Genomic DNA, 135,806 nt, shown 5'->3' with positions numbered 1-135,806 from the left:
CATCTTTGTTTGGTGTGCAAGTAAGAACCCATACAACCATATGACTTTGTATTGGCTACAAATATTTGTTTTTAACAAAAAAAGTGTGTTTGTTTTGTTTGCCTGCAGCTCCAGTCTCCGAAAACATCTACATGTCAACAATTGAATGTGTGAGACCTGCTTATCATCATACAGCCTGGTATCCAGAACTACCTTCTCTGTAAACAGGTAAATTGAAACGCTACAATCCCAATTCCTTCCTCAGTATCCAAAGTGAATGATTCAGAAAGACTTAGGGCCAGTAGGCGCAAATGACATTTGCCTATCACAGGGTCTCATTCCAATCTTATCAAGTACGACCAATTTGGACTGGAGTGATATCGAAGAAGGGGTTATGGAAAGGTTGAGGCCACATGGTGGCAGAAATTGTTATAATTACTGCTTTTTTTACACCACATCTTTAAAGAGAAAAACATTTTATTTTTGCAATAGTGGTCAACTACCAAAGGTGCCCTTTTAATGTAAATATTGGAAACTATATACATGTCTGCATACAGACCTTGATAAAATGTACAATTGAGGCAAGTTTCTTAAACACAAATCTAGAACTTTTGAAAATCCACCCTTCCCTGTAAGTCTGAAAGGGCCCTTATAGGGTTATGTGAAACTTGTTTGAGAGAAGTATCAGTTTGATCCAAATCAACACACAACATCATTTGATAAAAATTTATAAAACAAACTTACAATCAAGCTTCAACAAGAAAGCATTATTTTCTGTTTGTTTAAAGTTTCGAATAATTGAGCTTTTAATGCCTTCGCTGTGATGATCATATCAGTTAGGGTTATAGGTCTGATGTGTTTTAATCAAAACACACTGAAAACAACAACTGTTTCTGAGCAAGGCTTTAACCTCAAAATTGTTAAATAGTTAAATGAATATAACTAGATATAGCAAAGCATCATGTATATCCATATCAACCTCATCCTCAGAGCCTTGTTTGATTATGACAAGACAAAAGATGAGCCGACTACCCAGTCAAGGATTAAGCTTTAGTCATTGTGATATCTTACAGGTAACCAATGCTAGCGGAGATGAATGGAGGCAAGCGAGACCAGTCCCTCATTCTGGAGTGGGAAGGGGAGATGGGTGTCATTCCCAGTTAAAGGAGGTAAGAAATTAAAGAAGTCAAACTCTTCATTACAAATAGTTTGTACACGCCGAGTCTCACATTGACCGTCGTCAGTATTCAACTTTACTAAGTCGCTTCTCAGTTATGCACAGTGCACGTGCAACGTGACTTTTATGCACGATTGCTCTAGCGTGTGAGGGCAGAAACCCAGCGTGTGCCAGTGCAAGTTTACGAGTGCTCGACACAACGCTTTTTCAATGGTGTACATGCCGCAAAACACTCGCCACATTCGATCAAAATATTAGCCAGGTTTTTATCGATATTTAAACAGTATTCCTGAAACTAAAGGAGCTCGAAGGTAGAGGAAGACACTGAGGTGGTGGCCAACTGAAGTTTTCGATATAGAGGTTTGTAATTTAGTGTTTTTCTTTTGTTAAAAACTGCTAAATTATGGGTTTTCCGCTTGACACACGGCACACGTACACATACACTGTATAGCTTGACGATCGATATATGATGACAACGCTAAAAAGTTTGTAGAACGAACCATTGCTGCACAGGGATAGGTTGTTCGGTAATAATAAACATGTTGACTGAAAAGAGTGCTAATATATAAGACTGTCACATACAACACCCCAGCCAATGAATTTGATTTAAATATTTTAATAAAAAAATGATAATATTAACAATGAAGCTGATTTATGCACGCGAGTCTGCCCTCCGGAATAATACATCAAATCAAACGCCCCCACATGCAGAGTGGAACAGGTTCATTTTGCGTATGCCACATGCAAAGGTCATGCAAGTTGCAAAGGTCATGCAAGTTAAGCAACTTAAGCGTATGGTACCTGTACTTAAACTTCAGTTAGCGGGTGTATTAGTTTAACGAAATCAGTAAACAAAGGTGGCACCATCTTCCTTGTGATCTGAAGTACCTGGTACTTGTGTGGCAAAAAATCACTGGTGCTCGCAAAGGACATGGCGGTTGTTTATACACAACGCATCGGGGCACGCTCTCATTACTTACAATGTAACACGGGTCATGAAGTGACATGAACTTGAAATTTGATTACAGCGGGTGGATTCTTTCAAGATATGAACATCAAAATACCACGAAATGATTGACTAATAATGCCTTCAACAGATTATGAAGTAGCAAAAAATTTAAAATGTACATCTACTTTGCCAACTGCCTGTAAAGTTTGACCTCGTATACGTTGTGCGCAACAGTTTCGGGCCGGTTGTGATCGACATGCAACGCGCTATGCGTGAATGAGACTGAACTGTTTGTAATGTCATTATTTCCTTCAAAAATTAGTAATATTTACTCCTAAATAGAGCTCCAAGTTAGGCCTGATGCATACATTACACAAAATCAAGCCATACAACCATTAACTGCAGTGTAGCCAGGGGTCACACCCAAGTTTATGATACAACCTGGGAAGTGGCAAGTTGTAAACCAAACATGGCAAACTGACTGGGTACAACTGCATTTTACTCAGGATTCATAAATAGCTCAGACAGTTTCGCTAATCGTATTGGTGGAGAGCGCGTCACGTGGGTGTGTATAAACCTTTGTTTATGACCAGTAAAAAGTGTTGAAACATGGGCGTGACACAAGAGCTTGCACCTGTGCTTATAAGACAGTTTCTTCATTGCTATTGGTCGAGAGCAACGGCCGGGACAGTTGTGCCACATCACGCGATACGTGCGACGCCCACAGCATTCCCTTATAAGGAGTTGTTTACCCGAGGGCGGCGGAGGGCCTTACCAATTCATAGCTGGAGGGGTGTTGTGTTGAAAGAAATCATTGAACAATTATAATTTTTGCACCTATTTTACCTCTTGACCAAAAAGTGTCGATGTTTTTTGACCGAAAAGGTATTTATGAATGAGAATCAAAGTGTGTTGAATCGGTTTTCAACTAGTGACTTAAACCCGCCGAGGCCTGGTTCTTGATAATTTACCTGGACTTCGTCTCAGTAAAATTATCAAGAACCAGGCCTCGTTGGGTTTAAACCACTAGTTAAAAACCTCTTCACCACACATTGACTCCCTTATTGATGACAGCTGTTGAGTGCTTCAGGAAAAGTAGACAGTGAGCAAAATATGACGTTAAAAATACCTGTTTTCTTAATTATAAAAGTTGATTTTTGTTGAGCTTGAAATATCTGTTTTAACAACAAGGTGTGTTTGTGTTGTTTTCCTGTCTACAGCTCCCCAGTCTCAAGAACATCTACATGTCAACAAGTAAGAGACCCACTTATCATCATACAGCCTGATATCCAGAACTACAATCTCTATAAACAGGTAAATTGAAACGCTACAATCTCAATTCCTTCTACAGTATCCGAAGTGAAGGATTCAGAAGGACTTGGGCCAGTGGGCTCAAATGACAGATGGTCCACATGAGAAAAAATTACGTAAGGTTCAAATGTTGAAAGTTATTTCACAATCAAACAACGTATGTATGAGTAGGTGCTTTTTCTCTGTGTGGAGGCGTACGTTTTCTCTGTGTGGGAGGACCGTATAGGGGATGTACCACGTACTTTGCGCGCATGTACACAACAATTGTCTCCCACTTGTTTTGCGTCAAAGTCAGGAAAGGATTTTACAAAAGGTTTTAGGTACAGAAGGTATCTGTGGGTAATAGAGGCATTTGTTTTCATTTCTAAAGGTACGTTGTGATTATTTTCAACCACTGTTTGTTTTTGTTACAGGAAGTAACAGGAAGTTGCTATCGCCAAAGATGTCTCACTTCAACAAGTAGATGTCTAATAAACTGGACTGTGATTAAGGAACTATTAGTAAAAAAAACAAATTAGTAATTATTTACTTCTAAAAAGAGATCAGAGTTAGGCCTGATGCATACATTTCACAAAATGAATTAATGGAAGCAAGTTTACATGATGCAAAAAATCATCACACGTTGCTTTTTAATTTCCTGGGGTTGAACAAAGAACAGAAAACTAGAGCGGGATTTGAACCAACAGCCTCCAGGTTAACGTGCTAGCGCTCTACTGTACCAACTACCTAGCCTGATGTTTAGGGTCTCCCTATTTTGTTGACATCTTTGTTTGGGAGTGCCAGTAAAAAACTATACAACCGTTAACTGCCGTGTAACCAGGGATCGCACCCAAGTTTATGATACAACCTGGGAAGCTACAGCCAGGGGATCACCTTGAGGGGATTTGAGTTTTTAATTTTAAATATCAAGTTGTAAACCTCATTCTCTGTAAACAGGTAATTTGAAACCCTACAATCCCAATTCCTTCTTCAGTATACAAAGTGAAGGATTCAAAAGGATTTGGGCCAGTAGGCTCAAATGACAGTTGCTTATCACAGGGTCTCATTCCAATCTTATACAGTCCAACCAATTTGAATTAGACTGGCATAGAATAAGAGGACATGGTTTCAGAAATTGTTAGCAATACTTGATCTTTTTGCATCACTTCCACCTTGAAATGATTACTCTAAATTGCATTAAAACCCTAACATAAGAGGGGGGTGGGCACATGGCACCATCTACCATGTTTGTGCTTGTAGCTTTTAATTAGTATTTCCCTCAAAGTGAGAGGGAAAGTCAATCTGTGGGAAAATATAAAAACTTTGAAACAAAAATGTGACAGCCCCCTTCCCTGTAAGTCAGAAAAGGGCCCAGTCCCAGTATCAGTTTGACTAGAATCAAGCCTTCAAAACTCGGCACTGAATTTTAAATATTGGTTTGTTTAAACTGATAATAAGTTCACATCAACACAAAAACCACGAGCAAACTGTAGCAGGAATGTTACCTCCCCCTCCAATCACTGTTGCTCAAAATAATCTTGATCAGAGTTTCTCAGAATAGTCTCTCCAAATTGTTGTGCTCTGGAAGTATTTTTTATAAAAAATGGAAAGCAATGAAAGTAATTATTTGAAGTATACTGTTTGTTTTTGTGACAGGAAGGCTTGCCATCTTCAAAGATGTCCACACTTCAACAAGTAGATGCCTAATAAACTGGCCTGTGATTAAGGAACAACACTCTTTAGTCAAGTTAAGGTAAACTTGCTAAAGAGAAAAAAAGTATATAGGATTTGGGGCATTGCATGGTGAAGTATCAATGTATATTTGGTTTGCGGTAACACCGTGTGTGTGTCTACTTGCCAGGTAGAGTTGTTCTTAGAGAACTGTCTTGCTTTATTCTACTGCCGCGGAGTAGATAATTGGAGGTTCGGGAAACTTCCCAAGTTCTGAAAAAACTGTCCTGCTTTTTAACTTTTACCAGTGCGGATGGTGAAGTAAATAGCTTGGACTACTACTTTAGCTTGTAGGATCGTAATTAACTGTACTGCCGCGGAGTAAGTTCTGAATTGGTCTCAACGTTTCGACTAGCTTGCTCTAGTCATCAGACTCCTGACAAGTAGACACACACATGGTGTTACCGCAAACCAAATATACAGCAAAAAAGTAGTCTTCACTCCTGAATAGAGCTCTTAGTTAAGCCTTATGTAAACAATACACAAAATTAATTAATGGGAAACGAGTTAACGATGCAAACAATCAGTAGGCATTTTTTTTATTGTCTTGGGATTGACCAAAGACAAATTTACAACAGCGGGATTTCTACCAACGGCCACCAGGTTAACGTGCTAGCGCACTACTCCACCAACTGAACTATACTAGGCTGATGCTGGGGGTCGTCTGATTTTGTTGGTAGCTTTGTTTAGGGTGAAAGTATGAAGCCATACAATCATTAACTGCCGTGTAGCCAGGGATTGCACCCAAGTTTACGATACAACCTGGGAAGCAGCAGCCAGGGGATCACCTTAAAGGGGATTTGAATTTTTTGTTTTAAATATCAAGTTGTAAACCACATGGCAAACTGACTGGGTACAATTGCAACCTCACCTAAATTGAGAAGAAAGGGAGAGAAATATGATGTTAAACATACATATGATGGAGCTTAAAATATTTGTTTGAACAACAAGGTGTGTTTGTGTTGTTTTCCTGTCTACAGCTCCCCAGTCTCAAGAACATCTACATGTCAACAAGTAAGAGACCCACTTATCATCATACAGCCTGATATCCAGAACTACAATCTCTATAAACAGGTAAATTGAAATCCTACAATCTCAATTCCTTCTACAGTATCCGAAGTGAAGGATTCAGAAGGACTTGGGCCAGTAGGCTTAAGTGACAGTTACATATCACAAAGTCTCATTCCAATCTTATAAAGTACAACCAATTTGGAGTGGAGTGACATAGATGAAGAGGAATGGAAAGCTTGAGGCCACATGATGGCAGAAATTTTTAATAACACTTGATCTTTTACATCACTTCCACCTTGAATTGGCTTGCTTAAGGACACAAGTGTCGCGGCTAGGGATTCGAAGTGATGGAAAGACATAGTTTGTTTTTCTTTAAAAAATGCGATAGACTTAACAGCGCCCTCAACAGTTGTCATTTAAAGCCATTATACACTTTCGGTAAACGGTATTGTCCAAGTCCCACACTTCGTGTATCACAACTTATATATAAAATAACAAACCTGTGAAAATTTAGGCTCAATCGGTCCTCGGAGTCGGGAGAAAATAACGGGAAACCCCACTTCTGTTTCGCAGTGTCATGACATGTGTTTATAATAAATCCGTAATTCTCGCTATCGAGAATTGATATTGTTTTAGTGTTTTCTCAAAAAGTAAAGCATTTCATGGAACAATATTTCAAGAGAAGTCTTTCACCATTACCTTCTGTAAACCCTGTAAATTATTTGTAAATCTGTTAATGGCTTTAACTACTGAAGGTGCTGTTTTGTGTTAATTATTTGAAACTATAAATGTGTGCCTCCAATCCATTACATATCTTTTTCATCTTGCAGAACTTGGTAAATTGACAATTGCGGGGAGTTTCATGAAAATAACTCTAGAACTTTGGAAATTACAAAGTTTGCCACTATGTGCCCCCCCCCCCTTTTTAGGGTTAAGTGAAACTTTTTTGAGAGAAGAATCAATTTGACCCAAATCAGGCCTACAAACTCACAACTGAATTTTATAATGTTTTTTTTTTTTAAACTGATAATAAAGTTCACCCCAGCACCAAAACTTTAAGCAACAATTTGGAAGTTGACCTCCCCCTCCAATCACTGTTGCTCATTTTGATTGATAACAGTCAATATAATCTTGATATGCACAAGTTTTTTTTTAAAAACAATTATTCCTGGGTTCCTTTTGCAAGACTTTTGATAAAAATTCTAAAGTGAAAGCAATTGATTTAAAAGTAAATAATTTGAAGTCTACTGTTTGTTTTTATTACAGGAAGGACAAGTCAACAAGTAATAATCGATTTGATGCCAAAACTTTGAGCAACAAATCGTTTATTTCCATTAAGACAGTGTGGGGCATAGTTTGCTTGTGGTTGGATGTCGGTACAATTTAACTGCCAAAGCGTCGTAGTTTTGACAACATGAGGGTGCTCCCAAACATATTTGTATCACTTCCAATGGTACATTCATTTATACCCAAAAGAGTTATTTTAATACCTGTTTTGGGTATGAATGGACTGGAACACATTACCACCACAGATATCATATTCATCATGGACAATAAGACCTTTAAAGGAGCCATTATAAACCACCCTTAAAGCAACTTAAAACTATAATGCGCAACAAAAGTAACAGAACGCTGATTAAAACTGTGCAGGACAAACAGCAAATACCCCCGAAAGTGAAAAAAATTCTTTTAAGAGCTGCCCCTTATGCAGTCAAAAATACATCAGATTGGTCTTTGCTGTGTCAGTTGATTTACTGCTTGTTTTTCCAAGCAGTGATCCAATGTTCCACATGGCAAAGACTTCAATTTTGTTTGAGCAGTCCTTGTTTTCTTTGAAAATCAGTTTCGTTAAATTTTAAATTTCTTTCTGCTTCGTTTGCTATTATTTATAGTTTCGCTTTCAATTTTCGCTTTCAATATTATTTTGCACCATGGGCCCTCATAGGAAGGGGAATGTCAATCTTTAAGTGGAAAAACAAAGTTTTTGGTAATCCTCTATGCTTCATTTTGCTGTTATTTAGAGTTACGCTTGCAATTTGTTTGAGTTTGTTGTTGTTGTTGTTTTGCTGTGCTCACACTTATTTGTTAAAAAATGCCGCAAACGAATCAAAAAAGACCTAAGCAGAAACGCGGCCCATCAGGGCATTCTGCTAAGGTCACCACGGTGCATGCGAGTTCATCGATGTCTGCTTCGGCCTAAACCTGAAACCTCTACTCCTGTTATCAATATGGAGCCTGCATCGGGACAGCGAGGGTCTATCGCTGTGTTAGCCTCCCCACCAATCACTTCTGGAATGGGTGAGTTGTATTCTGCTTTTAACTTTGACTGGAACTGTCTCTCGTAAAAAATAAATTCTTAAAACAAGCAAATTACTATCAATTGTTTACATTTTAATAAAGCTCATAGTTAGGCCTAAACATTACACAAAATCAAGAGATGGGGGAAGCTAAATTGTTTTTTTTTAGCAAGGTAGCAAGATTTGAACCAACAGCCTCTATCCGGTTAAAACACTGCCAACTGAGCTATCTAGCTCTATGCTGACGTTCTCCCTATTTTGTTTTGGGGTGCTATTTAAAAGCCATACAACTTTAAGCTGTGTAAAGCACACAGTTTACCATAACACAACCTGGGAAGCAAAAGCCAGGGGAACATCTTAAAGAATGTAACTTTTTAATTTCAAATATCAAGTTATAAACGAATGGTGAATAATAATAATTTTGGGTTGAACAAAGGAAATGGTTAATTCTGGTGCAAGAAAAATCTCCAAGGGATTTTGCGAATTTAAACTGTTTGGCATCCATAAAATGTCTTATCTGTTAACTTGTTTTTTCAGAGCCAGAGATGCAGCCAATTGTTCGCCAAAATCAAGCGCAGAGGGAATCACCTCTACTCTACGGACATCACTGAAGGCTACACAGTATAAAGGAGAGCATTGCAATTACAAACATTAGCATCTAGTCTTTAGGACACCTTAGCTGTTTTGTATTTTTGTAGTGATATTAATGAACAGCCCAGTAATTTTTCTTAAATTGTATAAAATATTTCATTTTGTAACTAAATAGTTAACATTTCTGTAAATAAGTGCACCATTTCAAGCAAGCACATATGCGTTTTTACGCGCTACTTGGCGATCTTAGGGAATTGTTTGGAATCCGGAAGTACAAAGCATGGGAAATTCCAAACTTATGCGAAAAGGGACTTGGACACATGCACGTGGCATGTGGGGTCTTAGCCCGGCCGGTTGTTTCACAGCTGGTGGTTGATCTTAAAGGTGCATCATCTTCCTCAGCGGGTAGGATGCTCTGGTGTTATCACAATTATGGTCGACCAAACGGGTTAGTTCCTAGTCTAGGCCATGGGACTAGGGACCACGTCTCGGGAGTAGGGGGTGCCCCCCTCAGACGGGGGCATGGACCTGGGCGCTCTTTAATTAGAGTACGAGGGACCTTATGATCTCCTGGGCGTGTTTTAGGGCTGTCTTGGTGGTGCGGCGCTCGAATTGTTTGGAATCCGGAAGTACAAAGCATGGGAAATTCCAGACTTATTGCGAAAAGGGACTTGGACACATGCACGTGGCATGAGGGGTCTCAGCCCGGCCGGTTGTTTCACATCTGGTGGTTGATCTTAAAGGTGCATCATCTGGTGTTATCACAAACTATGGTTGACCAAACGGGTTAGTTCCTAGTCTAGGCCATGGGACTAGGGACCGCGTCGCGGGAGTAGGGGGTGCCCCCCTCAGACGGGGGCATGGACCTGGGCGCTCTTTAATTAGAGTACGAGGGACCTTATGATCTCCTGGGCGTGGTGGGGCTGGTATCCTGGGACCTGCACGTGGTGGCCCTGCTTTTAACTAGCCTTACCAGGATGATATAGCCAAAATTAAGAAGTAAATTAATGAAATTGCTTGAAATGGTGCATTTATACAATACCTAACACTTGACTTTCATGATATAATATCCAATGTAATACAGGCACAACCTTTCAGTTCATCAGCCTATTTCCTCATTGTTTTTTTTTTTTTTTAAAGCTGTACTGATTGAAAACAAATTAAAGTAGTACATTGCTGTGCCAGGCATTTACTCTTTTGCTCAGTAAATTTTGGTTGCATGCCTGTTGCAGTGCGATTGCTATGAATGAGATTAGCATCTACATCTGAAGTCTTGTGTGTAAACAAATTGCTCAATAAGTTTATATTCATGTGGAGTATGTGTTTTTATTTCTTGGCTCCTGGTAAATGGTGTTTATTGACATAAGGGGTTGAACTTGTTCTTCCAACTGATTGAGACCATTTTGTTTTTTTGGAAATTTTTAAAAAATGGGCCTTTTTGAGCAAGGATTGTTGGTTTTAAAAACTGCAAGGGGTTAAACTTGTTCTTTGGACCGATTAGGAACCATTTTATTTTTCGGCCAATTTTTAAAAATGGGCCTTTTTGAGCCAGAATTTTTGGTTTAAAAAACTGCAAGGGGTTAAACTTGTTCTTTTGACCGATTTTGAACCATTTTATGTTTCGGCCAATTTTTAAAAATGGGCCTGTTTGAGCCAGAATTTTTGGTTTAAAAAACTGCAAAGGGTTAAACTTGTTCTTTTGACCGATTTTGAACCATTTTATGTTTCGGCCAATTTTTAAAAATGGGCCTTTTTGAGCCAGAATTCTTGGTTTAAAAAACTGCAAGGGGTTAAACTTGTTCTTTTGACCGATTTGAATCCATTTTATTTTTCGGCCAATTTTTAAAAATGGGCCCTTTTGAGCCAGAATTGTTGGTTTAAAAAACTGCAAGGGGTTAAACTTGTCCTTTTGACCGATTTGAATCCATTTTATTTTTCGGCCAATTTTTAAAAATGGGCCTTTTTGAGCCAGAATTTTTGGTTTAAAAAACTGCAAGGGGTTAAACTTGTTCTTTGGACCGATTTGGAACCATTTTATTTTTCGGCCAATTTTTAAAAATGGGCCTGTTTGAGCCAGAATTTTTGGTTTAAAAAACTGCAAAGGGTTAAACTTGTTCTTTTGACCGATTTTGAACCATTTTATGTTTCGGCCAATTTTTAAAAATGGGCCTTTTTGAGCCAGAATTCTTGGTTTAAAAAACTGCAAGGGGTTAAACTTGTTCTTTTGACCGATTTGAATCCATTTTATTTTTCGGCCAATTTTTAAAAATGGGCCCTTTTGAGCCAGAATTGTTGGTTTAAAAAACTGCAAGGGGTTAAACTTGTCCTTTTGACCGATTTGAATCCATTTTATTTTTCGGCCAATTTTTAAAAATGGGCCTTTTTGAGCCAGAATTTTTGGTTTAAAAAACTGCAAGGGGTTAAACTTGTTCTTTGGACCGATTTGGAACCATTTTATTTTTCGGCCAATTTTTAAAAATGGGCCTTTTTGAGCCAGGATTTTTGGTTTAAAAAACTGCAAGGGGTTAAACTTGTTCTTTTGACCGATTTAATCCATTTTATTTTTCGGCCAATTTTTAAAAATGGGCCTTTTTGAGCCAGGATTTTTTGTTTAAAAAACTGCAAGGGGTTAAACTTGTTCTTTTGATCGATTTGGGATCATTTTATGCCGGGGAGGGCGCTCTACATATGCAAAGTATTTTGGAGGCTAAGTACTTCCGCCCACAAGAGGGCGCTATAACAAAAACTTTTAGTCAATCAAATTTGCCGAAATGTTTTATTTGGAGGCCGAGTACTTACGACCACTGGAGGGCGCTATAACGAAAACTTTTAAGCAACCGGGAAAATGTTTTGGTTATAGCGCCCTCTTTTGACTGAACTTTACATTATTTTGCTGTAATAACTGCCCTGTTCAATGTTGAACCCCACCCCACCCAAAAAGATGATTTTAATTTGTCCAATTATTAATGTAGGACTGTCTGCCAGTTTATGACAAAAGTGGCTGCTTAATTTAACCCACCAATGTACTCCAACTTAAGAAATGAAACACAGCTAGACTCCATATGATTTTATTTAGCAAATTATAACACAAAAATCAGCAAGACTTCATAAGGAGATAGTGCTGGTGCCATGGCAGGCACAGGAATACTTTTTTTTGACACCAAGGTTTATATTTTTAATGGCAGTAGGGGCCTTGGCTACAGTTGTAAAATCAAAACTGAGGCAACTTGTTTCAGCCACAAACGTTGCATCTGCATAATAACATTTATTGTTTGTTAATTAAATAAAAGTAAAGTTCTGGTATAAATGCACAATTGCAAGCAATTTAATTAATTTACTTCTTAATTTTGGCTATAATCATCCTGGTAAGGCTAGTTAAAAGCAGGGCCACCACGTGCAGGTCCCAGGATACCAGCCCCGACACGCTTTTGGAGATAATCAAGGCCTTCATTCTCCGACATTCCGGAGCTCCAGGTCCACACACCCGTCTGAGGGGCACGCCCTCTACTCCTACTAACGCGGTCCCATGTCCCACGGCGTAGACTATGGAACTCCTCCTGTTGGTCCACCAACTGTGATCACACCAGCACCATCCTGCCCGCTGAGGAGCCTGATGCACCTTTAAGATCAACCACCAGCTGTCACCCTGGCCAGGAGTCAGGACCCCACATGCCACGCGTGCACATGACCAAGTCCCTTTTCGCAATGGAGTTTGGAATTTCCCGTGATTTTACCACCAAACGATTCCAAACGATTCGAAGAGTCGCACCACCAAGACAGCCCTAAAACACGCCCAGGAGATCATAAGGTCCCTCGTACTCTAATTAAAGAGCGCCCAGGTCCATGCCCCCGTCTGAGGGGGGCACCCCCTACTCCCGAGACGCGGTCCCTAGTCCCATGGCCTAGACTAGGAACTAACCCGTTTGGTCGACCATAATTGTGATAACACCAGAGCATCCTACCCGCTGAGGAAGATGATGCACCTTTAAGATCAACCACCAGCTGTGAAACAACTGGCCGGGCTGAGACCCCACATGCCACGTACATGTGTCCAAGTCCCTTTTCGCAAATAAGTTTGGAATTTCCCATGCTTTGTACTTCCGGATTCCAAACAATTCAAGTGCCGCACCACCAATGCCCTAAGATCGCCAAGTAGCGCGTAAAAACGCATAATATGTGCTTGCTTGCAATGGTGCACTTATTTACAGAAATTTTTACTGTTTGTTGAAAATGGAGAACAAAAATTAAAACATTTGTTACTAACAGACCTAGAATAGTTTTCAAAATTTAAGAAAAATTATTGGTTTGTTCTTTATTAAGATTTCTACATTAAACAGCAGGGTGTCCTGATGAATAAATGCTGATGTTGTCATAAGCTTTGCTCTCTTTTATGTAGCCTTCAGCGATGTCAGTAAAGCTGATTCTCTCTGCACTTGCTTTCAGGGAACAGCTGCATCTCTGGCTCTGAAAGATTAAGTTCAAAGATTAACAGTTAAAAAACAATGCATTCTAATTATTTGCATCCAAAATTTGCTTCCCATTTCTGGGTTTTGTAATAAGTATACATCAGGTCTAACTAGGCGGCTATTTAGGTGTAAATATGACTAATTTGCTTTTTAAGAATTTAAAAAAGAGTGCATTTCCTTAATTAAATTTTAAAGCAGAAACTCACCCAATCCAGAAGTAATTGGTGAGGAGGCTAACACACTGATTGACCCTGGCTGTCCCGATGCAGGCTCCATATTGACAACAGGAGTAGAGGTCTCAGGTTCAGGCCGAAGCATACACCGATGAACTCGCATGCACCGTGGTGATCTTAGCAGAATGCACTGATGGGCCGCGATTCTGCTGCCTAGGTCTACCAACCACCGCGACTTTGGGGTGGTGGAAATACGCATGGAACGAGGCATTCTCGAACCAATAAATGTGAGCACGCACACAGACAGCAAAACAACAACAAACTCAAACAAGCGAAACTTTAAAGAACAGCAAAATTAAACAGAGAGGAACTAAAAATTTAACAAAACTGATTTTGTGAAGCACAAGAAAAAAAGGTAACACTAGGACTGCTGAAATAACAGTGAAGTGTATTTTGCCATGTGGAACGTCCAAAGCCTTCCTGTAACAAAACAAACGGTATACTTAAAAAATTCTTTCAAATGAATTGCTTTAACTTTAGAATGTTTTCAAAAATACTTGCAGAACACCAACATTTTGGAAAATCTATTCCAAGGAGTGCAGATCACTGTTGTGGTCCGTCACATTTTTTCCAGAATATTTTTAAGCAACAGTGATTGGAGGGGGAGGGAGGTTACATTTTTTTATGACAACAATTTTTTTGGTGTTTTTCCATTTGAAGATTGACATTCCCAGGGTGCAATATAAGGCCTAATTGATGACTTTACTTTGATAGTTTGAACCTAACATACATGCTGAAATAAACAACATCAAAAATGGACGATGCATATGGTGACCATTTTGAATTCCCAACAATATTAGGCCGTGTCCGAAACGACAACTTCGGCTACAGCTACGGCTAGATCAGCGCGTCTACCAGTGTTGAAGAATAGGCAGACGCGCGCGATCTAGCCGTAGCTGAAGCCGAAGTCGTCGTTTCGGACACGGCCTAATATGTGACAAATCACTTCCGTTTTTTTAGGAAAACTAAAAAAAGTATGTGGAAAGTGTTTATAAATTTGATCAGTTTTGATCAGTTTACCCAAGTTCAACAAATAGTTGCTATGGTAACAGCTGACCTAGATATTTTTACAATAATTATGACCCAAGATAATTATTGGTCACAAATTTGGTGCTGGGAATAGTGTAAAGGTTTCAATTTACCTGTGTAGTTCTTAATGCCAGGCTGTATGATGATAAAGTGGATCTAAGTCATTCAATTGTTGACACTAGATGTTTTGGAGACTGCGGAAAAATCAAAAGAAACACACCTTTTTGTTAAAAAACTAATATTTCTGAACCTTACTTGGTTCATCGTAGGACCACGAAAGTCATTATTTGTATAGTCCCTAATCAAGAAAACAGTTTTGAGTAGCTCAAGGTGTATTTTCTCCAAATTCCACTTTATCTAATACAATACTGATGTCATAAATTCTTAGTAGACTACAAACTTAACACCAAAGCATATCTCTACTTGTTTAACTTTTGTAACAATTGTGTAATAGCTGTTGTATTCGAGCAACAAAAGATATACTCTTTCAATTTTGTGTTAATTTGGAATAGACCTCTCTATTGAGGGACTAATTCAAATCAAGAAGTATCTGTGATAAGCTGGCCCTAATTATTTTCTTATCCTTTATTTTCACGAAGTAAATTATTGTATATTTGCCTGGCCAGTAGTATAATTTGTTACAACAAAGGGCCCAGTTTCATCAAGCCTGTAAGCACAAAAAACTTGCTAAGCACAGCCAAATCTACCATTAGCATAAACTGGTATAAAAAGTAAATTATGGTACTTTTGTCTGGCCAGTAGTATAATTTGTTACAACCAAGGGCCAAGTTTCATAAAGCCTGTAAGCACAAAAAACTTGCTAAGCACAGCCAAATCTACCTTAGTGTAAACTGGATACCAGCCAAAATTGCCAAATTATTACTGGTGCAACTGGTGCCACACACAACTGTTTTGCTTAACAAAGAAATCAACTGAGTAGTATTTTCTGCTGCACATCTTTAGGAAATTAGGCCCACATCATTTCTCAGCAGGGCCCAATTTGATTAAGCTGTGAAGTGGAAAATACTGCGTTGAAAATTACTTTTCTAAGCAAAAATTAGGTGGGAACCAGTGGCAACAATGTTCTCCTTCTGAAAATTTGGCTGGTAACTTGTCAGCTAAGCAAGATTGTTCCATTCTTAGCAACATTTTCTGCCTACAGGCTTTGTGAAGTAGGGCCCTGATTGCATTCAAGTATTTCTATACAAGATTATATTCCAATTTCAACAGCAACATCATGTTGACTTTCGACACAGTTACTAAAGAAATCAATTGGTACTAAGTGTAAATATTAAAGGTATACTTTTTGAAAAATTACCTCACTGGAGAGTACTTAAGCTCAATTATCATGGGACAGGCTTGAAAACTTGTTGACGAAATGACCTCTTCGGAGATGGTAAGCTTAACTGCAATAAAAATAAAATGCGCAATTCGCAGAATTAAGTATTAAAAATCATTATCCATCATTAACAAAGTGTGTCAGATAGTTTGCTGTTACGTTTGAAAATGTTCTGCTGGTTCATTAAAAATAAACGTAAAAGTTAAATTTTTCAAAACAAAAAGTTACCAAACAACTAAAGACAAAATAATTATTTTTGATTGCTGCAAAATCGCCGGAGCATTTGTTTTTTGCATAAAAAACTCATGGACTTTATCATTGAACCAAGGATCACACTCAAGTCTACAGTACCATCTGGGAAGTCGTCAGTCAGTTTCCCTTGTGATTTATTACTTGATATTTGAAGAGAAAAAACCCCCCATAAAACTAGTGATCCCTTTGCTGCTGCCTCCATGGTTGTATTGTAGACTTGGGTGCGATCCCCAGCTATTAAGGCAGTTACAGTTTGTATGGCTTCTAAAATTGGCAAACCAAAACTACAAATGGCCAAATAAGGAGACAGTGTAAGCATTAGGGCTCCATAGCTCAGTTGGAAACTGCCGGTATGCAAATCTGGGGGTCCCAGGTTCAAGTGCTGACCAAGTCCATTTTTCTATATGTAGTTCAAACTACACTTGGGAAACAGCTCATACTGATTGTTTACATGCATGTCAATTTGCTTTGAATTCTGCCTATAGTATTTGGGTATAACTTTTAAAACTTCACTTTTTATAGGAACTTACCTCTGGAAAATGCTTTCCTCTCTTTTATAGACCAGTCTTTGGCATCGTTGATAGGTAGATCTCTTAGGACATGGTAAGCCTTACTGCAATACAAACAAACGCACTTTAAAATCATCACTCAATAAAACACATTAGATTCAGAAAAATGGCTTTTACCTGAGGATTTGTTTTGTACTTTCGAATGAAACTAAATAAAGTAAACAAACACCAAAGGGGGGGGGGGGGTCTTGGAGTAGGTTGTACTTAGAAGTATTATTTTTAAAAATGGAAACCAAATATCAAGCATCGCTTGTTATAAGAGATGTCAGAGATACCTTAAAACAATCTCTTCAGGGCGGGTGTTTAGCTTTGGGCAAATATCACACAAACTTTTAATTACCAAAAGTTGAACATAAAAACATAAACAAGTTTCTCAGAGACTTATTAATAATAATAATTTGGGGGGCTAATCATCCTTACTCGCATCTAACAGCTGAATTGCAAAGGACGCGGCTACACTGTGTTCGAGAAGCAGGCATGCAAGGGCGCCTTTTGCAGCCAGCCACATCAAACCAACATGACCTCGGAGCACAGCCAAGATCAAAAGTGTTTGATTTTTCTCAGGAGGGAGGGAGGAAAACCAGATGGTCTGGAAAACCCTTGTTGCACATCAGAGAGCCAACGCCCAACTCATCTCACATTATGACCCTAGCCGAGAATCGAACCGGGGTCACCTTAGTGAGAGGCGAGCGCTTTAGGCACAAGCCAACCATGTCAACAGAAGTAATTTTACTGCTTAGAAAAAAGGGGTTAAAACAAGAGCAAAGTGTTTTTTTGAGATGTCATAACCAATGAAAATTTCTCTTAATGATGGGTGCTTGGATGATGTGTGCTTGAATGATGTTATTATCTATGAGCCTTAAGATAAAACTTATCAAATAAATTGCATGCAAATTAAATATGCTGCTGTGTATGCTTCTGATTCCCAAAGGTTTTTATTGGCATTCATTTTAAGAGTTTTACCAAATGTAAACGGACCATTTAAAACAAGACTGATCAGTTCCCCACCTAGCCTGTTTATCCTGAACAGATTGCTACACAACAAACACATAAGACTTGCTGTCAATTAGTTTAATTGACTCTTTAGGAACTAACCTTTCACTGGAGAGCAGCTCCTATACCATAAGACAGTCTTGGACATCTGTCAAGAGAGTGTAGCTCCTTTTTCATAATACAGTCTCTGATACTATACTTGATGGCAGGTAGGTATCTCTTTGTGATTGAAGATTTACTGCAAGACAAACAATGCATAGTTTGCAAACTTTACTGTTGATACTAATTATCCATTATTGAAACAGTTAGATTCAGGTAAAATGAATTTAACTTGGCATTTTTGTCTGTAAGTGTAGAGGGAAGGTATTGGTTTGATAATCACTCTTAAAACTAATGGCAAAAAGAACCTTTTGATAGTATAAAACATTTTGAGAAATATTTCTGTTTGAAGTAAAGTGGTTATTGTAAACAAACGACGAGCATTAACGCCTGTCAGATTGTGTTATACCTATAGGGATGGTATAGAAAGTAGGCTGAGACTACTACTTTAGCTTATAGGATCGTAATTAACTGTACTACATTTGCTTTTTAACTATAACCCGGGCGGATGGTATAGAAAGTAGGCTGAGACTACTACTTTAGCTTATAGGATCGTAATTAACTGTACTACATTTGCTTTTTAACTATAACCCGGGCGGATGGTATAGAAAGTAGGCTGAGACTACTACTTTAGCTTATAGGATCGTAATTAACTGTACTACATTTGCTTTTTAACTATAACCCGGGCGGATGGTATAGAAAGTAGGCTGAGACTACTACTTTAGCTTATAAGATCGTAATTAACTGTACTACATTTGCTTTTTAACTATAACCCGGGCGGATGGTATAGAAAGTAGGCTGAGACTACTACTTTAGCTTATAGGATCGTAATTAACTGTACTACATTTGCTTTTTAACTATAACCCGGGCGGATGGTATAGAAAGTAGGCTGAGACTACTACTTTAGCTTATAGGATCGTAATTAATTGTACTACATTTGCTTTTTAACTATAACCCGGGCGGATGGTATAGAAAGTAGGCCGAGACTACTACTTTAGCTTATAGGATCGTAATTAACTGTACTACCGCGGAGTCAGTTCTTAAATTGGTCTCAACGGTTTCGACTAGCTTGCTCTAGTCATCTTCAAGAGACACTAAAATATGTAGTGATTCATCTTCTCTTTTTGGGGGTATTATAACTATTCAAATGTTACCTTTAGGAATTTACCTCTTAATGGAGAGTACTTGCAGCTCCTTCATCATAGGCCAGTCTGGACATCTACTTGAAACAAGTATATCTCTTTGGAGATACTGCAACACAAACAAAATACAGTTTTAAACATTAGTGTTTAGAAACAGTATCCATCATTAAAACAGTAATGATTCAAATAAATGGCTTTCTCTTAGAATTTGTTTGTGTACTTTCAATCAAAAATAAATAAAGAAAACCAACATGGACAAAAGAACAGAAATATTTGGAAGAAAATTGTGCTGACCAGAACTATTTTGACTGTTGCAATCAAAATACCAAGAAACAGCTTGTTGTTTTCAGTGTGTCTTGGTTAAAACACATCAAACCCTAACCTAGCTATCATTAAACATCACAGCGAAGGCATTAAAAGCTCAATTATTCCAAACTTTAAATTAACAGAAAGTACCAAAGCCATTTCAGCCTCAATATGTTGAGTGTATCTACAACATGGAAGGAAATAATTACTAAGGGAATCAATGTGTGGTGAAGAGGTTTTCACTTAGTGGTTAATCCCAACGAGGCCTGGTTCTTGATAATTTTACCGAGACGAAAACCACTAGTTGAAAACCTATTCACCACACTTTGATTCCCGATTCATAAATATCTTTTCGGTCAAAAACATCAACACTTTTTGGTCAAAAAGTAAAATAAATGCAAAAATTATAATTGTTCAATGATTTCTTTCAACATAACACCCCTCCAGCTATGAAATGGTAAAGACCTCCGCCGCCCTCGGGTAAACAACTCCTTATAAGGGAATGTTGTGCGCGTCGCACGTATCGCGTGATGTGGCACAACTGTTTCAGCAGTTGCTCTCGACCAATAGGAATGAAGAAACTGTCTTATAAGAACATGTGCAAGCTCGCGTGTCACGCCCATGTTTAAACACTTTTTACTGGTCATAAACAAAGGTTTATACACACCCACGTGACGCGCTCTCCACCAATAGGAATAGTGAAACTGTCCAAGGTATTTATGAATATAGCTTAAAGACTCTCATATAAAGACATACAACAACACTTTTAAGACCTACTGAATGTGAATATTATACCACTATAATTAGTAATGCCACTCAATAAAGTAATCAAAGTGTATGCATCGAGTAACAAAATAGACACCAATACAATAACAAATCATCATAGCAAGCCTGGATCACAGCACCCACAGCAATTTCCTTGGTGCTCCCTGCTTTGCTGTGGTGCCCTCTGCAAAGTTCAATTTTTAAATTGTCCTCATAAAGGTGCCCTTTACCAGAGGGAAATTGCTTTGCCCCTTCAAGAATGAAGTTCAATGCCTGTCATAGTGCTGTTATTCTTAAGTACATATTTTTTGTCTGAACATCTTTTTTTGTGTATCTTACTTACCTGATATAGAGAGAGCATTTTATGCTGGCTGGAGACTGCCTGTAGTACTGACTGAACTATTTATCATTTCTTCCCTCGAGGACTGTATTCTAGTTATCAAAAGTATAAATAACAATGTTTGTCAGTGACAATAAGGTGTTAAAGATAAGCAATGAATTTAACAAAGGAAACCACAAAATATCTAAATAGTATTAAAAATTAGTTGTGACTAGTTTCAAAGTCTTAATTAAATAAGGTACAATTTAGTAGATCAGTCAATTTCACTGCCAAGCACTATCCATCATTCATTAGTACCTCAGAAAGTCGTGCTCTCTTAATGGTCGAAGCATGCTCAGGTTGGAGTGTTTTAACAAAAGGTGATCTAGCAAACAAATGGCCTGTAACAAGCTTGTTGGCTTGTTATGCAGAAACTATCTATTACTGTCATTATATTATGTGATGGCACATGATGATGGCACATGATCAGCTGTGCTTGGTTGGTCACCCTCATTAAACATGGTGTTGAAAAACAAAAGGGGAAAAATCAAATAAACTGTTTTATTTCTGGCTATTATTATTATTATTTTTGCAAGAGAATGTGTTTCATGCAGGGACACATTATGCATGTCCTGCAGACAATGTATCAATTTAACAAATTTTAATTTTAACTAACATAATGGGAAGCATAAAACACAACACCAACCCAAGTATTTCTATGGTGATGTTATATTTCAAATCTCATAGTCTTGTTCTTGCAAATATGTATCAAGCTGAACTGCATTAAGAATGGCCGCTGAACATAAATAGAACAATAATTCTAAACTGTATGAACAAAAATCACAAATTTGGTAGAATTGTTTGCGTTAAAGGTACTCATTAATGGCAATAACAGTGAGAGGGATGGTTTTTCAACTGTGTGGTAATGACCAGGTTGGTGGTTGGCCACTGTATTGCTCTATTTGATTGGTTTTGAATACTTAAAGTTCATTTTCTAAGAATTTACCTTGAAGTGGAGTCAGCTTAACTCCATTACCAGTCTTGGACATCTACTTGTGATGGATAGATCTCTTTAGAGAAGGCTTACTGCATAACAAAACAAAATAACAAAAGTGTCTTTAAAAAACAGCATTTCAGATAAGTTGTCTGTACCTGTATAATTTTCAATGTTTCACGTTAGTAAACATTATCCATCATTGATCAATACATCAGGGAGTTGGTCCACTCTGATTTGTGGGGTGTAAACAAAATAAGGTATAATTTGAGCTGGTTCTTGCAAGTATGTGTAAGTATGTGTAAAGCCCAGGTCATACTTCCTACGAATGCAGCACCTGGGAGTGAGGGTATGCTTCCGTAAAGAAAAAAAAGTTGAACTATTAAAAACAAAAGCTTTATGACCCTTTCAGTTTTTGCACCGTTAAACAGCCAATAAAGGATGATCTCAATATTTCACTTATTACCTTTTTTATGGCCAAATAGACATCGTAGATACCGGTCATTAACCATTTTACTCTCAGAATTTGCATTAAGTAATAAATAACTCAAGTCAAAAATGCACTCGGGCGCGAAGGTTTTTCAGCTTAACGGCTCAATGACCCCTTGACGCCAATGAGGATTTTCCCCTAATTGAGTTTGAACACATTTCTCCAGCTTTGGCAAACTGTGGGCGCTATTTTCCACATCAAATAGCCGCCACTGACGTCACGATTCCTTTGTCGCGCGGGTTTGTTTGACCCCACGTTTTTTCAGAAATTTGGCTTGGAGAGTTCTGGAGAAAAACCCTATTTTACCATGTTTTACTTGAGGTAAGAGACTCATTATATTTTTGTTATGTTTCCTGGATGGACTGCAGCTGTTAGAAAACTGTAATATCTATATATTTGAGATCATCCTTTATTGCTGTTTAAATAATGGAGGTAGAACTGCCTCCATAGTTAGATAAGACGCTATTTTTTACCCTTTCAAAAGTCATATAAGCTGCGTCTTGTCGCAGGAAATTACGTCATTACATTACTATCTGTCTGTTGTTTTTTAAATATTTATCTTGTATAAGGCCAAGTAAAATAAATAACATGTTGCTCATTCCCGCCCGCTCCAATTTTAGAGGCGCTCGTATGTAATTTGTTGTTTAATTGGTTGTTAAAAAAAAAGGGGGAAAAAAGGCCTTAGAGCTATTTCAAATGTATCCTTCATTTTTAATGAGCAATTTCATCATCTTTCTTTCATGTTGGCCTAAAACATTGATATTTCCCCAGGACGTGATGCCACACACACAGAATAATTTGAGAGCAAAAGCAAGAAGGACTCTTGGAAAGAATAAAAATATTAGTCGAAATGGACACAGAAACACATGTAAATTGGAGGACATGCCGTAAAACCATAAAACCATCTTCACAAACGATATGGCGGCCATATCTTGAAAAAAAAAAAAAAAAAAGACAAGCAACATATTAATTATTTTTACTTGGCCTAATCGGTGCTCAAAATAAACAGGGTTGCATGCAATCCTCATCCAAGTATCTTTAATGTAGAATCATGTGAATAAAAACAACAATTTTCTTTGTACATTTTAGGGTGAAGGAGGGGTATTGAAAAAGTGTACAGTTTGTTCACTTTCACTTTCACTCTTGAGTCTTGTACTGGCTGGACTCGATAAGAGTATGATGCCAGGCTTGTGCGGGGGTAGGGAATTTTATTGGAGCAGTTGCTTGAAGTTGTTCAAGTTTGGTGCAATCACTAATGAGTCATCAAGGGCATTCCACTCTACTACGGTTCTTGGAAAGAATTAGTTTTTGTGGATATCCATGCAGGCTCTGTGGGTTATGAAGCTTCTACTATTTGTATGTCGTGAGCGTCGGGTTGCTGGCATTAGGTTGATAGTGAACAGCCCCTAACCAAAGGCCCTTTAAAAAAAATTAAAACTTAAAGACACTGGACAGTGGACACTATTTTTAATTGTCAAAGACTAGTCTTCACCGTTTGTGTATCTCAACAAAATACATAAAATAACAAACCTGTGAAAACTTGAGCTCAATCGGTACTCGAAGAGATATTAATGAAAGAACATAACACTGACCTCAAATTCTAAGTCTGAGTCTCGAAATCAAATTCGTGGAAATTACTTCTTTCTCGAAAACTACGTTTTGCTTGTTAACAAGTAACCCAGCAGGCACAAGATGGTCATAGTAACGTTAAATGACGGATGACGGTCGGCTCATGGTTCTATGTGAAAGTTTGTAGGACGTCTTTTATCGACCATGATACAACGTAACTTTTCCGACCACAAACCGACGTCGACAGACGGTCAAAAAACGAACGTCATTTAGACGTCGGCAAATTTCCCAAAACATGACGTCAAATCCCGACGTCGGATGACGGTCGGCTCATGGTTCTATGTGAAAGTTTGTAGGACGTCTGTTATCAATCATGATACAACGTCATTTTTACGACCACAAACCAACGTCGGCATAATTGTCAATTGATGACATCGTTTAGATGTCATTGGAGTACCCCAAACCTGACGTTACATCAACATTATCTACGTTTATTATTTATTAGTTAATTAATTTTTAATTATTAACACTATCAACTAATACAATGCACACATGCAATCCACTTGATCTCCCTTCGTTGACCTCTAGTCACCGCACCTATATACTATTCAATGGTACAGCATGTGTATATACCGGTCGGTTTCAAGAATTTTGCAGTCATGGGTGTTAGATTGTAATTAAACTTTGTAGTTTTCATTAATATTTTGGAATTAAGCTGTCAAATTTAGTTCACACATTTAATTTATCACAACATCTATTGATATTTAACACAAACAAAACAAAGCATGTGTTTGTAGTATCTAATTACCGATTAATTTGTTGTATAATTGTTGCAGTATGCAACCACATCTAAGCCTGACCTCAAAATTTGCATAATATGCAAATGATGTTGTGACGGTAAACTGCCGTTACAAGCTGACCATAATATGACGAAATACTAATGTACATAATATGACGTCCTACTGACGTCACAGGTTGACCAAAATATAATGACGCTACTAACTGGTTGTAATACAAACAATAATATGACGTTTGTTTATGGTCGGCTTATGGTAATACAATTATGGTTACAAAGGGACATACAAAAGACGTCTACTCACTGACGTTACTATCTGGTTAAAATACAAACATTAATGCGACGTCTTATTATGGTCAGACTGTTGGATTAAAACGATGGTTAAACTATGACAATAAAATTACGTCTAAGCAACGTCTGGTCAATGACGTTTCTATTTAGTTATAAATCTACCTAAAATTTAACGTTAATTTTAGGTTAAATTTTAGTTATCATAGTCATGACCATCTTACGACGTCCATACGACGTTATTAATTTACGTTTGATACTTGTCGCCAATCTGACATTGTATTTTAGTCACTTTTTGGTAATCTGACGTCGCGACTCAAAATCAACCATTTTGACAATAAACCCGGGTATTGTCAAAAGGTCACGGGAGATAAACAAATTGCGTTGTCAGCAGTAACGGACATGCGCAGCTGCAATAGCGAATAGGCTTATTTCCGTAACCTGCCACCACTTTTTCATTCGATATGAAATAATATAGTATCTAATTTACCTCAATGAGATATCCCCTTTTAAAAAAATGAGTGAAAAAGTGGTGGCGCCATACGGAAAGTTATTCAAACTTTTCCTGAACACAGTAACTAGGACTCGTAGGAGCACACTTATTTTTCTCCGAAATAAAAACTTCTTTACACACAACATTACATGCACAAAAAGCGACCTCATGGCAGCTACCCACGATATTGACACATTACACAATCTTTGGCACACGTTAATTCCCGACATACTCCTACATTTTAAACCACGAAATTCTCTCATAATACTTAAACAATATTAATCAAAATTACACCTGGAATTACCCTGACATAAATGCGGTTACTTTGAATACCTTTAAATTTCAATAAATAAATACTGAATAATCAAAATCAGAGATTTAAAACAGAGATTAGTAAAAACTTTACCCCGTAACTTTATGACGTCTAGGTACGCACAACATGTACAGACTGACGTCTTCCTTGTCTCAAAGTTCGGCTTTTAAAACTTTGCGCCTAGTGCAGAAAACATCACAATTTCTCCCATTTTTGAGGATAAAACTTCTGCTAAAACGCTTTAGTTTAATACACAAGACAATTCTTAACTCACCAGCAGTACACTTTTCCAGTAGTTTTCCTTCAGAACTCCGGTGAAAACCCAAAGTTTTTGGAGCAAAAGGCATGAAGAATTTGCATTGTCGTCTGCTTGTCTTCGAAATGAACTCACATGGCCGGTCGGCTGCGCAGACGACCTCTCCCCCCTCTCTCCTCGAATCAAGCCACCTCGGATCTCATTAGCATAACAAAAGAGCCGTCTTCTGGTTGGCAAAAAGTTCCCACCATATTCGGAATCACGGGACGGGCGATTTTGTTGACAGGGGTTATCAGAGCATATACTCGTAAACAAATACTAAAGTGTGTTTTTTAATTAATGAACCAGTGTTTCCAGATGTGATTCTTATTATTGTGCGGATTTGAAGAGAACAATACCCTTTAAGAGAATGGAACAAATGACGGCAGAGAGATCATAGCTTGCGTCTTCAGGTAAGGAGAATTTAAAATTGATCAATACTACCTATCTAATAGTTAACACATCTAGGTGCGACTGAGAAGAAGGGAACATTATTTTTGTTATAGGGTAATGAGAAATTAAAAAGTGATAAATTAAACTAATTTACATAACCAAGCATGCGCACACTGCGCCGTATGATACATCTCGTCACTGCTGTGGGGGGGGGGGGGGGACTGAACGTCAACGCTCATTGGCTAACCAAAAGTCACTGCTTTTCGTGTGCCCGCTTGTTGAAAACTTTCCAGCGCTTGTAAAGCGCATGCTGATCTGGCGCTTAGAGTTATGCACGTATAGTTTCGTTCAATCATAAAGCATGTAACCACGAAAAATTGCTAAGCACAAAAATGGTGCCGCACTCAATTTTTGCTTAGCAAAGATATTTGTCAAGCAATATTTTCAGGTTTCATAGGGCTGCATACCTGATGTATCACAGAGATGGAGAAAACAAAACATCAGTTATTATTTTGAAAAACTTAAAGGCAGTGGACACTATTGGTAATTGTCATAGGCTAGCCGTCACAGTTGGTGTATCTCAACATTATGCATAAAATAACAAACCTGTGAAAATTCGGTCATCGAACTTGCGAGATAATATTGAAAATATAAAAAAAACCATTCTTGTCACACGAAGTTGTGTGCGTTTAGATGGTTGATTTCGAGACCTCAAGTTCTAAATCTAAAGGTCTCGAAATCAAATTCGTGGAAAATTACTTCTTTCTCGAAAACTATGGCACTTACTTCAGAGGGAGCCGTTTCTCACAATGTTTTATACTACCAACCTCTCCCCAATACTCGTAATCAAGAAAGGTTTTATGATAATAATTATTTTGAGTAATTACCAATAGTGTCCACTGCCTTACACATATGGTTGTGTAAACCGTTTTGTATCCCATCCGAACATGGGGCTCATAATGTTTGAACTTTTGAGGAGAGTTAATAAACTCAGGCGTTCAAATAAGTCCTATTTGGCATCACGAAAACTGCCAGCAAGTCGGTTTTAGAAACATTTTCCGGGGTGTTTTTTTCTGGGGTCATATTTAGCAACAATGACGTTGACAATGACTAATGGCTTACTTTTACTGCCAAAAATTGGAAATAAATCTAAAGTTATGTTTGATAGGTATCAAGAGGCTAAGAGACTTAATTATTTGATTGTCTTTGAATAATTAGAATCCCCCCCCCATCCAGCCAGGTTGCCCTCCCCGTCCAGCCCCGCCCACCCAACTATGCATGCGGTGATTAACTATTGAGGGCGGTATATAAAGTATTTCTTTCCCTTAATTAGTAGTCTGTGCACTTTATTTGCCGACTCACGTTCAGTTGTATTAACAAATAATAAGTCAGGGGCAAGACCACTTAGTTTACATCAGGAATACGTGATAGAAATCAATGGTGACGACACACGTGCGATTAACTTGATCATCATATCCCAACAATCTAACTTAAATTTAGGGTTTTTGTCAATCAAGAATCATGACGAGTGTACCAGCAGCGAAAAGGAAAAGGGTTGCCATGAATCGCAAGAAGGCATGGCGGAAATATTCCAACATACAAGATGTAGAAGACTTTCTTGAGGAACAGAGACAGCAGTTGCGAACAGGGTAAGAAAAATGCATTGCCATTGCATTGCCATTTATTGCATTGCCATTGCGCGCACACACGGCGGTGACAATGTAGAATACTTTCCAAACTCTACACGGCAGTAACACTAACAAATCATTCATCAGCTCACATTAGATCCGATGTGGAGATTTGACTGAGGATAACTTTCCGTATGGCGCCGCCACCTTTTCACTAATTTAAAAAAAAAAGGGATATCTCATTGAGGTAAATTAGATACTACACATGTATATTATTTTATATCGAATGAAAAAGTGGTGGCGCCATACAGAAACTTTTCCCAAGCATTTCGCTCAGCCCCAGCGGCCAGTCTATCATCCAGGACAGTTGGGATGGGCTAATCGCTTGCACAGATTCTTGTTTAGGAGTGCGTCATGTGTACAGTGCATAGAAATATTAGGCCTAGAAATATGGTGCAGTGTGAGTGTGATGCATGATGGGACTGAGCATTATTAAACCAATGACAGTGCATGATACGTTTGCCCATCCCAGCGCCTTTGGTTAAAGCAAGGCGGTCCTACTAAAAGCCGACAACGCCGACAACAAGTCCAGAGCGCCGCCAACACGCCGCCAACACGCCGCCAACAAGTTTTAAATACCTCGAAAATGGCCAATAAACCATAGATATATTAGAACTATACGTTTTCTGTAATATAAACATAAATTTAATGAAAAAAATTTAACATAAAGTGTGTATTTTTTAACCAGAACAAAACTTCACTTGCTCGGAAAGCGGTCGGACGCCATCTTGGCTTAAAAACCGTGTTTGGATCAGACCATTATGATACAGGTAGATTTAGCACTTGTCAACAACAGAGGGCGGGCTTCATGTGAAGACCTTCACTGCAGTGTGCACAGTGCATGACGCCCGCCCTCTATTGCTAAATCTGACTTGCCCGCATCATAATGGCCTTGAACACCCAGCAGGGTGGATATGTGCGCATTATAAGTCTTATTATTATTATTATTATTATTATTATTATTATTATTAATGGACTGGTCCAAACACGATTTTAAGCCAAGATGTCATCCGACTGTTTTCCGTGAAAGTTAAGTTTTTTTTCTGGTTAAAAATTCACACTTTTCGTGAAGTTTTTCCATTAAATTTATGTTTATATTACAGAACACACATAGTTCTAATATATCTATGGTTTATTGGCCATTTTTGAGGTATTTAAAACTTGTTGGCGGCGCTCTGGACTTGTTGTCGGCTTGTTGTCGGCTTTTAGTAGGACCCAAGCAAGGCGCTGGGGACGAGCAAAAGCAAGCATGTGGTGGGCATGGCAAGAGAACAACAAGAAGGAACGATAATCCATACTGCCCTATTTCTTTCTCCATCCATGGAATGGATCAATCATTCAAATTGATAGTGATGATGACCGGAAAAAAAAAAAACCAGAATTGAACTTGTTAGAATACACAAGAAATAAAAACTGCACAAACAATGAACAATTAAAATTTTATTTAAAGTGTGTACAGAATGGCATAACTATATCCTCTTTCACAGTGAAATCTTCCCATTCAAAAATGACTTATTATTATTTAACAAGTATTTTTTGAATTTTATGTTCTGTAGAGGTTTGGCATCGGAGAAGTCAAATGAAGCTCTTTTCTTCGAAGACAAGACAGCCCACAGAAAAGGACAGAAAAAATCAGGTTATTACTACTTATTGGATCAAATCCAAGCTTGGATCTCTATTCCTGATAGCATCATTTATTGTTTGGGTCGCCAACAAAACAAATAGACTGAGAAATGAACAAGGAAGGGCAGCCTATTTTCAGGTCTTGAATTTCATCTTTGAGAGGGCAAGGCCATTTTCTTTTTGCATAATAGGGCATTTCCTTTGGAAAATCTTATAGTCTATGGGAAACTTTTGAAGGGGAATGAAGGCCACCTTTGTGTGATTTTCTGGCCTCTATTTTGATAAAATTGTATAATTTATTTTGATATTTCTTGTTCATCCTTTAATCACAGCATCAAAGTCAACTAAGCCGAGAGGCCCCATACAACATAAAGTTGATCTTCGAATCAGACCACACCCCAGAGTTCCACCTATTCCTAAGTAAGTTTGAAGACTCCGTAAACCTCCCCCAAAAGTTTAATAAATAAAACAAAAATTTAATTAATTATAATAATAATACTTCATTGTGTTTAAGTGGCATTTAATAAGAAATATGTTGTTATCTAAAACATACATGTGTGCAATGTGTTGCCGTGGTCAAGTGGTTAGACCACACTAAGAGTACTTTCCAGAGTTCTATGAACAAAATCACATTGATATTACACGAGTGGGATTCAAACCCACCATCTTTGAATTCTAGAGAAGTGTCGTACCAAATAGACCACCGAGAAGCTTAAAGTATGTCCAAGTTTAACCACCAAATATTGACAAAAGTGAGTTCTTTCAATAGAGCGCTTCCCCGCCAAGAGAGGAGGAAGAGCAGCCGGGTTTTACAGATCCAAGCTCAAGAAAGAAAGGGAATCTACAGTGAGAACAAGCAGAAAAGACTTGATGAGGCAAAACAACAACGTACGCTAGCGACAGGGAATCGAAAAAGAGAAAAGGAACTATTAGATGAGCGGAAAGCAACATTTGATTTGTGGGGTGAGCTTCTAAATAATCACATCATGTAACTTGATCTTTCCATGGCAAAACAGCCTAACTCCAAATTTGACATTTTGAGACTATGCAAGTACAGAGGTAAGCTGTTTTGTCATGGAAATGGGAAAAGTGCCCTCAATTTACTACCCAAAGATCTTATATAAAAAAATGAAGTTTGAGTTTTGCCGATTACTGTGGTACAGGCCTGATTCTTCATGGAGGCAACAAAGGCGATTGCCTCCATGCGCCCTGGTCATTGCATTGTGCCCGACAGTAACAGTATATAAACAAAAACACTTATAATATTGAATTGACAGTGTATTTAATGAGAAATGCCTTTGTATATGAAACATTCTATAACTTGATTTGTTGATAGATTGTGACATGGTCAAGAAGATAAAGAAATCAGGTATAGAGGCTGATGAGCATTTTCTACGACAGACAAAAAAGACACCAGCGAAGGTAATAACAATCCCTCAAACACTTGTAGTAGATTTGTTTAAATGTGATGCCCCAAACAGTCACAACTCTTTGTTTGATTTGAGTAGTTTTTGATTGTATGTCTTATAATAATGATAATTACAACATTTTATAGTGCGCTTTTAATACATATGTTTTTAAGCGCTATAACCAGGTTGATAAAACAGATGGGATTTATTGATTTAAAAGTGTCCAATTAAGTAGCTGCTTGAATGTTGGTGGGTAGCTTGTTCCAAAGTGTTGGAGCTATGACTGAGAAAGCACGATCACCATAGCGTGTCCCGGGGAAAGCTTGAAATGAGCGATTGAAAAAGAGCAAAGGCATCGATTAGCTGATGATAGTGAAGATTAACAAAGGGCGATGAGCTCTTGGAGATCATTTGGTGATGTCTTGATTTTTTGACAGCCTTTACAGAGCAACTACTGGATTGTTTTCGTCTATAATTAACTGCTTTACCATTCAATGATTATTTGTTTTTAACTTGCATTGTTAATTTTGTTGAAACAGCTGCCTCCTAGATACCAGGATAAACCCAGCAAGTTCCCAGCAGTAGAGATTATTGCTCCTGGTGCTTCATACAACCCATCGCTTGAAGATCATCAGGTTTGACAATTGTTTTTCCTAAACTCCACTCTGGGTACTTAACCAACATTAAGATTGTCTTGCCATAAGCAACCCAGATCGTCTCTTCCCTGTGTTATTAATAGTATACATAACTAAAGCATTTTTCATGATGACATCTTTGACAGGATTTGGTGAATGCAACTTACGAGATTGAGTTGAAGAAACAGAAAGCTGAAGAGAAATTAGACAGATGGCACAAGATTCCCAAGCTGAGCGCTAAACAAGCTCAGGTGAGTAGAGTCTAAAGAGTGTATGAATGGATTGACTATGTCTCTGGCTCATCAAGCCAGCAACATCAATCTCTAAGCATGTTCTTCGATTTAGGTTACTAGCTATAGCCATAGCCAATCAATCAATCAATCAATCAAACAAAGTTTGTATAGTGCCTAAACCAAAAGTTTGCTCAAAGGCACTGAGGCACAGAAGAAATAAAAAGTCATTGATGTCCAGGGCACAATTTCATAATGCTGTTAACAGTAAGCAAAACAAAATTCAAAGCAAAGGTTTAGTTAGGCACCTGTTGCAACAATGTAAACTTTATGGAATTTATGGCTGGTAACCAGGTTCTGTTAAGAAATAGTTTTCCGTACTTGGCAATCTGTAAGGAATAATCATCAAGTATTGGAGGTACATCAGATGATCCATTGAGAGTAAGAACTTGTAAACATACATGTAGGTCCTTATAACATTCTTCTGTTGAGTCAAAGATGCAAGGCATTCATGTCTGTTATAGACTAAAAACCATGGACCATTTTTATTTGTTAAGAAGATCTTCATGTCAAGGAAACTCTGCAAACTCCCACAAGGGATATCAACATCAAGCTGACAATAGCCAATCTCTCTCATACAAACATTGGTTAAACTTCTATGATTATGAGTTACACATATCAAGAAATTGTGATTCAGTAGCTAGACGACAACACTTAGTATAAGGATTGTGAAATCAGCTGTTAGCTTGGTAGGATTCAAACCAACAACCTTGTGATTGCAAGTCCCGCAGTCTAACCACTGGACCACGGTGACCTAATACTGACTTGATTTGTTATGTTTCTAGGCAACCTACATTGATGAGATGTCAGCAGGACTCTTCCATGACGATGAGAATCAGAAGGGAGATGCTGAAGATGTAGAAGGTGAAAAAGGTCTCCTTCCGAATCCCCCGACGACGTTTGAGAATCGCAAGACAAAGAAGAGGAAACGAAAAGAGAGGGCACTCAAAGAAAAGGTCAGTGACTTCTTCCAAGATAGGAAATTCTAAATCTATTCTTGTGACGCTTATGTGTATTCCTTGTATAAAAACTCAAGTTGTTACCATAATTGTTTACCTTGATTCTGTAAATAATAGTAAATATCTTTGCAGATGTTGCTTGTTCATACAAAGATCAAGGAGATTTTAATATTATGATCCTGATGTACCATAGGAAACGAAGACTGTTGTTTATAAAGTATGGCACATACAGGTGATAAGGGTTTCTCATTAGCTGGACTCAAATGTAAACTCAAGTAATACCTATTTTCATCTTAAGGATCCAGTTCAATTACATTGTTTCCTCTCCCTGGAATAACTGACTTCAGCAAATTGTAACCATTTGAAAAATGTGCTTTATAAACGCTTGTATTTTTATTATTATTTATGCAATGTAGGATTTTTTTTCTCGCTTTTTTTTTCACTCAGTCTAAGCTTGGTTACTGATGTGTTTGTCAATAGTGCAACTTAATCCAGTAAGGTTTGAAAAGACACCATGTAATAAATCTCTTGATGAGTTGTGAAAAATACAAGAAGAACCAGTGATTTATCAACTCGACGTAATTAATTTTCACTCTTTGTTCTCTTCTGACCATAAAGGAAAAAGAGATGAAAGCTGAGAAGCGTCTCAAGATACGACAGAATGAAGTTTATCGATTACGCAGCATCGCTAAGGAGATGGAGAAAGAGAAAGCGGATGCAGCGATAGAAAGAGAAAAACGTCTTCAGAGAGAGAAGGAACGAGAGAAGATCCCAAAATCTCTCGGACATCACAAGTATCCTTTACTCATTCTAGAATGAGTTTCAGCTACACTTGGGTTTAATTTTTACAGTACACCATGTCTGTAATCTCACTACAACTCTGGATATGGGTTATGTTCTCAACACTCTTATTAGAGCCAAGTAGAAGAGAGAAGACAATGAAGAATTTCAGGTTTAGATGTGGGAGAAAAAAAAACAGAAAATTATTCCAGGACCTGCGCAGTCAAGTAGGGACTGAAAACCCAATCCACATAGTGTGATTGGAACCAGGGTCCCGGAGATGGAAGGTGAGGAAAGATACCACTGTGTAGGGACTGAAAACCCAATCCACATAGTGGGATTGGAACCAGGGTCCCGGAGATGGAAGGTGAGGAAAGATACCACTGTGTAGGGACTGAAAACCCAATCCACATAGTGGGATTGGAACCAGGGTCCTGGAGATGGAAGGTGAGGAAAGATACCACTGCGCCAACCTGACCTTATCATGATTAGTGTGAAACAGTTATTTTCAGTTATTCTCATAAACAGGAACACTCTGGCCAGAACAATTGTGGAAATGTAACCCAACATAGTGGTGTTGGCAAGAGGTGGTGAGATTTCCAAATAATACAGTAGTCGAAACAACAAATTATTCAGCGGTAATTCCTGCATTTAACACAGTACATGCCATATAATCTATCAAGTTTTTTGTTGGTGTATACAAACAAAAACTTAATTATTTGATTGATGAATGAATGAATAAATACACTTGTTAGTTCTTTAACCATATTGCTACTTCAGATTGGAGGAAGAACCCATGGTGATCAAGCTTAGTGATGAACTGGTCGGAAGTCTACGCCAACTCAAGGTACGATCATTGACCAACTGTATTATTGACCAATTGTCCAAAGGCTTTTTCATATATCAACCTCTACCCTTGCAGGTACCCATTTATAAGTTTTGTGAATTACAACAATCTTTGATGTTTCTTATTCTACAGCCGGAGGGTAATCTTCTGAGAGATCGTTATAAGAGTCTACAAAAGAGGAATATTATTGAATCAAGAGTTTGGAAACGGTGAGTTCATTTTACTGCAATCCATGGAGTCAAGTCGATTCAAAGAAAAAAATTCTTAGAATTGATTCTTAATCAGCTAATTCATTCCTGAACCAAAGATCAATTGCGTTAACAGAAAGCTGTATTTGTATTATTTTGTCTATTTTTTCTATGTTTTTTTTAAACGTCGTCTCCTCAATAATTTCGGTGGCGCTATTCTAGAAGTCAATGTCCCGGTGTGTTTTACAGTTTATTGCGCATTTTAGGTGACGCTATGTTTACATGGTAAGCATTGCAGACAAATGGCACGTATGACAAGGTGTAGGCAACATTAAGACAAAGTTATTGTTTCCTGTATTGTTTTGTTTCAAGTTTAAGACTCATTTCGGTGTCGTTTTGTTTTCAGAGGTGGCAAGGCTAAGTATAAGGAGTATGAGAAGAAATCACACAAAGAAATAACGTAAGTTCAATATCTTCAATCATGTCTCAATCAAATAGAAAATGGCAAATTATTTTCCCCCTGCAAGAGGATATGTAACGTTGCTTTGCAAGAAAGTAAATAGCAAATGAGATACACATTAACCGCGATTTCAACCCTTTGCTCCCCATGAGGTAATCAATGAAATGCTTTGGAATCAGAAAGTGTAAGTCGACACACTGAATGAAATCTCATCTTCTGGAGAGTGTATGCATGCCCTGAACTGCGTCATAAATTGAAAAATTCTCAGCATCTCTGCTGCCACCTAGTGACTCCTTTTGTCCATGATTGATTTTGTTTTTGTCTACTTCAGTAAAAAAGAAGGAATGGATTTATTTGGTTGTTTTTTAGGAGTTAAAGGACAATGGAGCGAGTAGGAGACACAAGGGGGTCAAGGAGTTCTTCAAGGTGTTTCAGACTCTGTCAAGAATTAAATTGTCATCATTTAAGACTGCTCTGTGTATCATGTTTGGTCTCTACATTTCATCTACACGTCTGTTGAGAAGCATGTATCTGAGACACTGGTGGCTTCTAGATTGGCCCCTGTATATGCTTAAAACACTGTCCCTGTATTGGCCCCTGCATATGCATGACACACTTTCCTGTATTGGCCCCTGCATGTGCATAACACATTTTCCTGTATTTGCCCCTGCATGTGCATAACACATCTTTGTGCCATGTTTGGGTTTCAAAAGATATCATATTCAGGGTGGCAATACCCCAAACGCCCCTTATCAGCACGTGTTTGAACGGTATATTTTAAAGTTTAAGTTTGTCGCAAAAAATTACATGAATCAAGGATAAACAGTCTTCCAATTGGATTTAAAAAGACACAAAAGAGAAGTTACTATTTAAATCAAACCCATACTGAGTCAACATCAGATGTAACTACTTGAATAAAATCATGTATTTCCACTTGACGGCTTTTGTTTATACCTGTTCATGTTTGTTGTGTTGTCATTTAGCCTTCTAGAAAGACTCTGCTGGGGTCAAAATATCAACCCATTAACTGTTTCTTGCATTTAAACCATATGTTGGTAAGCAGACTGCAACAGCTAATTCTATTCAGTCATTTATTCTATAAAGTAAGAAGCTAGAAAGTTCAGCGCGCAAAACTTGATCCCAAGAACTCCATCACTAACTTTTGATGACGTGTCATATAAGTGGTAAACAGTTGGCAACTGCTAATTCTATTTACTCAAATAAAATTCAAACTTACTCTGTTTTCAATATCACATTTTTCTTTTTAATATTAAGTTTTTCCTTTTTTTTTTAGTTTTCGGGAAAATACAACACAGTTTATATTGTTTTAGAGTACAAAGCCCAGAAACTTAATGGAAATGAATAATAAATAAGAGATCTAAAAATTAATTATTCAATTTATGAACTTATGTGGCAGTTTTGTGTTAAAGAACCCTGATTTAACAAAACAAAATACCTATATAAGCAAAGGATTTAAAACCATTAGATGTAAGCTTTCGTAGTAAATTTTCTGTACATCTTTTTAGAAGTTAATTGCAAGTTCAGAAGAGAAGTAATTTCAAAACTTTAATATGAGGTATTAAACAAAACAAATTATCTGAAACATGGTTATTGTAATAGAATTGAGTACAATGGTCATAATTGTTTAACTCGACAATATTCTGCAGGGAAGGTAGTGGTAAGACTTAAAAAGTAACTTATTACGTAAATAAGTTGTGTAATAAGTTAGTCTTTAAGTGCAACCACTACGTTCCTTGTTTTATCTATCAGACTAACTCAGCTATTTTCTTAGTATTGTATAATATACTGCAGTTATATCTTCATTAATTGGATTTAAAGGGGCTCGTTTTCTTCAGATACTTTGTCCAACTTGTTTAGAAGTATTTTCAACCTTTATACAGCGTGGGGGCTAAACATTTCCTTTAATACAGGCCAGTGAACACTCATTGGCTCAAATCTGTGTTTTGTTATAAATTTAAGTCATCATTTTACTTTGCTTAGACTCTACAAATTTTAAATGACTTTGAGCAGATTAATTTGGTTATGGTGATCCACAAAATGATGGACACTATTATTTGGTACAGATCCTTGAAGACTATGTAAATGAATATAAAAAGTTACAAATTGGAGTACCCAGACTTTTTGACGAATGAAAGTTGTAGTCAAGTCACTACATTTGGTAAGAGTTCCCGACCATTTTTTTCCATTCGAAGTGCATTTGCGTGTTATAAGATTTCAAATGTCAAATTTGGTAGAAAAAACCTTTTGAATTTGCCAAGATGACATTTTAGAGATTGCATACATGAGTTTTGTATTCTTTACCATGGTACCATGGTAAACAGTCATTCAGAATAAACAAAATTGTACCAAATAGTTTTGTGTCATATCTCAATATATTTGGTAAACCACAAGGGAAACTGACTGGGTAATTTATCTCTTTTTTTTTAGCACCCCGAACAAAGCTATTGACAAAATAGGGAGTCCCACTCCAGTAAATTTTTCCGTATTTTTGGATCCAAGATTACAGCATACAATAAACAACCAATGTCAATCCGAATCACCTTAAAACTACTCCTTATTGATTACTATTTTGACCTCCTCTTCTACAACTTAGAAAACTCATTCCTTGCCAAACTGTGTTTCACTCATTAGAGACATAAATTGTCCTGATGTGTCTGAAAACACTCGACTACAAGACTTCTAGCTAGTCTAACCCGACAACATAATACATTCATTCAGGGACTTCTAGCTAGTCTAACCCGACATCATAATATACTCATTCAGGGTATTCGTTTCAGAGGTTGATTTCACAAAGAGTTAAGACTAGTCTCATCCCAAGTTAGGACCAATTAAAAAGAACTAGCCTTATGTTTTTATTATTCCCTAGGACTAGTCCTAACTCTTTGTGAAATCGACCTCAGGACTTCTAGCTAGTCTAGCCCAACATAATACATTCATTCAGGCAATTATACCATTCCAGGACCATAGCTCTGTCTTAAGCTCCAATTTAGTAACTTTGTGAACCAAAGAATTGAATAACAGGCCTGATATTTCATTTTTGATCATATTAAAAGGGCAAGGCCATTTTCATTTTGCAAAGGGCACTTCCTTTAGAGGATCTTAAAGTCAATGGGAAACTTTTGAAGACCAGGGGCAACGGAGGCCATGGCCTCCGTTGCCTGCGTGTAGCAGGCCTGGAACAAGTATATGGGTGCCAACTACAGCTGGCTCTCGTTAAAAAGAGCACTGTTATAGAGAATGTTCTGCTTATAATGAGTACATTCTTAAGTCCTGAATCACATTTCTACTTTGTGTCTCTTTATTTTGCTGCTCTCTTATAACAATCCTGTTATACAAGAGGTTCTGCTTATAAAGAGTACATTGTGAAGCCCCAATTCTTATTCGGTTTGGAGTTTTTGTTTTGTTGTTCTCGTTTATCAATGTTTCTTTTACAAAGAGGTAATTTGGCCAGTCCCAGTGCTCTTGTTGTAACGAGAGGCGAAACAAAATCTCTTTCGATGGCGAGTGGTTCTGAGAAGAACCAGGGTTGAGATTTTGTAGCGTATCAGTATTTTGTGACAGGTCACAAGATTTGACAAAGGATGCTTAATTTAGAGCCAAAGTCAAGGTTAGGTAAATATCCCAGTTCAATCATAAAATCATCCGATTGGTTGGAAGCTGTTCATGTGATCAACAGGCACACAACATTGTTCTGTATGAACATCTAATTATAGAACATTTTCTAGTTAAAGCAAAAGGGGGTTTGTGGCCTTTGCCAATAAACAATCTGGTATTTTGAGACGGATACACTGTCAAATAGTTTTATGTTTCTTTTTTCTTTACTGAGGTTGTTTTCTTTTGCAACTCTTTAGGTTGATTTAAATTTGTATGTCATTTTAGGGTTAGTTTTCCAGCTATCTGGAAAAAACAAATCTAAAAAGTTTTTAATTTTCCCCGAAAGAAAACACGAGATTAATACCATGAAATAATAAAATAATCTATATATATAGGATGACCTGACTTCTACAAAATATTGTCCAACTTTTTTTTTCAACAATCCAGTAACATAAAAACTTTAATTAGGATATTCCCATATCGCAGGAATGGCCCAAACAATCTGATCCAATGCACATTGGATAGACAAATTCAGCTTACTGAAGTACCCTATCTAGGCTTAACGTGAACAAGAGGGCAAACCAAAATATTTCACAAAATTTTTAAGAAGAAATTGTTCTTCCTTCTTTGATTCATTTTATTTGATAGATTTACCTAAGTTTAAGTGGCTGTGTCATCATGATCAACGCAGGCCTGTGGCTGTTCAAGGAGTTATGAAATCTCGCCAAGTTACTGCACATGCGCGCACACCCTATGTATTACACCTATGGAGAGCGCGAATGCGCGCAGTAGCTGGGTGAGAGTTCATAATTTCATGTACAGGGACAGGCCTAAGTTTATTCATGACAACACAGCCCCATTTCCCTTTAATGACAGATAGGATAATACAGATTCACAACATTCTAATTCACAGTCCTTGATAACTATTTGCATGAATTTGATCAATTTTTAAATCTCATGTAAATAAATTGTTTAATTTGAATTAGTTTGTAACTATTTGACAGACTGATTACAATAATTAGTCAGGTAGAACTGCCAAGATAGTTCATTCATCAAAAGATGAATGAAATTCATCTCTTAAAAACATTTTTGTTGATAAATTGTAACATTATTCGGTTACATTGAGCTACTGCTTCATCTAGACTTGGTAATTTGTACAAGTTAACTTATTTTTTTTTTTATTGTTTTTTTTTAGCAAAGCAAACATTATTGGCATTTGGATCCACCACACAGGCTAGCATCATGTCAACAAACTGGAAGACCACAAAAATAATATAAGCATTTCATTACATTGATGGTTTTCAAACTCTACTTTGCATGTTATTTAAATAAACAAAAGATACGCAAAAAATATGTTCAAACTAAACCAAGCATCACAAAGCTGACACATTTGGCTCATATCACACGTTTGTATCCCTACCTATTACATTCATATCTTACACAAAGAAAAACTATTGAGTTATTTTCTTGTATTTTTAAGATCATGCATATGCATGACCCTCCTGCATATGCATGACGATAAAGGCTAATTTACATAACATTGAGTCCCTTATAACATTAACTTAGCCACTACATTATGCATACATATAACTTGTTATTTCACCTAAATAAGAAAACCACCTCATTCTCCGTATTCCTTAATCTAACCCCCTCGAGTCATTCATCTAACTTCTTTATCTACAACCAGTTTTTTTATTTAATTTTTGTTTAAACGTTATTTAATACAAAACACATATTTATTAAAATCCTTGGATATGGTAGGGGAACTGCACACGTTAGGGGGACTTATGTTTTACAAACCATTTTCCATCCTACAATCAGCCAATATACAATATTTAGACAAACCTAAATGTAGACAAATAATAATTAGTGAATAATAATAATAATGTATAACTCTGGATTTTGTTACAAAAAAAGAAAAAGAAAAAAGGACTAAACAGAAACAAAATCCAGATTAAAAGAAAAGCTAGTTGGAATAATTTACAAAGGTTGCTGCTACAATAAAGATATTGAATGTAAGAAAGCTACCGATGACCGCAATTGGTCATATGACCACAATTGGTCATTCTCTAAGCCTCTGCATTAAATCCACACATTATTCCCATTTAATGGACACCACTATTTGCAGTCAAATTCTGTGTTTAAATATCTTACTTGATTCTAACCTTTTCAATCTAGGTTTGTCCTGATTCTCAGTTACAGCGATATAACTGTAGTACGGCACACCATCTTATCAGAGTCCAGAACTTTGGATGTCAATTTTAAATGAACACATAGGATCAGTCGAGTTGGTCTATAAAAAGCGTTTGTAACCGTTTGTTATAAAATGCATATGATTAGAAAGATATTTTAAAAGTAGAATATAATGAGCCACACAAGTATGCCCTGAAATTGCGTGGTTTTCCTTTTACCTCGTCAACTAACACGGTCGGTCGTTTATGGAAATGGCCGACCGTGTTAATTTGCAAAGTAAAAAGAAAACCACGCAATTTCGAAGCCAATTTGTGTGGATCATTGTATTCTTCTTTTTAAACATCTTTCCAACCACATACATTAATAAATACATAAGGCTGTATGTATGATTTACAGACAGAAACACAACACTCTTAGATGTTTGTATTGTTACCATGGATACAACCGGTCAGCCAATGAATGACTCTGATCGTAGACATGTGACTTACTCCATCTGATACTCAATACTATACCAATATACCAAATCCTACCTCAATGAATAAACCAAGTTTGCAGGGTTTACAAATAAGTGTGCCAAACACGACCCATTTTCATAGAGCTGCTTAACCACAAAAAGTAACTAAGCACAAAACAATTCAGCTTACCAGAGAAAGGTTACCAACCAAACTACCATGCCATATGTACTTCCTGTGACAGGTCCCCTGCCTATTTTTGCTTAGCAGTGAGTATTTTCTGCTTAACCAGGCCATTAAAATATCGGACAACCAGCCTGCGGCACCTTCTATCGCATAAATACCTATTCTTAAAAAATTAGCGTAAGGATTGAACACAATTCCTTGTCCAAATGTTGGGCGATTACTTTTATAGAGCTATAAACTCTGATGACAGAAAAGCTTCATTATTTTCTGTAAAATATAAACTAAGTTTGAGCATATCCACCTATGTATATCACAGTTACAGCATCACTTTGAAATGGTTGGGGTCATTGCGTAATGCACTTTATAACAGGTATGTTGTACTAAAGATTCTTGAACTGTTTGTGGTGTTGTAGTTGACACTAAGTAATTAGAGAATGCATTGTTTTGTACCAACTATAGAATCGGCCCAACTATAGTTGGGCTAACGCAAACTACAGTTGTGCTAACCCAACTACAGTTGGGCTAACCCAACCTACAGTTGGGCTAACCCCAACTACAGTTGTGCTAACCCAACTACAGTTGGGCTAACCCAACCTACAGTTGGGCTAACCCCAACTGCAGTTGGGCTAACCCCAACTACAGTTGGGCCTATCCCAACTACAGTTGGGCTAACCCCAACTACAGTTGGGCTAACCCCAACTACAGTTGGGCCGATCCCAACTACAGTTGGGCTAACCCCAACTACAGTTTGGTTACCCCATCTACAATTGGGCTGATCAAAACAGTAGTTGGGATGATCCCAGCTATAGTTTTGGGCCTTTCCAACTGTAGTTGGGCCGATTCTCTAGTTGGTGCAGAACATATCATTTCTATCAGTTCATGTTGTAAAATGGACGTTAATACACTAAATGTTTGCTCTATTTCACTACTGGTACACTACCCAGATTGATTAACATGTAACACCACATGAATAGTACTGTTCCGACTGCTACACTAACCTTACTTAAAAAACACTACCACTAGAATATCAAAAAAACTGTATCTCAAAAATATCACTCTATGCATTCTGCATTAGTTTGGCAAATGTTGACTGTCAAACGAAGAAGGAAAAATAATATCGAACGGGGGAAAAGTGCAAAGGGTAACAAATGAAATGTGATATTTACTTAAGCCAATGATTGATGCAAAGTCATATAAATATAAAACTTTTCTTTTAAACAGCCCTCAATACAAACGCAATGAAATAATCAGATGAAATGATAGATATTCAAGTCATATATGCAGAACTTGACAAAAGTTTCACACATATATTTTAAAATCTTGTGTTTTTAAAGAGCGTTGATAGAGCTTGAAACCATAGATAGTGACAAGTAGAGATGAATTTACGCAAAGTTTACTTTGAGTCGCTACGTGTGAACCGCCACCCAAGTTCATGGTATAAATGGAATGTGACTGGACCTATACTGAATGTCGGGTTATTTACTGATGTTTTCCGTACGGAGTTGTATGAAATCGAGTACCGATATTAAAAGGCCCAACTATAAAAGAGCTGCTTCAGCGGAAAAAGTACAGAACCACAGTGAAACCATGCTTACCAGAATAAGGTTACAAGCCAAAGTACCATTTCACATTTACCATCTAGGGGCCAGCTCATTTCTGCTTAGCAGAACATTGTTGGGCACAGGGTTAAGCAGCTCCATGAAATTTAGTCCAGGGCCCAATTAGATAATGCTGTTTACCGCTAAGCAAATTTTGTAAGCTTACTGTAGCAGAAAAGAAAAATGTGCTAAGCATAAGCTTACTTCATCAAGATTTTCAAGTTAGCAGACAAAATCTAGGCACACATGCACATTCACCATTGGTTTGCATTGTTAAATTACTCATGTGCTTACCGCGAGTTAGTCAGCATTTACCCCTGATTATGGTAAACCTAAACAGCATTATGAAATAGAAATTCTACTAAGGGACGCTCCGTAAGCACAAAATGGCTGCTTGCGTTTTTTATGAAATTGAGTCTAGAAGGTAAGATGCACAAGTAAACCTCAAGTGAGTTGGTTTGCCCATCAGCTATCATTATCCAATGATTCTTAATATTCCGACTGTGTAGCCTTTCCGCTACATAGTTATATCAATCATGATATTGCTGAAGGCAGAATTCCTGCTTAAAGGTTCCTATTAAAGCTGATAATACGCAGGAAGACCCACAAGCCACACCATCCCATATTATGTTAGCAGGAATTTCTCCCTGAGACCTGGGGCTTATTCCACGTTTGTTTACATGATCTTCCCATCAAGGGAACTTGGCAAACTCCCACAAGGGGATATTAACACCAAGCTGGCATCAGCCAATCTCTCGCATACAAACACTGGTTTAACGTCTATATGAATTGCATAAATAATGAAATTGTGATTCAGTAACTAGACGACCAGGCAACATGGCTAAGCTGAACTCAAGCAAAACAAGTCAGTGCTGCAGTAGTCAAATACATTTAAAGTAGGCGTACTTCAAAAGGTTACCAAGGAATTATTGCAATTGCTTGTGTGTACCTCACTTTACTAAGCATTTTTCACCTACACCAGCAAAGAATGTTGACTGTAAGCTAAGAATAAGCAGATCCTTGAAGTTGGATCATGATTTTGAGCAACAGTTTGCAGCACTTTTGGTTAATGTAATTTTATCAAGTTGGTATATGCGATAATTTATGCGTTAAAATCCTCACCAGCACTTTCTATGAATATTCAAAACCAGATGTTTATCCTCATTTAACGCTAAATTTATTCTTTGCAACACACGCAAAAGCTAAAAGTTTTTAGTATTAAAAGTTCCACAACTATTTTCCACACTCTAAAATTACTTTTTTGGGGGATGAGTTTAAAAGCCAAGTGAGCAACGATAGCACAGAATGGTTAGGATTTACAGGGATGGTTACTAACATTGGAAAACACAAGTTAGTTTTCATCTAATCATCGTCTACAATTAAAATTCACTCCTTATTTAAATATTACCAATGTACATTCACATCTCAAGGTTATTTATAACAAAACAAAATGCCCAGTTGTTGCTTTAAGTACAAATTCATTGTCTGGTACTCAGAGGGCCATGCATTTAAAAGATATTGTTTCTATCTTCAATAAGTTGCACATTGTGAGTAACACTATTTTGACATAACATTGCCTTATGCGTTATATTGATGGACTCTTTGGATTAGACTGAAGATATTAGGGGCCTTTCTCAAACCTTGTCTCAGGCTCCAGGCACCGTGTTCAAAATACACGCTGCTCCAAAATGCATGATATATGCCGAGCTGCGTTTCCACTACGTGCGCAGCGCGCGCAGTCCAATCCGGTGATGGAGCCCAAGCCAAGGTATTAGAAAAATCCCAGCATTCCATACATCCATACCAAAAGACTGTCTTCAGAAGACTCAGGTTTCTACTAATCCGTGTTAATCCCAAGTTAATCCCATTAGGGAGTAGGTAGAGTGTTGGACACATCCGGATCTTGATCCAGCTCGCAGATAAACTCAAGTAGAGGCTAAGTTCACGCAAGGACTATAGTTGACCGTAGTTTGGCTTACATTGCTTAAACTGTCTAGTCAACCAAAGTTTGGACTATGCTAGTCGACTATTTAGAACCAGCCTACCGGCCATGGTCGCATAGCTGGTTACCGACGGACAGTTTCATAGCACAGCGCAGAGTGGACCACTTATTAAAAAATGATACTGCCGTAAAATTGCTGGTCGCCCTGGTTTATATGACAAGAGTTGTTCGCACTTCAACCTCTGTGCGCATGCCCTTCGTACATCACTGAACAACCACTCGTTAACCATTGATCTCCAGAAGACGATCAGAGCCTACTGATTAAAGCGTTGAGTTGAAACCAACAGTTCTTTTCAGAACCACCCCAACTCATTTAGAGATAATCATTACATGGTGTTACCGCAAACCTTTACTTTAACCATTGATCCTTACGCGAACTTGAACACAGCTTTAACGACACAAGATTGCATCATGCCAACCCACCCGAAACATTCTGTAAGACACTTGGATGAGACTAAACATGATACAGTTTTAGGAGACAGATTGCTTCCAGTCCATATAAAGAGGTTGTTGTTGATGATTTATTTAGTACGATGTTCCTTTAGCGTCTCCGTCCCAGCCTCCAGACCCACCAGAGAGTTGATCTGGATCAACCTGGCTTGTCCTGTGAGGCGTAGGAGGAGTACTGGAGCTTGAACCTAAAAATCAAACACAACAAAATCGGCATTATTGGGATTGTAATAATAGTACTAATATTAAAAATGTTTTTTGTTTTATATATTAATTTATGTTATTATTATTATTTATCAATTTATATTGTGCCCATTCAAAACAATATACACAAGCGAATAACAATCATGAAATTGTTAAATAAACGAAAAATGAACATAAGAATAATGATTAGACAAGACTTTTGCACTAATTTGGTTTTTGATGTCTGTGCAATAAAGATATAAACTGAACTTAACTAAACTAAGATAGAGAGAGAGTGACTAACCTAATGAATGCCTGGGTGAATGGCTCGACAGAGGTGGTGAATCGTCGCTGTAGCTGCGTACTGATCCCTCATGAATGCTGCCCTCGCCTGACATTCCAGAGCCAGGCTGCAAGACGCCTCCACCGTTGACGTCTCCTCCTCTACCTGCTGATGAGATCATTGAAGAGGGACGTTCTCGACCCAGCGATCCGGACTTCATACCGGGGACCCCGGGTTGGAACATGCTACGGACTCGGTTGAAATCACGCCCTCCTTGCTTCTCTTCTCGCAGTGGAATCTTCCTCTGAAAGACAAACAAGATGTGTAAATAATAATAATAATATGATTTAAAATGCGCCAATTCCAGATGACGCTGTTCCACAACTGCTCTAATGTAATAGTTTTTATGAAGGGTTTTGTAAATTGTGTACAGTTTACTCTATTGATCTTTAAATATGTGATTCAAATCTATATTTTTACATGTTCTTATACTTGTACCATTGTTAAGTGACCCTTTCAGCTACTGCTGCTGGTCATTGTGTTTGTACCAATAGATAAATAAAGGTGCATGACAATGTACAATAAAAAAAAGTAAACCATTAAAAATCCCAGTACACAATAGAACAATAAATGCAGAGAGAGGATTATTACCAAAGCTATGAAGTAGCTATAAAATTATATATCACAATATTTAAAAATTCTGAGAACAACAAAGAAAATTAAAACAAGAGACAATAAAAGCTCAAAAGTGAGGCAAGGCAACAGATTTTGATTGGCAACTAGATGAAGTAAAATACAAAGCTCGATCCAACCAAATTCATAACCCCACACCCAAAGAATAAGCATACATATTATGAAGAGTCAATGGTAAGCAGACTTTCTGAACCAACCAAAGCTAAGGCTTCTAAGCTATCTAAGAATACAGCGTCCAAATCCGATTTTATAAGCTATTCTGAAAATCATTCCCAGAGATTTTGAATTGTATTAACTGCTCAAACTAAAATACTATATTTTACAAATGACCACTGTCTAAAGGTATTTATAGGTTGTGTGGATATTGCTACGGTAACAACAGGATCATGCGTTGAAGTATAGGACATCCTTAGCAACACACTTAGCAACAGCCGTAGCTGTAGGTGCTATGTTGGATACAGCCGTATTGATCAGACAGAAGGAGATCATCAAGACTTACCGGTTGAATTGCAACCAGCCAAGAGAATGCAGTGAATAATTAAAGTGACAAACAATATTAACTCACAAGTAAAATATTGCTATTCTATTTATCAAGCTGATGAGACAACTACAGTGCAGAATAGAGCATTGTAAAGTATATTAAAAATATTTATCATGGGTGAATAGTAAATGAACTGGTAGCGTGACAAGTGTAACCACAATGAAACACTCAACCCTAACTTCAGCAAAATATACGCTGAGTTTGTCTGATTTAACCAGTTCGCTTCCTGGTTAAAAATCCAGTTTAAAAGTGCTAGTTTTTAAGACCAACTGCGTTTGGAAATGAACTGGTTAAATAGACCCAGTACATACAGCTAAATCAACCATGCTAGACATAGTGGTAAGACTCTATACATTTTTGTGATGCATATTCATGAACAAGTATATTGTGTTGCATATTCATAAAATCTACCGTGCTAGACATAGCATACCAATTTTACAAGACTGTACAGATTAGTGTGTTTGGATGGCATATTTATACAAATGTACACTGTACATGTACATTGTGTATAACATGAAACAAATATTTATCACAGATGAATGATAAACTAAATGCATGGTGCCTATGGGTGACGCAAATGAATCACAACAATAAGTGCACAAGTAACAGTCGCAAGATTGCACTGCATTTATAACTACATACTGACATATTATTGTGTTGTGTTTTGGCGGCATTTTCATAAAAATGTACATTGTTTGTAACAAAATACAATTATATATCAAGGGTGAATAGTAAATGAAATGGTAATGTGACAGAACCTATGGGGGAAGCAAATCAATCACAACAATAGAAATGCACAAGAAACAGTTGAGATTGCACGGCAATTAAAACTACATACTGACATTGTGTTTTGGGTGGCATATTCATAAACATGTGTATTGTTTATATAACAAAACACAAATATTTATCAGGGGTGAATCATAAATGAAATCACAAGAGAATAGTGAAAGAAATGGTAATGTGACAATACCTATGAGGGTAGCAAATCAATCACAACAATATAAATGCACAAGTAGTAGTGTTGCAAGATTTCACCGCAATTAAAACTTGGGTAATACACAAGTAAAATCAAGATGAAAAAAAATGTATTTGCATTGATTTGAAGAAATTGTAAACAAATTCTACATGAACATTCACAAAAAACATTTACGTAACAAATTTTTACAAATATTCAAAGCAACTATGTGACTGTTATGATAGTAAAAGACAATATGTGAATAGACAGATTTAGGGAAATTGAATCAATTAGCAATATTGACTTCTTCTGATGATGTTAATCTCTAAATTTGTAAAACAATTTTATCAATTGCTTTCATATCATAATGATAATTTCCAATAATTGAAACAAAACCAAAATGCAGATGTATAATTTGGACAACTAACGCCGTGTACTTACCGATGGCAAGTCTCTAAGGATCTGTTTCCCATCTCCAGGTCCCATATGGGTAATATGGTTGAAATCTGACGGGGCTGAAATCAATGACTTGCGATCCGTCCTAAAATCAAAATCAAATTATTATTATTATTTCTATAATTTTATTTGCCATAACAGTACAAAAAAGGCTACTAGACAAAATACCCCAAGATGGGCAAGGGACAACGAAAGCAAATACATATATGGGCAAATAAGGTTACAAGCTAAACCACCATATCACACGTACAATTTGTGACTGGTTGCCTGCTCATTTCTGCTTAGCAGACAATTGTTTTTCTGCTGAAGTGACTATATGAAATTTGGCCCAGATTCTCATACTTACTTCTTGATGTCGTCTCTATTCTTGAATGAAAACCTTCCCTTGTCTCTCTTGATGCTCTGTTTGCTCACACGAGGAACAACTAAATCATCTGCAGAAACAAACAAAAAAAATTTGGTAATACATCAATGACTGATGGTAACAACGACTAAAAGCCATGCTGGAATAGAAAGTTGGAAATCGGTAGACTCTACATGCTCTAGTATACTACTACTAATAATAATAATACTAATAATATATTTGGTTTATAGTGTGACTAATACAAAGTTATCTCTAGGCATCAAATAAATAACATAATAAATAACTTAAAATTGACTGAATTCAAAGATTAACACACAAGCTAAGTAATTAATCCTGTATGTACATTTATAATTTTGATTGGTTTATTGCTCAAAAATCACACTGCAGGAAAAAAATTACATGACATTGAAAAAATTCAAACATACATAAAGAAGCAATATTAAAATTCAGAAAAATAGAGAATAAAAAATACAGAAATGTACACTAAAAACAACATACAATCTGAATGAGAAGATAGTGAGAAATATACAATTTAATATTAAAGAGGTGGTTTTTCAGGACACTTTGGATGATTCAAATGAGGTGATGGAATGAATGTGATGGGGAGATTGTATTCAGATGATGAGTGTGACTTACCACTATCTCTATCATTGTTATGTAGATACATGAGTCTAGGTGTGTGCAGATCTGTTAAGTAACACAGATTGAAGCTACCATCACGGCTTACTGGACGCGTCTGGGGAATTAAAGATTATCAAATCAAAATGATTGTCCTCCTTTTAAAGATCTCGAGGCCATGATTTATCATCATTAATAGGTCTCTAGACTCTTTATTAGTAATTAAACAGAGTTTTGAGTTTTAGCAGGAAGTGCTTGTTTGGGATGAAGTGCATGATATCACTGTAAATGCTTGACTTTGATAATACAGAAGAGAGCTACAGTCCATAAAAGAAAAAGACTGTATCGTATAACCCCTTTGTTGCTATGAAAGTGGCCATAATGTAGGGCAAGTCGTATGCGCACCTAAACGCGTACATCAATAACGACTGCAGCATTCCTGGTTTGATAATGTAGGGCAAGTCGTATGCGCACCTAAATACGTACATCAATAACGACTGCAGCATTCCTGGTTTGATAATGTAGGGCAAGTCGTATGCGCACCTAAACGCGTACATCAATAACGACTGCAGCATTCCTGGTTTGATAATGTAGGGCAAGTCGTATGCGCACCTAAACGCGTACATCAATAACGACTGCAGCATTCATGGTTTGATTTATTTGGCAAACACACTCTCACAGACACCATGCTGTGAAACACGCATCTGAACGGTAACATCATGTTTGTTATGGTTTGTTATACTTGAAAGTTTGATGACTTACCCCTTTGATTGGTATCGTCTGGAACCATTCCATATGATGGACATCAAACATATCCACTGATACCTCACTGTATACCACTAGATGCGGGCAGTTAAAACCTGAAAATGGAATCAACACTCAGTTGGTTAAACCACAGTACTTGATTCATGAGTTACAAAATAACTACAAGATGCGGGCAGTTAAAACCTGAAAATGGAATCAACATAATCAGTGAGTTAAGTCACAATACTCAATCAGTGAGTTACAAAATAACCTCAAGATGCGGCCAGTTAAAACCTGAAAATGGAATCAACACTCAGTTAGTTAAACCACAATACTCGATCAGTGAGTTATATAATGACCACAAGCTGTGAACAGTTAAAACCTGAATATGTAATCAACACTCAATGAGTTTAATAACACTACTCAAACAGTGAGTTATATAATGACCACAAGGTGTGAACAGTTAAAACCTGAATATGTAATCAACACTCAATGAGTTTAATAACACTACTCAATCAGTGAGTTATATAATGACCACAAGGTGTGAACAGTTAAAACCTGAATATGTAATCAACACTCAATGAGTTTAATAACACTACTCAATCAGTGAGTTATATAATGACCACAAGGTGTGAACAGTTAAAACCTGAATATGTAATCAACACACAGTGAGTTAGAAAGTCACTATAAAAGGCAGAAAAAGTAACATCAAGTGAAAAGGTCAGGTAAGTTTCTTTCTATTTTGAAGGTATAGGGTTTATTTCATTTAATTTCAAAATGGTGGAATAAACAAATCGCAAAATTATCATTAAACAATGAAGAGATTTAAATATAACACTTATTAAACAGACGAATAAGATATTTCAACTTACAGATAGCTGTTGGTACTGCTGGCCACATTAACTCTTGTTTCCTTGTCCTGCGTCCATGGTAATCTACATACACTCCAACGGCTGTAGGTTCAAGTCAAGAAAATAGTCAAGTTTAATGCTGGTAGAATAATAACATTCAAAGTTGAAACTCAGCACATCATCAGACAAATTAAACAGCTACCTGAGCGGAATGTTTTAAACAGAAATGGTATTTTTACTTGTTTATAATGCACTTGTTCGCCATTTTAATGTAATTTTGATATGTGTACACTTCTGAAGTTTTCATAATTATCGATTAAAAAATCAGGCCCCTACCTAAAGGTTTTTTGAAAAACTAAAAACACTTCTGCCGTTGAGAGCGGGCGTCAAAGGACAATGCCGCTGACGTCATTTGTGGGAGTTTGCTTTGTTATACATCCAGGCTGCAACAAAGCGGCTTTTTCTACTTATGACGTTTTGAAAGTGATTACGTAACAGGGCTTTTCGCAAATCTCGCAGAAAAGCTCTGGATAAGGGCATACAAAATGATTGTTTTTTTACACAATTGAAACCTATTTATAATCATATGAATCAATTTCCTTATTCATCGAAAACATTTTAAGTGGAATTCAGCAAAGTTCACGACTTGACATTTCCGTTCAAGCAGGTCTTTAAAGACGATTATTATTACAATTATTATTCAACATTTATTTAGCGCCTCTTCAAAGGATTGAAGCGCTTTATATTAAATTCTTTAAATCAAAAATCACTAAAAAATGTTTTATAAAACAGTGAATAAAAATACACTGCACAATAGCAAAGACTTCAAAAAAACGTAAAAATATACACAACAAAGGCAATAAATTCTACAAACGGCAAAGATAAAAAAGCTAATAATTATGTTTATACAAGCCAAGCACAATATTATCACACAGTAAAAATATTGTAAGCTACAACTTAGGATTAAAAAACTTTAAGACCACAAGACAACAGATGTTTCCAAAGAAGCAATAGCCACAGGCTGCCCAAGCACTCCAAAGGCTTGTTCATACACAATATCAACCTCTACCCATTTATATCCCAAATTGATTTTGGTATTTGAAATTTAATTCACAATAAGAAATTTTTCTTTTCTACTTTTTATAAAATGCAACATTACAAAATTGATTAAAAAATTAATGTTTTGAAGACTTACTCATGAAACACAATAAATATTCTTTGTTACTGATCTGAACGGCTGTCAGTGCGTCTACTGGCGTCTTCTGAAGATAAGATAGCGAAGGATCTTCAACATTCAGCAAAGCTACAAATCAGAAAACAAAAAATATAATTTAAAAACTTACCTGCCTGATATTTGACAATAATAATAAAACAGCATTTATAGAACATTGTGGATATCAGATCCTTTGCTGAGCTTTACAATTTTAAAAGTACAAAAACACATGAAACCAACAAATATATAACTACACAGCAATATTGACATACAAACTAATATGCTGTATGGATTTTGAGGCATTGCATAAAACGTAACCTTATTTACAAGCACTTTAAAAATAAATTGATACAAAAGCAAATTTCATAAAAAATAACAATGCAATTAACAAGAATATAAATAAGCGTAACTAAAGATAGAGGTGGGTTTTTAATTGGTGACATACCAACGTTTAATTGGTTTGCGGTAAACACCATGTATAAATCCACTTGCTAGGTATATTATGTTAAAAACCTCTCTTGCTTATATTCTACTACCGCTGTACTTACGCTGTATATGCTGTCCCTCTCCTTGTATGCTGAAGAGTCCGAAACCAGATGTGTATCCCGCACACAGTCTTTCTTCAAACAGCTCTAGACATGAGCACGGAGCTGGAAGTGTTAGTTCCTTAACCTTCTTATGGCGTTGTTTGGTGCGATTGAATTCATAAACAATGACATGACGCTTCATGGCAACACACATACACATAGTAGACCCTTGTCGGATGGTTCCAGTGGTAAACAGTGTACTACCTTTGGGTTCTTCTACTTTGATGGTTGCTACTTCTTGATTCAAGGCCAGGATCGGAAAGAGACGCAAATGACGACTTCTCCCTAAGCAGGAATAAAGAATACAGGAACACACTCTTAATCACAAAGTATTCATGCAACTACAGTTTGTCAAAAATACTAATAATAATACAGCAACTGTAAGGCGCACTTTCCTGTAAACCATTCAAAGCCGGTCTAGTGAAAGTTAAGTAAAATTATTGTCAAATTGTAGGGAAAGCAAGCTTTACAAGGGTGTTTTAAGTTTCTGCTGGAAGAGAGTGATACTGTGCATTTGTCTGAGGTCTTCAGGAAGTGAATTTTACCGTTTATAATCATTTTAAAAAGTAAGCGGAGAATGGTGACCGCATTCTGCATTTATGGTCACCATTCTCTACTTATTTTCTTTACTACTACTATACAACTGTGCTAGCGCCGATTTCTGAGTTTTTTGCCTTGGCTGTGTAAGCAAAGAATTCCTAGTAGCGAGCATAATCAAAATATCCCTGCTAACCCGTGTGATGTCATTGCCGATTCTTTGCTTATGGTAAGCAGAGGCCCAATTTTATAAAGCCTAAATTAAGCAAAAAAGTATATTGTTTAGCAGAAACTGGTTACCCTTTCCAAAATCCATAAAGTTTACATTGTTTTGACTGGTGCCCCACCTTCTTCTGGCTTAGCATAGAAACTTGCTAAGCAGTATTTTCTGCTAAACAGCTTAATAAAAATTGATTAAGGGGTAGCCTGCTTACCTGAGATGACTACGATGAGCTGTTCGGTGGGCATAACCTCAACCTGGAATATCTTCTTACTATCTACCCGTACAATGATACCACTAGACAGTTGAAGACAGAATAAACCTTCATCCGTCCCAAGCACAAATCTATCAGAATCTGTCAGTACAATCAGCAAAAAGGAAAATTGTAATTCATTATAAAAAATTAAGTAATAAACCACCAAGCAAACTGAATGGGTAAATTTTAAATGATTTTGGTGTCTTTGTTTTTCATCGTTTTAAGTTAGAACACTGTTGATATCGCAACCTTTCTTATAATTGATGGTGGCAGGGTAAATTGGGCACATTCATAAAATACTATTATTTTATTATCACAAAAGGGCAATTTGAATACAAACAAATTTAGCACATCTGCATCCCATATCCAATGAGGCCGAGGGTGATGAAATTATCTTCAGCAAGTTTGACGAATATATTCACTTGAAAAAAACCTTTATTTTTCTTAGATTAGACAATTACTTAGGATTGGACAGCTCCATAAGAAAAAGTTTTAAAATATAAATAGCACAACATGCGAAGGTAGAATGGTGCATTAAAACAGGATTTGATATGACATGTTCAATATAGGTTTACATCACACTCAGGCGACTACGGATCAACAAATCAGAATCAAGAATTCAAGTCCATTGCCTTCTTCCACAAAAACTACTCACCAAGAAAATCAGCACAGTGGCTCATCTTGATGAGAGTCATACTAGGATCGCAAACCTCCTTAGCAAGAAACACCGGTACTTCCTGGCGCTTGTTACGACGTAGGATCTTATGCAGCTCATTCAAGGCATTGACCCATTTCTTCTTTTCATGTTCACTGCATGCTAGGAGGAGAAACTGGGCTGTGATGCCAGGAGGGTTGAGCTGAGAGGCGGCAACCTGGAACACATCATCAAGAGAAAGTGGGTTAGTGTGGGATTTATCTTATCAACCCCTTCTAGTTCAAAGCCTGTGAATTTACATAATTTATACTACAAAGATAATGACTAATAGGGGTCCCCTTAAGGTGATCCCTCTTCTGCCACTTCCCAGGTTGTACAGTAACTTGGTGGTGTGATCACTGGCTACATGTCAGTTACAGGTTGAATGACAAAGATACAGACAAAATAGGAAGACTGTCAACGAGGGCTAGATACATGTAGCTCAGTTGGTAGAGCCTAGGTGCCCCTTCAAATGTTTCCCATAGAATTAAGCTTTTCCGATTGTAGTACCTTTGCATAATGAAACTTGCATTGCCCCTCTGGAAGATGAAATACCAGAGCTTCAACTCTCAGTCCTTCCGAATCTTCATTTTGGCAATTTGATGTAGAAAGATATGGGACTGTCAGGGTTAATGACATCTGAAGAGCTTGTTTAATCACCGAGTTAATTCAATGTTATTATTAAAGTGGTGTATAATTGATTTGTTGCTCACCTTAAAGATACAGGGTACATCCTTCTTATCAGCGTGTATTACATCCGATTCTTTGACTGTACTAACTAGAAATTCCTCATCTCTGTAATATAAATTAACATATTCAATTAAGACTTGAAGCTAGGCAGCAGACCTCCAATTCACGCACAGCACCCACAGCGAATGCAGTGGTGCCCTTTGCTTTGGTGCCCTTTGCAAAGCTCCAATACAAATTAAAATATTCCTCATCATAGAAGTACCGCTTGATAGAGAAAAAATGCTGCCGTCGATTTCACAAAGAGTTAGGACTCGTCTTATCTCGAGTTAGGACGAGTAACTCGTCCTAACTTAGGATTGATTTTAAGGTCTGCATGCTACAGCGCAGGGTTGGGACTCGTCCTAAGTCCAAAGATTAGTCTTAAGTTAGGAAGAGTTTTGTGAAATCGACGGCTGTACTTATTAAGATTATAATTCAAGGCCTAGGGCACTGACAATGTTCACATAAATCGTCACAAAAAAAGTCAACAAGACAAAAGCAATAAATAAAATACATACATACAAGAATCCTAATGACATTGTGAATCTGAGGCAATGTAGAGGATAACACAATAAAAGCCAAAAAAATTCAAAACACATTCAAAATACAGATCATTCAATTTAAATACAATCAACCGAATAACACTAAAGGGTAGGAATCAAGATGGAGGAAGTTAATAGGAATAATAATAATAATCAGCATGACTATTCATACAGCGCCAAAATCCACATAAATACATCTCAAGGCACCATTCAAATTCATAAAAAATGCAAATGATCAAAGATTTATCAATAAAATAAAAAAATAAAAAACAATAACAACAGAGAATATAAAATGACATGTCTAGAAACACACAGTGCACATTTCAATACAAGGCGTTAAAATGGCAAAGATAAAAAGGTCTGATATAATGGAATATTATACACAAACATATCAAGTTTGATAAAAGACTGAGCCTAGAATGATGCAAACTCCAATATCTCTTTAAAAAACACACAATATAGAACAGGGTTTGACAGGTTAGCTGAATAGACAATGCAAGAATCGTGTGTGTTTGAACAGAGAATATAGGCACTGTTTGTAAATTGTTTTGTCCTATTCGTTTGTCCGTTTATCTTGTCTCTATCTGTCCACAGGCTGATTACTACAAGCCTCAACTTATCAAATCGGTCTCCATACTGTTCATTTTCTTTGACTGTGTATAAACCTTAAAATACTCTGTCCACTATTGCATTTTATCTTCCAGTACGCGCTAATCCACCAATCAGAAGCTCGAACTACTAGGGGGATAAAAACATATATGCTACGACCTCTGTTTTGTATCCTACTTCCTCTGTTTTTATTACACAGTGCGTATTGTGAAATGTCATTTTGTCACGCTCCGTATACAGACAGTGAAAAAATTACATTCTTAACTTTTTGCGAGTGAATGGTGTTCGTCGTGAAATAATGTTCTGAAATTTTAAACTTTGTGCATTGCACATGAGACTGGAAAATAAGTTCGTTATCACACGCGCGCTCGTGAAATATGAAAAAATATAGCGCATCTGCGTCCCATATCCAACTCGGCAGATTCCACTCGCGCTTGTGTGATAACTTATATTGAATTGACTTGAAACTCCTTACCTCATATCAATGATGTGTGATGGTTCCAGATTGCTCTGATTACTCTTTCCTTCATACATATCAAACAAGAAGAGTTTAAAGTCACATACTACGGCAAACTGTCTCATCCAGCCCTTTCGTACTCCTCCTGGCTTAGGGATCTTCAGTGTTCCTTCATAGGCTGTTCCAATACCTCGATTAGGATCAACGCCAAGAGGTTTGGCAACTGGAAATAATAATAAGAATAATGAAAACTTATAAAGCGCACAAACCCATATAAGTGCTCATGGCTCTAAATACAAACAACAACATACATGTGTACCAAATTGAAACTATAAGCCTATGTGAGGAAGAAATCCAGAATACAATACATGTGTACCAAATTGAGACTATAAGCCTATGTGAGGAAGAAATCCAGAATACAATACATGTGTACCAAATTGAGACTATAAGCCTATGTGAGGAAGAAATCCAGAATACAATACATGTGTACCAAATTGAGACTATAAGCCTATGTGAGAAGGAAATCCAGAATACAATACATGTGTACCAAATTGAGACTATAAGCCTATGTGAGGAAGAAATCCAGAATACAATACATGTGTACCAAATTGAGACTATAAGCCTATGTGAGAAGGAAATCCAGAATACAATACATGTGTACCAAATTGAGACTATAAGCCTATGTGAGGAAGAAATCCAGAATACAATACATGTGTACCAAATTGAGACTATAAGCCTATGTGAGAAGGAAATCCAGAATACAATACATGTGTACCAAATTGAGACTATAAGCCTATGTGAGAAGGAAATCCAGAATACAATACATGTGTACCAAATTGAGACTATAAGCCTATGTGAGAAGGAAATCCAGAATACAATACATGTGTACCAAATTGAGACTATAAGCCTATGTGAGAAGGAAATCCAGAATACAATACATGTGTACCAAATTGAGACTATAAGCCTATGTGAGAAGGAAATCCAGAATACAATACATGTGTACCAAATTGAGACTATAAGCCTATGTGAGAAGGAAATCCAGAATACAATACATGTGTACCAAATTGAGACTATAAGCCTATGTGAGAAGGAAATCCAGAATACAATACATGTATACCAAATTGAGACTATAAGCCTATGTGAGAAGGAAATCCAGAATACAATACATGTGGTAGAGAAATACAAAAACTTCAGATTAGCTTTTCTCTTCGAATGAAACAAATTAATACAGTTTTGCAGGATTTTACAAATTCCATTGACGATGTAGACCCAAATTGTTTTTGCATTTACCCAGTTTTATGACAATTAGAGAACCAATTGTAAACAATTCAATCAACCACAATAATACAATTTAATACAATTTCAAGAAAGAGCAACTGTTCAACTGTAATATTTTTATTGTTAAGCTACGTTAGAATCCAAATGGACACAAGTCTTGAATTAGCAAATTTCAAGTCGGCAATGGGGTACAAAGATCTTCTAATAAGTTTAAGACTTGCAGTCTAGTGTAAACAATTCAATCAATTAGAAACCACTTTACATTCAAGAAAGAGCAACTGTGTAATACTTTGATTGTTAAACGATAAGAGAATTGAAGTCATGTCTTACTTTGATCAGCCGGAATTGGACACACGTGAGCAGCTTGTGATGAACAAGCAACGTGACATGAGTACTGACACACTGTAAGGAAAATACACACAATCAAAATGGGTTACTCTTAGCGTAGTTATTTGATCTGATATAGCACTACTACTCTTTAATTCACTATTAAGTGAAAGAAAGAAAAATCAATTGAGTTGTTACAAAATGTTAAATTGGGCATGATACTTGGCCCTTGGGAAAAAAGTAGGAAATTTTCATTGGGTACAAGTGCTGACCTCATTAGACTTTTTTTTTGCTATTTATTAACAATTTGATTTTTCTGAGGACCAACAAAATCAGAACATAAGTAGGAAGAATGTCACGCCTGACGTGAAGGAAAAAAAGGATAACAAAATGAAGAGAATGAAATTCTCTGTACTGACCTTCGCATCTCATTCCCTGCCTGATTCGGCCGAGCATGAGGGATGTACAATGGGCACATTTCAGTGGAACACTGAACGTGCATATAACAAATTTATGAGCCTTTGGCTTGGGTTGTTGGACGGGTGTTACTGGTGTGACTGTGGCCACTGGTTTAGGAGAAGTGGCTGTGTCAACCTAAACAGCGAAAAGAAGTAGAAATATTGGTCATAATAATAATAACTAGTTCTTATATAGCACATTTTGCAATAATCGTATCAATGCTTTCATGTCATAATTGCCACAGGGATAGAGGTCTTGATACAAAAGGAGGACAAACAAAATGAGGTTCTTACCTGATCTTTGTGGTTGTCTTCATATTTATCTTCCTTGGATTCAGGTATTCCATCCTCCTGTAAAAGAAAGATGAATCAGATGTAACGATAGGCATGGCTAAAACAAAGATAAATTCAACTACAACATGCAAGTTTGAGTGCGCACATTTAGTCGACCACCAAGGTACATGTGCATGCGCAGTGACGCACTCACTCAAACGACTCGTTTGAAAGTCTAGTCAACCATCGATATGTACTTAAACTTGCTCATGGCTTTGTACAAAATTATGCTTACCAGAATACGATTACCAGCTAAGCTACCATGTCACATGTACAATTTGTGACTGGTATCCTGCTCATTTCTGCTTAGCAGACAGTTGTTAAGCAATATTTTTTTGCTTTAAGCAGCTCTATGCTGGGCCCAGTTTCATAGAGAAGCTGCTGAAGCAAACAATTATGCCTAAATATTTTCTGCTTAGCAAAGCTTAGCAGGATACCAGTCACATATTGTACATGTGACATGGTATTTTGGCTGGTAAGCTTTTCCTGGTAAGCAAAATGTTGTTATGCTTAGCTATATTATGTGCTTAAGCAGCTCTACGAAATTGGGCCCAGGTCCCTTCTGTAAACTCTGGGAAAATAAACCTCTGATCTTACCGAGTCAAAGTCAAACTCTTTGACATCTGTGTTAAGAAACTTCTCAATGAAGGAGAGATGCGATGGCTCTTTAGTCCCCATAGATTCTGTAATAAAGATGATGTAATTGATTAATCATCCATCCTATATAGTAACAGTTGTGGGGTGGCTAAAAATATAAGGCACAATATAACCATTACCCTAAACATTAAAAAAGGCAAAGAGTTGTTATACAGTGCAAATGCATTATCTACCATTCCAAACTATAGTGGATGAAAATGTATGGTCAGACAGAAGAGGGTTAACCCTCTCATGTTCAATTTACTTTAATGATTAAGATTATCACAGACACATCAATTGGGTATCCGTGGAGGTCACAATAGCAACCTTAGAAGTCCTCTTTCCCATTCTGCAAACTTTGTGAATCTTTGTATTCTGCTTAACAATTATTTTTCTTTCAAAAAGGCGTTTAAACCGGTGAATAGCGACCGGTGGGCTCATGAAAGAGTTAAAGACTGGCTGATGATTTGTGTGAACTTACTAGTGCTGTAGTCATCCATTTTCTGTTCCAATTCCTTGACTTGATTCTGCAAAGCTTCCACCTTCAATAAAAGCTCCTTATTTTGTGCTTCAGATGTTTTTAATTTACTGCAAGAAAATCAGATTAATATCAGTGTGATTAATGCTTAAAAGATGAGCACATTTAGCTTTTAGTATTATACTTACTAAAAATAGTAGTAATTATAATAGTAATAATACTGAGTTCTTATAATAGCGTGTTATCACAGCCGTTAGGGGTCTCAAAGCGCTCAACAGTTTTTCTTGCAAAAGTGTTTTTGAAGTATAGTACCTTTTTTACTTTACATGGCAACATGTACTGTTTCACAAGGTGCTGTGGTGCAATATGATAAGTGCGATAGGATACAGTACATCTAGGAGGTTTTTCGCACTAGGCTAAAACATTAGAGCTTGGTAGCTTAGTAGTGGCGCACTGGCATATTAATTCAGAGGTCAGAGGTTCAAATCCCACTCTATACAAATTCCTCATGTTCAACATCAAAGTATTATGCTAAAATACATCCCTGAATGAGCTTCCATTCCTGAGACATTCTGGAGTGTTTTTAGGATTACAAGTGAAAGAAGGTTGGCATAGTGGTGGGGTAGTAGTGGTATCTTGCCCTGCCTTCCACATCTGGGGACCCAAGTTCAAATGGCACAAGAGGCACTATGTGGATCGTGTTATCAGTCCCTAACTGACTGTAGTTTTTTTTTCTGGAAAAATTCTCTGTGGTTTCCTCTCACACCTAAAACTGAAGCTTCCTTCTTTGTCTTCATTGGGTTCTTGGCCAGTACAGTGATTAAGTTCGCTTTTCTGAGTGTCCTTGGCTTCCCAACCAAAATTGATAAATGAAAAATGAATGAAAAGGGTCTGTAAGAAAACTCACCTCTCTGTTGCCACTTGGTCCGTCTTGACCTTTGACAACTCCTTATTGATCTGTTCCTTAGCCTGTACTTCACTCTGAAGGCTCGATTGAAGATTCAATAATTCCATCTTGTCCATCTTCTGAGACCGTCTCGATTGCCAATCCTTTTGCTGTTGGGAGAAAATAACAATTGGAGTGATTTATCAATTGATTGATTCATTGGTTGATTGACTGATTAAGCACATCTATCATCAAGTCTCAACATTTTTCTTTGAATCATGTCAAATTTCATTAGAACATGAAGACAGTTTTCTTGATTGTTAAACCGTATCGTATTGCTTGAGGTTTTAGAGTACCGTTTTAAGCAATAAAACTACGTAGCGAGAGACTCTGCTATGGTTGAACGACAGCCCATATGTCCTTTTGGTTGGTAAGCCGTTTGCCTCAGCTAACAGTCTTTCACTTCAAACAAACTAGTGACATACTACACTGACAACAACTGCTCTCTACCAGACCCAAATTATACATTGATAAACCATAGCGGATATCTTTCACATCAACCCCAGAACAATCCACTCAAGAACGAGGATGAGGAATAAGCTTACCCGCGCTGCACCAACAATTCCTGATTTCTTGACCCCTTCTAATTCATCGGTCATCTTGATGGCTAAAGCCTGGAGGTATCCTCTTGCATCCTTCTCATCACTCACCCTACAAAACACAAAACATGATGGTCAGTACAAACTGGACAAAGGACAATAGTACTAAGAATAATAACAGGCAAAAAAGGACTGTCAAATAAAATGCATGAGTTATAAAGTTGTTTCATGAGTTTGATGTCACTATCAAATCTCTTCGGAGTAGTGTTGGTTCTAAAAAGAACCATTGGTTGAGTTAAAGTCAACAACTCGTTATTTTCAGAACCAACAATACTCAAAAAAACCTTTTCAGACGGTGTTGCCACAAACTTCTCTTAGTTATACTTCCACCATGCAAAGTTTCAAATCCTACTTAATCTATAACACATTTTAATGGTTTCCTGGTGCAATTCTAAAAGAACAAACTACTCTTACGAATTCCTTGGTGAGCTATAAGTCTCCCAGAATGAAATAGTATTCCTCAGTTGATTCTCCATGTCAGTCTCGTCAAGATTGTTACGCTCCTTACAAAAACTGTCCCCTCTGTGTTTGCCCATGGTTTATACAGGTCAGAATGAGTAACGATAGCAAGACACTGAGTGCCCTTTGCACGGTTTAGTCATTCAGATAGACTTAAGACCCTTTAAGAACCACTGACCATTAATATTCAGGTTAAGAAGGCAAGAATATGACAAATCAAAGTCAAGGTGTGGTTTGACTCGTCCACTGCGTACTAATATATACTATGAATATGACGCTTTACGTAAAAATAAAGACACTGTCCTAAATCTTTAAACTGGGTTTAATATAACAACTAAAAATAATTGCCTACAATGTATGTCACAACATGTTTAAGGTATCACATTACATTGATATCAAGGCTGATGTTTCAGTTGTCTTCACTTGTAAGTTTTAATGCCATTTTTGTATTAATTTAGAAAACTGTCCAATTGTCACCACTAAGCACTCGTAGTGCTACTGTCACATACATGTATGAACAACATGTCTAACTTGCTTACCTACACTACAGTGTAGGGTTTTTTGTGCAACAATCTTTAAACAATCAACATGCAGATTTTTAACTGGCAGAAATATTGACTCACTGGTTCCAACGTTACATCACACAGGAGCATAAATCAGTTTAGCTAGTACCAGCGAATTTAAAACCTCATACCCAGGACATTACTAATATTGTAAACAAGATGTGGACAACAACCAAAGGTGGGCCAATCAAAGGTAATGGCCCCACGGGGTACATCACTCTAGTTCCCACATCCATATACATGTGTCTTTGTAATATGTGATTGGATCTCGACCAATCAAATTCACAATGGTATAACCAGGAATGTGATAGGCTGTTGAAAAAAAAAACTGAACCATGAGCGCAAAGCATGAAAGCTGGCAAACACGAAATCTTGCGGGTACGAAGCCTGCTCATATATAGATTTATCTTTGGGTTTTGAATAACCTACTCTGCAATCTGGGTTGTTCCATATGATTTTATCTTCACTTTCTTATGAAATTGATCTAAACTATAAAATATAATACATACAAAACAACAAAAAATAAATCAAAAAGAGATTTCAGGTTAAAAATGGAGAAATTACATCCTTGAATTACAAACTCATTAAGCGATACGCATCCAAAAATTTCACAAGTTTCACAAGACACCATGATCCACATGGTGTTTATTAGGCCCTACTTGTAACTAAATAATGAAGATGTTCCTGTTTCTAATTAGCACTAATCCTCAATTATTTCTGTACGAGTGACTCATTAGCAATCCCATCTTTACTCTTCCTCACTCTTTATTTATAGAATCAAGTCATGGCCATGAGGGCTTCACACACTTTAATAACGTCAGACTGTCTATTCTTAAGAAAATCTGACAACTTTATTTTGTTTGACAACTCTGGGAGAACTGGCTTTGAGCCAGACAAATAAATGTAGTCTCTGTTGATTGTGACTTCTAAATGTATACCTTTCCTTCAAGGAGTGTGTAAAACTAGCTTATAAGTTTAGAATGAGGAAAGATTTCCTCCATTCTAAGATTAATTAAATAACAGGAAGATGCAGTTAGAACAGGAAGGTTTAGTCTCTTCAAGGTTCTTATATAGAGGCAAGGAAGTGCCCCCCCCCCCCCTCCACCCCTCTTTCACATCCCTAGAGAAGACGTCTTGACATCAAGGAACTCAATAATTTAAGTCGTTGTCACAATAGACTGTGCAAGTCTTACACGTAGGGAAACCTAGAAAACCTGATACAGAAATATATTTTCTATCAAATGAAATAAATGTATACTCAGTACTTTCCCGAGTCCTGTGAAAAAAATATCACAGGCATATTACTCAGGTTGGATTTGAACCCACGACCAGACCACAGCTAGATGCAGTTCGAATCCTATGTTTTGGCAGCGAGTACCGCACTGATATATAATAGATGTTAAATTTGCATCGGGGATAAAGAATATAAATTTTTGGTTTTTTACCCATACACCGATGTGTGTTAGCACTGTATACTCAGTACTTTCCCGAGTTCTGTGAAAAAAATATTACAGGATGTTTTTGAATATTGCCAGCAACGGCTCCCTCTGAAGTAACAGAGTTTTTCTCACTCATATACTAAAAATCCTTCAGGCCAGAGGCCTTTTATTAGGCATCTGAAAGCACACAAACTTGTGCAACAAGTGTGTATTTTCTTTCATTATTTTCTTGCAAGTTCGATGACCAATTGAGCCTGAGTGTTCACAGGTTTGTTCTTTTTTACTTATATTGGAATACACCAAGTGAGATTGCTGGACTTTGACAACTACTTACCAAAGGTGTCCAGTGCCTTTAAGATATTTATGAATGACTAAGGTGAATATTTGTACTTACCATTGAATAATTTCTCCAATCTGTGCCTCCCAGTGAGCTACATTATCCTTATCAGACATCTCCTTGAATTGCTCTTCAAGAGTCTTCACTTCACGACACTTCTTCTCATATTCAGAAATTGCCTACAACAGAAAGAAACATTCAACATTTCATACATTCATATATTAAACAGAACAATAGCACTCCCTTCTGATGATGTCACTTTTTGACAATGACGTAATTTTTGTTCAAAATACCCGGCTGTCAGACAGGAAATTCATTTTACAAGACCTGAATCAAAATGACTTGCACAAAGAGAAAATCCATCTTTAATATTCCAGTATTGAAAATATTTAACAGATTCATAACCAACAATATTTCAAAAGATGTTACACAATGAGGTAGCCTATTATTATTCATTTGAAAACCACTAGACTACCTGACTTGTCAAGCGGTGAGTTTACTGGCCCGACACTAAAATCACTGCCCTTAGGCCTGAGGTCCACTGTCAATTTCAATCCCCCGACATTTCTTTCTAAAATACTGGGCCTAATTCTGTGGCTCTGCTTACCGTAAGCAAATAATCTGCGCTTGCCGAAGCAGGAAAATTCCCAGCTTACATCAAGTGTATTTCACGGGTTAGCAGGGAATTTAGGCTTGTGCAGGTGCGTACTCCACATTTCTAGAAATTCTACACTAACACAGCTAGCACAGAAACTCGACGCTTGCAGGTAAGAGGAGTATGGTGATCGTAAGCGCAGAGTTCGGCGGTAAGCAGATTGATTAACTTGGCCCCTGATTTCATTTATTTATTCATTCATTAATGTTTTACAAAATTCCCATGGCGACTAAAGGTCGAATTACAGGAAAATATACAGATATTAAAAAGAAGAAAAAATTACACTATTACAATTCTTGGTTTAGGAGAAAAAAAATTATACCTTATCCAGCTCCATTCCTAGTTTCCTATTCTCTTCATCCAGCACGGCCTTTTCCCGATCAAGTTTCCTCCTCATTGTGTCTAAATCATCTTGTTGCGTTTGTGAACTGTCCGTTACTTTCCCAAGCTTGTCTTTATATTGACTAACTTCTTGTTTCACTTTGAGGATCTGGCGTTCATGCTCTGATATCGTTTCTTTAAGACTCTGTGTAGAAATTCAAATGAAGAGTAACATTTGGGTCTTACACATTATCGATGGGCAATAAATTGTATACTTCTTACTTGTGTCAACTTAATTTTCCTTAATAAGAGGAAACTAGAAATAAATAATAAACTTGCTGGTACAATCATGATTAAATCTCTGTTGTGGGAGTGTTGGCTCTGAAAAGAGCCGTTTTGGTCACAACGTTTCCAACAGTTTACCGTCTTAAGGAGAATGAATTTTCCTACATTTACTTTATTGTCTATATTTTCTTACTATAACTTCTCCATATTCATCTTAGAGCGCTCTGTGACTTCTTTGTGAATGTGATATGCCCCATACAATACAAGAAGGGTTCATTATTATTAAAATTAAAATACCCTGGTTCAATATTATTGAATTTAATTCGTTTAAAATAACTTGGATGTACACAAACAACAAATATGTGATGAGATTCAAGTTTTTTAACACGACCACTTGCGAAACACCATGTGAGTGATTGTGAAATGATTTGAATTACTAACCTTGTGTATCCTAAGAACATTTACTTTGAGAGAGTTTGATTGTATCCAAAATGTTGTATCTTGTTTAACAAAACCCGGATGTACACAAACAACGACGCGATTCGCTGTTTTTGCACTAATGCGAAAACTTGATAAACACCATGTGAGTGATTGTAAACCTACCTTAACCTCTATGGTATGTCTAGATTTCTCTTTGCTTAATCCTTCTTCATACATGACTTTCTGCCTCTCTAACTCAGCTCTGAGTTTAGTCAACTCTTGCTGCTTCATGTCATGAGCACCGGCTGACTGCAGATGTACACGACCACGCTTCTACACAAGAACAAAGAAATATTGGTAATTGGCTTAATACATGCAGGCATGATACTAGGTCATTTGAAAAAAAGAAGGAATATTTTATCAAGTACAAGGGCTGACCGACATGTACACAGGGTGAAGACTTAATAGACTTTTTATGATTTTTAAAGTACAAATTTTTCAGATTTGTCCAAGTGCATTTTTTCAATAGAATTCACAGCTGCAATAATTGCATCTTACAATCAGGGAGATTTTACAACAATAAGGCAGAATTGTAGAATTTCATTCAACATAATTGGGAAAAGGTTTCCATAATCAGGGAGATTAACAAATTGTGTTCATCAGAACATGGATAGATTGGTTTATTCCCAGGGAACTTTCTGCAGAATCAAGGAGAGTTGCAGAAGGAGAGTTGGCAAATACTGCTTAACGATTTCAGAAAATAGAATTAGCTGTTGCAAACTGCCCACCAACCAAAAAGGGTATAAATGCAAAAGTAATTAATTGCTTGACGTTTCCACCCAAGCAGAGTCTTTCTCAAAGGTTAAACAAGAGTTAACCTCTGGGTTAAACAAGAGTTAACCTCTGGGTTAAACAAGAGTTAACCTCTGCTAGGGCCGAACGTTAGACTATTAACTAATTTTTGCTCAGCAATTTGGCAGATAGACTTCTAATGTGAATTCTAAACCCACCTTAACCATTTCTACCTCCTCCTCCAGCTGCTTAGCAAAGTGATCACTCTGAAGGCGTAATTTCTTCTCTCGATTCAACTCCGCTTCTCTCTCTTCAAGTAGTGTCTCAAGCTACAATGAAGAAACATCAGTCAACATCCCATCAATACAAAGAGTTGTAAACATAAATCAAATTACCAGGTCTAGAATTTCACCTTTGAGAGGGCAAGGCCATAATAGCAAGTAATAATGAGAATCATTGTTTCCACCTGGTTGCCCAACTGTCCTTAGTTCATTCCATTTCTTTGAATGTAAAGCCAAGTGGAAATAAATAGCTTCAGCTGTGGCTATGACCAGACCACTAAATAGTCTTACACCCATTTCAGACCGGCACTCCAGAGTCGTGCCCAACCTGAATTAAGTACATGAAAAGTTTTACTGGACGCGCTTGAAGTCGAAAGACTGTTGCAGTCGTTTGAACTGACTCTGGAGCACCTTGGTTTCAGACATCCTTGTCATGAACCGAGCCAATGTAAATGTTATGTTTAGCTCGCCTATCAACCAACATTTATTTGGGTAGACCTAGATTGACTCCAAATCGATTTGGTTCAGCACACCTCTGGCGCGCCTGATTGAAACAAGATGGCTGCATGATAAAGATCAACTATTTAATGAGGTTGTCCATTTGTGGGGTTTTTTCCCGTTTAGGTTGACCCCCCTACTCTGACCCCCAGGCTCTCACCTCCTGACAGCGTTTATCATTCTTGCGGAGATCCAACCTCTGCATTTCCACTTTTTGATTCATGGCGTCACACTCTGCTTCTTTGTCTCTCATGTCCCGGGTAAGCTTCGTCTTCTGAGACTTCAACTCCGACATTCTAAAGGGGATACCAATCACAAATAGTCCAATAATATTATCAATTTAATATTTTTCCGCAGTTGATATGAGATGACCTGACCCTATAAATACAATTCTTAGATAACGCTGTGATTCTAGAAGAACAGATGATCCCGACTGCAATGACAAATCTTGTAGCAGTAGCTAGAATATTACACAAACGATTCCATACATTTTTCAAAGATGTGATAATGTCCAGGCATTCTTTACTTATTGGTTTAATAAGACAAAACATGGTTTGTAGTATCACAATGAAGCACTGCAACTGACCTGCTTACAGAATAAAACGCTATGTATTACAAAGACAATCAAAATCAGAAGCCAAATATCTGGACCAGCCAGATAACAATCTGGACCAGCCAGATAACAGAATAACATTACTCTGATAAAAATACAAACTAGCAATCGTAAACATTATCACAAATACACACCGATTACAGCCACCCAAAAAAAAAAAAAAAGTCAAAATATTTGATCTTTGGGAAAAAAACCAGGAATATTTTATCGAGTGCAAGGACTTTAATCGACATTTCAAACTATTTAGTCTCAAAGTTTAAAAAAAAAAAATTCCCAAGAATTAAAAAATCGGAATATCATGCATGCATAGCTAACTCCAAAATAGCAGCCCATAGACAGACAGTAGCTGCAGACGTCACCGTGCAAGAAGTCAATAAACAATGAGTGATGTTACTTACATTTCATTGATCTCAGCGAATTCTTGCATGGCTAGTTTACGTTGTGACACAGCCTCTTTCGTTTCTTTATTCAGTTGTTTATTAGTCTCTTGTAACGTCATGGCTTCTCGTTGTAACTCTTCCTTCTCTTGTTTTGAAGACCTGTTTCAAAACATTTCAAAAGTTACTAACAAACCACCGTATACAAGTATTACATAGCATACAAATCTAATAAAAAGGTACTCAAGGCGCTGCAACAATGCAAAGTTAGAGGTGTCAAGACCAGGACTCAAACCCACACTCTGCTGATCAGAAACACCAGAGCTTGAGTCTTGTCACGTGTGCTTGTACACTCGGCTAAGACATGCCATTCTTCTGGAACTGTATTTTGTGTGTGTTTTTCTTTGAATGAAGGTAAAGTTAAGTGAACTAGATAAATTTAAAGCCTTACTAATAATGTCAAGATTTACCTGTATTGTTTTTCTAGTTGCCTAATTTTAGAGTTCTTCTCTTCATCATCTTTCCTCATTGCCAAAGCATCTTGAACATCTTTCTCCAAGCGGTTGTTGGTAAGTTGGGCCTCTGTATAAAAAAAAACAATAAAAAAAAACAGATGATGACCAACTGGTGTATGACTTCCTGCTCACTTGGTCCAACAAATATCATTGCGGAGTAACATTCTAAGTGAATGACATTGACATTGATCATGTAGTTTGTTTTTCCATCAGTTGTGTCATTTGTGAAATTTACCCGAACTTGCAGCTACATGTACTTCCTGATTTATGACAACAAGACCTTGCAAATAATCAACTTCAAAGGCAGAAAGTAAAACTAATTAATCAAGGCTACAGAATAAATGCTTTAGAGGTTATAACAACTAATGTATTGATGATCTTAACACTAAACATCCACAGCTTTGGAATAGCATTGTGGGCTTTCCCAATTTGTTTTCTATTATTCCTTTTCTTGAATCTTTCTTGTTCATGGATAATCTAAACACTGAGAAATACGCTGATAAAAAAAAAATAACTTGGCGATATAATCAGGAGTAAGAGTGCTAGAGAAGAAGACCAAAGAGCGAATTTCTTGATATCAGAAGTAAGATACACTTCTGTTTTTACCAGGTAGACATAAAAATATGAATTCAGATACAAGTCGGAAATTATTGATCTTAATTGTCCTTGAATTATTCACACCTTTCAATTTATTATTCAATGAATCGATCTCATCTTTAAGATGTTTGACTTCATTGTTTCCTGAGCTTGGCGCTGAACGATTGCTGTCTTGAAGTTGTCGTGTTGCATCTACAAATCAATATGAGATACAAGAAGAGAAAGTTACTTTCTTATACTAAGCCATTTGCCGAACAACAACTTCCCCAATATTCACACCATTTTGGGACAGCCGACTGGAACTACTTTTATGGTGTGCATTAGTTTTACAAAAAGATTGCAAAATAATTATTCACAAAGTAAAACTGCAACAAACAATTATTTAACAAGCCCACATTGATAAAAAAGTACTCATCTTTGAATACAAAAATACTTAATGCTCACAAAGTTTTAAGGATGAAAGTATGTGTCAAACTTGCTGAAAGTGTGAATTACAAACAAAACAGTGGCCACTGAGAAAGTTTGCTGTTGTGACGTCTTGTACCTTGGTCAGCCCCAAGTGACCCATTCCACAATCGGATTATTTGGGGCTGACCCGGGTGAGCCCCGTGACTGACGTCAAAGCTATTTGAATGCATCGGGGGAAGACCCAGCTAAAAATGCTCTCAGCACTGCATCAACTCTGGGAGGAGCCTAGCGCCAGCTCCTGGCTGGAAGAGACCTAGAGGCCGCCCAAGATCATACTGGTCTCCACAACTTGGCCGTCCTAGTCAAATCGACCACATGTGGTGTTAGGCTGTAGGTCGTGGACACGAGAGATCGGCGCAGCAGACCCTTGCTGTCTCTGCGGCTGACTGATTGATTGATTGATTGATTGATTGATTGATTGATTGATTGAATGAGAGACCTGGGTGTACCCAAAGAAGCTTATCGAACCTGCACGTTAATGATTTAATTGATGGACTCACAGGGATTGTGGACCCACCTGATAATTTACTGCTGAGACTACTCTTCTCTGCTTCTAGTCTTTTGATTCTTCTCTCATAAGCTTCCACAGTGATGCTGTCTGTAGAGTCAGTTATCATTACATCTTTGGATTCTAGCAGTGACCCCAAGTCAGATAAGCAACTATTACCAACAAGAGAAAAGAAAAACACTTGTAAATATGTCACATCTCAATCAGACATCTTTGTTACATAACAGGTTATAATTGCGAGGACCAACTGCATCCATTAATAATAATAATAATGGCTTTTTATAATTCTATTGCACATATCCATCACTCAGTGCCGCTCAAGGCGCTTTAACATACATTTCCCTGCAAGGTAAGTGGGACTACGTTTGAATTATGAGACCTACTCCTTTAACATAGCACCATGTAATGGTTTATGAGGTGCTGTGGCGCAATATGCTGCCAATCAAACCGAGAACACCGGGGCGAACCCCTTCTCTTTTCGAAAATAGCACTAGATTCTTTTACGTGCGTTACAAAACACACTGGACCAACGGCTTTACGCCCCCATCAGAAGGACGAAGCAATGATTAAGTGTGTTACGTAAAGGACACAAGGTTCACGACTGGGACCCGAACCAACACTCTGCTGATCAGAACAACCAGAGTTTGAATCCGTTGCTCTTAACCGCTACGCCATGACACGCCATAATAGACTGAATGATTCTAGAAGTCAGTGTGATTGTGTGTCTCACCTATCCCTTGTAAATGAAAATCCTACAAATGGAAGATGGTTGCCAGTGAAGGCTGCGTGTGTGTTTGGTGGTACTGTCTCTGATTGCTTCAGATCCGTCTCATCTACATCAAAGTTAGATGTATCAGTCGGACTCTTTACGTCTGGTTTGTACGGCGGTGACACTGCAGGGAGAAGACAACAACATCAACAAGAATTAAATTAATTACTCAAAACAAATATTAAATTAAAAACTGACTTGGTAACGAGCTTTAGAGAGCTGTTGATAGTATAAAACATTGTGGGAAAACGACTCCCTCTGAAGTAATGTAGTTTTTGAGAAAGAGGTAATTTCTCACTCAAATATTAAAAGACTTCTAGCTAGAAGTCTTTTATTCTTATCTGAAAGTACACAAGGGTGTTTTTTCTTTCATCATATTCTGGCAACTTTGATGACCGATTGAGCCCAATTTTTACAGGCTTGTTACTTTATGGTTATGATGGGATACACCACTTAAGAACACTGGTATTTGACAATTACCAAACGTGTACCTTCCCTTTAACGAGAATCTGCATCAGGGATAAAGAATATTATTTGTTTTTACCCATACACCGATGTGTAAAGCACTGTGCATATTGCTCGGGTGGAATTCGAACCCTTAACCTTTGCCCCTCTAGAGCAGTGTCTTACCAACTGAACCACCGAGATTGCCCAGTAGCTAGAGGCTGTTCGCATCCTATATTTTAAGAGCATGTACTGCAACAATTTAATAGGGATAAAGAATATTATTCGGTTTTACCCTTACACCACCATGTACATTTGGTGTATTGGTAAAACCAAATAATAGTCATAATCTCTCTTTTTTTCACGCCCAATCTTTAAGTTTCTTCAGGTTCATAACTCAAAGTCTTTACCAGACTATTTTGACCGAGTCTCGACTTACTTTCTCTGATGTTTTCCCAATCAATGCCAGCAAAGAAAGGGTGATTCTTAAAGTCTTCCAGACCATTAATCCCAAGACGTTGTTCAGCGTGACATATCAGCTTCCTGATTAGATCCATGGCTTCTTCAGACACGTCATCAATGTCAGGCGGGAAGGCAAACTGATCCTAAAAAGTGAGATACAGGAAGAGTGGTCAAACTATTGCAATAAAAATAATAATGGCTTCTTATATAGCGCTCATATCCATCACTCAGTAACCCTAAAGGCGCTTCCACATCCTATAGTTTCCTGCAAGGAATGTGGGACTATGTTTCAACTATGAGATTTCTTTTTACATTGCACCAATAATAATGGTTTACAAGGTGCTGTGGCGCAATATGCAGCCAATCAAACCAGGAACACCAGGGCAAACACTTTCTCTTTTCGATATGTTCGCTGGGTTCTTTTACGTGCATTACACAACACCAGGGACCAATGACTTTACGTCCCACCCGAATGAAGAAGCAATCATGTTTAAGTGTCTTGCTTTAGGACACAGGTGTCATGACCTGGACTCGAGCCCACACTCTGCAGATCAGACACACCAGTCCAGTACTCTTAACAGCTAGGCAATGACACGCTGGAATACTTTTGGTTGTAGAAAACAAAAGAGGTATAACTGAGGGGCAGACAGAGGACAAGCTATGTCAGTGTCCTCAGCTGTGATTCGAGGGCAGAGAACACAATAGAGCTGCCTTCATGGGTAGGGCATGGAGAAGATTGGAATAACTGTAGGATGTCCCACCGGCGAGCAACATGTTTTGTTAGCAAAACACATTTTTATAAAAATAAATAATTTTATGAATTTTAGAATAGGGAGAGCCCAAGTGTTGGATTTTGTTAAAATGCAGGATTCCAGTAAATCACTCAAGGGGATTAGAGTCTAAACCTCTCCCTTTTTAACAAAAGAAATTTGACAACATAGCATCAACTAGGCACTGATGGATTACGTGCATTAAACAGCTTTCAACTTTTCGACAATATTAGTCAGTTTTTTGCCCTGATCCTTTTTTTTCACAATCCATTATGGATCTGACACTACCAGTGTTGTGTAGAACCAATCCAATGAATAGTGACTCCACAAGCTTGTTAACATTCACTCAACCTTAACTGTCCCTAATAGCTCCAGGTACACATTCTACATGGTATTTCCTGACTATAACAATACAGCAGTGATTTCATTGTTTGCAATCGCCATTCCACAATATAGCACTTTGTGTAACATAAACCAAACAGAATCATCTGAAAATCCACTTCCTCAATCATTTCTTTGTTGATTTTGTAAGCAACAAATAAATCCATTTCTTACGTTAGTATCAGTTTACATACGTATATCATGTACACAGCTATACTGTACATGTATGTAAACCATGCAGGAACAAACCAATTTGTTCAATTCTAGATACTACATTAAACATTGTAAATCAATAGATCATTAACCTATAAACTCAATACAAAGTTCAGTATAAGTGACTTATAAATACTTTTGTTATTTAAGTCAAATTTTTAAGCAAATTCTTGTTTGTACGTGGTGAAAATCATCTAGAGATAGACATATCCTGTACAGGTACCGCAGCCATCTTGTATTTTTGTCTCAATGTTCAGTATGCATCTCTTAGCTATATGTACAATGTATCACAAGCATTTTTGGCAAGTGATGGGACACAAGAAGCAAGTGAGAGCCAGTTCACTAAAAGTCCTTTATGCCAACATAAAATGCTTTCCGACAGTGTATTTTAACAAGACACGATGTTTGATGTGCATAATCAAAGAGTAAACTGGCTTAATGACACTGCTACATAATGGTCGCTACATCTACCTTTCTAAAAATCAATCAATATCTTCAATTTGACCTCAACTTTGAGTCTAACTTTTCAGCAAATACTCAGGTAATGAATTTACACCCCATAGACTCATTCTCCTATTTCATCTCATTTAAATAAAACAGAATACAAATGAGGGTCCAAAACACACACAGTATTAAACAAAAAAGTGGACAAAGCTTTCTGTAACATAATTCCTGTGTGAAATCGCATTAGTTCAAGCATCGTATTACTTGACTGGCCCACCCATGCATTCAAATACAACCTGGGTATCTATTCCAATTGCTTATTTATATCCACTTTTTTTAAAGACCAGCAAACAAATGGGCCAATGTAAGGGTGACTAATGACTGATTGTGTAGAATACACACATGGAGGTTTATCCTTAGGAAAACCTTGATGTGTTTCTGAAAGGAGGGTTGTTCCTTGATCTACGGTTAAAAACATGCGAGTTAACGCTGCTATGGAAATTTATGTTAGAGATGGACATTGTACGAACATAAATATGATTTTTACAAATGTCTACAACTATCATGAATTATGTAGACAGTTATTTAATAAATTCTGTGTTTTATTGTACTGAGGAGTGCAAGAGGAATTCTGCAAATTTGTAACAACTACTCTTCACTATAAAACCTCTAGTGCTTCACTCTTTACTATAAAACCTCTAGTGCTTCACTCTTTACTATAAAACCTCTAGTGCTTCACTCTTTCTTCAAAATGTTATTCCCCTCATTACTGACCCGCTCAAATTTACCTCTACCCTCAAGTTCCAAACTCTTGTTTCAAACTCAAATTTAACAACTAAAAAAATCTCCTTTATACAATTTGGGGTTGGAAAAAAAGAAAATTAACTGGATTCAATAGTGAATTTCCAGGTTGAACCCACCTCCTTTTTAAATACATCAACGAAAATCCGCAAACATTGTTATAGAAAGCTAACATTACCTTTGATACATGTGATGGGAAAACTGTGTACACGGCCTCACACAGGTAAAGCCAAGACCTTTCACAATTAGAATAACAAAAAACCCAATATGTTTCCATCCCCCAAAAACACCAATGCTAAACAAACTAAAGCTCTGTTTACACACTCTCTGTAACCCAAAACCATTGCCTTGTGCAAAGAGCTCAAATATGAGTCTATTTCTATGGATGGTAATGTGGATTATATTTCACAAGATTTGCTTGCGTTTAGCCAGTCATGTGGACAAGAAATACAAACAAAGAAACTGGAAATGTTGAACAAGAGATAGATTTGGAGGATTGGCTCTGATTTTAAATCAACTCCCCATCGGCATGGCAACAGCTTATAAACAAATCCCCTTCGGAATGTCAATTTTTGAGTAAAATATGCTACATTTACTGTTATTCTTCAGTGCATGAAACTGGAATTGCAGTTTTCAAAATAGAGGTTAATGAATAAATTATTACATGTAGGGCTTAGAAAAAGGGCCATCAGCCCTTTTAAATGTATCACTTTCGATTTTGTTTTCTGCGAATAATTAAAGAGCCTTCCCTAACTTCAAATCTAAACAACAACAGCTTTTGTGAAACCACAATAGGATAGGCTTTGATGCTCACATTCCATTAAACCTTTCATAGATCTTTTGTTTCTTTGCAATTCTCAACAAAACCAGTACCCTGACAAAGCTAGTTTTGTTGAAATTTTTACCCAACTTCTTCAGTAAAAATGTCTGAAAAATAATGTTTAATCATTTCCTTCTTGTAACCCCTTACTTAGAGTGGCTTTGAGCCTTGTTTGGGGCAAACTTGCACAACAAACAAAAAACTATAATAATAAAAACAACAGATATTTGGTGTTGTTTTTGAAAATGTAAATTTAGATAGGATGGTACATTTCAAGGGGCACCAATGTATTGACCAAGCAAGGGGCATGGAGGCAATTGCCGTTGTTGCTTCCATGAAGTATTAGAACCCAATTTCATAAAGCTGTTTTAAAAGCCACAAAAATGCAAACTTAATGTAATTTATGCTGGTAACCTGATTCTGCTACGCAATACTTTTCTGTGTTTAGCAAATTTTTGTGCTTTACAGGCTTTGTGAAATTGGGCCCAGGCCTGTAGTACTCTTCATGAAATAGGAATTGTCTGATTTCTGATTATTGTACTTCATAACAAAAGTGCCAACTGACACTGTTATGAAGTGCAATACACAAAAGTCTGACAATTCCTAAATCTCTTACATTAAACATCATTTTATGGCACTATCAAACTGGTATTTACAAGACACCTAATTGACTAGATAAAGATGACTTAACCAAACATCTAGCCTATTTCTTGAAATGTCTTCAAGGTTACCAACCTGGTTATGAGATGACTCAGAATGATGATATTAACTTCAAGCATAAATGTCACTAGACTCATCCAAACTCAAGCCACATTTCAACATTTGCATATGTATTTGGGAAGACGGAAGCTTGTCATTTACTGTAGACATATTTTGTTACCTCTTTTTCGAAGAGAAATGTTTAAATTCTTAAAACAATAATTTATTAAAATCTTTATTTAAGAAACAAATTGAACACCTTGCAAATTTTTTCACAAATTTTAATTTGAGGTTGAACAAAGACAAATTTCGTAGAGCGGGAATTGAACCAATGACCTCCAGATTTGTTGGCTAGCAGTTCACCAACTGAGCTATCCACCATGTGGTGGTCTCCCTATTTTGTCACTATCTTTGTTCGGGGGTGCCAGTCAGAAGCCATTCAACCATTAACTGCAGTGTAGCCAGAGATCACACCCACGTTTATGATACAACCTGGGAAGCAGCAGCCCACATTTAAAGTAATAAAAAAAATTGGTTTAGAATATTAAGAAAGGACTTACTTTATGGTTCATAATCTTGCCGTAGGTTTCCACAAGTGATTCTGCGTAGAATGGTGTCTCACCAAATAACATCTCATACATACAAACACCGAGGGACCACCAGTCACACTCTGGCCCATACTTCCCTTTGCCATCCTCCATCGCCTAGTCAGAAGAACCATCAAGAAATTATGAACTTAATAAACTGTGTAAGAACACCGTTATGAAAACAGGACCTAGGAACAGATTAATCTAACACATTGTGCAAAGACAGATCATAAATAGATGTTCATGAAATTTACTTCGACTAATTTCTATACAGAACAGCAGATGTTTAATTCCAGATCACAAAAGGGGTTTGAATATTATTTTCCTATCTCCAATTTCACAAAGCTGCATAAGCAACAAATATTACTTAACAAGTAGAGGAGCTGATACAACCATCTTGGAACTTGTTCCTGCTTAACAAGTTAAGTATACTACAGCTCCAATGAATCTCTGCAAGAACCTTGTCCAGATTGCAATGTAAGTTTTTAGGGAAATCATTCAGGGACACGGTGCAGAAATAGATTTCAAAATTCTGTCTGAAATACAATGTTCTATTCTATGTAAAAAAAAAAAAATAAAAAATAGGAAAATTAATAGAAGACTACCTACCCTGAGAATCTCAGGTGAAATATAATCAGGCGTTCCCACGGCAACATTTGACTGCACCTGAAATGTTAACCACAACAAATAAATAATTATCATGTAATAAAACACAAGGAAACTGACTGGGTTAAATCCTATAATAGTTTGGGGTTAACAAAAAACTTAACTAGGGCAGGACTTGGACCAACAAATTAATGTGCCGGCACTCTACCAGAGCTTTTTAGCCCAATGTTGGTGGTCTCCTCATTTTTTCAATATCCTTGTCCAGGGTGCTAGTAAGAAGCTGTTTCACTTGTAACTGTTGTGTAGCCAGAGATCACACCAAGTTTACGATACAACCTGGAGATCACATTTTAAAGCTGGATGCAACTGTTTTATTTCAAATAAGCCACAAGGAAAACAGACTTTGTAAATTTGAAGTTCATAACGAGATTGGTCAACATCTCAAAGAAATTGAGGACATTACATGTACATGACCTTTGTTCTAAGTACTTTGTATATCAAATGCATTCTGCCGACATCTTAAGCAACACATGCGTCATATTGTAGGTGAACCTTGCTCTCCTAAACGGCAATTGACATAGCTGCATGATGCATCTGTTTCAGATCACCAGGGAAACATCTATGACTTCTTCAATAAGACATCAGTCTCAATCCTCTTACCGAGCCATCATCTTGCATCTTGAGACATGATCCAAAGTCAGCGAGGCGTATGTGACCATGTTGATCCAGTAAGACATTGTCAGGTTTGATGTCTCGATGCACATAGTGTAATTGATGTATTGAGTCAATGGCTAGGACCATCTCAGCGATGTAGAAGCGAGACATGTCCTCTGGGAGGCGGTCCTCAAATTTACTAAGTAGAGTCAAAAGGTCACCGCCACTGTAGTAATCCATGACGAAATACTGTGGAGGCAAAACGGGTAATACAATGTCATAACAGGATCGACAAATTACATTAACACAGTATTGGACTTCTTTTAGCACAATGCCCAATAATATACATCAATGATTTGTTTTTGGAAGAGTAGATTCACAGGCATGTATGCTTCTTTTTGAAAGGGCAAGGGCACCAAGTCATGTTCTCCCTGGTAAAGGAAACCCTATGACGAATTGTAAATTTCTGCCGGAGCATTTCAAAGCACCAAGGCAATGACCAGGAGGCATGGATGGGCATGGAGGTGAAGTATCAGGCCTGTGTCTCCTTTTGCCTCAGTGACGGAGTGTACATCATATGTAAAGGGTCTATTACTACTCTCTCAACTTTGAAATAATTATCCGGAGGAATAGATAAAGGAATGACTTGTATTATAGTTGAGCTTAGACTTTATAGAAACAAATCAAGGTTTTTGTTGGTAACTAACAATGATGTACTTTGTCTTAATAAGGCTTACGAAGTATATGGAGTTTTGAGGCATTGATGGGGTATCAATATAAGATGTGTACTTTGCCAGGTAGATTTCGTTCTTTCGAGAACTGACATGCTATATATTCTACTACCGCGGAGAAGACTAAGGGAGACTTCTCAGTTCTGAAAAGAACTGTCTGCTTTTAAATACTACCTTAGGGGAAGGTAAAAAACTGGCTTGGACTATTACTTTAGCTTAAAGAGGATTGTTTTTCAGGCTTACCAAGTAGTCATCATCTTGGAACGAATAATGAAGATGAGTTATCCATCTATCGTCTCCCTTCACAAGAACATCTCTCTCTTCTATAAAGCAGGCCGTCTATTCAAAACAAACATACATCAAATCAAAATTAGTATTGAATAATTGCATCAGGGATAAAGACAATTATTTTGGTTTTCCAATGTGTAATTCCAACTGATCATTGGGTTAAGTTATTTGCTTTTCAATACAGGGTTCATGAAAAATTTGAATGGCACCAAGTGAAGACAACTGAAACATCAGCCATGATTCCATTGTGATGTGAACCCGTAAACATTCCATATCAAATGATAAAACAAAACCTTACTTATAGGCCCTAATAACATTTTATCTGAAAACTTTTCTTCTTATCTATTTTAAGAGCAAATAATATTAGTTTTAAGTTTTGGAAGAAGTGTCTGACTTTAATGAGGAGTGTCATATTTTTTCCTGAAAGTCTGAGTTGGGTTTACACTATTCTGAATGGGGAAAAAACCCAAGATGGCTATATTGATTACACATGGGATCAAAATGATAAGGCCAAACAGATGGCTGCAGCTGTTGCTAAGGATTATGCTAAGGACCATACTTCAACACGTGTTACCATGACAACCAAGCCATAGCCATTACTTCAAAAATAACTTTAGTTACTTTGCAAGAGACTTAAGGCTTACCTCAGCCCTCTTCAGCATCTCCCATTTGTTGAGAAGTTTCATGGCGAAGATTTTGTCTGTGTTCTTTAATCTCACCACGGCAACCTGAAAATACAATTCCACAAATCAGAATGCATTATTCAAATGTATCGTAACATAAAGGTACAAAGAAGATGCTAGTTGAAAAAAACTAATTCAAATGTACACGTATGCGAGTTGTTTGTCAATCATCAAAAATCAATTCACAGCTCAAGATAATTAAACAAAGTAGAAGTATCATACTTTCTATTCTAAGATAGTCAAGTTCCTCTGTATATTATTTAGTTTTACCTTTAGGAAAATTGAAGTTTCTCAGCAGTTTTTGCATTATTTTGATTTGGGGTTGAACAACAACAAAATTAATGAGTGGGATTTGAACCAACAACCTCCAGATTAAGGGGCTGACACTCTATCAACTGAACAGTCTAGCCCTATATTGGCTGTCTCCCTATTTTGTCAGTATCTTTGCTAAAACCTTGAACCATCTTATTCAATCTACTACATGTATCCATCTAAAATGTAAACATAACTATTTGAGTGCATTTTTATTCAGACCTTGTATTTTTACCTTCACGTCGCAACAATATGTCATTCTAACACAAAATTCAAATTCTAACTGAATAAAATGATGTGTTTTTGTGTAAGTTGGCCCTGACCTTTTGAATCTTAGAGCAGACTTAATCAGAAGTCCTACACACCCTAGTTTACTGGCCCATCTACTTCACATGTACTTGTCTTTCATGCTGTCATAATAATGACATCATTCAAGGGTCAGTGGACGATTGCTATGACAACTGTTCATAATGCACATTCAGGCACAAAGCGCAGAGTGCACATGCACTTTGCCCTCTTTTTATTACCTCAATTCCAACATGCAAACTAAATTGTTTAAAACCCGCCGAAATGTTTCCTCTTTACTTTCTTTGGTGATATTTTGTATTTTTAGAAAAAGGGTTTCTAAAGAGAAAAAGGGTTTCCAAAGAGAAAAAAGGGTTTCCAAAGAATCTTCTTTGTTTCCAGGAAATCTATTAATACTCAGTTTTCATAAGCTTTTTTTATTTTTTTTTATATACAATGTAGGAAGATAATCAAATTAAAGGTCTTGTTAATGGATTATGACCCATGCCCAGTCAATTTATTGGGTAGCTTATTTATTATTTCAGGCTTGAAACACTACAGGAAATATGAACTGGCAAAACAATTTGACAATTAACAACAACCACATCCCTTTCTTGATTGTTTTTGGTTGTACATTAAAAACCAAGAGAATCATTAAAAATCCAATTAACAAATGGCCAGATCAATTACATGCATTAAACCCGGCAACATTTTGTACAAAATATATCAAAAAAACATACAAGCATGAACATGTGTGCAAGTCAGCATTGTATGACAGAAACAATCGCCACTTTGATCGGCTCATTGCACAAAATCGTTAATCCACACAAAATACTAGAAATATCAATTTTATATTGTTCAAAATCAATCACTGATGTGGATGTTACATGCAGGAGGTTTAAATTTCTTTTATCGTCCATGTGATGAAATAATTGCAAGATTGACTGTGTAGATCTTGTGAATTCAGCGTCTTTACAGTGTGTGATTTTGTTTTCTACATTATTAAGTGAATTCAGTTCGGTACACATCAAATGAATATGTGGAATGCACTGGAAGATATCCAACTTTAATTTCACTGACTAACAATGCAGCCAATGAATTCACCTACCTCACCAAAAGCACCTCGACCTATGACCTTCAGTGTTTCAAAGTCATCTCTGCGTAACCGTAGCAACTTGATCTTCTGAGCAATCGGGCGAGCTGATGGAGAGAAAGAAGGAGAATATATGATTTCATAATAAATATGAATTTACACATCAGGCGTAGAATTATCACTTTCGTGCAATCGTACAATGGCAGCTTGAGAAAGGCATCGCGCAAATTTGAGGGAAAATATAAAAGACTGCAGGGATTCTGGCAAAAAAAAAATTGACTGGGCCAGAAAATGTTTTACAAGACAAGAATCAAACTTGAGAGAATATCAATCTACTGTAAACTGTTTTTAATTGAACGTGCAGTTATAATAGTTTATATCATTTGTCTATGGGTAATACTTCAATACTCAATGGAACTGAAAGACATTTATCAGACTCAGAGTCAATATTTGATTATAATTTTGTGTTTAAATGATACACGTTGAGGTGTAACTTTTCAAAACCACTAAACTGTAGGGGACTTGTCCAGTTGTGAGTATACTGGCCTGATGCTAAAATCACAAGCCTCAGGCCGGTCATAACATGTCAATTTTATGAAGTGAACTTATTCTCCAAATCAACCCAGATCCTAACGCCAAAATATGAATACTATATTCACAAACTGAGTTAAAACAAATGGCAGAAAAATGCCACTTACATTCCAACAAAATTAATGGTTCATATTAAAAATTAAAATATTATGTTTTAATAGTGGATTATGTTTCAAAATATTATTAATCATGTATGACTCAGATATTGTATTAAAAAAACAATAAAAAAAAAAAAAACTGAGAGAAAAAACTGCTTCGGGTGGAAGCAAAAATTATGTGTTAAGCATGATGTTGTTCCCATGCCAGTATTCTGTACACAAAGATCACATCATCATTTTGCAAGGCAGACAGTCTAGATGCATGGAGTGTACCGTCTACCTCCTTATCATGTATTGATTCTATGAATCAGCATTAAGATAACATTGACATAAACATAAATTACACACTATACGGTCAACAAGACTTTACGCATTGTTTGCTTTGAAAAAAGAAAGTAACGTCTTAATCATGTTATGAAGACAGCAAGATAATAACACCTTTCCAAATTGCAGAGGATTTTTTTTATGTCATCCAACACACTGCAATTGAATTGTGATATTGATTTGAAGGGGGTAAAATTAACATCAATGTGAATAGCACAACAGGAAACACTTCAAGGTCAGGTACACTGTATGAATGTCAATATATGTAGACTCATAAGAATCGTAGAAAGGTCTTGGGTGTATCATGGCTACCTCCATGAAGAGGATGCAGCAGAGCGGATTTTCTTAGAGCAAGTTCGGGTGAGCGACTAGACTTGACCAGAAACTATGACGTAGCTCTGGAATTGACCATATCAGCCATGCTCCAGTGCATGGTTTGATGTAGTCAATCTCCCTGTGCGCTGTGATTTCTGGTCAGTCTAGTCGGTCTAGTCAAGTCTAGTCGCCACCCTTGCTACTTGCTACTTAAATAAAACAAATCTTGGGTGTACCATGAAAGCCCCACAGAAGAGAATGCAGCAGAGTGGATTTTCTTAAAATAACAAAATCTTCAAAGACTTTAACCCCTGATATTGACACTGAGCCCTCCAATCTAAAATTCCACTAGTTCCAATCTAACTGACAGGAATTCAAGAAGTAAATTAAGAATCTATTTATAGAACCTCAGACAGCCAGGTGATGCAAGATCCTGTCTCAAATATCAACTCCAGGTAAATGTACATTTTTAATAAGTGATCACAATTACTTTTTATTAATAACAGATAGAACCATACATAATAAGTGTTCAGAAACGGACTGCCCTCATGATCGACATGATGTAGCAGGCCTATGGCTGTACATGGAATTTTGAACTCTAGTTACTCTACACGCATGCGCAATGGCTATCACATTGCAATATAATGGTGGCGCCTTTTGTGACGTGACAACCAGCGTAAACACGCATTGAGTGACTGGTCTAGAGTTCATGTACAGCCACAGGCCTGCCATGATCATGATGAAAGTCCCTATTTAACAGTCCCACAGACCCCTTTTAATGCTATTGGATTTATTAAGGAGAGAGATCCAAATCAAATGGGAGGCAACTCTGTTAACCATTTTGATGTAGACTCAAAAGCCCTCCACCAAGATGAATAATTAAACTCAAAAACATTTCAGAAGGAATAAAGTGAGGTGACATCAATTTATGTGAGTGTAAAGATGTACATGTAGGAGACAAAGTCACTGTGTTTTTAGCTCAATGAAATCTGAAGCCTTTTCCAAATCTTGGTTGACGCAGGCTCACTGTCTTTTAAGCTCAATGATACTTAGAGTCTTTTCCAAACCTCGGCTTTGACTGAGGCTCAGGCTTTGTCATCAAGTTTGGAGCAGTGTACATTTTGCATCTTTTAATCCATTCACTCATCTTTTGTTGACAGTTAACCTGAGGTTCATGATTCACCTGTGCAGAACTTCACATCTTAACTTATCATACAAGAACTGATCCTAGACAAGTGTAGCGTATTCTTTTAAATCCTGATCTGACATCACGGTTGTCATGTCATCCACATCCTCAGATGCCTACACTTCTTTTGCAAGAACATCTCACAGAGTGTTTCTGCATTACCAAATGTTCACAATATGTAATTTGGACCAACTTACCCCCCCCCCCCACAATACTTTATGTGGTATGTCCGAATCAAGTTTAAGGTTGTGCGCATGGCATACTTTTGTTGGGAGGTGTCAGCATGTATTTTTAAACAAAGTTAATGTGTTCTTGTAAAAAATTACATTATGTTATATATATGTAGATTTAAAGACAATATTGGTTTTCTTGTAAAATTTATTGTAAAGCCGTGTTCACATTGGACTTTGTTGGGGTTAAAGTACCGCGACTTTTCTGTAGAATGACAAAATTAAATCCGATGGGTACACATGGTAAACTGACCTCCCTGTCAACTTACCGCCACCGTGATGTAAAACTAACAGAGGTTGTGGAAGACTTCTGCGCAGCCACGGTTACTTATCAGGGGCGCTAAAAAATACCAGGGATCAGCTCTGCACTGTAAACCTACCGGACCACGCTGTAAATTGCTATGCAAAGTTGGGGGAAGATATGTCCAGGTGGGAAAGCATGGTAGAACTGCATAAAAGTCAGTCATGGTAACTTTCTGCGTGGCAGCGGTAAAAAAAGGCCAATGGTGACAAGGCTTGTCACATTTGATCTTGCAACTTTGAACTGTTTGTTTTCTTCATCATTAGGTATAAAACAATACAGTCTGTACAAAGTGTTTGTGGACGAGGTGTATATATTTTAAAACAAAGAGTATGCAGTGACTTGTGGATGAAGTTCTGTCAACGACGACCTACAAAAATGACCTTGAGTCTCTTCCTTTATCACTAAGGAAACAAGAGTTTAAAAACAGCACATTTCTGGTATGGAAGTTGGTTTACAGCGATGATTAACAGTTTCCTGTCTCCTCTGTTTACATTTTACTACAATCGTACAATTGTACAGGTTCAGAAGTTGACTTGACATAATATCAGTCCAATCATCGTTATGTAAATATATACTGAGTAGGAAGAGGCTTATCTTGTTTGGACTTCTAAGCTCTAAACAAGAACCCACCCCCGTAGGACTCCACTATACCTAGTGGACTTGGGGAACACCGAAGTAGGTTAAACACTCAATCTCATCTCACTTACAGTTAAATTAGTCATCACAACACAGACTACAGGATCTTTGGATTTACATCAAATTTATTACGCTTTCTAACACTTGATTGGTCAATTTGAAAAGGTCTGGTGTTCATTGAGCTGTCTTCTTCTCAATCTACTAAAAAATCAGCATTAGGCATCTCAAAAGCGCTCATTGTTTTGAAGACAAATGTATGCCAATTTGAATTATGAGACCCATCTTATGTAGCACATAATGTAACAGTTTTAAAACAAGGTAATCCGGTGTGATCTGCAGCAAACCCACTAGAAGCAGCATGTATTTTTGAATATTCTCTGTGTCATCCAGGTAATATAATATTAGAAAAGCACCGTGGCAAAACCTTCTTTTATTAAGTGCATTACACAACGCATAACATTGAACCATGAAAGAGCTGAATCGAGCAGGAACACAGTAACCAATAGGGCAGAAAAATCTGCTAAGGCTTTCTTGCACTAAGACTGACCAGTCTATCATTCAATTACTTGCCTATTCATGTTTATTTGATTATCTTTTTGGGGGGTTTGGTATTACAATATCAACAATATCTTTCTGTTTGCCCACAGTGTTTGCATGCCTTTTAAACTTTAAAGGCCCCACACGTATTGCTAAAATTCATGACCTTTCACACTCAACAGCTTTGTGAAGTTTTAGAAAACAAGACCTTCCAAGTGCAATGCACAATTAAATACTTAATACGACTGAGTGTGACTACAGCATTATTGTTTCTTATCATCTTAAGAGTCAACACCATATGAATGCTTCAACTTTATTTTATTTTTATTTAGTCTCACAAAAATCCACGTTGGCTAATTCCCAACTATTTCTCAATTTAAACACAAGCCCAAAAATCCACACATGACAAAGAATGGGGTCAAGCAATCTTGATAACCTTTAGAGAGACATCATCGTGGAGTGTGTGTATTTTTACGGAGCACATTCTTGCGGAGTATAGCTGAACGATGACGAGCCACGTAGTCCTGTTTGTGCATGGAGATGTCAATTAGTCATCTAGCCAAGTTAAATTTCAGAGCAGAGAATGCCAGGCCAGATGTTGTTTATTGCTGTGGCTGTTGGAAATACTACCTTGGAAAAAAAATGCATTTATAACTGCTTGTGAACCTATCAGTCGCAACTGTCATAAATGAAAGTCTACAAATGAGCAAATGTGAACATCGACTTCTAACTGTGATTCTGGGCTGGATTTCACTATGAGATAGGACTGATCTTAAGCTGTGTATCAATCTTAATTGCTAGGTAAAGTGTAATGTCACAATACAGATCCCTCTGACAATATTGGCATCTCATCTCCAGAAGGATCTTACCGCATTGTGAACAAAAAGCTCAGGAGTAATGGTGTTTAAACCTCTTCGACTATGTAAATAATATAAAAACATGTAATGTATAAGCAGTTGTGTTAGATGTTCACCAATACAGTGGAGTAGATAAGGGAAAGGAAGAGTAGACATTTTCTGCTTACACAGAGCAGCCATTAGCAGACTTGCTATACTTTATAACCTCTGCTTAGCGCAAGCCAAAGCAAGACCCATGCTAGCTTGCAGGCAGCTTTTGTATACACAAATTGTTTGGGCACTGTACAGGAATCTGTGGGCTTTCAGCACAGAATTTCAAGGAAGTGACGCCATGAAACTGGGCACAGGTAATCAAAATCCATTTGTACATTTGTGACTGTTTACGCAGAGATGTTGTACGTATTACAGTGTGGTGTATTTTTCATTTGTAAAAGATCTTATTCACATTGTATGCACATTTTTGGCATGAGTAACTCACATGTTGTTTCAACTCATCCAATGGTAGATAACCACAGGTGTAAGTGTCAAATGGGAGAGTCAGTGCATGTACTTGTACACTATTCAAACAAAATTACAACTGGCACTGGCAGCACTTTCTAAATATTAATCAAAATGTAGAATATTTCAAATATCATCTAAACATAAAATTATGTTTTATACACATTCTGCAAGATACATATCACAGCAACAGTGCAAAAACCCTGCATCTCGCTTCAGCTAAAATCGTTGTATCTACAAATAAATAATTTTAAACAAATATTAAAAAACTGCAGTCACAAACGTTTTGTCGCGGCCTGTAGTGTTATCAGTATAATCCGGGCTATTATAAGCGAGATATGACATTATAACAAAACTTATCAAAATCATGCATAAACACGCAATATTTTTAGGAAACTCGTTGTTTTTGCACTGACACAACTGATATAGGCTACATGTATATAAAGACTATGACATGAAAGCTTTGCATTCATAGCGTAAACATGCTGCTCTTATATTATATTACTTTCATAAATGCTTGGTTGGCTCCAAACAAGGCTAAAAGCCACTCTTTGATAATGGGCTACATGTACAAGAAGAAAACAATATGGCAAAGGTGTCATACAAATGGCATAACTGTGAGTGTATGTGTGTATGCATGGAGGAAGTAAATGTACCTAAACCAACCCACAATGAAAGTGTGAGTTGATAAACAACTTGGGTTTATAACTGTATCGTGTAAACTGTGTTGTTGGATGGTCATAAATGAAGGGTACAAATTCTACTTAGTGTTTCAACATCACTTAGCAACCTACAGTCCTGAATACAGTGGATATAGTAAAAGGTACACTTTCACACATCAGATACTTTACAGTTCAACTCTGCTAAGAAGGTGCAGTCAGGGTCAAATTTCTATCCCAAAAACGATGTCAAGTATACACAGTCTGATGGGGTTTCGACTGTGATTGTTACATTCAATGGGACATCAGCGTTTTCTCTTACAGTAACAGTGGTCCGCTGGCCGTTATTAACAAGGTTTATGGTAAATTTTGTTACATGTGTAACCGTTAGTTTCATGAACAAAGTTTTGAGCTAGAAAAATCATAAACACAACCGCACATGAGGTCCAAAACATTGCATTTTCCTCACAGCATTTTGACTTTGTGCAATCCAAAGTGCTGACCTCTGTAGACTGTTCTTTCACTAACCTTCCATCCCACCTCCCAAACATCCCCTCAGACCTTACCAGTTTTCTTTTCTTATTTTATCAAGTCATTAAGAACACATATTTTGAGGAATGTTACATGGAGGACCTTTTTTATCATCATCGGACAATTGTTATGTTTACAAACACCTAGAAAAAGGCAAACTACCCTCAGTGCCCCTGGGCCTTGTCTACTCTTCCCGTTGTCAACTGTTTCCATAAAATTGATAATTTCATTATGCTGCCTTTCTACCAAGGAGAGACTGACTTCTCCCCCTTCAAGACACATGCTCCAGGTCTGTGATGAATAACACAGTAATGCATACGCTGAACAATACAGCCTGATACCAAGAGCAGTTTCTCCTTAAAGTGTACATGTACTCCTATGTGGGACATCAAGGCAATGGCAAGGAGCATCAAGGCAATGGCCATAGGCAATAGGAAAATGGGAAGTGGCAACAAGAAAATTGCCAGGGCAACCGGACAATGGCCAGGGGCATCAAAGCAATGGCCATAGGCAATAGGAAAATGGGAAGTGGCAACAAGAAAATTGCCAGGGCAACCGGACAATGGCCAGGAGCATCAAGGCTATGGCCTGGGGCATCATGGCTATGGCCTGGAGTATGGAGACAATTGTCCGGGGCATTGAGGCAAATTTTGCTTCTGTTGCCTCTGTAAACTTCATGTATCAGATCTGAATAATTTAGGGATGAGCCGCGTTAAGTGACTGTATTTCAAAGCTTATAATCCAATTTGCAGGCTTATAATATTGCTCACATAACTCATGAATGAGGTCCAGAATGACTAGAAACATACCTTTATTCACAGTTCATCAATAAATAAAAGGTAAGATTGTTGACGAAAACATTCATCAAAATCAGGATGAATTCAGACAAGAAAGGAAAATCTATGATTGACTTTGACAATATGAAAAGATAAAGCTGAATATTTGTTCTATTATTCAATAAATTGTGACACAAAGCACTCAATTACTCTAACGACTACACATGCTTGTCAATATGTCAGTCTCCTTGTTAACATTTTAAAAATTAAGCCGCTTAAAATGAAGTTGACAAAAAAACTTAATTTGTTAACCTTCAGGTTGTATTAGACATGGGATGAAGGGAACCCGGCTGTCTGATATGCCAGGAATGCACAATGCATACATACAGGCAAAGAAGTCTGGATTCACATGGAATTTCCTTCTGAAAGGTCAAAGGGTAAAAGACAGGCCACCGCAGCCTGATACCACACATGTCTCATGAGCTTGTTATGTGGAGACCCAAGCTGGGGATGAGACAACTGATCCATGTAGACACAGAGTACATTGTCATGTGCACCTGATATACAATGGAGTCACTGCCTCAGGCCACAAAAAGAAAGACTGGCTTCAGGAAGGATACTCTATTGCTTTTCTATAGCTCTTATCCTCAAAATATAATCATGAAGTAACAAAATCTCAGCCTACCTAAAAATGTTTAACGAGAAGAGAGAAAAATCGGCCATTGGTCAAAGCGTGAGCCAGAGGGGTGTCTGGGTGGCTCATGGAGACCCTGTTAATGTTGACACCTTGTTTTATCCGTCATTTACATGTTAACAGTTTGGAAACCCAGTTTTTAAAATTCTAGCAAATCCTGGCTAAACCTTGCCACCGATACAATATAAGTGTTAGCATGAAATAATGCATTTCTAATCAAACGCAATTGGTTGAATCTTAAACTTCAATGTAATATGCGTACACATGTACTGCAAGATATTCCCTAAATGGAGAAAGCAAGCTTTCTAGATTGCAGACCTAGACTCCGACAGTTTGAGTCTTTAGAATAAACAGTACACACATTTAAGACAATCAAAAACCACACGACCTGTACATAATTGTACAGGGTAGTGTTTGTTTAACTCGTAAAATTAAGTACAGGCATTAGATGCATGTTTTCAGCTTGGAAACCACACACCCAAGGTCTCATTTGATTAATGGTAAATTCATTTCTAATCAAATTGAGTCACCGTCGTTAATAAATCCCCACCTAAAACAACCCCACTCATTTTCATCTGAGGTTCCCTTATTGTTCTAAGTACTGTATCCACCATGTGTACACAATGGCTACCTACATGTATTTAGTTTTAATATTAATGATGCTGATGTGTCTGGGTGAGTCACCGGCAACCAACCATCAAACCAATCAACATTAGCAATTTACAACAGCATGCAGAGTACCAGTACTCCATAGTGAGGATCAAGGTGCATTGTGGATTATGCAGGAAACATGAATGAAGTCTTTTAAGGTTCCGACAAGAGCCCGTTTGCAAGAAATCATGTTTACTTATCTTTGGATACAGTAATGAAAAAAGAGATTAATCATTACACAAGGTGCAGGCCTTGAATTTCGTCTTATTGGGGCACAGCAATTTTCCTCTGGTAGGGTGAAAATTTAAATTTATATTGAAACTTTGCAAAGGGCACCAGGGCAAAAGCACATGGCACCTCGGAAACGATAATTCTAGGCTTGAAGATGATGTCTATTCGTCATATTCAAGTGGCTGTAACTGAGTTCTCCCAATGGTTCTACAAAACTGAGGGGCATGAACTCAAATGTTTTCAAGTTTGACTGAAGCCACTGAATTGAAATGCCTCTTCTAAATGTTTGTTTACTTTATTTTTGGATTTTAATTGTGCTATCTCAAACATTTTTTGGATGTACTTTCATTATATAATAGTTGTGAATCTGATTATAATTCATTTGTGTATCGGCTGAAATGCGCAAGTACTGGCCTGCTACGCTAGTAAGTGCATGGAAAAAACTCTGTGCACAATGCAATTTGTCTTTCTAAACAAAAGTTACACTGTCGGTTTTGAGTAAGCATTGTTTATATTTACACCTCGGTACGGGTCAGTTCACTTCATTTAATTACTTACATGTACACTGCTGCAAAATAAACAACACTACAACTAAGACAAAGGGAACGCTATGCTCATTGAGTCACAGTGATCTACATGTAACAACATTGCATTCCATTCTCAGAGGTCCGATTCTTTCTTACGCTACCAGCAGCCTTATTATTTACAATTTTTCCAAACAACCCATTTAAAAGTACACAGTAGGCCACCACGCTCCAGAATATGCATGAAATAAAAGTGCATTAGCATTATTATACCAGCAGACATACATTGTTACCACTTCACAACATACCAGAGAAATCACTGCAGGGCATATATTAAATACAATCTCAATTTAGCGTGTTCAAAGTATGCACATATATTACACATACATGACGGCATAGCCGGGCAAACATACGTAATGAAGCCCTGAGATTTGTGCATGAAGACCCACCATACCCTCAGTCAATTAGGTTATTTTTACCTGAGTAACTTCTCATCCCATATAATAAATTGAAGAACCGCAATTGTGGCTTAAGGAATGGATGGCAATACAATAACATGAGACTGAATAACTTGCCATTATTATGCTTGATGGTGTTAGCAATTTCTACATGAGGTAACTTTTGTCTGCATGATGGGTTTTCATTGACATATAAAATCGTCCTCTGTGTACACAGTGGTATTTTAAAGTGAGCTTTGATTAAAACAAGGCTTTGCAGCATGCACTTATTATCTGGGCGGCCTGGAATTTCATCTTTAAGAGGGCAATTGTAAAGTCTATGGGAAACTTGTGAATGGGCACCAAGGCCAAGAGCGGGGCAACAGAAGCCGTGGCCTTTGTGGCTTGATCTGGGCCTAATTTCATGGCACTGCTTATCGCAGAACTCTACGCTTACCGCCCACTTTAAAGAGCCCCGCAAGCAAATAATTATTTGCATCAAAATGGGGGCTGTCACTGTCAGAGAAAATGCAGAGTCACATCTCGGTGTTGTGGGTTTGACTCAAAGCTTATGTTACACATACTTCAAAATCATTGACCATAGAACTCTTTCAAAAATGTAAAAAATAATTCTCAATTGTTCTTTGTCTCTGAAGTTCAACAAGAAACGAGCAGGATACCAGTCACAGATGCTATGACATCGTATTTTGGCTGGTAACCATATTCTAGTAAGCATTATTTTGTTGTGCTTAGCTGCTTTTTGCAATTAAGCAGCTCTATGAAATTGGGCCAAAGTTGACAAACCAAAGTTTACCATTATTATTCCAACCTTTTAATGTATACAACACTATTTCCTTGATGAGATCTTTTTCAAAATATTTCTTTTTTCAGTCTTTATATTTTTCAGTCCTTCTGTTTGTCAAGCACAAACAGACGAAGAAAGAATTCTGCACTCCACTCCAGCTTTTATCTAATCTATTTTTGTAAGATTTAGGATAACGTAATAATCCCATCATGCAGGAAATCTATAGTTACTGTCTGCGCAAATGTTATTACAAACTAACAACCCTCATCGCCTACTTACATTCACATGTTATGCACGGTGAATATCAAATGGTGTTTGTACAATGTACATTGTACATTATGTACTATGCTACTGTCTTAACCCTTTGCAGACAAAAACTATGTCAGAAATAATGTAATGTATGTAAAACAGTTTACCTTTACTCAAAATTATTTCCTCTAATTAATTACACATCAAAATCATTGGGTAATTTGTCAAATTGAATTATAATGAATTTGACAAAAGGCCTAAAATACAACACACACTCACTTTGCATTCATTATTACCTCCATTGTTAATTGAGACATACTTAATTAATTTGGAGATTAATTAGTAATTTGATATCAACCCCTAACGAGACAAGTAAGCTCAGATGACATGCTTTTGACAGCTTTGCTTATTTTATTGGTACATGCATAGAATTTGCCTCAGTCATTACAAGAAAGCCCATGGGAAATATCTTTCACATATTAAATTATGTACATGTAGGCCTACATTGTACATTGTTATACCTCGGTAACAAACTGTCAAGTTTGATTGCAACAAATACGCATACCACGGCTGCACAGCACGGTAATGAGTGATATTAACCGGTGTACATCAACTTGATCGTTCCAGCGTTTGTCGATTTCAAGCGCTTAGTACGAAACAGCCGCGGGTTCGAGGGAACAGTGAAGAATGGTTTCTTGTTTGAACAACTGTTTTACTGTTCGTCTGCTATAAAACTTTGCATACTCACCGTAATTAATGTTTGAAGATGACAACAGAACTTTGAGAAGAGGAATAATTATGTTACCAAGGTATAACAAAACAGTTTTTGCACGCTGTGATTTGGGGTCCATGGGTTTTGAACACCCTCAGCTTCGCCTCGGTTGCCATTTTCTCACTCTGGTGTACAAAATGCCATGGACCCCGTCACAAAGTGCAACAATTGTATGTGTTTCAGTTACAGAGCATTGGTACAAGGTTCATGTACGACCAAAGCCCAACTTCATACATTTGCTTTTAAAGCACAAGTACACGCAATTACATTGTATGCATTTAAAAAAAGTATCCAAATAAAGTTACCAGCTAAAGTACCAACAACCATCTAAGATTTGTATCCTACTCATTTATGCTAAGAAAATTGTTAGGCAGTATGACAGCGATGACAAGAACTTTCATGTATGACATGATGTTGGCTTTTTCTGGTTGCAAATGTAGATAAAAACAATTACAGTGTACAGACTTCAGCCGAAGATTACATAGTCCCTTTAAGCTAATTAATGCGTGTAGTCACAGCCACAACAGAATAAAAATGCTTAGGTCATTCAATGGACCATGACCACCCAACAATAAATATGCCATACCATGCAAAATTACACAGCCAAACCATAAACATGTACTGTTTGGTCTGTGTTTTAATCATGTGGACATTTCTAATTTTGATTTGTTGCCAGTGCAAATAAAAATTACTTGAAATGTGTATTTATTTACCCTCAAAATCAAGGATGGGGGGTACATTGGTTTGAAGAGGACATCATTTCACTGAATATTAAGTTGACAATATCAATTAAATTGTGCTGGTTGGGTGAGCAATAAACAAGTAATTTTACAGACAACTGAAAAGGGAACAAAAAGTGGTTAATATTTCCTGCTTTGCTTTTTTATGCAGTGGAATCATTTAATCCTGTTTAATTATGTTGTGTCCTTTCATAATTTTATTGAAACTGAAACTACCTGATAAAAATTTAGAATATTGACACAAAAGTTATTCTGAATTTCTGTTGACCAATTTTACCATCAACTTCATGTCCTCGCCGGAAAATAATTCCTAAATGGAATACACAATCTCAGAATTGTTAATGACAGTAACGCTTCTCAGATTCAAATTTGGGGGCATACATGTAAAAACTTATATGTTTTTGCATATAACCACATTACTTCAAAGTGAATGTTTCTCAAAATGCTTTATAAACTATCGAAAGCTACTCTAGACTTCTAACCAAAAGTTTTTATTTCCATGGATTTTAAGAGTGATAACTAAATTATGTATACCTCCCTTATAGCTTTACATGTTGCAATTTTTCTTTTCTATTGTACATTTTTTCCCAGCATGGAGTAGCAGTCAATTCCAGCGACTGCCTTTAATCAGGAAGAAGTCGTCTTGAATCTTGTCCGAATTGTGGACAGGCTGGTTGTGGATATGAATTTGTTAAACTTGTTGTTGAGTCCCTCGTATTATTTATTGTGTAAAAACGAGCAATCAATGTGTGATCTTTTCTGCTTCTCTGATCACGATATGCATTGTGCACACAAAGAATTATGACATGAAATCCCATCACAAAAGACACATTCCAACCGTACACTACAAATAAGGTCTACAATATGTCTGAATGCATTGTGCGATGTACATCCGCATATTGTACAGTGTTTGGGTGGGTAGACGTTTAGTCCACTTACATGTAAATGTATAAGAATGTGACTAGACAAACTTTTGTACAATTTGTAACTATCCTTCCACCCAAGCAAGGTTTTTAGCCAGAATTTGGTAAAAGGGTATCTAATTTTGCTGAAAATTTTAAAACCGAGTGTCCAAATTGTTCACTTACAATAGGAGATAGAACAGAGCGTCCAAATTTAAAACAGGGTGTCCAACAGACACCCAGACTTCCCTCTGGCTAATATACTAAGAACCCAAGCCTCACGATGTAATAACATTCCTGTAATGTATCCCAAACTATACAACTTATAGATGGGTACTTATTGTACTCCTATGCAAGTGTCTGCTTTAGAATAAAAAATAGAATGTGTATTGTTCATGAATACTGTCTATTCTGTAATGTAATTGTACAGTACAATCCTAGGCAGGTTTATAGTCAGTTGCATGATGGCAATTGTCCAATGCTCATGCTGGTGATCACCAGTATCTCCATAGATTTGTTACTGATGATGCCAGCGATAGTTTACCCATTTTTGTAGAACTCATTGCAAATTGAGGTCATGTCAAGGTATAAAACATGGTGCCATGCCTAGTTCCATGTCAAATTGTGATTCCATAGTAACAACAAACTCCAACTCGGATGCATTGTGCTTCAACCAAGCCCCATACTCATACCACTCAAAAACACAGTGTAAATAAAACAAAGGTTAAAGTCAACCAAACTGAACTGATTTCAAACACACTACTTGAAAATATTTGCGCAATAAAACTTGTGCAGTGAAATGGGCAGTAAATCTTCAATTGAATAAACTTACTTCCTGTAATAAACCATGGTACGTGTACTTCAGTACCTCTTTGGAGTGTGAAATTTTACCTCCAAGTGTAAAATTACGGATTGTTAACTTTTAAAAGGCAAACTTTAAAACATACAATGGATGATTGGGTACAGACTACTCGCATTATGTCACAAACTAAAACAGCGCCCTCACTGAGGTAAAAGGAAAACCACTAATTAACTGATAGTTGTGCGAGGCGTGTACACATGGAAGCATTGCTATCGTTTTCCCACAGTGATGGGGGAATGCAAGCATGCAAGGGATCTATTAAGTTTCCTTTGTTAGGCCAACGTTATAACCAATGCTACTAAATACATAGTTCATGTACCAGTAATGAAGCATTTAAGACTGTCTCAATAAGATTAATTTGACAGCAACAAATGAACACTTGTAACTGGGTACAACAATATGACCAAAGTATTCAGAAAATACAAGATGAAAACACCAATGCTCAAACTACCATAACTTTTCACAGGCAGTTCCCCTGTGCACGTTTTCTCCCTTCAGTCCAACCACCTCCCAAACTATTGGTGTACACTGCAGTGGTTTTCACAGTGTGATAATAGTGAATAAGAGCCTGGTATTAATTCAAGGAGTCAGGTTTGCATAATGCTTACTCTCCATGGTATTCATCTTCAAGGATAAACCTTTGTTATCCAGCCAGACCCAAACTATGCAACGATGTTGATTGGCTTCACTTCCAAATATTTGACAACACTTTTACCACAATTCGACTAGCCCTAATAGCTGGAATCAAGAAGAGTTGAATAAGTCAGAAATTAACTTGGTACGATCGGTAATTTATATAATTTGGTAATTTATATCAGATAGTTGTATATATATCACCTTCTGCCAAAAAAGTTTACGACAGAAACGAAGGACATCACATGAGCACAATAAATGCTAACCACTCTAATGGACAACTGGTTTACTTTTCAACAACAAATCTAAATTTCCTCATCTAAAATATTTAGGCTGGGGTATTTTTTGGCCAGAGTTGTCTGTAAATTGTAATCTGTTTGAAATGCTGTGCTGGCAACTGGTGGTGACCAAAGCTCTGAACTTAGAAAATCAATAATTGCGAATATAAACATGACCTTGCATACCTGGGTCCTCACATTGCTTTCAGATTTATTTGTTTTGTTCCAAATACCATTGTTAATCTCATGACTACAAACCATAACACAGACCCAAGCACTTATCTCATACAAATTAAAATTTGCATATTGATCACATGGTCAAATAATTAAGCTGACAAACACAGTGTTTGTTTTTCTTACACATTTGATGGATGTGTTTTTCTTATACTATGAACCATAGAGGAAAGCTGGATGGACCTAAAGAGGGCCCCAAGGTCAAATTCCATTTTGTGATGCACTCCTTCTCAAATAGATAGAGGCCTCATAAAAGGGCTGACAAATTACAAGTCTCTTACCTTACTTTAAAATGATGTAAAATACCATTTAATTTTTTACTCTTTCAGAGCCAAATTTGAAACACAGCATCATTGAACATTAACAACAAAATCATTCGGTAAACCTACACATAAAGAGGAATATTTCATACTCAATGCCATTTTGATTGAATCAAAATATAGAAATAAAAAAATTCTCAGTACAAGAATGAACAGAACATACTATTTTAAATAGGTGCCATGATCTATTTGTTTTATACTTTTGACAAAAAACAAATGCACAATGGATATAAAACACTAGCAGCTTTTTACACATTTTTAAGTTGTAATTTTCCCCCTACTTTCATGAGGACTCTTTCTGTTGGAAAATGAGCATGAGCACAAAACTTAATTTGACCTTCAAGCTTCTCTTTAAACTTTGAGTGGCAAAGCCATACCTGTGTCACGGGTTTAAAATAAAACAGCTTCCTTGAATGAATTTCATGAGAAAATCTTTTTAATTCTTCCGTTTTATTTTGGGCTCTAGGCTTTAAACAAGTTAAAAAAAAAAAATATTACAGCGGTTGTTTGATTTATTAAGTTTCCGTTTTGCTGCTGTTACTGTATACTATATAATAAACTGTATTTGTTTGTTTGTTTGGTTGTTTGTATATTTGTTTATGTTATGGTTTGGGGTTTCTTTAGTGTGGGTGGGGGGGGGGGGCGAAAAATGGAGGAGTGAGTGGAGCGCCAGGTCAATCTACCCTCATCCTACATATATGAGTACATACATGTAAGGGTATCCCAGCCTTAACACACCCCCCCCCCCCCCACTCCCACACCCAAGAAACATTCATAATCCATGGCAGCAATAGGAAACCAAAAGCAAATGTTATCTATACAAAATGAAATAAAAATTGCTTCTAAAAGTAATCGGAGTAAACTTTTATAGAGCCTACACGATGGAAAGTTTCACCAGGCCAGAAATATCAAGGACATGACTTCTGTTGCCCTCCTCATGGCATTTATTTAAGAGTTTAATATATGCAATAGATTTGAATATTTGCAAAAATAAAATAACTGCCTTGCCCTCTCTCAGGCGCAAGTTCTGGCCTGTTTTAAACTAGATTATATTTTTACCTGAAATGTACAGATTATGACCCAAAATTTTAACGTACAGATTAAAATCTCGAAATTTGGGCGTGTACAAAAACAATACAAACATTAAAATCTGACCACAGATATCTCTCATCATAAACACCTTTCATGATGACAAGCGATCATCTCATAATGATATGCGCATAATGCGAATTACATCAACAGACAAAATCAACCTGAATTTAAATCAACTACGGAGATAGAAAATTTAAAAACTTACCAAACTCAAGAAAATCTGAAACTGACTTCTCCCTGCGGATTGTTGAGTTGTGGCATTCATTATATAAGAGCAGGAATACATCCAGTAGTGTCTCAATACTAACTGCCTGTCCACTGCTCTTATGTACTCCACTCAGGTAGAGCTTCTCCAGACTCTTCAACCGCTGCTCAGCATCACAAGACATGGTGAAAGTCTGGTTTCAGCCTCTCCAATTGAACTTCTTGATGTGCATAGATTGTTATAGAGTTCTCTTCATGCAGTCTTTGGTTAAGGACTTATACATTGTTTTTTTTACCACTGCCGCTGCAGATCATTTATTCCTTTTTCTCTTACGGAGTTTTTTTTTAGAGTAGGGTCATTGTTGGAACTGCTGCCGATTTCTAAAGTCCAGGAATCCAGGATTCAGAGCTTCGTGTATTTCCAAATGTTTTTACCTGTAAAAAGGTTAAATAAACATATAAGATGAGGTAATAAACTAAGAGCAAAGATATTGAGTAACACGCCTCTTAAAATTCATGCATGATGGCACCATTCTAACCCAAAATGATGCCATTGACGCACGGCGATGGCCACGTTTTGGGTTAGAATGGTGATGTCCGGAGACCATCTACACAGGGTCGGATAGCTCAGTTGGTAGAGCACCTGTACATTAATCCGAAGGTCATTGGTTCAATCCCCTCTCAAGTCAATTTTGATTAAACCAAAGCAAAAAAAAAGGCCAAGAAGGCCACGCCTCTGTTGCCTCTGGTCTTGGCCTTGGTGCCCTTCAAAAGTTTCCCGTTGACTTTCAGATTTTCCAAAGGCAGTGCTCTTTGCAAAATTACTGTGGCCTTGCCATTTCAACATGTTTAAAGATTAAATTCAAGACCTGAGGTAACAAGCAGGCAACAAGGCTCGCATTGATGGCTACGGTATACCTTGAAGGCTTCTGTGTACTAGGCCTGGGCAACTAGTGAAACTTGCAACTCGACTAGTTGCACCTCAAATAGGCGCGAATACATCTACATTACATTTACATCTACACTGGTACTGAGAAATATCCACTTCTGGATGTAAAAGCTGAGGTGAAGACTAGGTGTGCGTGAAACAGGTGGAAAGTTGTGCTTGAAAAATAAGTGCAAGTCAAACTTGCAACACTAGTCGCGACTATTTTTTAATTCTCAAGATGCATTGTGGCAATGTTTGCCGCAGGCGCAAAATAGTAAAAATCAAGCTAAACAAGATTGATGGATTGTGTCACTGATGTTTGATTGTGTTTTGAAAGCAAATCTGTTGTCGTGAATAGTTTTGAGTGACACAATTGGTTCACCAAACAGGTAATCGCAACTATTTTTAAGTTGTCGCAATCATTTTTTAGTAGTCGCAAACTATTTATTTAGTAGTCGTGGCGACACGATTAATCGAGTAGTTGAAAAACGATAGTGGGGACTTGACTTATCAATCAATAGTCACGACTACGACACTACTTTAGCCATCAAGGCTGCAAAGGGGAAAAGTTTCTGCATCACGCCACCACTTTTTCATTCAATATGAAATAATATAGTATCTTCTTGTAAAGATGAGTGAAAAAGTGGTGGCAAGATTCGGACAGTTTTCCCAAGAAGGAGTAACCCAATGAAGACTTAAGACTTGAGACTAGACGCACTAGCCACCCAGGCCTGTGTACATGTATGCATACTCAGTGTGCATGCACATTTGGTCGCCACTTGTTCACTAGTTATGATACAAATCTCCAATCCAATCTGTGTGATTAGGCCTATAGTTCAGCTTAAATTCAATAATCGTAGACAAAATCAGATTCAACATCTTTTCTAAGATTAAATACAAATTAATAAAGGCCAATGCCTATTGAATAATCTCAGTAACTGGGGCATTGTACCCCTTTTTTAAATTGTGTCCATAGAACATTTACTAATGATCATTCAAGTCATAAGAACAGCGCCTAAGTTACTATGAAACTAACTAAGTAGAGTTAAAAACAACAAGTACGGAAACTCAAGTTCCAAAGAATAATAAGATGTAATAACTTTTGTCTACATGACCAGTTCAGATCCCTAGCCAAGGTTTGAGTGTCCATGGTCAGTCAGGGCAACGAGCATTGGTCGGAGCTGCCATCATTATCAATCCAGACAAAACAGCAGTGCATTGCAGAAAAAAGATAACTTTCCTTGTTAGTTATGGCGCCACCGCTTTTTCACTCAGTTTTACAAAAAGAGATATCTCATTGAGTTGAGGTAAATAAGATACTATATTATTTCATACCGAATGAAAAAGTGGTGGCGCCATACGAAAATTTTTCCCAGAAAAAAAGTAGGCAGGGCTTCTTCCAATCCTTGCCGTCGTTCATAAATCAACACCCAGACAAAAATGACAGACAAAACCAGGAAATGTTATTATTTTAGCTTACATGAACATAGACTTAGAGTGTTAGCTAAGTTAACAATATTACATGTATAGACTTAGAGTGTTAGCTAAGTTAACAATATTACATGTCATCAGGATACATTACACCACTATATTTTATCTGTCAATACACCGCCTAGTCCTCTTTACTCGAGTCCCACTGTCATGTCAGTTGAGTGCAGCAATGAGCATGATGAGTAAAATGACGACCAAGCATTCAACTACTGACATTTCAGTCATTACTTTCTGCACAGTGTTTGCGGTCTGGGCCGCCAAACTATCCCTTTAACGACAACAAATACCATAAACAATAGCTACATTTCAATTACAATATACACAGCGTTTGCTTTACCATTTGCCTCGCATGTCCTCTGGTGTTTTAGTTGCATTTTCCTCGAAAGTTCGAGCCCCGGTAGTTGGTTCACTTCTTCAGACTTCCGACAGTAAGATGGCTGGTCATGCTGAAGGTTGTGGAGTATCGACCACACTATTCGAGATTTATCAATACCTTCCGAACAGGTACAGGGCTGTGCTTCCATTTCCGTAGCAATAGTATCGATACTAGTAACCGAAACTTCACACAAGTAGTGTCGGTTAGTATGTTTACAGTCGATACTGCAACATTCATGACTGATGCATTCTGGGAAAATCCTCAAATGGTTTCCAACTGGGCATGCGCAAATAATTGTCTAAAATGACGTAATGTACCGCAAGGACATCAAAGCGGGATTTGTTGTGCAGACGATTAAGTGAGCCCCCGGCGGCGGCGGGCTGTCCGTGCGAGGGCCGTCGAGACAGTGGACTTTGATTGCCCCAGTTGCAGGTTTTTCTATGAGTCAATGAGTTCTCCAAATGATGGGATACAATTATCACAATTCTACAGAAAGTCCGAAAATCAACACCTTGTTGACATGATACGGAATTGTGCCCATTTTATTCTGCTTGACAATTAAAACAAAATTGCTAGGCAAATAATATTGAGTCGGACCTGATTCTGCTATGCAGTATTATGCTGAGCTTAGTGGGTTTTGGCAGGGCCATGGGCCCAAATTAATAGAGCTGCTAAGCACACAAATTTGCTTAGCATAAAATTATGATATTTTTGCCTTGATAAAAACAGGATTACCAACCAAATTTCAACGTGATTTTCCGGGTAACAGCTGAATACCAATAACAAGCATATGGAACAAATGGAAATTTGGTTGGTAAATTTGTTTTTATCAAGGAAGAAATTTCATGCTAAGCAAATTTTTGTACTTTTGCTTTGAAAATTGGACCCTGTGGTGGCGACGTGCATGCGCATGCAGACGACAGCATAGCATAATTAAATATATTTTGAATGCTCATTTTAGCCCTGCCCCTCCACCACCAAAAGACAAAAGCTTCAACAAACAATGGAGAAATAGACAAGGAGAAAAGGAAAATCCCGTCTCTTATGCATAATCTCAAAATTGGTCGACACTATAAAACTAACTTCTCGTCGCATTATGTTTTCTTCTCGTAAATACCAACAGAGGGCGCTATTTATATTTAACGGCGGTGTGCAAACCACAGACATGTCTGTTGCAAACGGTACGTGCATCAGAAGAAGTTAGTACACAGTTATTCGCCAAATTGGGGACACAATCCCTTGACACACAGAATCAACATTATTATTGTAACAAATAGTAGTTTATGGTTATAAGGTTGATTGTAACCAAGTTTATCGAATTAAATATTGTGCTTATTGTTAGCGAGGCTCGTAGGCATGCATTGTGCACATCAAAAATCGTCGGTGTGTGCAGGTGTAGGTCAGATAAATAACCTGTGGTGCAGAGACCGTTAAGTATAGATAGCGCCCTCTGTTGGTTTCGAATCCCATTAATTAATTGAGCCCAAGCGCAAGAGGGCGCTGTTCAGAGTCGAGAGGTGTTGTGAGTATGGTATGCTTTATGGTAACTGTGTGCAAGAGGATACACTCCGTTTTATCTTATTTTTCTTGCACATTCTCGGTTTTTTTAGGTAGGTAAATGTTTTTTCAATACCAACCCTTTAAATATAGGTGAGAGCAACATTGATCTTGATTTAAAGCATGAGTTTTTGATCTTAATTTGTTGCATTGTCTAGGTTTCCCATCGATCATGCTCATCACGAACGAAGCTTACTTTCTAAATTATTTAAAAAAATATTTTTAAAATCATATGTAGAATTAAAATAGAGGGAAATAGAAGTTAGTTTTCACGAATTTGATTTTAAGACCTCAGAATTAGATTTTGAGGTCCCGAAATCAAGCGTCTGGAAGCACACAACTTTGTATGACAAGGGTGTTTTTTCTTCCATTATTATCACTCAATTTCGATGATCAATTGATTGGGTTCAAATTTTCACAGGTTTATTATTTTGTGCATGTTGAAATAAACCAAGTGAGAAGACTGGTCTTGGACGATAACCAACAGTCTCCAGCGCCTTTAACATTTTTTGCGCTTACGACTTGTTGTGGGAGATTATTCCAAAGTTGGTTAATAATGGCTAACATTTTGAGAAATGATTCCCTTCTTTTTCAGGGAGAGGGATTCAAAAACATTTCAATGATAAACATTTCTGCATGAAACATTTCTCAGATTGTTTATTCCAATTACGGATTATTCTTCCTGCATGGATGGGGACATAGCCGCTCCAGATTTTCGATGAAACACCAAAAATGGTACCACATTTTGTTGGTGTAAAAATACATATTAATTTGAAAGAGAATAAAAACAATTTGTCAATGTGTCATATTTAGATTTTAGTTAGTAAACTAATTCTACTTAACTAGTTGCGATGATGAATATTTGACATTAATGAAATTAATTAAATATGAATATTTAATGGCCATTTTCAATGGACCTGACTGTTTGACAAATTTTGCAAGTTATACTAATAAAGTAACTATTTACTACAACATGGTGATAGTTTGACTCTATCATTCATATAACTGCCAATTTACCTGCCATCTGTTTTCTATTTTTTTTTAAGGCAGATAGAACAATGGCGTCTACATCCACTTCCCAAGATGTTTCTCAAGAGGTACTTTTAAAGCGTATCATAAAAGCTGAGGAATACAAAGCCGCAGGAAACGAATTATACAAATCCAAAGACATACGAGGAGCGATTGGGAAGTACCACAGGGCTATGCTTTACATCCGAGATCTGGACTCCAATCTACAGAATAACATCTTGCAATACCTGACAAGCTTTGCTGGTCAAGAGAACCCGCCGGGACAATTAAGTGGCTTGAATCAACAGATGAAACTTCCTCAGGAGTTTGGGAAGAGAATAAATGACGTCCAACAAGGATGTCTCAATAATCTAGCTGGTAATTAATGTCTTATCATTGGCCAGAACCCAAATTAATCCCTGTTCACACTACTCTATTCCCCGGGGTTACCCCTGGGAATAACAGCCAGCCTTTTCACACTAGGGTCGCTTTACCCCCGATCTGCCCTCTGTCTGCCCCAGCAAATGGACATACCCCAAAGAATAAGCCTTTTTGAGATATGGCGGACACAATGCTACAACACCATAAGGTTTGGGTAAATTTGTGTGTATACACCCAAACCAAACAGTACACTCCTATCATGTCCGCCATACCTCAAAAAGGCTTATAGCCACCCCTGCTCTGGAGTAGGGGCAAGTGGTAAACCTCGCAGGGTATTCTTGAAAGGTGCAACTGGGGCAAGTGGTAAAACCCACAGGGTATTCTTGAAAGGTGCAACTGGGGCAAGTGGTAAACCCCACAGGGTATTCTTGAAAGGTGCAACTGGGGCAAGTGTTAAACCCCACGGGGTATTCTTGAAAGGTGCAACTGGAACCCTGTGAAACAGGGACACAGTGTGAAAGTGCGAAGGGTTGACCGTGATGTAATAAAAGGCACAGGGCCTCCCTGTTCTACAGTGTGAAAAGAGCTTTTACAGGCTGTGTAGTAAATTATTAGGGGTAAAATCAACAGACAGATGAATGGCTAGGAACTACATACATACATGTATTACAGCTCAGCTAGTCTCTGTTGTGCTAAACTAAATTTGTGTGCTTACTGCTAAGAAGGTTTTTAGGAAAAAGGTCCATAAGAAATCAACATAGCCATAGCTGTGATGTTGAATCTTTATCAGTAAACAAAACTACCGAACTTGGATTTTAGCTTGAATTTTCACCTCTTTGTTTCAGGCAGTTCTTTTGCTCCTCAACTTGTAGTTGTTCTATGATGCAGACTTTCTTCTCTGTTAGCCTTTTAGAAATATGGCGGACACTGGTTTCGATGTATACAGACAAATTTACCCAAACCGTATATTTTTTTACATTTTAAAATAAAATGCAAGTCACCAGACACACAAGGCCTAAAGGCCACCTCAAGGTGTGGGCTGCAGTTATTTTTTTACCAGAGGCCGTTGCTACCTACTCCTAGGGTTAATACAGGTTTACCCCTCTTACAGTCCATACAGATGAAGAAAGTTGTGTCATATGAATGTGTTCACCATATCTCAAAATGGCTTATTGGCTAGGGCTTGAAAATGACTTCCTAGTTTATATTGCTTACCTTCATGTTGACTGTGTTATTTTTTCAGCTTGCATTCTCCTTAAAGATGAACCAGATTATGAGAAAGTAGTGACATACTGCGACAAAGTGTTGGTTATCAACCCAAGGAATGCCAAAGCACTCTACAGGAAAGGCTGCGCTCTCTACCATCTTGGAGCTCATGAAGCTGCGTATCAATCTTTGATCAAAGCACAACAAATCTCTAAATCAGGTATTGGTTCGGAAACCACAAGGATGTAACTGTTCTCAGAGCAAGGGTCGATTTCAGAAATAGCTAAGATTGATCTTAACTGCAAATCATTCAAAGTTGCTAAGTAAAGTGTGATGTCACAATACAAATCACAACTGACAATTTGTCTTGCTATGAATTTTATTGCTTTGAGAAATCGGCCCCAGCCCCTTCTTTATAACAAAAATTACTCTGAAAAGCCTCATGCAAATAAAAAGTATTTTATAAACAATGACATTATTACTGGTTTTATTATTTTATTATTATTATTATTATTCATTAAATGAATAGTTCTTTGATCAATAATCTGTCACATGACACCACACCTTTGTTTTCTGGCTGACTGTAATTCATGTTGTTACTTACTCTTGTCCCATTGAGTGTAAAAACCACATCAAATGACAACTGTACACAGTTTTTAAGGGAAGGGGACGGACAGCAAACTTTTGTAAGTCATATATTCCTATTCAGGGCTAAATTTCAAAGCAGAAATTAGTGCTTTGAAATCAATTAGCAAAAATGAGCAGGATACCAGTCACAGATGATACACGAGACGATGTTAGTTTTGTTGGTAACCTTATTCTGGTAAGCATAATTTTGTTGTGCTAAGCATGAATCTGAGCCAATTGTAATGTTAATCATTGTTTTATTTGTGTGTTTGTGTTTATAGATCCCAACATTAGGAAGTACTTAGCATTGGCTAAAGACAAGATGAGCGATGAAAATAATGCTCAACGCTTAATGTATCAAGGAATGTTCAACAAGTCATCCACAGAGATAAATAGTTGATATGGTTCAGATATGTAGTGAATTAAACTATGACTGGCTGTAGTTCAACATGTCATCAACACATCAAACATGATATGGTTCCGATGTCCTGGATACAAAGCATGACTGACTGTACCAAGGAATGTTCAACAAGTCATCAACAGAGACAAACAGTTGATGTAGTTCTGATGTAGTGGATGCAATTGTAACAAACTGTATGTAGCCTATAAGAAAAGTTCAATGAGTTACCACCCTGTCAAACATTTGCTATGGTTCTGATGATGTGGATACAAAGTATGACTGACTGTACAAAGAAATGTTCAACAAGTTATAGAGGCATCCAACAGTTTATATGGTTCTGTTGAATTTAGTGGATTCAATTATAACTGACTTTGTGTACCAACGAATGTTCAGCAAGTCATCAACGTGTCAAACAGTAGGGTTCTGATCTCATGGATACAAAGCATGACTGTATACATGTAGGAATGTTCTACAAGTTTTCAATGCGTCAAACAGTTGATATGTTTCTGATGTAGTGGCTTCAATTATAACTGACTGTATGTACATGTACTAGGAAACTTCACCAAGTTATCAACGTGCCCAACAACTGAACCAGCCCCTCTTCAGCCAAAGCCCCCACTCTCTACCCCTACACCACGGTCTGGAAAACCATTAGGTTGGCTGCTCCAACACAATGCACCGGCAACCCCCTTACACCAGTGATTAGGAGAACGACGTTGGTTTGCATCATGACTGATACCAACAATTTTTTGACTGAAAACTGGTTTTCACTGAAGCTTAAATGGAACAACAACCCAATGTCATGTAAATGAATGTTCAACTCAACATTACATACACCTCTCTTCATATTTATGCATGAGGTGCGTCACCCAAAACGAGGCGATGGGCGCAGCCACTGCAAGTTATGGGGACGGGCGCAGCCACTGCAAGTGATGGGGACTTGCGCCCATAGCCTCATTTTGGGTAAGAATTATGACGTCATGCATAAATATTAAGAGAGGCGTGTTACTTGATGTGCTGCTGGTACAATTTTCTTTCAGTTGTCAACTTACGGGGACAGTGTATGGGGGCAGGATGATGATTATGTACGTGAATTATTGGGATTAAATTTCCTTAACAACTTGATGATAATGATAATGAAATAGAACATGATGGAGAATGCTGAGCTCAATTGTTTGCTGTACACGTCCTCTATGTCAGCTGTGGACATACAGTATCAATACCATGTACATGTAACATGCTTGTGTGACAAAATTAACCAATGGGAGAGCTGAAGTTTATCATAGAGCTAAAAATGGCAGCATGTATGAGTGCCTCAAGGCAGATATAAATTGCTTGAAAATTACTCTTTTGAGGGAGGGGAAGTTATGGGTTTCTGTTGCTTTTGACTTCAAGAGCCATTTTGTAAGGAATGATATGAAAGCTATACATGTTATACAGTATGTCATTAAAACTTTGTAGTCATGGGATTTATAATTCATGAGTATGTGTCAGACATTTAGAAAACATGTCATGTGAAATATTTTTCAAAAATGCTACACAAAACGGTTGGAAAACTATTTAATAAATTATACAAATTATTAAAATCACACATAATGTCAAGTGAGAAAAGCTTTTTACTCTGCGTAAAATACTTTATTATTATATTTTGTGTTGTTACCTGTGGTCTAATCACTAATGAATTTCAATAGGCCATACCTTTAAGAACATAGTCACACAACGTTCTTCTGTAAAACTTTACAAATTATAATGCTCTAAGTTCATGTCTTTGGTGCTTTTTGACATGGCATGTACTTTTGTAAACCTCCTATTAATTGAATGTTTTAAAATAAACACATGATAAATATTTCATAGTTCAAACCTAGCAGTGTCATTGTCAAACATGTTGGTGTTACCCTATGAGGACAAACTTGGTTTTCATTTTGGTTTGTAAGCTATTTACAAAACCTTCCTAAAATCCATTTTTACTTTTATTTTAAGATGCAAGTTGGAGTTTTATCTGGGAGACAACAGTTAATGGAAGCAACTTCTGCTGTGTAACTTGGTTTTTATGAGTACATGTGGCGTTTTTTATCAAATGGGATGCATTTTTAATATTATAAAAGTGTTCAATGAAAGCACTGTACAACTAAAACTACAAAATCTTTAGAACCAAATTTGGGCATGAGATGGAGTTACATGAAAAACTAAAAGATGAAATTAATTGTCTGGGGCTGCAATTCACTTAAATTAACAACTATTTTAAATTCAAAGAATACATAGTTAATGGTGTAGAGGAAAACCTAACACTATTTACCTCTCTCCACTTCCCACCAAATGAGAATTATTGTCGGCTAGTTACGAAGAAGAAAAGTTGCAGATGCAGCAGGCGGTCGAAAAGAGCACCCGTTAAATTAGTATAGCGCCCTCACTTGCTGCTTCCCGTCCATTTGTCATCCTTCTTCGTGATTGGCTAGATTTGGCGGGGAAAAATTATGGGCGGAGTCGTGGGGGTGCTTTGCTAATTTTGTCAATGCCCTGTTTCCTATATTCATGGAAACCTGAACAATACCACTAATCAAATTAAACAATACCTGACATAATATTTTATCAATGCCATGTCGATTATTATTATGGATATTGATTAATTGACTATTATTAACCGATTATAAGGTCAAAGGTTGGGTCATTGTTTCAAAATACGGCCCGTACCAACCACATGACCTCGAGGCAAAATTGATTGAATAATCATCCATTTACAACTTAAACTTCGTTTTAAAACATCATTATCGAGTATCTACAATTGATTTAATTTTTAAAATAATCACTCATCAATTTCGTAACAAAAGTCCCTGGTGTTTTTTCGTTCTCTTATCACAGCTAAAATTTACTGAAGAAACTCAACAAAGAAAAGGGGTTCAGCAACAATATATAAATATATATAGATTCTTCCTTTTATTTTCCCATGTTTTTGTTAGCCAGGCATGGTTCAAATAAATCCCGATGAATCTCAAATTCAGAGAAACTAGTCGTATAACTTGAAAATAACTGTTTCATTTCTACAGAAATAATAACGGGTTCCACCGGACACAATGTCTCCAACCCAGTCATTGTGGTACGCTTATTTTAGGACATCCAATCGACCGAAAGTTTTTCAAATAAAAAGGTTTTTGATTGTAAAAACAGTGCCCTTACAAAATCAACAGCGGAAAAATATCTGCATTGAAAAGCTGTTCCTAGTCTATTATGTGGTCCACACATACTTTGCCCTTGTCAACCACAACTGCGAGATCTGGCAACCGCGCGCTGTTAAAATTAATTTCGGAAGTGACGTCATAACAACTGGAATCATTCATAAAAAATTATTACACGTAAGCTATGCGGTGCTACGGTTTGCGCATGCGCCATTCCGTGTGCAATGCGTGTTCATTTAGGTCGGTGATCTCTGTTGTTGTATAGCTGTGTTGTGAAGATCCTAATCATTTATAATTTTGCTATTCCAGTTAAAACTAAGACTAATTTTCATTTCATGATTTAACAAAAAGAGAAGGGGGGCACACACACGGGAAGTTTTAGTGGTCAAACATTTTAGAACGATTTCTTTATTCCTCTTCAGAAATTCCATCAACAACTCTTTGATGTTTGTCGATCCTCCATGCTCTCATGTAAATGTCTTGATGGTACATTTGTTTAATCCATGTTTGTTCCATCATGTCCCCATTAGTTTTCTCTTTCTCTAAAATTGCAGAGGTTTTGAGAGAGAAGCTGGTTTGGTTATCCACAATTTTTATGTATTCCACTATGACATAATTCCAACCATCATATTTATAACATTGGACTTGGAGTCTGACATCAAACAGCCACACTACTTCCGACTAGAAAATACCCTGTTCTCAACCATCTCCACACAACATATAAATAGGTGCAGTGTGTTTAGTTTGGCTCGACCCCTGATTCGACCCCTAGGCGTTGGGGTCAGAGCAAACATCCACCTCGTTCCTTTTTGCCTCTGACTACTGTGTATGTACTGCTGATCGTTCATGTATGGTACATGATATGCTATGGATGTACATGTGCTAACTGGGCCGATGAAATCGGAAAGCCGATAGCAGCTACAAGGCCACAAAGAGGAAATCATTTGCATATGAAAAAGCTGACATTGGAACGGACTTGTTTTTAAAAGTTACTCCGCCAGCTGTCATTTTACAACACGGAAGAACAAAAGTTGTCCAAATCGGTTTACGGATTGGAGTTGTGGGTTCTGTTTAAGATCTTTGAGTTGGATACGAAATGAATAAAAGTGGATAATTATTATGATTCTACAGTGATCTGTGGAACTATTTGATTGTGCGCGCGCAATATCCTCTGAGTGATAAGGTGATCATTTCCTCATGTGTGAATCACTGGCTCTTTAGATATGTAGAGTTTTTGTAATGTCGGGGAACGAAAAGTGTCATGGATTCAATCCCCCCAACTCGAGAAAAATGCCCCAACTAAATCGACATGGTGGGAATAAGTAGCGTGGAGGACAACGAGGATGATGGAGGAGAAACGACTAGACGAGTAAGTTTATCACTGGGATGTAAATTTTGGATCATTAAACCGTAAAATAGTGTCAAAAGTAGGGGGTCACCTAGGTCCCAAACGTGGCCGAAGAGTAACACAAGTTGTGCAGTGTTGATTTGATGTGTGCATGTATATAAACAATACACATGTACATTCATGTGCAGTGTACGTACTGCATCGTCCATGCACACTGTGTGGACGACTCGGCTCGTTATAAAAACCCATGAATGTATTGGTTTTGTCTCGGTTCTACATAAAATTTAGAGAATGACAATCAACTTGTATGTAAAGATCTGTTATTTCACCTCATGTTTTAACATATTGATTTGGGTTTATGTTGTAAAATATTGAAAATAAACACACATTTTTAGTTTCTGTCAAGACTCAAAAGTCAAAACATTTTTACAATTTATAATACAACAAGTCAACTGCAGTGTTAACTCACTCAGTGATGCAACACTCCTCTTAGTTTTAATAAATTACTGGCCTTTGGTTGGGTAATTTTGAATTATATTAGGAACACTTTATACCCAATTCTAGGGGGAACCCAGCTGATGAGGTATCCATGTCCATAGATCGCAATCCTCCATCCATCCTCCTACCGGTCGGAGGGTTGCAATCATCCCAACGTGAAATTGAAAGATGCCCTTAAATTTTGCTTTGGCAATATCAGAGTAGAATGGCAAATCAAGGATCAAGTAAAAAAATGTTCCACAGAGAAGCAGAAGTAAAGATTTAGGGCCTGTCTAGTTAATGACACAATCCTGTCTGACACGACGGAGGATGTTGAAAAAGTTGTGTCATTGAAAAGCAGCCATCAATCATGTCCCAGGGACGTCAGCCCTCGATGGAATAAGGAGGAATTATTTTTGAATTAAATCGGTACTTTCAGTGTGTAATTATAAATTAAAGGTTTAGTTCTAAAATGGTGGATGAATCAAAATGGAAATACATCAAAATATTAAAGCAGAATAGCCCATATTATTTTGTATTTTTTTTTGATGAATTTGGGTAATCTTCAGTGGCAAAATTGAATTTGGGCAGCTATCTTTAATGTCGAACCAATCTGAAAATATGAAAATGAACTTGTGAAATTAATTAGAAATTTATTTTGTGCTTCCAGACCACATGACAAAGCACAATTATTGTTTCTTTGTTTGTTTGGTGTTGTTTTTGTTTTTTGTAAATACGGTAAAAATTCGGGAATTGATATTTTTACAGAACTACAACTGTAATGGCCTAATTTAAACACCAGCAAAGTAAACAGATAACTTATGAACATTATGAACTTTGCCTAACATGGAATTAAATGGGCTATAAAAAGTATTCCTAAAAACTTACCCGGGCTGTCTAAAAATATTAATAAGTTTGGTAAAAATTATCATTGAGTTGGAGTGTGACACATGTTTTGTATAAAATAGACACCATTATCACCTGTTAAATTTTTCAGAATATTCACAGGTGTGCAGTCACCGTCAGTCAGCTCAATCCGGTCCATTTTAAGCTCATAAGAACTTTGATAAACTCAACTTTTCTGTTCGCTGATGTAATTGATTGCAGCAAACTTGAAATTGAATTGCCTTTGGAGTACAAAGAATACATTTACTTGCTTGTCTTCATGACTCTGTAGGTTGCCAATACTTTTCCCCTCTGGTAAACTAGGAAGACGGATGTACATGTATAGCATGACCTTTTGACATTATCTTTCTTAACACAATTTATCAAATCAAATTAGAACATTTTATCATCAGCACAGAAATCAAATTGTTCCCCAATATTGCTGTTTTTTGACTTATTTGAAAACAATCTCAGTTTGTGTGATTGTGGATTTGTTACTTTTAAGCGGAAATCACCGGTTGATTTGACCGCAAAGTGATGTGAAAGCCTCGCTATATTATTCTCAAGTTTTTATCACTTGTGGGTGGATGGTTGACTCATGTCCGTAACCACTAAATCTTACTTTGAACTCTTGTGGTGATGCTTTTAATTTGAAATGTCTTTAAGTGCCATGCCTTTTATCCAAACTGTACATATTGGCCTAAATGGTAGTGTGGATTTGTGATAAAAAGGAGTAAGGTTGTGTCCCAATTGGTGGCTATGGCTCTGGCTGTATCACCACATCAACGTTATAGCATAGGACGTCCTTAGCAACACCATTAGCAACACTACAGTCATAGCCATAGCTAAAGACGCTAATTTGGATTTGGCCCTAGTTGAACAAGAGGCTGTTCGTAACAGTTCCAAAGTAGTACAGCAAAGAGTTTAACAGTTTTTATGGATCAATGCAACAAGTTAGGATGTTTGTGTGATGGTCGAGATTAGTTATGTAGCTATTTGTTTAGATTGCAACAAGTTTTAAAAAACACTGGTTTGACACTGGTTTTTGTATCATTTATAACCACCTTTATTGTTCTTCTTTCTTTGTACAACAGGGATTCTTGTCTAATACGTGTGAAAGCCCAAGTAATGACGCGTACTGACGAGGGGTGGGGGCCACTGGGCAATGGGGGATACGGCATTGTCGGGATCTACCGGTTAAGCACCGATAACAAGAAGGTGGAATACATGATAGTGGGAACCAATTCAGCCAGAGACACGGTAAGGATCATTCTTTTTATTGTTTACTGCTGTGATTAAAGTACAACCATTGTGGCAATTTGTAATGTTCAGTTATTGCTGTGTGGAAAAATCCCCACATTCCAAAGTCTCATACTAGGTTAATATCACCATTAGTTTAACATTGGGAGAATGCAGATGGCATCAGACTTACCAGGTGGATCTATTGTTTTCATAAATACGCACATGCTCAGAACTACGCAAACAATTGAAATTTACCTGGTATGTCTTCTGCCACCCAGCATTCAAAAGTTTCACATTGTTTGTAAGAACATACTTACAGACTTGAAGTTTTAAATAACAGAACATTGTAGAAATCATCAGTTGTTAGTAGAATGCTTGGTTTGTTTTCACATTTCCCCTTGTGACCATCTCGAAACCGATACTTTCATGAGAGCTCAAATTCGCCATTGTAGAGAGCTTTAAACTTCCAGGTATCTGAACGGTCCACATGGTAGTAGTGAAAACTCAACCAACATTTGACTGATTGGGCTTATTGGTGTTGAGTGAATGTTTGTGCAATGTTTGACAATTCTGTTTCAGAATGTCAAAGTGAAGTGGACATAAAACTTGTTTAGTTTTTGAGTTCATGGTAAATCAAAGGCAGGCACTGTTCTTTGCGTTCATCGACTTGTCAGAGTGATTTTCATACAGTAAACTTTGTTCTGCTATATAAAGCGTGACACAAGTCTGTTCTAAATTGAATGACTGTTTTGAAGTAATTAAAACAAAACAACTTTCTGTTGAGTGATTACCAGCTTAAAGGCACTGGGCACTGTTGGTAGTTACTCAAAATAATTCTTAGCATACACACTTACTTGGTAACAGGCAATGGAGAGCTGTTGATAGTATAAAACCTTGTGAGAAACGGCTCCCTCGGAAGTAATGTAGTTTTTTAGAAAGAAGTAATTTCTCACTAAAATATTTGAATTGAATTTGAGATCTCAAATTCAAGCATCTGAAAGCACACAACTTATGCGACAAGGGTGGTTTTTCTTCCATTATTATCTCGCAACTTCAACCACCAATTGAGCTCAAATTTCCCTCACATTGTTATTTCATGCATATGTTGAGATAGACCGAGGGAGAAGACTGCTCTTTGACAACTACCAAATGTGTCCAGTGTCTTTTTAAGAATAGATCTGATAAAAAAACTTGTCTTTATTTGACCTTGGAAGCCAAATTACAACCGATATCAATCGGCTGTTGAAGTAAGCAAGCAATTGAACTACCTGTTCTCTGTAATACCATTCGTTGTTGAAGTAATATTATAACCAATGGAGGAGTAAATCTTTGTGAAATAATACGATTCCAGCTTACAGCTTATCAGCTGTTTACTTTTCTTTTACTTTTGTGCCATTAAAAGCTAAGCACACTGTACATGTATCAGGTTTTATGTTCTAGGCAGTTTTCTCTTTTTACTTGCAATTACTAAGTTACATGTCTGTGATTCCCAATAAACAATAAACTGAAATGTTAATACCAAGTTGACAATACAGTACACTGATAACTTAATTGTTATCAATCAGTCTGGATTTTTGTTTAAAGGCGCAGTATGACCAGGCCTAACTATACAATGTAGCAAACATAATGTTTTTTCCTGAACAACACCATCCCTTTTATAGACTAATGGCACTTTGTTACATGTCTAGAGTAACACGCAGGCTACAGAGGCCATGGCCTCATTTGCCCCTGGTCTTGGCCTTGGTGCCCCTTCAAAAGTTTCCAATTGACTTTAACATTGCAAAATGAAAATGGCCTTGCCCTTTCAAAGATACAATTCCAGGCCTGCGTTTTGATGTAGAGAAAACTGAAATGTGACTCCATAAACCTTCGATTGAGATTTCTAGTTTCTATTAATAGCTTGATAGGAAGTAATTAGCTATTAGTTAATGAAAACATAAATTAGAGTTACATACCTTTAAACAGATCTAATGGTGAAAATATACATGAATTTTCTTGGACTCAGTGACTCAAAATTTTTTGTAAAATTAATTATTGTTGTAATAAAAAGACTGGTGTGGGGAACTTTATTAAAAGGAGATGTTTTTGTAAAATAAATAAATTAACTTCATACCTACATGCACAATATATGTCTTTAAAAGTACCATGTAGAACCGTTTTGGCTAATGAAGGATGATGTCGTTAACTTTGGTTAGTTCTTTGTTGTCGTTGGAATAACAACATAACTGAAGTTCAGACAGTCAATAGATGAAGTCACGTAAATTCAGACTAATAAAGTCACCTCAAAACAAACTTGATTGTATCATGCCACCACTGATGTCTATATTACTATGAAAACAACCATTTTCCAGCATTTATCTCCAACAATGCCCATAGTATGAGGCCACTTCTTTACCATGGCAACTTGTTATTACTCATCAGATTCTATGTAAATATAATCACAGTCATTTATACCTAAAGTGGAGAAATTTTTGGAATGTTGATTCCTCAAACATTGTGTCTGTAGCGGTGGCTATTTCACCCCACACAAGAACCACAAGTGTTCGAGGGGATCTTAGTGTGAGAAAGCGGGCTTGGTATGGTGGGCTTATCCATTTATAACTCACCACCCAAAGTGCGCTCTGGACGGATCCCAATACTGGGTGATTGCTGCCAATTTAGGTTGGCCCGCTGCTCACCGTAATTCCTTCTTGGCCAACAACTGGGCACAACTCCGGAATGTTGGGATTAATTTGGGCCCCATGTGTAACCTATGGTGTTCCTAATGCACCTCTAATTGGGCCTGCAGGTCATTTTGGGCAAGTCTGAAATCTTGGGGAACTTGTATTGATTGGTGTTTTTCCACTATAATTCAGACTAGAAGTCTCTCTCAAGGCTTGAGAATTATTAAATGTATTGTAGTCACAAATGCTGGAAAAATCTGTGACTTAACATGATTTGTTTTTTTAGCAAGTACAATAGAATCCAATACAATGTCTGTATAATTGTCATAACACAGACACAAGTGTGTCAATGTCATACAAGACTGAAGAAACAGATCCATGTAGACTGCTTAGAACACTGTATAGTCTGAAGGTTTCCTTTGAGTTTCCGAGTGTTTGGAGCCGAGGCAAATTGTAATGCATACGGAATATGAGACAAGGAGCTAAACGCACTATGTGCATGCAACCTGTACACCGCAAGTAGAAACTTCCATCTGATAATCATTTACTTCCTCCCTTGTGGCTTCAGTATTGCCAGACAGTGCTGCTACTGCTCTATGCTGGCATTTAGATATTTTAACGTGCATAATGTTGTCGGACTCATTTTGCATAATTTGTATTCCAAGTAGTTTTATAAAGGAGAAGATCCTGTGTAGGGAATGTTGTCGGAAATGCATCAGTGAGTGGGGTGACGTGAATGTAGTGTAGTTTCCTGCAAAATACAAATTAACATTACATTTTTTGTTTATTTTTCAAATGGAAGCCTATTTGTAGGCACTGCGCTAGCCTCTATAGTTATTTTTATACATCAAATTGCAGATGTCTGAATAGGAATTAACGATGATTATTCACCGTTGATAATTCAATGTCTACTCCAAAATACGTATTGATCCATGTGTACACAAGTTTGTAAAAACAGTGGGCAGAATTTCTTTTATAAATAGTGTTAATAAATAGGCCCATGTGTACGATATATTCAGTAGTAAATGACGCAGGTATGAATTTGTATACATTCTGAAAAAAAATGTGAAAATTTTTCTATGTAAACCTGAGCATCATTATTAACTATAAAAACCTTTTGATCTAAACCTACCCTTAGTTGCGATAATCATAACCCTCTCCTACAGGGCACCTGTGGGCGCAGACTGTCTGCGACTGTCGGGAGGATGGAGGGCTATGATTAGCCCATCTACTCTTAGTCTTATGTTTTGTTACCCTAGCATTTCACAGCTTTGTTCCTGCTTGTCAGGTTTTAAATACCTCAGCTAGGAAGAGGGATTACAGAAATTTTTATAAATTTCTTTAGCACTGTTGTTGTTTATTTATTGGACAGTGTTGGTTTAAGACATAAACTATACTTAAAGTGTTGTGTACCTTTGGCATTGTTTTTGTAAGGTTCTGTTGTCACATGTACATTACAATGTGTGTTATGTTGTATCTGAAATACATTATAGTTTTCTCATAGGGCTGTACAATACAAAAAAAAACTTATGAACCAACTTTAAATTCATGCCGAGTTGCTCCAAGAGCCAAAAGTATTAACGGAAATACCATTGAAAGCCACAAAAGCATTATACCCAGTTATGATTTATCCCACGCAAATATGGTTCATATAAAAGGGTTTTTTTCGGGGGGGGGGGGGGGTATGATGTTAACGCTGTTTGTGGAAATCATGTGCCACATGCACCCTTGTACAGTATTGTAAAGGAACAATAATGAATGCATCATTGGCTTTGAATGTACTAGCTTCCTCCCTCTCCCACAGTCCTAGAAGAATACATGGTTAGGCTTCGGTTGGAGGGGATTAATAGAAGAATAATAACTCCATTGTATTGCCCTGGAAGCGGTCGCCAGACTCCATTGCACGTGGAACATTGCCCTTGCTTTCAGGCGCCCAATGAATAGAACCAATCGGTATTGAACTTGGCGATAAAAACGAGCCTGTTTTGGGGGTTTTGATTGTGTTGCTTACAGCCTATACGCCAAACCCTTTGCATGGCTCCTCTCTCTCTGGGGCTTGGGCTTATTATGGCGTGATGAGTGAGCAATGTGCAAAGACCATGCACCTTTTACTCAAACACGTACACATATCAACCGGGACAATTTATCTTTAACCTCGCAAAATGATGCATCAATTTAATGATCTTAAAGATATTCCATCATGTAAACATAATTGTAAGGAATTGGACTTGTTAGTCATTTAACTACTTTTTACACATCTGTTAGTTTTAAAGCTTATGACCATTCTGGGTTTGCTGTGTTAAATCTAAAAAAAAATATTTTACCTAAAAGATTGCACTTTGTTCATTAGCACTTACTTACTTACGTGTACATTTGAAAGCGAAAATTGAATCATAAACGAATTTGAGTTGTTGTGTTTTTCAATCTGTACTTTATATGACTACATGTACATAACACAAGTTAAACTACTTGCTCAGGATAAACAAACTGTACATGAATTTGCAGTCATGTGCAGTTGTACACGCTTTGTATACAGCACACTTTGTACAGTTTAGTACATTGGGTTTAAAGTTCACGTGGATTTACATGAACTTGTTACAGATACTAATGGTGATTCATGGTCTATTTCCCGCCAAAATTTTTCGATTCCTGTTGTTACAGTTGTTTAGTTCCTGCAAATCCATCATGTTTTTCTATGTGTGATTTACATGGACTTTAAAGCCAAGTAGTGAAATAAGAGCTAAACTTTGTGTTGTGCATACAGAAATATTGGAAGGAAGTCCCATTATCATGTTATAAGAGAAACAAAGTATGTTTGAGAGTTATTTTGATGTGTCGTTAGGTTCCTGGCCCCATGTTTAAACAAAGTTGACCTTCTGTACATTGAATATGGATTAGCTAAGATTTCCTGTAATGCTAACCTATGTGAATAAGGCATGTTTGCTTTAAGTGTTTGCGCTTCGCTGCTACAAGTTGATGAACCCTTTGGATACAATTGATTGATTCCGACAAAAGGAAGAATCCATCTTTTTGGATGTCTGGCATCATTGCAATAAATGCAAAGTCATCTTGCGCAATGTACCTTTAAGACAAATATTCTAAAGATGAAAGAAAATGTCACAATTTTAATTGGAAACTTTTCTTGGCACTTGCAAGATTGTGGAGGAAAATCTATCCCTGGTTATACCTGTGGCTTTGTGGCATTGCAATTTTAGGATGTTATTTTATTAATCATTCATGGGACATAGCACAAATGTCAGATGGGGAGATATGTTGGATATTTCACAACAAATATCCTTTCAAAGTTTGTATAGACTGTGCAAGTTTTGTGCGCCTTTACATTGCTTACTGGGTGCAAGAAACAAACTTATGCACTTTAACAGGTCACAATGTTCAGATCCGCGTGAGACTTGCACAATCTATTATTACAAACAAATTGTTATAGTCATAAATTTAGTGATGTAAAACTTAGGTTCACATCATACAGAACTACATGTACTTTACTGTACAACTACTCATAACTGAAATGGTAAATGTACCTCAATTGTGTATGTGTCCCTCTGCTATGTACTTGTATGTTTATGTATGAAAATATATACATTATAATTAAAGATGATTGACATACTGTACATCATGGATCTAACAGCATCTCCACAGATGCACAATTTCAAAGTAGCCAGAAGTAAGTCTAAAATTGTTCGTCATAACCAGTTTCATATTTAATTGTTAAGATGAGAACGTGTTGGTTGAATTAATAAATAAGTGCATTGCTGTAAATAGGGAAACTGTTTTGGAATTTGTAGTAAAACTTGAGCAGAAATCTCATTCACTGACTTGATTTGAACTGAAATATAATTTAACTTCATTTCATTTGCACAGAGGCTAATGGACTGTCTGCTCCGACGGGACGTAGAATACAACAAACCGACACCGACTTTCAGACATTGGAGAACAGTGGACTCCAAGTTTGGACTGACTTTTTCTAATCCCTCCGATGCACGAGCTTTTGACAGAGGATTTGCGCGAGTCGTTCAAGAACTTGACGATGGTTTGTATTCTTAATCATATCTTGCTCTTCCTTCCCTATCTTTCTGTATACAAATTACCAGATGCTTGAGAAGACATTACATTTGTACAATTTAAAGACAAGACCGAGGATAAAACAACCACAGATCTGGAATTTCATTGTTGACAGGGCAAGGCCATTATCACTTTGCAAAGCAACAATTGATTGGAAAATCTATGGGAAACTTTTGAAAGGGCACCAAGTTTTCCTGGCCTGTGTAACCAGAAAGCAAACCAATCACTGTCCATGCCTGATACTTAACTCTTGGAAGAGCAAAGTAGTTTTTCCAAAGTATGGGCACCTCGGGGTAGTTTAATTTGTACTGGAATAAGGGCACACCAAGGCAATGGCAAGGGCCATGGTGCCTCTGCACAATTGATACTTCATTGTGGCAATTGCCCTAATTGCTACTGTCATAGCCTTGGTGCCCCTTGGTATGTATGTTCTAACAGAAAGTCACAATTTCCTCATAGAGGTGCCCTTTAAAAATGAGAAAACGCCTTGGTGTCCTTATTTCAAAGTCAAAAAAGTGTCAGGTCTGACTACATATTACTCAATGGTGTTTCAGATTTAACAAAGAATATACTAACGCAATGATGTAGAAAAGCAGTTGACAAATAATAAAACGTAGTGTAAATCCTCAAACAAAAAATATTTTCAAAAAATGTCAGTTTCTGAGTTGATTTCACATTGGGCTGTTTCTTTTCTTGAATGTTATGCTGACATGTGAACTCTGTTTCTATTAAGGCAGACATAACAAGGCATGGAATTGTTTGACTTGTCATCTTGTCATGTGCCCTGTTGAGGTTTACCACGCAGGCCAACCAGCCCCAAAAAATTATGTCTACAGAGTTTTGTTTGAAGAAAATTTGCAGGTGGGGGAGAACCACAGGGTTTTAATTTCCAGAACCTGTTAGTTTAGGCTTGGAGGTATCTTATATCAGCGTTGGAATTAGGGGTTGGTGACATATTTTGTTTTCGTACCAGAAACCACCGTGGTGGGTGCCTTAAAATGTGGTTGTTCTTGATGTTGAAATCTGAAGAATTATTAAGCAATAGAAGAACTTCTTTATCATGTCATTTTTTTCTTTTTCTTTGAAATGTTCAGTATTTTACAAACATTTTAAATCATGTTTATTTCTAGAGATGATACAGCATTATTTTGTATAAACTTCCCTATTATGGTTTGTGATTTGGGCGTTGTTCAAGTCCTGAAACACTTATTTGTGATGGGGGGCAGAAGTTGATACAAACCTTGTGATATCTTCAGGGTTTAGGATTTAACTCAACCATCACACTGCATGTTTACTTTACCTTAGTAAAATACTCTAGTCTTATTGCTGTTGAAAAACTACAAAGCAATAGGCCCTGCACACTCAAATTGCATTGCAATATGTATATATTGTACGTGACATGCAATGTGTATGTCAAAGCATGAGTATGTGTACTGTACATTACATTTACGCAACATACGAACATGTATCTGTACAATACTGCATGCTGTATTACACTTGTATGTACACGTACAATGTACATCCGCTGTAGTTTGTGCATGGATGAAAATTTCATGTACATGACATGTACATGTGTGTACAATGTACATGTCAGGACATGTACTTGTTTATCTTATGTTCATAGACATTGGTGTAAGCATAGATACCGGTATAGGAGTGTAAGGGATAAAACAAATAATATTCATTATTCTTGATGCAAAATTAACAACATAAGTTTTCTTTGGCTTGCACTTGCAAGAATGAAGTACATGTATCAGGCATACACATACAAATTTGGCCCTGGTATTTATGTATCCTTGATTATAGTAATAATACACAACAAAATAATTGAAATCTATAGATGTCTGCACTGTAATGTTTTGTTTGTTCAGTTTGTGCTTGAAAATACATGTGATGTAAATGTTAGATATGTTCGATGTACATGAATTCATTTAAAATGGACTTGCTCGGGAGTCGGTACATATTTGAACTGTCATTGAATTTAAATACCGAAGTAGCAGACCAGGTATAAAGTAGGCAACCAGTCATCAGCTTGCTGTATTTACACATGCAAAATGATTTAACTGTGATTATGTCTACTTCACCATGTGTTTGTCATCTATACTGATCAGGGCAATGTACTGAGACCCATCCCAGCTTGATTAGGAACAAAAGTACCTCTGTTGACAAAATCATCAGGCTTGTGTTTGAATCAACATACCTCACATTGTGGGAAAGTGACTATTATTATTCCACAAGTTAACTAGGCTACACACGTACCCATATTTGTACATGTTAGTTACCCGAGGCTATGTTTGCAAAATCCATTTCATAGATTCAGTAGTTCCCCATGTGATATCAATTGTGTAGAGCTTCATTAGAGCAATCCATCCTGAATCAATTATATTATGTACACTGGCTGTTCATACGCCTTGGTATTATCAAGTATTGCTGAGAAGCGTGTTTTAAAACCTCTTTCACACTACACATAGTTCATGAGAAACTCCCAGGAAATTTGTTGATTTTTTGACACTTGAATTGCCAACCCTTGCAAACACCCGGGGATAAAACCAGATTCAAAGTAAATAGCTACACCTGCTGTGGTTTTCTGTGAACCTGTGATTTTGTCTACTCTAAATTTGTATTATAATAATAAGTATAAATGTGTGTGTTGTTGCTTGCCTGTCATTTTCTATGAGTACTAAAGATAGATTGACACAGTACCCCATTCATCTCGTTTTGAGTTTTCCATCTTCTTATTAGAATTCTCTGAAAAACACAGGAAGTCACTGATGTCTTCATACCGTATTACTTCAGCCCTATCTCTCTTATGTGCTCTGATTTGGCCAACTTGCATCTTGAAGCGCTTTGGGGATACACAGTAAATCATACCCAGTAATACATTGATTTAAGGCCGAATTAAATTGCGTTAAAGGGTAGACGTTGCGTGATGGTGTCAGGAATTTCATGTGGATAAACATGTTTGTTTTATTGGCCCTCACTCAAAATAACAAAATGTGTCAATTATGAGAGATAATGAAACCCAGTCGGAAAATAACAATGATGAAAATATTGTTTCATTAGTGTTCTATGAGAAATATAATTGTCTTAAAAATAGCTAAATTTAGACACTGAAGTACCTTGATACAAAAATAATGCGTCATACTCAAAATTTGCGGTGATAAAATAAGTGATGAATTGTGCTTTTTCTATACAAATTTAGTCTGGTTGGTAGATGGATGTCAGACTAAAGAATCAATAATCATTCCTAGAAAAAAAAGGCGAGAAATTTGATTAGTCTCTTTAAAGTTGGGACCATGAAAGGTGTGAAAAGATTGAGGAATGAATAGACATCAGATGTAAAAGGAAGACGTTTCTTAATACTTGTTTGAAGACTAAGATTCACAGGATGCGAGTTAAATTCACAGTGTTTATGTGTGTCATGAACAAAAAGCCAACCTCATGCAAAAGTGAAAGTTGGACGTCTGTGGAACGACTCTATACAAGTCAAGACTATTGTACATTCCATGGCTACTAGATTGTATTGAGAGACAGTGTGTAGTTCTCAAAATGTTGCAAATGAAAGCGGATCGAGTGTGTTGTGTTGTAATTTATAGAGTGACTGGTTAGGCAGGATGTTCACGGTCAACACCACACTCTGACAACGTCATCTAGCTTCCTGTGTCTTGCATTGCATTACAAGAGGGCAGTAGAGCTAGTGTTAGGGGAAACAACCCTAAAAGGTCAAGGAAACCATAGGAAATGCACCAACAGTCGGATTTCCTCTACTTCCACTCTGTCTCCCCATCCTTTACTGGATCCTATAGAAAGAGGAATTTACACATAAAAATATCTTTTTACATGATCATTATCTTGTCATGTTATGTTAAATGGTTTATTCGTCTGTGTTAGATTGTAAAAACTGGGGTGAGGCAACAGCTGTTGAAACAACATTCAATTGATGTGATGTGACGTTTTAAATAGAACTCAAGAAAATGGGTTGAAGAGATAACAGTGTCGGTATAATTTCATCAAAAGGACAATTATTTAAAGCAGTATTTAAGTAGTCAATAGTGGGAAACAGTGTCAAACATTGTATGATGTTTGATTCAGTGCTGATGAACCTTCAATTTTTTTTGTACGTAGGCGTACATAATTGTTCAGAAGTTCTACTTGTGGCTTTCTTTGCTTTGACATTATGAACATTATATGGATGAAGAATCAACTGTAATTTATTGGAGCAGAAAATATTGCTTAACAAGTTTCTTGTAAGCAAAACTGGGCGAGTAATACCAGTCACAGATTGTATATTTGAACTTGTATTTTGGCAGGTAACCTTATTTTGATTAAAGCACAATTCTGTTGCAATTAGATGAAATTTGGCCAGGCATAACATCTGTCATTTAGCATTTAGTTCAGTTAAATGTAGTAAACTTTAAATAATAAAACCCCAAACCACCTTTAAGGAACCCTGATTTTGAAATGCCCTACTTGGTTGAACCATAGAGAAAGGACAACTGGTTTCGGAAGTGAGCAATTATGGCTCTGGTAATCTACTCTCTCTATCTATGTTTATATTTCCCTGCTCAGGATGAGGATGAAGTCTAATGTGGATGTGACTTTTCCTTTCTATGTTTATAGGGAACTTGGTCTGAATGATCAAACAGGCTCCGATTGTAGATTGCCCTTTTATATTCTCAACAGCCGCCATGGAATTTCAGAGAGGGCAAGGCTGTTTTCATTTTTACAAAAGCGGGGGCAGCAGAGGCCATGGCCTGCGTGGCCTTCATGTATGTCTAGGCCTGCTAAACTTGAATAGGTGCACTTACTGTGACTTAATTTCACAATAGGGAATGTATGGTATAGACCTTATTCATTTATTGTACTCAGAACAGCATTATAAAAAACAGATACTCTGTGCTGTAATTGCAGAGCTATTTGCTGAAGAATTACATAAATAAATCATCAACTACATGCAGGACTGGAATTACCTTTTTAGTGGCATTTGCAAAATGAAAAGGACCTTGCCCTCTCCATGATGAAATTGGAGACCAGTACTTGTCATAATCATAGCCAAAGTTATACTTGGGTAGTTTTGTAATGTAATATACATGTAGGTCGTATAAATAAGCCTGTCAGTGACTTGTTAATCTCAACCCACCTCTTGCTTCAGACAGACCAGTCCGGCCGTTTTTCTTCAACGTAATGAGCTAAGTAATATGTCCATATTTGATAAGCCTTGGGGTTTCAGGCAAGCTCTCTATGGACACTTGTGCTTGACCTCGAGTCTTGTACATGTAGTAAGAAGATTGGTGTACAAACCATTCACTGTGACCAAAATCTTCGCTTTACTGCTTTGAAACTTCAAGAAGAGCAAAATATCAGGCTTGGATTTTCACGGAGGCTACTGGATTCAATGGCTTCTGTTGCCCTGGTCTTTCCTTAAAAAAGTTTCCGTAGACTTTAAGATTTTCCAATGGAAGTGTCCTTTCGAAATGAAAATGGCCTTGCCCCCCTTCAAAGATGAAATTCCAGGCTTGAAATCTCCATTCCTATTTCTACCTCCATGATGTAACTCTCATGGAAGCCAACTTCATTAACCATAAAAAAGTTGCCATAAACCAAAAGTACAGAGGTAGATGTCTCATGGGTATTATGTCTTAAGATCTTGACATGCTTCTTGAAAGAAGTGACACTGGCAGTGTTAGTGTACTGTTTGGTCTATCTGCTAATGGGATAGTCTTAAAGGTGATTAGTGTACCATTCTAATAATTCAAGTATCCTATTGTATTCCACACACTTTATAACTTCATGTGATTATTTATCCAGTCCCAACCACAGCTTAAAATCCACACAAAAAGCCTAGCAGCATTGAAGTTCCAGCATGATGTGAATTATTCACCGTCAGTGTCACATTAAGTAGTGAAGGAGATGTCCCTGTTGTCTGGCCACTGACTCCTTGCCAGCACCCAGGAGACCGTCTCCCTATATAAGGAAGATACTTTACTTCCATTGTAAGCCAATTTGATGCTACGCTGTCCTGGGAAACAAAAAAAGACAGCGACCACTCCGAAACTTCAGAAATGTAGCTCAAATCGCCTCGAGCAAACTCCTTAGTTCTCTTAAAAGTAAAAAAAAAGAAAACTTTGAACATGTAGTTTAAATCGCCTGGAGTGGGCATCATAGCCATTTCAGATTGCCTCTTTTTTCTCTCTCTCGATATCTTGAGGATTCTTTGAGTTAATGCATTAGGCCACACTGCCACAGAGTAACTAGTAAGGGATGACCGTCTTACTGCACTAGAGTGTGATGTCAGTGCTTGTACTATTTCTATCAGGTCAAAGGTCACATGAGTAGTATGAATAACAGCCCAGAGCACACCAAGAACTGTTGCGTATATCTTTTGAAAATGCCACTATTTTGTTATGTATTGTACATATATTTATGTATAATTTCTTTTGGTTTCGTTATAGAACCCAATGGATCAGTATTTTTTAGTGTAATGATGATGATGATCATTGATGGGAAACAAATCTATTGTTTATTGGTGAAAGAGAAAGTAAAATGATTAAACACACAAAAATGTGTTTTCTGCCGAAACTGAAATTCTGACTTCTCGAGTTTAGTCACAGAGTTCAATGAGGTAAATTACACATCATTAAATTTCGCACTATTAGTAGTAACATCCATTCTTGTTAAATTGCGTGTTGCCATGTTTGTCCGTGTTTGCACGTCTGCCATGTTTCCATGTGTTTCCAAGATAACCGATATCGGTAACTGAAAGTAAATAGAGGCTTTTTCAACACCCACACTGCAGACTCATTCTATTTCTAAGAAAAGTAAATAATTATGTAAAGTCACAACTTAGTCATTTTGCAGTACAGTTGAAATTTTTGTTTACACTTTTCAAATATTGATACATTGTACAAACCACTATATAAACATAAACATTGAATACTAAGAAACGGTTTCAACATAGTATAAAAACTAAATGAAAAATTTTCTCTTGTTTTACTTTTTATTAGCATCACTTCAAATCATTGTGTTGATTTTCCATACCTTGTTAATATTACTATGCAAAAAGATAAATAGGAAGATTTTACATGAGCCACCTTCAGTAAATATTCAGTTATTTTCAGAACTAGAGAGAGTAATAATGGTGACTGAGGTATAAGTTACTGTGTTATTTTACTGTTTTATTCATCCCTATACCCATAGTGAAATGAATGGAAAACTTGATACTTCTTATCGCCAAGTTCCCAGGGAGGTAACATGTCTTGAGGAAAATCACAAAGATTCTATTCCCACTTGAAAACCCTCTTTAAGTGGGTTAAAGTCTGTATGTATGCAAAAATACACAACAAATACTGCAGGCATAATGCAGGACTTCAAGTTTATATCAACTTAAATCAAACTAACGGAAAAGGGTTTTTGTTTTGCGATCTAAAATTGTAAACCACAGGCCTCAAAATAACCCACGGCGCCCACACACAGCAAACGCTATCATGCATTGTGCTTTTGCTGTGGTGTTCTTTGCAAAGTTCCAAAACAAATTTACAATTTCCTCTTAGAGTGCCCCTTACTAGATGGAGGAAGATTGCTGTGCCCCTTTAAGAGTGAAGTTCAAGGCCTGAAATTATGCATCTTAAATCAAATTGTATGGTTTTCAATAGCATTTTTTATTATTTTTATTCTCGTTACTGTAGGTGCATCGACGGAGTCCTCACTCAACCAATCAACGGACAATGAAGTAGATGACGACCCTGACTCATTTCCATCTAGTGTAAGTCAAACTCTTCCAATAGATTTGGGAATGAAGTTCACTTTCAAGGCTGTTTGAGGGTTGTGTACTTACAGGCTTTTGCTTGGGCTCGGCCAACCTGTTTAAAGACCTTATAAGGACAGTACACGTTTTCTAGATAACTAATGAAGTCCAAGTCCTAGCTGGGGTTTCAAAAACTACCTTGGATATTGGACACAAGGACATCTAAACCTTGTATTGAATCCCAGTATCTGAACACACAACCAGGCAACCAGCAAATGATAATTTTTTCAAGGTGTTGTTTGGTACTGTAATGTTCAGACATTTAAGAATTGAACAGAGGAAGACACAGGGTTCTACAGTTGTTAAATCTGAACGGACTTGATGTGTTTTTCTGTTAAGGGGAAGTGAACTTTGACTGGCCTTGTTGTGAAATGGCTTAATGTGTTGTGTACAGCTCATTGTTTCTAAATGATTTGTATTTCAAGAAATAATAATTTTACGTGTTATTTGATTTGCAGCATGTCGGGGAGCCCCTTCTATCGGATCCCAGTGTTCATGAATATCAAAACACTCCAGGCCCCGGGAATCGAGAGAGTCTTCGAGACATCCTTATGCAGCCCACCCAAGCAAGAGACTTCACTCCTCAATTGAACCATCACATCAGTCAACAAAGATTACACCGTGTACATTATGTGTCTCGACCCAATCCAGTCAAAGATGACAAGGAACGCCGTCTCTCAAACTCAAAAAAGTATTCCTCCATTGGACATGAAACAATCTGGACAAAGAAGGCCACAGAGTTCCAGTCCCAGCGAAACAATGGTCTTAGCGGAGAGAACGGTAATAGTGATCCTTATGTGAAAATCCTCAAGAAGCCGCCACAAATTCATGAGTATATGTATCCGATAGTGCTTGGATCGGAAGGAGAGGACGATATCAAGAAGCAAAAGAATCAGTTTAAGGTGATTACGAGTCAGCCAAGGCCGCCTTCACCACCTGTCAAGCCATTCAAAGCGATTCCGGCCTCGGATCAAGTCAAGTGTGTGCACTGCCAACAGTTTTTCAATCCTGAGGTGAACAGACGGGGTACATGCCCAGACGCCCCCGACGAGACAGAACGATGTATAGGGAGGGTCACTTGTATCCAAGCGGCTACTACCATGATGTACCACTGCATGTCTGACGCCGAGGGCGATTTCTCTGAGCCATGCTCGTGTGATATCACCGGTGATGACCACTTTTGTCAGCGATGGCTCAGCTTAGGGTTCCTGTCGCTGTTTGTCCCCTGTCTATGGTGCTATTTTCCACTCAAATGTTGCCACATGTGTGGCACAAAATGCGGGTGCTGTGGGGGAAAACATAAAGCTATATGACATCCCACTATTGTATATAATCATGCCTCAAGGTGCAGTGTGTATTTAGTCTGTAGAAATACAAACTTTTCATTTGAAGATGTCATAATGTCGAGAGGAATGCATAATGTTATGCATTAATTCTTTCTCCATATTGACGTGTATGATTCTGGCTGTCCTTGTACAAACATTGACCAAACCCTTACTATCATATTGAACTCTGCAGTTCCACTGTAGTGTTCATTCCCTCAAAATAAACCCAAAATTTGCATCTGCAAGGAAATAGCAATGAGTTTCGACATTAGTGTGAGCCAATATTAAGCTTGGCAGTTTCTTACATTGGTATCAAAATTCATTGACTTGAAAAACAGTTGGCTTAACGAGAAAAACACGGAAAATAAAAGTAAACAAATCAACGACTTTTGAATAATACTTGTTCAAGTATGAATATGAAAGAGCAAGTGTCTTTGACACTTTGGATAGGAAATGCAGACAATTTCAGGAACTGCAATGCTATAAAAACACCTTATCTTGAAGTAGGTTAACGAATGAGCTAAATTACCCTGGCTCTTTTGATGTGTATGCACTTTCATTTTAATGGAGTCCGAAGCAGGAACCATTTAGCATCAACTTGTCCGTTTCCTGACTTTGCTCGGAAGAAACACTCCACGCTCGGTCGTTAACTTTTCTGAAAGTATCTTTAATCAAATTAAAGGATTTGGGTGTGTTCTATAATTCATTTCTGTTGCGGTTTTGATCGCTTAAATTCCCCACGTCCTTTGCCTTTTCCTAAAGGGTCATTGGCTTTCAAAGAGTGTACAAGAAAAGCCAGATCTACACAAGACAAGAAATGACGTGTAGGGTTTTGAGGTGTAAGTCATGTAGGTTTGTAGATACCTCAAGATGACACATCGACAAAACTCTCTTGTAAGAATTTTATGTGTAAATTTGTATACACTTTTAAGCAACTGACAACATTGAAATTAACGACACGACTTGTAAGAACAAACCGTAACAAAAACTAAAGTTTGCGTCATATCTTTTGCCTATTTTGTTTTCATTTTTTAAAAGTTTTCTTTTTTAAATGTCACAGAGGCTATACAAATTATGTAATAATGTAAAATACAAAACTTGTACATAAATAGGTAAATTAGAAGCATTTATCATTGTAAAGTTAAAAGATAATAAGTAAAAACCTCTGTTTATAATTAGTTGCTTGTTGCGGACGCATCAAATTGCTCCACGTTTGTTTTTGTACATTTAGTTTGCTTTGCTTTGCTACTGAACTTGAAAAGTTAGAGGGGCAAACCCAGAGACAGACTAATTGCTCTGATAGTATTCGTTACGGTGCGGTATTAAACACTTTTTTGTAATTTGTAAGTTTAATGGCAGGCTAATATACTTAAGTCTTGTATCTAGAAGCAGACGTATTATTTTCAAAAATAATCAACTACATTGTATTTTTTTGTCACAATGAGAATGTTACTGAATCTATGAGACAGACACGACTATAACAGAAAGCATGTGTGAATGTTGGAATTACATTAGAACAAAAAGAGTTTATTTTCTATACAAAAGTCAAATGCAAATAGCATTTTACTAAAGTCTTTTTTCTCCAGTTACATTTTTTGGACCCCCATTTTTTCGTTTGGTGCTTCCACTTGAATGTGAACTGTATTTAGTCATGGTTGTAGCGGTTGGTGTTTTATTGTGTTGCTGTGCTCAATGCAGTCTCAGGAGGAATCGTTGTGTTTATCAAGCTGGTACCCTGTCTCCCTCAAATCACCCTTATCCCATTGCCTAGGTGGATTTCTACTGGTTGCTGGGTGCTCCTCCCGTCACCCACATGGAGTGGCGAGTGGGCTCATGTGGGATTTTTCATGGGTGCTTCTCCTATCGCCCATGTGGATTGGGCTCCTGTGGGATCTCTACTGGGTGTTTTACCCATCACCCGTATGGATTGGGCTCCTGTGGGATTTCTACTGGGTGCTTTACCTATTGCCCATATGGATTGGGCTCCTGTGGGATTTCTACTGGGTGCTTTACCCATCACCCGTATGGATTGGGCTCCTGTGGGATTTCTACTGGGTGCTTTACCTATTGCCCATATGGATTGGGCTCCTGTGGGATTTCTACTGGGTGCTTTACCCATCACCCGTATGGATTGGGCTCCTGTGGGATTTTTCATGGGTGCTTTACCTATTGCCCATATGGATTGGGCTCCTGTGGGATTTCTACTGGGTGCTTTACCCATCACCCGTATGGATTGGGCTCCTGTGGGATTTCTACTGGGTGCTTTACCTATTGCCCATATGGATTGGGCTCCTGTGAAATTTCTACTGGGTGTTTATCCCATCACCCATATTGATTGGGCTCCTGTGGGATTTCATATGTGTACTTGTCCAATCACCCATGGAGTGTGTGTTTTCCCATCACCTATGTCGAATGGACTCCACAATGGGTTCAAAGGGTGCTTGTTCATAGTTGAAAGGTTGAAGTAGCAGAGAAGTCAAAGTGTCCTTAAGTCATCACTAAAGTTTACATTATTGTTTGGGTCTCGGCTTTTTGATTCAGTTTCAATTTCTATCTTAGACAGTTACTTGTCCATGCTCGGATTGTCTTTGAGGATACATATTAAATCGGTTATTCATTTAATTAACTTGTCAAAGAGAACTTTTCAACGATGTAAAGATAAATTTATAACAACAATCCTCCGACAAAAAGGAAACTTCACACCAAGACAACTATGTTTACATTTTTGTTACAAGAATTCCATCTTCTTTTTTGTTGAAAAACTTGAATTATTGATTTCACCAAGAGTATAAGCAACTCATAGCAATTAAGGAAAAGTTATTATGTACAATGTACATATTTGAAGTAACACGTTGTGTAGAAGATGACACCAAATCAAGCCACACAAAAACCAATATCTCAGAAAAGCTTTGTCAATTTACAATTTTGTGGGCATTGATAACAAACCTGTGTTGATCTAAACAGCGAAAATACACATGTGATGTGTTATTCCGGATATCTCAAATAATAAAGTGTCATTTAGTTCCTCATAGTCAAGTTACATCTCTGGTAAAATGGAGTTTGATTCTGACGTGTCAGTCTGGGTACTTATTCACATTCATTAGACTTGGGTGCTGCTGCTTGTGTTTTAAGAGTGTCTGTTGGTCGAGCACCATTCTAAACTCCATTAATGTGTTGGGCCATGTCAGAAACGACACGGCCTTATTACCGTAAAAATATAACTTGAAGAATGCTGTGTGTGTCTGCTTTGAGGAAAATCATACATGCTGCAATTTTAGCTCTTTGGCTAACTTCAGCTTTCCCATTGGTTGATCTGGTTAATTTTGCCATGCTGACATGTCATATGGTATAGTTACTCTATGTCCACTCTATGACATAGAGGGCGCTCAAAGTAGACACAGACGACAACTGAGCTCAGCATTCTCTTTGTTCTATTTCAATGGCCTGTGCACTTCACATCTAATCTGACATTTACATGTGATCCTGATTGACAGTAAAGGCCATTGTCTATCGCTGTTTAAACCTGTCAAACAACATAGTGCCAATGCATGTAACATTTAATTATTATATTTCATTATTAATTTGAAGCACTTCAAAATGTTTATAAATACCGTTGTATATTACGCTTACTGCTTCCATTTACTTACCATCAGATTTGGTGCGATAATTTGTTTTCTTTCTTTATTTATTTTTTTCGGTCTTGTTTTTTTTGTTTTTGCCTCCAGCTTGCAGACAATTTGGAATTCAATGTTGTTTTTTATAAAGCGTTAAAAAACTTTTATGTGTCACAACTTAGATGCATTTATACTTTATCCATAAACAAAACTATTATGAAGTGACCAGTGCAAGAAATGCAAACATTACATATGGTTTACAAGTCCTCCTGTTGTTTATTAAAGTTGAAATGTTACTTCTTTATTGGCAACCCAATCCAGTTTAAGTCAATGCATTTATGGCCGTTGTACATTTGATATATATTTTTTTCCTGGCGATTATGTACAAAGAGTAACTGGCCATTTCCCCTTTGAATGCCTCTGTCATCGAAGGGTTGGCTGTAATACCCAGAGTATATTTTATCAAATTGAGTCACAGCGATTACATGTATTAGTAACGATGTACAAAAGACTTGGTTCCTGTCACACCATGAGATCATCAGAAAATGGGAAACTAGAACGTCCTGCAACGCTGTGTAATTCATAATAACGCTCCCTCGTGTCTTACTGAAGATTATCAATCAAGACGTGAGGCGTTTTTCTAGAAGTCCTTTTCCTCCAAAGTCGGAATCAAAATGTCTGCTTCTTTTATGTTTCTTCATGTGACATGGGTTCTGCAATGTTTTCTAATCACTTGTTTGATCGTGCTCACACAACAATGAAACAAGCTCTTGAAGTAAGATGTTTCTGATCAGGATGTTTGGTGAATAGTTTCCTGCGCTGGGAGGAAGTAAGGAGCAATGTCTGGCTAGAAAAATTGAGTTGATCTTGTTCATCTGCCTAGCTGTGGAGACACAATGAAGTCAACACAGATGGAGCCAGACTAGTGTTTGCTTGATTGCGCAACTTCCTTTATTGACAGACACAGCTCCACTTTTTCGTGCGTACAACGGAACAGCTCTTGCGACAAACAAAGACAAACAAAATGTAAAACCTCTATCCTTAGTTTGTTTCAACATCAGAAAATACATTTGAGAGCAAATGTAAATTTAAGTCAAGTTAAAAAGAGAAGAAGAAAAAGATCTTAGATGTCACAAAATTATTTTTGCTTTATCAACAGAGATATATATAAATATATATATAAATGTACAGAGATATTTTTTATGCTATAACATTAATCAAAAAAATACAAAAAATATGCAAAATTACAGACCTGTTCTGTAATTACTGGCTCATTAATCCAGTTGTATCACCTTACAATTATGTAATCCACTTTTTTGCAAAGTCTTTTGAAATTAATCATCATTGTTAATTATAGATCTGTTAATGTCTTGGCCTGAATTCTCAATTCTTGTAGGTAACTTTAAGACAACGTCAAAAAAACAAACTTGGAGTATTTATAACTGTCTATCCCCTTATGGAGCAAACACTTCCACGATATAATGACGTCATGTAGTGTTAGTGGTGGGTGGGTGGGTGGTTGAGGGAGGGGGAAGGCGGGGATTGCAACATCCCACGCCTTAAACCCATCCCCTGTTGGTCGTTGCGAAACAAACAAGAAGATTGTTATGATGTGCTTCTGTCCCCATTTACACACACATTATGTGTCCTACATGAATAACGTCAGCCCGAACTAGACCTTCCTACCTTACAGCGTGTATATACTTTTGGTTTGGAATATTTTAAATATAAACAATGATTAAGAGATCTCT

The 135,806-nt window shown here is 37.2% G+C and overlaps 4 protein-coding genes across 6 annotated transcripts; 3 read left to right on the top strand and 1 right to left on the bottom strand.

Annotated features, from left to right (window-relative positions):
• The first annotated feature begins 27,607 nt into the window (after positions 1 to 27,607).
• LOC117290367 (ribosome biogenesis protein NOP53-like) lies at positions 27,608 to 39,862 on the top strand. The gene is made up of 13 exons (XM_033771731.1): positions 27,608 to 27,817; positions 29,413 to 29,492; positions 29,812 to 29,899; positions 30,249 to 30,442; positions 30,816 to 30,901; positions 31,428 to 31,523; positions 31,670 to 31,774; positions 32,599 to 32,769; positions 33,391 to 33,566; positions 34,333 to 34,399; positions 34,532 to 34,608; positions 34,994 to 35,047; positions 35,417 to 39,862. Exons 1-13 carry the CDS (start codon positions 27,690 to 27,692, stop codon positions 35,421 to 35,423), a joined length of 1,329 nt encoding a protein of 442 aa, XP_033627622.1. The 5' UTR covers positions 27,608 to 27,689; the 3' UTR covers positions 35,424 to 39,862.
• Positions 39,863 to 41,739: 1,877 nt separating this feature from the next.
• Positions 41,740 to 102,322, bottom strand: LOC117290355 (serine/threonine-protein kinase MRCK alpha-like). Of its 2 annotated transcripts, none has more exons than XM_033771708.1 (39): positions 102,227 to 102,322; positions 99,472 to 99,905; positions 82,316 to 82,407; positions 80,572 to 80,655; positions 79,883 to 79,978; positions 78,915 to 79,157; positions 78,258 to 78,314; positions 77,622 to 77,765; positions 72,911 to 73,076; positions 71,989 to 72,151; positions 71,268 to 71,410; positions 70,367 to 70,474; positions 69,641 to 69,752; positions 69,192 to 69,332; positions 68,341 to 68,476; positions 67,620 to 67,730; positions 66,793 to 66,942; positions 65,906 to 66,109; positions 64,986 to 65,107; positions 62,077 to 62,182; positions 61,493 to 61,641; positions 60,589 to 60,695; positions 60,069 to 60,154; positions 59,433 to 59,489; positions 59,100 to 59,274; positions 58,684 to 58,755; positions 57,094 to 57,298; positions 55,452 to 55,533; positions 54,700 to 54,916; positions 54,003 to 54,143; positions 52,993 to 53,316; positions 52,427 to 52,534; positions 51,253 to 51,333; positions 50,399 to 50,496; positions 49,655 to 49,754; positions 49,001 to 49,088; positions 48,640 to 48,739; positions 46,031 to 46,313; positions 41,740 to 45,731 (listed from the first exon to the last, which is right to left on the bottom strand). In XM_033771708.1, the coding sequence occupies exons 2-39, from the start codon at positions 99,653 to 99,655 to the stop codon at positions 45,619 to 45,621; spliced, it is 5,148 nt and encodes a 1,715-aa protein (XP_033627599.1). In that variant the 5' UTR covers positions 99,656 to 99,905; positions 102,227 to 102,322; the 3' UTR covers positions 41,740 to 45,618. The 2 variants fall into 2 exon arrangements, with proteins under 2 accessions (XP_033627599.1, XP_033627609.1); XM_033771718.1 differs by having other exon boundaries at positions 46,031 to 46,307.
• A 1,459-nt stretch (positions 102,323 to 103,781) lies between these two features.
• LOC117300299 (tetratricopeptide repeat protein 9C-like) lies at positions 103,782 to 108,358 on the top strand. Of its 2 annotated transcripts, none has more exons than XM_033784039.1 (4): positions 103,782 to 103,875; positions 104,873 to 105,208; positions 106,455 to 106,637; positions 107,326 to 108,358. In XM_033784039.1, exons 1-4 carry the CDS (start codon positions 103,794 to 103,796, stop codon positions 107,442 to 107,444), a joined length of 720 nt encoding a protein of 239 aa, XP_033639930.1. In that variant the 5' UTR covers positions 103,782 to 103,793; the 3' UTR covers positions 107,445 to 108,358. The 2 variants fall into 2 exon arrangements, with proteins under 2 accessions (XP_033639930.1, XP_033639939.1); XM_033784048.1 differs by having other exon boundaries at positions 103,784 to 103,875; positions 104,869 to 105,208.
• A 3,332-nt stretch (positions 108,359 to 111,690) lies between these two features.
• LOC117306894 (sprouty-related, EVH1 domain-containing protein 2-like) lies at positions 111,691 to 130,446 on the top strand. Its single transcript, XM_033791460.1, has 5 exons — positions 111,691 to 111,986; positions 114,422 to 114,587; positions 121,112 to 121,280; positions 128,998 to 129,074; positions 129,575 to 130,446. Exons 1-5 carry the CDS (start codon positions 111,961 to 111,963, stop codon positions 130,427 to 130,429), a joined length of 1,293 nt encoding a protein of 430 aa, XP_033647351.1. The 5' UTR covers positions 111,691 to 111,960; the 3' UTR covers positions 130,430 to 130,446.
• The last annotated feature ends 5,360 nt before the right edge of the window (positions 130,447 to 135,806 follow it).

Source organism: Asterias rubens, chromosome 1 (genome assembly GCF_902459465.1).
Source record: "Asterias rubens chromosome 1, eAstRub1.3, whole genome shotgun sequence".
Classification (NCBI taxonomy): Eukaryota; Metazoa; Echinodermata; class Asteroidea; order Forcipulatida; family Asteriidae; genus Asterias; species Asterias rubens.
This window is presented reverse-complemented; position numbering and strand designations above follow the sequence as displayed.

Bases quoted from the DNA above. Each gene is read 5' to 3' on its own strand.
- LOC117290367 (XM_033771731.1), top strand. From the start codon at position 27,690: ATGACGAGTGTACCAGCAGCGAAAAGGAAAAGGGTTGCCATGAATCGC. The intron at 32,770-33,390 runs GTCAGTGACTTC...CTGACCATAAAG, and splicing joins AGAGGGCACTCAAAGAAAAG to GAAAAAGAGATGAAAGCTGA. The intron at 33,567-34,332 runs GTATCCTTTACT...TTGCTACTTCAG, and splicing joins AAATCTCTCGGACATCACAA to ATTGGAGGAAGAACCCATGG.
- LOC117290355 (XM_033771708.1), bottom strand. From the start codon at position 99,655: ATGTCTTGTGATGCTGAGCAGCGGTTGAAGAGTCTGGAGAAGCTCTAC. The intron at 77,766-78,257 runs GTAGGTAGTCTT...TCTTCTGACTAG, and splicing joins TTTCACCTGAGATTCTCAGG to GCGATGGAGGATGGCAAAGG. The intron at 53,317-54,002 runs GTAAGCAGGCTA...ATTCCTGCTTAG, and splicing joins GCTCATCGTAGTCATCTCAG to GGAGAAGTCGTCATTTGCGT.
- LOC117300299 (XM_033784039.1), top strand. From the start codon at position 103,794: ATGGTATGCTTTATGGTAACTGTGTGCAAGAGGATACACTCCGTTTTA. The intron at 105,209-106,454 runs GTAATTAATGTC...TTATTTTTTCAG, and splicing joins ATGTCTCAATAATCTAGCTG to CTTGCATTCTCCTTAAAGAT. The intron at 106,638-107,325 runs GTATTGGTTCGG...TTGTGTTTATAG, and splicing joins ACAACAAATCTCTAAATCAG to ATCCCAACATTAGGAAGTAC.
- LOC117306894 (XM_033791460.1), top strand. From the start codon at position 111,961: ATGATGGAGGAGAAACGACTAGACGA. The intron at 114,588-121,111 runs GTAAGGATCATT...TCATTTGCACAG, and splicing joins CCAATTCAGCCAGAGACACG to AGGCTAATGGACTGTCTGCT. The intron at 129,075-129,574 runs GTAAGTCAAACT...TTTGATTTGCAG, and splicing joins CTGACTCATTTCCATCTAGT to CATGTCGGGGAGCCCCTTCT.